At 41.9% G+C, this 144,179-nt stretch overlaps 1 protein-coding gene across 4 annotated transcripts; it reads left to right on the forward strand.

Moving 5' to 3' along the window:
* Positions 1-30,493: 30,493 nt before the first annotated feature.
* On the forward strand, positions 30,494-108,381 carry KIT (KIT proto-oncogene, receptor tyrosine kinase). 4 transcript variants are annotated; one of them, XM_081304166.1, is made up of 21 exons: positions 30,494-30,667; positions 64,251-64,520; positions 67,396-67,677; positions 68,760-68,896; positions 73,852-74,023; positions 78,122-78,311; positions 79,095-79,210; positions 91,676-91,790; positions 93,473-93,666; positions 94,791-94,897; positions 94,990-95,116; positions 95,391-95,495; positions 95,581-95,691; positions 97,329-97,479; positions 99,386-99,477; positions 99,761-99,888; positions 100,935-101,057; positions 104,043-104,154; positions 104,270-104,369; positions 104,696-104,801; positions 106,115-108,381. In XM_081304166.1, exons 1-21 carry the CDS (start codon positions 30,601-30,603, stop codon positions 106,241-106,243), a joined length of 2,934 nt encoding a protein of 977 aa, XP_081160292.1. In that variant the 5' UTR covers positions 30,494-30,600; the 3' UTR covers positions 106,244-108,381. The 4 variants fall into 4 exon arrangements, with proteins under 4 accessions (XP_081160292.1, XP_081160294.1, XP_081160293.1 ...); XM_081304168.1 differs by having other exon boundaries at positions 93,473-93,654; XM_081304167.1 differs by having other exon boundaries at positions 73,855-74,023.
* Positions 108,382-144,179: the final 35,798 nt, after the last annotated feature.

The raw sequence follows: 144,179 nt of genomic DNA on the forward strand, positions 1-144,179 counted from the left end.
TTGTACTTCCTTCTGAACTCCTTGCTTTAGGTTGGTATGAAACATGTCCTTGGAGTGAGTTTCCTGAAACTCTGCTCACTGTTATGTAAATAAGTCTGTTTAATTAAAAAATAAAATCTCTTGGGCCTTTACCAGAAGGGCCTTGCCTTTAGGTCAGAGGCCAGTAGGAGAGATTTTATCAATTGATACTGTTTTGCAACAATTATTCACTGTTTTTGCTAGGATCATCTTAAAAACCTGAACACTTGCAGGTTAAATGCTACTTCACATCAAGAAACAAGAGGCAAATCTCTTTCTTTCAAGTAAAACAACAGCAGCAACAAAACCCTCACAACCTAACTCATTTGCCCCAGGAGGGGAGACTTTGTGAAAGCCAGCTCCCCAGTTACGTTCAAATCAGTGCAGTTGGCTTCTACTGGCGTGGAAACACACTCACACAATCGAATTTATACGTAGCTTTCTGTTTTGTTTTTTCCCGTTCAGAGCAATTGTGTTCAAGGAAGCTCTAGCCAGCCATTTGTCTGTGGGACACTCATTAGTGGGGGAAATGGGCTCATCTGCCTGGAAAGGTGAGCAGGGATTTCAGGATATAAAGCGCTTCCACCTGATTCCTATTGGCTGCCCTTGCCTGTTCAGTGACCCTCCAGCACTAATGAGGTCGTGTTATTCAGGGTGCCTGGATTGCTGGGCAGCTCCCCACAGTCCCTCAGGGACCTGCAGGTGGGGTGGGTGTTGGTTAGACCATCTTTTGTTTTCCCGTGCTTGGCCTCCAGGACTTGCATGTGGCTGGCTCCCCTGCCAGGTGACTGTCCTTGGGAAGGTGTGGTCTGTGAGCAAAGGCACAGAGCAATTAGGACACACGGCTTGTAATTTGGAGGCTAATGCTGCATTTCTCCAGATAGTCACAGCCTTTCATCAAAGTTATCATCTTCTTTTGACCTCTTCTCCCAGGGGTCACTGTCTTGTGCGTTCTTAGAAGCATTTTCGGAATCCTCTGGTCTTTATCCTAACTTTCTGGGTTTTACCCTGCTGCTCATCTTGCCCTTAAGTTGTAGATTAAAACATCGGATCTACCTTGTGCTCTCAGTTTCTACTTGAATCAAATCTCTTCTTGGTAAGAAGGCAAACAGGTTTGGGGGCTTCTGGACTGAGCCCCACAAAGAACTTGTGTGGTTTATTCATGCATTGCATACACAAGCACTATTTATTTTTAATGGTGAAAAGTCATCAAGAATGGACAGAAAAGAAGAAGGCCCAGGGGATTAAGCAACAGAAGTGGGTGACTGCAAATTCCTTTTTTAAATTCTATCATCTACTCCCTGTATGACCTTGAGTTTTCAAGACTTATCACAAATACAGAGAACCTCAGATAACTCAGATAACTTCCTAGGGCTATTTTGAACAATACATATTAATTGCTTAAATCTTGCAGCGATTACAAATCATTCTGTAAATGCAGAGCTGTGTATATACTAAGTGATTCTGCATGACTTATTAAGTAAATGGAGAGCAAATTATTTTTTTCTATAGAAGAACTAATAAATATTAAGCCTTCATTGTGCACCAAACACTTTGCTTAGATTATCTCACTTTATTTCTCCAATGACTCTGAGTTGTTAATTCTTGCATTTCCCCCATTTTAGAGACAGTGACGGTGAAGCACAAAGAAGTGAAATAACTTCCCAAAGCCTTAAAGCCAGAAGGAGCCAGCATTGGGACTCTGCTCATCCACCTTCAGTGTCGCTCTTATCCACTCTGTCACAAAGCCCACCTAAGTCTGGAAGTCTCTCAAGCCACTGCAGGAAAGTTTTGGTAAGCTGGGCATGGTGTACACACACCTCTGATTAGGAGGCTGAGGCAGGAAGATTTCAAGTTCAAGGTCAGCCTGGGCAACTTGGTGAGACCCTGTCTCAAAATGAAAAATAAAAAGGACCAGGGGTGGAGCTCAGTAGTATAGCACCTGGTACTAGGGGGAAAAATGTTTTGGTAATTCTCTTACATTAAAATATTTAGTCCATTGGATGAAATAATAATATATAGCTAAACTCTTGTTGACCTATGTATAATTACATCTATTAAGCCATTTAATCTTGGCATGATCCTTAAACTGGTGGCTCTATTATTCCCAGTTTACAGATGAGGCATAGAGATGTTAAGAGACTTATCCAAGGTTATACAGCTAGCAAGTGACAGAGCTAGCTTTGAACCCTGAGCAGTCTGGGCCTAGAGTTCATGCTCTTTATTGATAGATATGCCCTATCAATACAGATGCTCCTCAAATTAGCGTGGGATTTGATCCTGATAAGCTCATCACAAGTTGAAAATATCACAAGTGAAAATGCATTTAATATACCTAACCTACTGAGCACCCTAGCTCAGCCCAGCCTACCCGGAGCATGCTCAGAACACTAGCCTGAGTGTTAGCCTGCAGTGAGGCAAAATCATCTAACACAAAGCCTACTTTATAATAGGGTGTTGGCTGTCTCATCATTTATTGGAAATGGCAACTTTCAGTACAAAACAGAATGGGTCCCTGCCATTAACATATGATCAACATACATCAAAGTACAGTTACTAGTGAATGCATATCACTTTTGTGCTGTCCTAAAGTAAAAAATCATAAGTCAAACCATCATACGTCAAAGAAATGACTTGTTACTGGAAATGTAGAACAGTATATGGGGTCCTCTGACACCCTCAAGTAGACTTGGCCACTACATGAACTGTGTGATCTTGGGCCTTGGTTTTTATCTGTAAAAATGGGCCTTCTCCACTGACACCGACAGTTGTCTAATTCTGTAATTTAACACGTGGGCATTTCTTGAGAGAATAGTCATTGTAGTTTCAGAGATGAGTGAGAAGCAAAGATCATGGTTTTAAGAATTCAAAAAGAGGCAGGATGGCTACACAGGTTTGGAATTTCACTTGGTGTCTGGGGATGCTTGAATCCAGAAGTGCTCCTGAAACTTCAGGAGATAAAGCCAGTTGGCAGGAGTAGAGAGGAGGGTTTCGATTCTAGGGAAGAGAACTGATGGTCAGTACAGGGAGGTCTAAGTATAGAGGGGCCCTGCAGGGTCCACCTAGAGCAGAAGATGAGACTGTAACAGGACAGACCACAGACTCATAGACCACACTGGCCTGGGGATTTGTGAATTTGGACCTCTTTCTGGGAAAAGAGTAGTCACAACTCCATGATTCTCAAAACCTCTGTTTTCTACTAGAGCCAGTCTACAGAGTGCACAGAGGTTTTGATCTGAGACAGTCATGGGTGTGAATTCACCCCTGCCACTTTAAACCTTGTGATCCTGTGTCAAGGCCTTAATTTTCTCTCTGGTAAGGACCATATAGACACCAAATATGGAATCAATAAATGCTGTTTCCTCCAGCAGGCCTGGGTTACTTCTCTTCTCACCCTCATCCCAAACCTAAGAAAAGCAAAACCTAACTAACTCAGCAGTGACGAAAGTCTTTGACCTTGAAAGGAAAGGTAGCCCTGTTGCCCTCATAGGATATTATGGTCTGGGTATGGTGGCCCAGGCCTGGAATCCTAGCAACTTGGGAGCCTGAGGCAGGAGGATCTCAGGTTTAAGTCCAACCTGGGAAACTTAGTGAGACCCTGTCTCAAAGTACAAAATAAAAAGGATGGGGGAAGGAGCTCAGTTGTAGAATGTCCCTGGGTTCAATCTATAGTGACAAAAAAAAAAAAAAAAAAAAAAAAAAAAGGTTTTCTTAAAGGAGCTTGTGCTCTCTCCCTCTCTTTTTTGCATCTTGTCATGAGGTTAATGGGCTCCCGCCATGCTGTGCTGCCTCACCACAGGCCCAAAAGCAGTGGAGTCAACTGACTAGAAACACTATGTAGGGGCTCAAAAAGTGCTAATCTCTATTTTAACAGGCCTGGATTGCTTCTCTCCCAGCCCCCGCCTCCAAACTGTGAGACAAAATAAACCGTCCCTCTGTTTAAGTTGGTTTATCTCAGATATTAGTCATAGAAATGGAAATTTGACTAACACAGGAGAGTTCCTCTTCTGTTCCCTCACCTCTGCCCTGGGCAAGGCCAAGTGTTCAAACTGCTAGGCAGAGGTTGGTTAACTTCCCTCGAGAGGGCAGGGCATGGGGAGGAGCCTCCACTGCAAAGCTCCAGGGGTGGGAGGCTGATGGAAGAAGAGCAGCTTACACATTACTCTAAGGGAAAAGCAGGATGAGGGAAGAGTGTCACGTGCACAGATGCAAAAGAGTAATGTTGAGAGCCACAGCAGAAGGGGCCCCAGCAAACTTCCAGCTGCCAGCTGATGGTTGGCTCACAGAGGCCGCAGCAACTTCTAGCGCCAACTGATTGGCTTCTCTGCGGTGATGCTCATTGGGCTGCTTCCCGCCCTTTCAGACCAGGGAGCTGCTCATTGGGGGACTATTTTGGCTCCACCCACGCGACCCAGCCAATTGGCCTCAAGAGCAGGAGGAGTGGGGGAGGTTGAGAGGCTTGTGGGAAGCCGGAGGTGGCAGTTGCGATCTGAGGGGATTCCTGAAGAGTTGTGTGGTGTGGTGTGTGTGTTCTAAAAGTTCGTGTCTTTTGACAAGTGGCTCCTGAATTGTGCCCAGCCAGACTGCGGCAGAGTAAGTTACAGAGTTTGGAAGAGCGGACCTGTGTTTGTTTCCTATTGTTGCTATGACAAATGGCCACCAACCATGGTTTAAAACAACATGGGCTGATTATATTGAAGCTCTGGAGGTTAGAAATCTAAAGTGGGTTAGCAGGACATCATTCCTTCTGGAAGCTCTAGGGGAGAATCTCTTTCTTTGCCTTTTCCAGCTTCCAGAGGCTTGGTTCCCTGGCTGATGGCTGTCAATCACTCCTACCTCCACTTCTGTTCTCTCCCTTGATGAACTTTCCTGCTCCCTCTTAAAGTCCCCTTGTTTGCATTGGGCCCTTCTAAAGATACTGTCTCCCCATCTCAGTGTCTTTAATTAAAACACAAAGGCAAAGCCCCTCTGTCATTTTAAGACATTCACAGTCTCCAAGGATAAGGACACAGACATCTTCAAGGGATCGTTATGTAGCCTTCCACACTATCTAAGTTTTGGTATTCAGAAAATTGCCTCATCCTCTTTGACTTGGTGACCTCAAACAACTTGCTTCTCTCAGCATTGCCATCTACAGCTAGGAAGTGGCAGTAGCCATATTCTACTTGCTTCCTTTCCATGAGTTTCCATAGGGGCCACTCTATCAAACATCCACTACTGTAGAACAGGCGTGCAGTGGGGTGGGGGTGGAAGAAGATGCTGGGACTCCTAGCAGCTGTCGAGTTCCTAAAGAAATAGACTTGGGGATGGACATATGTGCACAGGACAATCATTACTGGGTGCTCTTAGGATAGACACCTGTGAGGGTATAAGGGAAGCAGGATTGGGTAGAAAGACCAGTTGAGCTCCCATGGAAATGCAGCAAAGGTGTAGGGGATCTCAGAGTTGGCTCAAGTTAGGGTGACAGGTGAGGCTTTTACATCCTCACATCAGCTAGTCATTATATGTGAGTTCCCTGAGGGAGGGGCAGGAGGTTGGCCAAGGTGGCTGTCTCATAATGAGGCAGTCACTTGGAGATGATATGACCCACACTCTCAGCAGCTGGGGGATTGCATGACCCAGCCATGCAGCAGGGATCTTGGGAGAATCCCATGACATCCCCTGTAGCAGCTTGCCCTCTTGACTTATTAAATAAAGACCAGAGAGAAAATAGATGGCAACCATCCTCCTGGGCCATATACCTCAGAGGCTTAGGGCTTGTACTCCCACTAGCAGGTAAGCTTGACTTCAAATCCCTTCTCTCTGTGTGTGATGTGGGGCAGGTCACTTAACCTCTCACCTCAACTTCTTCATCTCTCAATTAGGGGAAACATTAGTATTTATCTTTTATCATTATTGTAAGGTTTAAAATGTAGCACAGAACATGGGTTGGGTTCTTTGTCTCATGAATTTGAAGAATAAAATCCATGGACACAAGGATGAGAGCAAATTAACAGCATTTATTAGAGAAAGCAGAGCTCCCAAAGAGAGAGGGATTCCGAAGAGTGGCTATTGTCTGGGGGTTGCCCAATCCTGGGTAAGGCAGTCAGTGCCCACGAGGTATTCATACAGCCTTGAGTACAAGCAAAATTTCAATCAGGCATTTTTCCTTCTTTGGAGAGGCATGGACCCCAGTCACCTAGGTCTTGATTTTTAAAAAAGTATTTATTTTTTAGTTATAGGTATACACGATATCTCTATTTTTTAAAAATTTTTATGTGGTGCTGAGGTTTGAACCCAGTGCCTCATGCATTAGAGGAGAGTGCTCTACCTCTAGGCCACAACCCCATCCCCACATAGGTCTTGATTTTAAAATAGCCTTTTTTGTAAGTTTCTTAGAAAAACTCTTGGGTGCTGTTTGTGCTCTACTGCCCAGGAGGTCACCCAGGGGCCCATCTCCTTATCCTTCCAGGCTTGTCTCTTCCTCCTAATGTCAAATGGATTGTCAATGTTGCTGGGCGCAGTGATGCACATGTAATCCCAGCGGCTCGGGAGGCTGAGGCAGGAGGATTGTGAGTTCAAAGCCAGCCTCAGCAAAAGTGAGGCACTAAGCAACTCAGTGAGACCCTGTCTCTAAATAAAATACAAAATAGGGCTGGATGTGGCTCAGTGGCCGAGTGCCCCTGAGTTTAATCCCTAGTAACACCCCACTAAAAAAAAAAAAAAAAAAAAGGATAGTCAGTGTAGAATTCTTGGCATAGAATTACCATGAGTGGAAGGTTCAAATGTGCTTAACACTATTTTACAATCCCTTGCCTTCTCATCCTTTTTGACCCAACCCAGATATTTATGCTGTGAGCTGGAGAAGAAAGGCAAGAATCTTACAAGAACATGCACCATGATGTAAGACCAAGAGCAAAGCCAGAGACAGGGAATCAAGGTTGGGATGGGGGAGAAGGTGCTAAGAGACTCAACCTGGAGCAGCACTGTCTAGGTGAGACAGCCAGGTGCACACCAAGGAGTGGATGACCTCTCAGGGACATTGTGAGAACTAAATGGCACCATGCAAGCAAATCCCTCAGGACACCATATGACACATCCCAGGTGTCCTATATGTTACTGATTTACTCTCGCACCCCTCGATATCCACCAGGCAACATCAAGGCAAGAGGTCCGTGAGTCAGACCTCACAGGCTCCCCAAGAGGATCAACAAACCGAATGCCCAAAGTTGTACAAAAACCGTTTCATCTGTTTCTAGGTTAATCCTTTGCTAGCACCGATTCCCTGGATTAAGAATTTAATCATTTACAATCATAACCGAGTAGTTAAAGAGGATGATGTTTCTTTAGTTTGAGGTAGGACTGGATGAAGGAGACATTGGAGAAAAACAATTCAAGGGATCTGCTAAAGGACCTGGTGTTGGTTGAGACTCCTTGGCCTCCCTTCAAGGTAACATGAAGCCTGGACTGGCTAGAGTTTGGATGAACTTTTCATCATTCTTTTTCCACGTGGAAAGTTTAAAAACTTGTTCAACTTCTAAACACCGAAACCCTTAGAGATCTGCTGCTTTGCCCCATGTCTCCAATGTCTCTTTCCTCTGTCCCAGTGGCAAACCCACGTTAGAAAGGGTGGCAGAAGATGTGAGTCTTCAGAGCCAAGCTGGGCCTGTCCTGTTCACATGAGAGAGGATTTAGGAGAACACTGTCCCTGCAGACAGACGACCAGGCTCCAGGAGGAGAGCTCTTGCTCCTACCCTCTTCAGCAAGTTGAAAAAGCATCCTGTGATGTTTATTTTTATTTTCTTTTTCAAATGTGCATAATTTTCAGGTCTACCTTGGTAGGGAAACTGCTACATCAGGCCCTGGCTGGCTTTACTGATGTCCCACCCCAGAGGGTGAAAACAATACCCCACAGTAATCCTAAGTCACAGAGCAAGTCAGTTTTTGGACTCTATCTCAATCCAAGACTAACTCCTCCTTCGTTTTTGGAGAGTTAAGGGTCACAGTCAAATTTCCTCTGTAACTACACTGTCAGATTTTCTTTTTTTTTTTTTTTAAACTTTCCAATAAGCCATAGAACAAATGTACAAAATATTTTGATAAGAAGGGCCACTCGCAGCACTATTCATATCTTAAAGAATGCAAAGCAGTCCCGGTGACTCAAGTTTTTGGCATTAAGGGAGATACTTAAACAGACAGGATCATGCCCCTGACTTTTATCTTCGTGGACTTCAGCTCGGTGCAAGTCAGTTCACAGAAACGTTATTACTAGGCTGGAGTTGACGGTCCATTTCCTGAACTGACTTTTCATATCAGAAGGCAGAGTTGACTTTCAACCTTGTGATTTTTATTTCCTAGAAAAAAAAAAACTAAGAATGAGCAAACAGAGAGTCATGGGACTTGAGGGGAAACCCCCTGAACAACATGTGTCTGAAATGTATCTACGTCCTTCTCACCATCTCCAATGCCACCACCTTAGGGCAGTCAACTGTTATCTTGGCCTCCTGTTGATCTGCGGGTACCAATGCTTGCCCGACTCTTGTATGCGTTCAGTACACATTACAGCCAGGGTGATTTTCAAAAAGTGCAAATTAGATCAAGTCACTCTCCTGATTAAAACTCTATAATAACTTCCCTCGTGCGTAGGGTAAACCCCAGTGCAACTGCGCGTGCAGTCCTGCATGGCGGGTCTCTGCCTGTCCCACCAGGCTCAACTCATTATCCTTTAGTCTCAGTAGGCTTCTTGTCCTTAAGAAAACATTTCAGGCCTGAGGACCCTTGAGCATGCTCTTGTATCTAGAAATCGCTCACATTCCCATTTCTTTCTTTCCAGTGATTTCTCTCCTTGCACTTTGCACCTCAACTTAAATATCACTTTCTGAGGAAGAACTTTCCTGATAATCCAGTTTACAGGAGACTTCTTTTGAGGCATGGTGGTTCACTCCTGTAATCCCAGCAACTCAGGAGGCTGAGGCAGGAGGATTGAAATTCGAGGTCAGCCTCAGCAACTTAGTGAGACCCTGTCTCAAAATTAAACTAAAAGAGGTTGTGGGTATCTTTCAGTGATAGAGCATCCCTGGGTTCAGTCCCTAATACCAGGAGGAGAAAATCATAAATGAGGTTTCTCATTCTTATCGTTAATCTCTACTTTAGTCTTTCTTATAGTATTTTCATCTGCTATTATTTTATTTATCTTTCTTTTTTTTCTGATTCATTTTCTGCTTCCCAGACTGGATAGCAGCAGGCTGAAATCAGTGCTTCTCATTCACCATTGTTACCTTTTCCATCTTGCAAGGTACCTGGCACAAAGTTAGGGACTCAACAAATATTTGTTGAATGAACAAACACTTTCTTCTGATGGGGGTTTTAAACTGCTTTCTGTGAAGTGGTCTGCTTTTCAAGTTTTAATTCTATCCAACCCGGTATGACATGCCCAAGTGTCAAAATCATCTACTTGTAAATTTCTTTGAGGTTTTTTTCCCCCATCCAATTCCACGTGTTTTGTTGTCTAGTCCTTTGTGAATTCCATGAATACAAATGTAAGTCTCGTTCCATGTATTCTCTTCACCGCTGTCTCTCCAGTAGCTACAACAGTGCTGGGTGTATCGCAGGCATTATATATGGATTGTGGTTACATAAAGGCTACCCAGGGTGAAATCTCTCAATTGATTTATTGCTGTGACTGTAAACCCACAGAGCCATGGTGCTCACAGGGTCTCCAGCCTACCAGCTAGAAGTGTCCCACAGAAGTGTATTGTTTGACCTGGTTAATGTTATAAATTGTTTAAATCATTTATCGATATTTTAAAATTGGGAGATTTCAACTAAAAATGCTAATACCAACTTTTCCTGAAAAGTTTAGAAGTCGTAGCCCCCTCCAGCCTTCATGCTCCGTAGCAAAGTGGGCTGAGCCTGGGTAGCAGCTTCCCTGTTGCAAGGATAAGTTCTTTCCATCTGCTTTTTCTCTTTCTTTCATTTCCTCTCCTTCTCTTCCCTTCCCTTACCTCCCCTTCTTTTCTCCTTATTCTTCCTCCCTCCTTCCTCCTTCTTCCCTTCCTTCCTTCTTTCTGTCTTTTGTGCTGGGATCTAACCCAGGGCCTTACTCATGCTGAGCACACACTCCACCACTGAATTTGCACCACAGCCTCCGTCTGCTTTTTCTGACAGACTGTGTGGATGGAATCCTATTTCATTATAATCATCCCAAAAATAATAGTCGGAGGTTTTTAAGCTAAGTAAACAGAGAATTCCATCCAAAATTCATCAGAAATGAAGAACTAACTCAGAAAACATTTGTGCAAGACTGAGATGGCACCAGGCCTGATGAGTCTTTCAGAAATTTGTTTAAAGTTCCTGCAAGTGGTGCAGTAGGTAGTGGCTGGAATAGAAATTATTTGTCACTGAGATCTTCTATGTTGTTGAATTCTGGAGCTGGAGTAAAAAGCTAAATTGATTTCTCCCTCTCAGGATCAAGCTAACTCGATTCATAATTTTTCAAAATCACCACACTGCCAATTAAAAGAAAAAAAAGAGGAAATGATGTAAAGTCAATCCTTAAATCTATTCCTGGGCCATATTTCAAGGCATGTGGCAAGCAGTGCATAGGCAAAACAAGTCAAAGTGCACATTCCAACAGTCGAGGAAGAGTTGGCAACAGCACCACATCATCATCATCACCATCATCACTACCAACACTACCACAACCACCACCATCACCACCATCACCACTACCACCATCACCACCAACCATCATTACCATCACCATTACTACCAATACTACCATCATCACCAACAACCATCATCACCATCATCACCATCACCACCATTATCACCACCAACACCACCATCATTACCAACATCACCACCAATACTGATACCATCATAATCATCACCAATACCATCATCATCACCAACAACACCATCATCACTAACATCACTACCAACACCACCATCATCACCAACAACACTATCATCATCACCACCATCATCACCTGTTTTGATATGGTCATTTGAAATCAAGTGAAACTCTCAAACAGTATAAGCAACTGTTTGTGCCTGTTTTATCTGAAGTGGGTCAAGCTACATTTGATCAGAAAATACTCTGGCCATGTGGGTAATAGGGTCAAAATAAGAAGTGACTTATGAGACCTAGAAAGGAGTTTGGCTCAAGTAAACCTGGGCCAATTTCAAAATGATAATTGAGTTTACTGTAAGCATTTTGCTTTTAGAATTTTATTTTTTGCCTCTATTCGCTCGTTTCGGTCACTATGGGGGAAAAAAATAGGCCTGATGAGGGTAAAAACATCCAGAACTGCTGAGTTTGATTTAGACTAGCAATTAGATACATTTTTATAAGTGCTACTAATTGTCCCTTAAAATAAACTGGAATGCTATGAAAATGGATGTCACAGTCTAAAATTACTCATCTATTTTGAAATCTAATTCATAGCTTCCACTTAAATGTTTACAGATTATAGTAAAAACCAAGAACTACGAAAATTATAAAATGTTTAAGTGTAATTTATGAGGAATTTATCATTCGTGATTTAATTAAGTAGTTCTTTGCAGCTGTTCAGTTCATTCCTGGATAAAAATATCTCACTCCAGCAGTACCATAGAAAATCAGAAGTTTTACCACAGCAGTTTCCTTGTTTTATTTTTTCTTTGAAAACATGAGAAAACAATACTATAGGAAATTGGAAAAGAATGATTTTTAAAGCGTGGAAAAATTAACATGTAGTTGCTTTCTGGAATAGTAGCATTGCTCTGCGTTGTAGGAACACTACCTTGGATTGGCGTTCATTTGAAATTTCTGGTCACATTGACTCCCTAGAGCAGCCATGCTTCAGGATCGTTGATGGGAGTTTGCTTGTTTGTTCATTTGTTTTGAGACAGGATCTTACTACATTGCCCAGGCTAGTCCTCCACTCCTGGGCTCAAGTGATTGTCCTGCCTCATCTTCCCAAGTAGCTGGGACCCTAGGTGTGCACCACCCTGCCCAGCTAATGGCATCTTATTTCAAATGTACGCGTCTCTGAGTTTCCAGTTGTTTAGCTCTAGGCTGGAACCCGGACATCTATCCTCTGTAAAGCTCCTTGGCTGTATCTGATGATCTGCCATATTAGGGAAGTACAAGTCCTGTTCCAGAGGGTGGTAGAAACACCACAGATATCTGAAATGAATCTGTTTCCTGTTGTCTTCAAACTCAGGTGAGTCTGGAACCTATGATCTGAACTAGGCAAGAGCCCTCTGGGCTGATGTGGTGGTTATATTCCAATTATCACAGATTGAATTCGAATGTCTAATCTAGAGTATATGATTGTAAGGGATTGGCAATCTGAGGATCTGGGTTCGAACCAGCTGTGTGAAATCAGTCTCATCTTGGGTATAGCCTCCTGTAAAATGAATGAGGTGGGGTGGCTGGGAATGTGGCTCAGTGGTAGAATGCTTGCCTAGCACATGTGAGGCCCTAGGTTTGATCCCCAACACCACAGAGAGAGAGAGAGAGAGAGAGAGAGAGAGAGAGAGAGAGAGAGAGAGAAGGAATTGGAGTAAATGACCAGAATTGCAAACTGGTGGCCCCAGAACACATTCAGCCAGCAGATTTATTTTACCCGAGTCCATCCACATGTTTGAAAACAAATTTCAATTAAGTTCCAGATAGGGATATTTCTCTCTCTCTCTCTCTCTCTCTCTCTCTCTCTCTCTCTCTCTCGTTCTCTTTCTCTCTCTCTCTCACACACACACACACACATCTAGATTTTCATCTTGAAAAGCTGGAAATTCTGGGCAACACTGGGCTTCTCGTTTTCACCCAGTAACTGTCACCTGGGTAGAGCAGTGCTAACTGTCACCTGGGTAGAGCAGTGCTAACTGTCACCTGGGTAGAGCAGTGCTAACTGTCACCTGGGTAGAGCAGGGTTTGTTCCTTTCAGAAGGGCCACAAGTCTTCATATTCCTACAGGAGCCTCCCTCTCACCTACCAGCCTGCTCACACATTTATGTTTCCTGCCTGGCGCCTGGAGATGGTGGAGCTGTTGACTCTTGTCCCAAGGTCACCTCCAGTGCTCACATGGCTTAATTCTCTAGATGGCATCTGAGTGTGGGGCTCTTTAGGTAGGCCGCTCTTCACTGGCATCCTCAGTGGCATCTTCTTTATTTTTGAGTCAGGAAAGCCATCTCTGCTCTTCCTTTCTCAAATCTAGAGAGTCTTTAAGGAGGAGGCTGAAGAACACAGGATTGGAGGAATATGGTGGCTGTTCCTTCAGAAAGCGCCCAAAGAACTGAAATTTCTGTTTACAAATTCCGAAGTGAATCTACCCAAGTGGGTCTTCTTTAAGCTGAATGTTTGTACTGCTGGTTCTGTGAAGTTTCAGCAAGAGCGATGACATTACTAAATTGCCAGGTTTGTGCAAGTTATAATGAAAATTGTATGGCATGGAGTCCAAATCCTTGTACCAATATAATAATTACTGTCTGGCTGGAATTGCTGAAAGGAAGTGGCTTTTGGGAGAAAACAGAAAGTGGGAAAATGTTTTCAGATTTTTCAGAAGCATCTTAAGCCTCGAGGTGGGGCATGAAGGTTGAAGGCCTTGGGTTTGGATGCTCTTGAACCGACACAGAACTGTTTGTGCATTAATTCAGTGTCACAATTATTGGAGGGAGTGACCTAGACAGATGTATTTTCATACTACTTCCACCTAACCCTCTTCAATACGTGCTCAATGCCAAGAGTGGCCAGTGTCCCTGTTATTCTCAGCTTTCCAAGGTAAGTGTCGAAAGCAGGATCCTTTCCTCCAACCACTTTATTCAAATCAAATATTCCTTTTTTTTTTTTTTTTTTTTTGGTACCAGAGATTAAACCCAGGGGCACTTAACCACTGAGCCACATCCCAGCCTTTTTTTTAAAAAATATATTTTTTTAGAGACAGGTTCTCACTGAGTTGTTTAGGGCCTTGCTAAGTTGCTGAGGCTGGCTTTGAACTCTTGATCCTTCTGCTTCAGCCTCCGGAGTCTCTGGGATTACAGGCCTGTGCCACCGTGCCCAGCTCAAATCAAATATTCTTTTAAAAAAATTGTTCTTTTTAGATATACATGACAGCAGAGTGTATTTTTCACATATTACATACATGGGGTATAACTTCCCATTCTTGTGGCTGTACAGGATGTGGAGTTACACTGGTCATTATTCATATACGAACATAGGAAAGTTGTGTTCCATCTGATCAAATCAAATATTTCTGATCCTCAGTTACAGGCATGATCCTGTTATAAAAGACAAAAATTGATCCCAGAAACTGAAGCATGTTACAGTCACCTATTCTAGTGACCAAAAATACCCACTGGATGTTTTGAAGGAGCTCGTGGTAGAGACAGAAACAATGTGGTATGAAAATGGGAGGAAGATATTGGGCCTCAAAAGTTGGGAGGAGTGATGAGGTGACAAGGTGCATTTAGGTAGGGGGTCTAACAGTAGCAGCACATGTTTGGGGCCTACTGTCACTGCAGTTACAGCTTCTTGGGTGATGAGAGAAATATAAGGGAGTGAGAATTGGCAAGAAATGAGGTTAGAAATCCAAGTTACAGCCCAATCAGGAGGGTACTGAAGGCTGTGCTAAGGCCCTGGAACATTCTCTTTAGGTCATAATGAGTCATTAAAGTTTTCTGACTGAGGCATCAGAAGTGTCATTTAGAAAAACAACTCCCAGCATGTGGCTGGGGAAGTGCATATAATTGGGACAGGGAGGGACAGGAGGGTCAAAGTTACTTTGAGGTTTCTTACTTGGATTTGTCATTATCTTCTACCTCAAGTCTTAAAAAGTGAAATATCTGTTAATTTATATTTTGTTCAGTCATGATTTAATTGTTAATTTAAGGTTAGATTCAAGTAACAGCACTCTAAGTACATTTTAAAATAAATAATATATATTATTTTGTTCTAATATACTCCTTTATTAAAAAGGAAAACTAAAACAATAAGCACAGTTCAATTATTTAAGGATCTCCTCCACCACCAGTTTTATGACTTCACGGGGCCTTTTCTTTTCCTTTTCTCTTTTTCACTGTAGTCTAAGTCATTTTGCAGTACTTCATGAGCCACGCAGCAGAGTGTGGACGTTGAAGAGGAAACGGCAGTTGTAGATACAGTTTAGGGGGCTGAACGATTCTCTGTATGGCTGTTGTCTTTTGCTGCAGAAAGCTGAGCGTATTGTGAGGTACGGGGAATGGAAACGATTAAGTCGAACATGGTAACAAGTCAATAAGCAAGAAATCTGATTATGACAAGAAGTAGAAATGCAAAGAAGCATAACCCAGTGGGAAGGACACACACACACACACTGGTATTTCTGGTGTGTTGTACATTGGTCTGTTATAAATGGTACCTCTTCTGGCCTCATGGAAAATGGATGATTTTCAGTAAAATCTACCAATGACAGTCCTTTGGGGACTTTGAAGGGAAAAGGGAGACCTTCTGCATAAAATACAATTACCGCCATGTGGAATGTCTCATGGCTGGGTCTGCTATTACTGCCCTGCTCTGGTAGAGACATACTTAAATGTTCAATTCCTATAAATATGGAAAATGACAGCCGATAAGGACTATAAGGCTATTTCATGAATTTCACATAACTTAGGATACATTCTGCCACTAATATATGTGGCTGCAGAAAAATTTAAAGATGAAGAAAGGCTGAACTTAGCATTTCATTATTTGGCTAATACTTTTGTTATTTTGGAGAAGTACTCACAAACTCCTTTCTGAATATCTTTATTAAATATTACTATTCCTAATTATATATTAATAGCTATTACTAAAAATACAGTTGCAGAGGTTTTACTGGGGACGATGGCAAGGAGAAGTTAGTACGCCCACAGAAGTGACATTTTTATTTTAATGTACAACTTCCATTTTATTACTTTTTCCCCAAAGAACTCACATTTTGAATGAAGGGAGTCACACCCATCTGCCTATAGCCACACCCTACCTCTACCCACAGCCTACCTGCCTACAGTTACCACCCATTTAGTCCATTCAAACTAGGATGGACTGATTAGGTCACAGCTCTCATGGTCCAATCATCTTACCTTTGACTATTCTTGCATTAACACAGGAGCTGAAGTCATCTGCCTTTAAGTTCCTGAAGGCGACAGTGATGGACTCTAGGACCCTACAGCAGTGATTCTCTATTATCTAATCATAAAATTCACAGTTTACTCCACAAATTATCTGTCTTCTCCCACAAATATACCAAAGTCAAGGCTAAGGTCTCCAGAGGACTGGAAAACTAGTCTGCTACTGGCTAGAGATCTGAGGAATCTTTGCCTCAGTTTCCTCCTATATAACATGGAGACAGTAATCTTGAGTTCTAAATAAGATGATTCATCAAAATCAGGATTGATCAACTTTAGCACTATTGACATTTGGGGCTGGATAATTCTTTGTTGTGGGAGTGTGTTAGTCAGCTTTTTGTCTCTGTGACCAAAATATCTGACAAGGACAACTTAGAGGAGGAAAAATTTATTTTGGCTGGTGGTTTCAAAGGTTCAGTCTGCAGTGGTCCAACTCCCATTGCTCTAGGGCAAGGTGAGCCAGAATATTACGGTGGAAGGGCGTGGCGGAGAAAAGCTGCTTTGTCCCTGTTCTTGGTGGCCAGGAAGGAGAGAGCAGGTGAGAAGATAAACTCTTCCAGGGCACATCCCCAATGACCTAACTCCTCCAGCCACACCCTAGCTGCCCACAGTTACCACCCAGTTTATTGATTCAAACTAGGATGAACTGACTAGGTTACAGCTCTTATAATCCAATGATTTTACCTCTGATTATTCCTGCATTGACACGGGAGCTTTGGAGGGGCACCTCATATCTAAACACTAACAGGGAGGTTGTCTTGTGCATCGTTGGATATTTAACACTGTTTCTGAATTCCATCCACTCAATGCCAGTAGCACTTCCCCACACTCCCTTCTTCCCAGTTAAAATGCTCAGGCATTGGGCTGGGGATGTGGCTCAAGCGGTAGGGTGCTGGCATGTGTGTGGCCTGGGTTCGATCCTCAGCACCACATACAAACAAAGATGTTGTGTCCGCCGAAAACAAAAAAAATAAATATTAAAATTCTCTCTCTCTTAAAAAAAAATAATGTTCAGGCATTGCCAAATGGGGGGCAAAATACTCCCTTGTCTCCATCAATGACTTTAAGAACGTACCTGGAACATAATAAGTGCTCAGAAATGACCACCTATCATTTTTATTTTGCACTGTTAGTAAAAAGCAGCAATTTTGTGCTCATAAAATCTTTGTTGTTTTTCTTGTCCTTTGTGAGAATGTACAGAAAAATGGTCAAATGCAAGGAATAGGGAAAGCATGATTCAAAAAAACTATAATCAACTCCCAGTTTCATTAAATGTAGTGATTTTCTTTTTTCTTTTTTTTTCTTTCACTAAGGAGAGGAAGGTGACCCAACACCAACACTTTGATACTTCCCAATATTTCCCAAATTCTACCAGGCCCCACAGATGCCTAAGTAAAGAGAGTGTTGTCTCTGTGCCAGGCTTTCTGTATGAGCCAAAGGATAACGTGGTGAAATCACTTGCACACTATTATACAAGTTGTGCTCTGGTGATCCAAGCCGTCCCTGAATGTAATTTCCGTGTATTTTTTCACCCCTCACCTCTACCACAGCTATTACTTAACCCACTGACCCAGAGAGCTGCTTATTAACATTTAATACATGTTGAAGTGTTAGTGGGCTTTGAACAAAACATGAAGAAGTTTCTGATTTGCTTTTAGCTCATTGCCCTTGAACCATTACATGAGTAATTCTTTAAAGCTCTGTTCTGTCATTGCTATCTCTGTGGCATGTATTTTTTTTAAGATAAAATGAACAATTTATAAAAAAGAATTCTCCCTCCCCCATGCATGGAAGCTTTCATTCACTTAATGAATGTTGATGAGCTCTATTATGTTGGACAGTGCCCGCCTGGGAGATCACCATGTAGAGACACTGTGTTTATTTTCCAGTTGTTTGGAAGAAGGGAAGAGGCTGAGAGACATAAATGAGTCAATGGGAGATTCCAAATCAGTGGGGGAGGTGTTCAGACACAGAAGGTGCGTCAGTAGGTATACAGGGGATAATCAAAACACATTGGAGGGCTTGTAACTCAATCTTTAGGGGTTAACAATATTACAGCACTATTTGTGATAACAGATATGGAGTCAGCATCGGTGCCCATCAGCAGTCAAATGGATAAAGATGGTGCATATATACCCAGTGGAATATTATTCAGTCACAAAGAGGAATGAAATCCTGTCATTTGCAACAAAAGGAGTGAAAGCGAAGGATAGTGTGTTAAGTTAAATGATTCAGAAACAGAAAGACAAGCACCAAGTGTCCTCCCTCATATGTGGAAATTTAAAAAGGTTGATCTGAAAGTAAAACAGTGATTACTAGGGACAGAGATGGGAGGGGGAAATGGGGAGAGGGTGAAATGATGGGGAGGGGTGGAAGAGGGGAGGATGAACCTGATACAGGCATGCTATGGGCATGAATGGAAATAGTCCGTGACTGTTACAATTAATATCTACTAAGAAATAAGAAAAACTCTAATGGACCACCATTACCACCACTGCCCCCCCCAAACAAACAATAAACAAAAAAGGAGTGCTCCCACTACTCTCCCCTTCTCAGTAGTCATACTGAGAAAAATACAGAACTCAATCAGATGGGAACCTGAAAGCTTGTGACATCTGAAGTGCACGGTCCCCTTACTGGCATGAGCATTTGAGGCTAGGGGCATTGAATGTGACCTAAATACTTACTAATGCCTAAGGTCACTCCAGAAAACTTGATGTAGTTGAATTTGGCAAACGGCAACTTATTTTTTAAATGATAAGTGCTTTTTTTAAATGATAAAAGTAAATTTAAAATGCTATAAGTAATAACATATTTGAATATAAGTTCAAACAGCACAGGAATGGAGAAATGAGTTCCCTACACAACGCCCCTCCCCCATTCCCAATTTTACCCTCCCAGCCAAAGAGGAACAGTTAAACAGTTCGGTGCATGTCCTTTTCGAGTTATTTTTATTTACTAGGGAAAGTTACGTAAAATTGCTTGTTTTGTTTTGTTTTTGTGGTGCTAGGGATTGAATCCAGGGTGTTGTGCATGCAAGCACTCTACAAAAAACTGCTTTTCTTTTTTCTTTTTTTTGGTAAAACAGTCAAATTATCCACAACATTGTAGGATTTAAGTGAACACCTAACCTAATTTGAATCATCCTATACATCTTATTCTGTGACCCCGGCTTTGCCTCTAATGCCCCATCTTTAAACTTCATTTGAGCAAATAGAGATCGGTCTTATTTCTCTGACAGCTAACATCTCAAAAAGTATTCATAAAAATAATCTCGAGAGGATGGATTAAGGCTGCAGAGAAGAGGAGAAGCTGATGAGGGTAGAGATGTTGGGAAGATTATCAACATAAGCTAGGTTTTGAAAAATAATTCCTGGTCACCTGAGGTCAGCATGCTCAGAAAGCCCCGTTCTTCCCTAAGGGGCCCAGTGTGCAGGGTTCCGAAGCTTCTCAGTGTGCAAACAAAAGAACACTCCAGTCCCATCCCCTTCTCTGGGCTGGCTCTGGCTGGCTGGCGTCATTTACCTTCCAGCCACCCAGGGCTCTCCAACTGCTCAGTGTGGGGCTCCGGGCTGTCTGGGAGAGAGGCTGGCTGGCTCCAAGACCCTGGGCTGTAGTCTGCAACTAAGACTAAGTTTTTGTGTTAATAACAAACAGTTAACTTCTTTTCTGATGACTGCTGGAGTCTTCGAATACTACCTGCCCCTCCTAGATTGTTGTCTAGTATAATCTTTCATCATTTGCTATTTTTCATAATAATGCCCTCGGAGGGCAATTTAAGGGGAAGCAGGGCTGGATTTATGGTCAGAAACTTGTGCTTCAATGTCTCCTCCACTGTTTATTAAAACAGATAGATTTGGGCTAAATCACTTATCCTCACTGAGTCACAATTAGATTTAATAGCTCTCAAATGGGGATAGGAAGAGATGTATCTGTCATCTATTGTGTGCTCAGTGTGGGCCAGGCACACACTTTATTAACTCAGGTACTTGTCATTATAGCCCAAGGAGGTGCAATTGACCTTATTCTCACCCCATTTTACAGATGAGGAAATCGAGGTGCAGGGATGTTAAATAATGCCCAAGATCATGTAGCTAGGGAGGGAGAGGACTGAAAGATGTGCAGTGTATGTAGAGGGATAGAGGCAGGAGCAGGGCTGGGCAAAGTGGTGCACACCTGTAATCCCAGCAACTCAGGAGCTGAGGCAGGAGGATCTCAAGTTCAAGGTCAGCCTCAATAACTTAGAGAGGCCCTAAGCAACTTAGCAAGAACTTGTCCCAAAATAAAATATAAAAAGTACTGGGGATGGTGTTGGGGTTGTCACTCAGCAGTAGAGCATTCGCCTAGCATGAATGAGGCACTGAGTTCTATCCTTAGCACCATATAAAAATAAACTAAAGGATATTATATTTACCTACAACTAAAAAGCTTTAAAAAATGGGGGGGGGGAGGCTGGGAGGTGTAGCTCAATGGTAAACCACCCCTGGGTTCAATCCCTGGTACCAGAAAAAAAAAAAAATACAGAAATAGGAGTGGCTTTGTCTTTGATGGCTTTGACAGCTCCTCTCCTCCTGACCAGAGCAAAGAGTTGGTGAACATGTCTTTTTCCTTATTTAACTATTGCCCCAGATCAGAGATCATAAAGTTTTACAGCTGGATGGAACCTCAGAGACTATTAGGGTTAAACTTCTTATTTTCAGACAGGAAGACACTGGGCCCAGAGTGTCTGGGGGACTTGGGCCAGGTTCAAGCTTGTTGAAGATAGTGCTGGCCATAGATTGTGCTTCCTGTGACCCTGTTGCTCCCATGTTTTTTTGCTTTTTGGCTAAATACCATTTAGTTTTTTGTTTGTTTGTTTGTTTTTAAGGTACCAGAGCTTGAACTCAGGGCACTTGACCACTGAGCCACATCCCTAGCCCTATTTTGTATTTTATTTAGAGACAGGGTCTCACTGAGTTACTTTTGGGGGTCCTCTATCAGGGTCTCACTGAGTTACTTCTGGGGGGTCCTCTCTCAGGGTCTCTCAGCCTCACTTTTGCTAAGGCTGGCTTTGAACTCACAATCTTCCTACCTCAGCCTCCTGAGCCACTGGGATTACAGGAGTGTGCCACTGCACCCAGCAAATACCACAGTTTTAAAGAAGTGTTTATCATAGAAAAAGTTAAACATCTACAATAGTGTAAAGGCCCCCCATGTTTCACCACCCAGCTTCAACAACCCCTGGCCACTCTTGCTTCATCCATATTCCCATGGGCTCCATAACTCCCTTCTCCATCTCTTCCACCTCCCAGGGGAATGTTTTGGAGTGAATCTCAGACACCACAACATCACATCATAAACGCAGTGTATCTCTAAACTGTAAGAATTCTGTTTTTCATACTAACATAATCCTATTATCACATCTTAAAAAGAGGAATGTTACTTAAAAATGATCAAATATTCTGTCAGGGTTCAAATTCTCCCATTTCCTTCACTATTTCTTAAAAATGGTTTGTAGTAAGTCCTGAATTTTTATCTAGCATAAGAGACTGGAGGATATAGGGATGGATAAAAAATAATTTCTACACTTTTGTTCTGAACAGTTGGTATGAAGTTGGAAACTTTTTTTTTAAATCTTTTTTTTTAATTAATATACAAGACAGTCTGTTTTTTATTGGTTGTTCACAACATTACAAAGCTCTTGACACATCATATTTCATACATTAGATTGAAGTGGGTTATGAACTCCCAATTTTTACCCCAAATGCAGATTGCAGAATCACGTCGGTTACACATCCACAATTTTACATAATGCCCTATTAGTAACTGTTGTATTCTGCTACCTTTCCTATCCCCTACTATCCCCCCTCCCCTTCCCTCACATCTTCTCTCTCTACCCCATCTACTGTAATTCATTTCTCTCCTTGTTTATTTTCCCATTCCTCTCACAACCTCTTATATGCAATTTTGTATAGCAATGAGGGTCTCCCTTCATTTCCATGCAATTTCCCTTTTCTCTCCCTTTCCCTCCCATCTCATGTCTCTGTTTAATGTTAATCTTTTCTTCCTGCTCTAAATGCAACCAAAGTTCACCATGATGCTCACAAATTCACTGTGGATGCTGAGCTCCATGCCTTCCTCCACCACTTGCTAACCAGCTGACCTCAAGTGAATGATCTGACCTATCCAAGTCTTCCTTTCCTTATCTGTAAGATGGAGCTAATAATAGACCCACCTCAAAGGGTTGTTTAAAGGAGAAATGCCATAATACAGGCACTTGGACCAGTACATGAAATCTCATAATTACTCAATAAACACTCACTAGTATTATATCCTGACATGGCTATGATCCACAAATAAGCCCTAAAGGCATGTACAATAGAAAGGTGGGTATTTATGGCAATTATGCCGCAAATAATAATGCATAATTATTATTATTATAATGATGATGATGCTTAGGGCCAGAAATTATTTTATATTAATTGTGCAAGTCAATGCTATTGATGTCTTTGTTCTCTCTGGGGTTCTCACATACTCTCTCCCTCCAAGTCCCCCTCCAAGCTGAGGTCAGGAGCATTCAGCCCTCTAGCCACATCTCCAAAGTATTTCTTTCCTAGGCTCCCAACGACTAGAAGAAAGCTCATACCTAATTGCAATGGGTAGCAATAGAGGGTCACAGTAATCCTGTCTGATTAGGAAGCCTGCTCATCCTGGAATGCTGAGTTTCTGCCTGTTGTCCCCTTTCACACCCAGAAGTGCCAGTGTAGATGATAAATTATATGATCACCTGCTTACACCCAATTCAAAATATCAGATGTGGGTTTTGTTTTTTTTTGTTTTTTTTGTTTTTTGGTTGTTGTTACCTGGATTGAACTCAGAAGCACTCAACCACTGAGCCACATCCCCAGCCCTGTTTTGAATTTTATTTAGAGACAGGGTATCACTGAGTTGCTTAGCACCTTGTTTTTGCTGAGGCTGGCTTTGAACTCATGATCCTCCTGCCTCAGCCTCCTGAGCTGCTGGGATTACAGGTGTGCCCCACAACATCCAGCTCAGATGTATCTTTTCAAAGCATACATTTTAGAGGTCTTCCTCCATTTATCTTCTCTTGCTCTCCCTTCCCCATGGCCACAAATGCCATTTCCAGAGGCATTTAAACCACTGGAGGCCTAGGAGACAAGCAACCACCAGGGTCTCTTCTGTGGCTGGGAATAGTTTATGGCCCAGCACAGGTAACTAGAGCCATGGTCCTGTTGGTACCTTTTCCATTGTAGAAATATAAGAATAAAGGGTGGGCCCTAATTGGAGATCATTTAGTTGCAAATTTTAAATAAATGCACAAAGATTACAAAATTGGTCCCACCAATCAGGAAACCTGATATACGTCTACACTTTCTTATGCTAAACATATATTTACTCCTGTTATTTGCTCAAATAGTGGAAACTTGTAGTCTTGGAGTATTTCCTACTCCTCCCTGCAGCAATGCAATGTGACTTCTTTATCAGACCAGAAGGAAAATGTCAAAAGATGAAAAGGTCATGGAGTTCACCATGAGATTACCACAGATTTGAATTGTAAGAATTCATAGTAAAAATAATAATGAAAAAAGACATTGGATTTCTGGGGCCAAAATAACTCCTGAAGAAATTTTTTAAAAAATCTGAAATTAAAGCAACCAGATGCATAATTTTTCAGTAATTCAGTTTTGCAAATATGTGGTATCCACTGGGCGCACGGCTTTGTTTGACTCAAACCTTGCAGAGAGACGCACGGTTGAGTTATAGTGCATTTCCTCAAAGAATTTATTATTCAGTGGAGAGATTCTGACAAGGTTACAAATAATTCTGATATGAGTTCAAGAAAGATGTATGACTGAAGAGGTGTCTGGACCATGTGCTGAGGGGATTTATGGAACTCCGAACGTGACTCTGAAAGTTTAGAAATACTTCTAATTCTGGGAGGCAACATGGGTTTAGACTGGAGACTCTGCTATTATTTTTCACAGTGTCCGCTGTAGGAGGTTCTCAGGAAGCAGTCATTGAGGACGACTGTGACAAAGCCATCTTTTAGTATCATATTTTTAGTGTGCATATGTGATTGTAGAGCTTTTAAATTGACCCTACACGCTTTTCCCATTTCTCACTAGACTGTTCTTCCTTTGGATGTCTTTGTGTGTGTGTGTGTGTGTGTGTGTGTGTGTGTGTGTGTGTTGCTGGGGATTGACTCCAGGGCCTTGTGCATGCGGGGAAAGCACTCTACCAACTGAGCTATGTCTCCCTTTTTAAACTCCCTTCTCCTTCCAGGTCTTCAAGTGCCTTCATCTCAGGGTGGCTCAGGCCTCCTTGATTTCCCCCTTTGGTCTCTCGGCGTCCTTCCTTATAGCACAGAACTTAAGAGTTTTTCAAGGAATAAATCCTTGGTCCATTTTTTTTTTTTAGCTTTTAATGCAGTCTAAATTCTGGTTCCACAGAGTCTGAGTGTGGGGTATGAGAGCCCATGTTTAAATTCACCAAGACCTCTACGTTTAACTAGGGAGTGAGATGTCCTGATAACTAAGCACAGGGACTGCGAAGTCAGCCTGCCAAGGGTTCTGATCCTGTTTTAAATTTTGTGCGAGCTACGTAATTTCCTTGTGCCTCAGTTTCCTCTGAAATGTGAAGAGAACAAGGACGCCCACACACTTTTGACCCTACAAATATTGTAAGGATTAAATGAATAAATGTGCATGAAGAATTTGGAATAATGGTAGGCCTTGTCAGTTCTTATTACAATGACCAACTCCCTTTGTTGGTTTTGTTTGCTGGTTTGTTTGATGCTGGGGATTGAACCCTGGGCCTTGTGCCTATTTGTTTATGTTTGTACTGGGCATTGAACCTGGCCCTCTACTGCTGAGCTACACCTCCAGCTCATATTTTATTTTGAATCAGGCTCTCACTAAGTTGCCCAGGCTGGGGCCCTGCTGCCTCAGTGTCCTGAGCTGCTGAAATTACATGCATGTCACTATTTTGTGCCAACTTAAAGATCTTACTTGGTTTTACTTTCCATTCTAGTATCAGGCAGCACTTAGATCCATAAAATAGAATATATGCTCCAATAAGCTAAGCAGAGGAGGTTGATTTTATAGACAGAAAAGGGATGAAGAAAGCAAAAACAAAACAAATAAAAAATACAAAAAACCCAGAGTGGTCATTTCAGAGTTTCTTCCCTTGCAAGGCAGGACAGGAAGACAGAACATAGAAAAATAACTAACTGGTTAATATCAGATTAGTTCAAGTTATCTTTCTGTGCTAAGGAACTGCATTATCATCCTGATGGAAACTGGCCTAAATGGGAAATTTGGCGGTCATCTCTCTTTTTCTAGACAGGTCACATGAGCACCTTAGTTTCCGGTTTCCCGTTGGTGGCAAAGAACATTAGCATGAGTGACTCCATTTTGATTTTTAGTCTAGTCTTTTCAGCCTAGTGCAGGAGCCTGGTCCAAAACACCGGCTTTCTGTAAATCTTATTTATCTTGCCTGACCGTCATATGTGGGAATTCCCCAAGGAAATGACATCTCTTATGTGCTTTCCTTGTCATGAGGCTGCAGGCTCCTCTCTTTGACCCAACCCCATGCCAATCCATGAACACCTCAACACAGCCAGTTCAACTCCAAGTCTTTGCCTGTCACTCCTAACCTACCTCTGTGTCTTATTGGGGCCGTGGGGGTTGTGGACAGGTAGTGCACATCAGGCCGGGCCACCATCCCAGAGCTCCTCCTCCCACTCACCTCCACAACATGGTGGTTGCTCACCAAGGCCGGCGGAGTCTGTGTAGCATCTTCTCATTTCCCAGTCTCACCATTCTATCTGCTCAGACTTCACTCAGTCCTCCTGATCCTGTCAATCACTGCTGTGACCTCCTTACCATTTTCTGCCTGCTTCAAGTTTTGCCCCTTTCAACTTGTCCTTCAGTGAGCTTCCCCACTATCTTCCCCAAATATAAATCTTACACCATCCAACCCCAGCTCATTGGGATTGTCCTTTAGCCATTCTCCATTGTCCAAGGACGAAATTCCGCAATCCTTGGCATAGAAAGGTTCTTGTCGCTGTGGTCTCAATCTTCTTCCCCAAGCCCCTTTCCCCGACCTGGGCCACACACTCCTCTTCCTCAGGTTCCTCAGCCTGTCTCTTGCCTCTAGTGGTTTCCAGGGGTACTTCCATTGCTCTGTTTTCCCTTCTCTTCCACCTGATCCTTCAGAATCCAGTTTCCACCTCTTTGGGGAAGCCTCACGAGGCTGCTGCCTTAGGTTCAAACAGTACCCTGCACACAGCTGTCAGAGAACTAAGAGCAATCCAATCTTTGCTCCTTTATGTGTCCTTCCTCTTTCTTTGTAAATCCTTCGAGGGCAGCATCTTTGTATTCCTGGCTCTTAATGTAGTTCATCCGGCTCATAGAAGGTGTTCAATAAACACTAAATGAAAGCCGAATGGAGACCATATATTATCACCTTTCATGCTCACAAACCATGAGGTGGTTATCATAGCATGGAGTCTTACAGTGAGAATCATATTTTCATTTTAACTTCATGAACAAAATACCTTCAGATGATTACAGACAAAACAAGGACTGTTAAACACCAAAGGAAGAGGCAAAGGATGTGGAAATTTCACCTTCCATATAGGAATTTCACCTCTAGCAATCCATTCAAAGTAAACAGAGGCAGGCAAGTTTTATTCACCAGGAAGCTCATCCCCAAAACATTTATGATAGTAAAAAAAAACAAAACAAGAAACCAATAGAGAAATGATTAGACATCTAGAATGATGGTACACCCATACAATTGAATATTATACTGCCGTTGTATCTCATGCTTCATAGAATTTTTATTGACATGAGACAATGCTCATGTCATTATTAAAAAAAAATATGGATTGAAAACTAGAAAATATTGTAAGGTCTCAAATTATATAGAGCAAAAATCTCTTATATGTATGTGGAGAAAACAGATTGGAAAGAACACTTTGGCATTTATATCTTTGGTGATTTTTATTTTGTTAATTTTTGATATTTTTCAGATTCCTACAATTAGCACCTTTACTTTTACAGTTAGATATTTTCAAGTTAGAGATTTTGACTGTGTGAGACTGTAGTAAACCTTTCCTGCTATGTTTGTGCAGCATTATTGCTACTTCTTCTGGTAAAAGAACCTCAATTTTTCTTTGGGGACCTGCTTCTCCCCAACTTAGGCCACATGGTATGGATAAAGTAGACCTTTAACTTGGGCTCCCTTGGGGTGGGCACTTGGCCCATACCTAGTTAATCCCATTCATCCCTTAGTGGATAGTTCTGGAAGGGCATGTGATTTAAGCCAAGCCAGTAAGACTCAGTTTCAGTACTTTAATTGAAGATGTTTCTGGGGGTAGAAAAACTCCCTCCGGCCCCACTAGTGAGCCATAAGCCTAGAGCTGCCTGAATGCATATAAGGACAGAAAAGCAAAACAGAAAAGTTTGGTAAGGGATGGGGATAGAGAAACACACACACAAACAGCTTCAACTCCTGATGACTTTTGAATTCTTAGGTCCAGGAATGTCTGAAACATGATCATCCCTGGGCTTTCCAGTTATAGGAGCCAATACATTCTAGGTTTTTTTGCTTGCTTAAGTCAGTCTCAACTGTGTTTCTTTTTTAAAAATTTTTTTAATATTTATTTTTAAATTTTTGGCGTACACAACATCTTGTTTTGTATGTGGTGCTGAGGATTGAACCCAGGCTGCACGCATGCCAGGCGAGCGCGCTACCGCTTGAGCCACATCCCCAGCCCTCAACTGTGTTTCTACAAGTTGCAGTCAAGAGTCTTCACTAAAACAATTATGAAAACAACAGAATATATAAGGTACAATGTATGAGTCAAGAGGACTATCACAGAATACAGTGCAGGACTGATCAATATACCCTACCTAGATAGAAAACATTTCCACCATTGCAAGTGCTCTGTGGGACAGCGCTAATCTATAACATGGCTCATTCCCATAGCACTGCACTAATAGCACCTTAAACACAACTTCTTTCAGTACAAACTAGGCAGGGGGCATTATTAAAATAGCTAACAACCCTAAAAGCACAGGTACTGGAGGCTCTCTGCTGTGCTCAGCATTAAACCTATAATTGCTGGATCTAAACAGACTTGAGGTATCTCAAGAGTGGATTAGGGTTGGGGAGCACCTAGAAGGGGCCTGCAGATGGCTTTTTAAATAACACTACAAAAGGATTTCAATATGCTATCAGCCAATATGATCAAGTTGGCTGAATGCATGCTGTTAGCAGATATTATAGTTTCTTATTTGGGTTCTGTTTTCCCCATCAGAATGTGAGTTTCCCTGGACTGGGACTTAAGTCTTATTCATATTTTGTATGTCTTGGTGCCCTCCTGGGTGCTCAATAAATGTTTGCCGCATGATAAATAGGAATGAAAGCCCAGTATTCTATAACTCCCTATTTGGCTTTTTTATTTTTCCTGATAGAAGTTTCTTGCCTAGAATTAAATTGCAATATGGTCTCTTTTTACCCTCTCTTCTGAAGATGTTATCCTCTCCAATATCAGTTGATTGAAGAAGAAAATTGTAATTTCCCTTTCTGGTATAATGTTGATATTTTAACTCATAGTGATTTTTTTTCTTATGACAAAATAGATTTAGAAATAAATCAAGATCCCAGAAACTTATGATTTCTTTGGTATCTTTAACCCTGTCATCCTAAGAAACACAGCTGTTTGACTTGAACCATTTAGGTACATTAGGGTGTACATTAGGGTGTGGGTTCCCATATCTCACACTAAGGATTGTGAAGGCAGGGCCCACATCTATTAACAATAGTCCCTCGGTGCCTACCTCCTCCTTGCTGAGCAGTACTTAAAAATGTTTGTTGAATGAATAAATAAAATCAACACATTTAAGGAGAGGCAATGACACACACTGATCATTCGATCATCTTTTAGAACTGAAATATCTTAAGTGATTAGCTTTAAAAATCATTTTTTTTTCTTAATCTAGCTAGGTCCTATCAATATCCAAAAGGACAGCTTTCAATATTGAACAGAGTGGAAGAGCTGGGAAATTATAAATTTTGGATGATACTTTTAAGAGACTAAGTTATACCATCTTTTACTGATGAGCATCTCCCTTTTAATTTTTCCTTTCTTAAATTCTCTGGGAGGGAATGTTTTATTATTTTATCAGAATCTATGGAGGCAAAGCTCATCATACCCTGAAAAATCTTAAAATAAGGGCACAAACTTGGGATTTTCCCACTGTTAGCTATGTGATCTTGGGTTTCCTTTAGAATAATAAACATATCTGCTCTACCTATTCCACCAAACTGTTGTTGTGAGCATTAATAAGAGGGTAAGGGAGAACTATAAACCCTTATTCAGATACTGTTGTTTCCTTCCACTTAAGGAGTGCCACCATGAGCAAGTGTAAGCACTTTAGGCAGTAAAGCACTTTACTTTTGTTTCTAAGCTAAAGCAGCCAAAAGGAACGCAGGATTTCCCAGGTCTGTAACTGTCATCTGATACAGTGGCAGAGAAACAGTACAGAACAGAATGGAAAAAAATAAAAATAAAAAAATAAAATAAAGGAAAGAAAAAGAAAGGCGCCCAGAAATAAAGTGACTTAAAAACCCGAGATCTCTGTAAACTCCACAAGGCGCCCCTCCCAACTCCACCGCCCAGTCTCCAGAAGTCTCAGCAGGAGCTTGCTGGGCGGAGGCCATACCGACCAATAGAAATCAACTGTGTTGTTACAGGTTACGGAGCAGGTGGAGAAACTGAGCATGAAGAATTACCTAAACTCCAGCTCAGCCTTTTACCGCGGTGCCAGGCGCCACGCTGGACGCCCCCCCACCCCCTTGACTAACTGGAATGGAGAAGAATGTTGGAACCCATTTCCTAAACCCTGGCTCCCTAATTCCAATCCTCGCATCACCACCACCACCACCACCACCCGGGGTCCAGCCTCCTCCTTCCCCAGCAGGCTCGAGGGGCGGGCGGACAACCTTTATTGTCTAGGGAGCACCTGCCAGGTGGCAGGCCCTTGCCCTAATGCGCGCGTGGTGCCGGGCTTCACAAAGCGCGCGGGCAGCACCGCCCTTGACAGGAGCCACCTCGGGCGGGCTAATCACTTCACCAGGGAGGATCGGTGGAGAGATGCAGAAGCCTGGGGGTCGCACCCGCGCGGGCCCTCCCTGTCCCGGAGGGCACAGCCCTTCGGGATTAGCACGTCAAAAGAGCAGGGGCCAGACGCCGCCTGGAGGGAGCAAGACCCAGGCGGGGAGGGAGGGGAGGCAGAGGAGGGGAGCCGAGGAGGGGCGTGGCCGGCGCGCAGGGGGAGGGCGCTGGAGGAGGGGCTGCTGCTCCGCGCTCGCGGCTCTGGGGGCTTGGCTTTGCCGCGCTCGGTGCACTAGGGCTAGAGCTGGAACGTGGAACGGAGCTCCGATCCCAGCGCAACCACCGCGATGAGAGGCGCTCGCGGCGCCTGGGATTTTCTCAGCGTCCTGCTCCTCCTGCTCCACGTCCAGACAGGTGGGAGAGCACGGGGACCTTCGGGCCGCGACCGCTCGGCGCAGCCTGTGTCTCGGAGGGATTGAACACGCTGGGGTGCATCTAGAGAGGTGGCTGCCGGCCTTTCAGTACCCTTGCGTTCTGGTCTCCAGGAAGATTCTAGGTGGACCCTGGACTCTCCTGCGTCTTACCTCGCTCACCTGGGCGAGGAGCCCCCAGCTGCCGCTGCTGGTTGTCGGGCGCTGAGCCGGGGGTCTCACGCGAATGGGAGCAACAGAGGGGTTTAGGCGTGAGCGAGGCTGCAGGCTGCGGACGAGTTTGGGTTTGCTTTTGTGCCGACGGTGCGCGGGTGGCTGAGGCGGGCGGTTCACGGGTCGCACGGAGCGCGTTATCTCGCCTTGCAAGGCGCGGCCGCAGCTTCCTTTTGTTAAAAGTTGCGTGTGTTTGACCAGCGCACCTCAGGACCGGCCCGCAGCTCCTCCAGCGCACCAAGGGCAAAGTTGGAGAGCCCTTTCTTTGCTATGCGGTTGCTGATTTCTTACCGCGGGCGCTCTTTGTGCACAGAGCAGGGGACTGACCCGCTGCTGCCCCTGCTACGCGCGGCGCCACCGTGGAGACGAGTGGAAGGCAGCAGCGCTTCCCAGGCGCCCGGCTATAAATTTACCGGGGAAGCGCGGCGCGCTGCTCTGGGGCGGGACCCGCGAGCTTGGAGGTGGCGGCGAAAGGGATAACTTGGGCTGGGCGTGTGGCAGGCAGCCGCTAGGTTGCAGACTTTTTGCTTTTACAAACCCTGTTCTGGAGGCTCGTCCCTTTCTGCAGCGGTGTCGTTTTGTTTCTGTCACGCGCCGAGGAGCGGCTGCAGGCAGAGCTGGGCGACTGCTTCTCCGGGGAGGCAGGCACAGCGCGCTGGGACTCTGGAGTCTCAGACCCCAGGTCTCTCGCGCGCCCAGCCAGAGCACGTTACGAACCTGACCAGGCTCTGGAAGCCCTTCGTCCCGTTGATCGCGCACAGTAAAAGCAGGTGCCCGTTTTCTTAAGCAATTCTGAGATTCGCGACACCCCCTCCCACGTGATTGCTGTACCCAGGGCTGCCTGAGGTGGGGTGGGGGGGTGGGAGATGGAGTGGAACTTCCTGCATATTTCACTTGGTTCTTCAAGCTGTTAGGAAAATCCAGTTATATCCGCGCGGGAACTTGGATCTGAAGGTGGAGGAGGATCTGCAGCCTCTCAGATTCCTGCCTCCCTTCCCATTTCTCCAGGTGTCGCTGGTGCACGCGCGTGTGCGGGTTGCTTGACTAGTAGTCCCTGAAGCCCTGTTATCTGCCAGGTCATTTTAAAACAAAAATAAAATTAAAAAAAAAAACGTTTAATGTCACCCCGATGATGTTAAAGGATAGGAAGTGAGTTTACGTTGGAATCGAGCCCTATCGCAATGAGCTGTCGCGAGTAGAACACGGGTCAGTTTCTCCCTGAGTCTCCCAGCTTCCTGCCCCGCTCTCCATAGGCGAGCAGAGGGCTTCCGTGTGGGGGAAGAGAGGCCTTGCACCTGGATCCCTGCGCCTTCGGAGGGATCACCAGGGGTCACCAGTGAGAGTGTGGATTCTTTGGTGGATTTGATTGCTTACCTTAAAATGAGCCTCTAGGTTCTATTTTTTTTTTTTTTTGCTTTGTCCTTTATAATTTCATTAAAGGTATGTGAACTAGACCCTAGTGGTAGTGGACACCAGAAAAAAAATCATACTAATAAGATCATTACCTTTTAAAACACTAAATAAATCTTTGGTTTTCTTCCTTGGGCTATGTGGAATAGCCTACTCTGACAGCTTTTTAGCAAAGGGATTTTTTTTTTTTTTTAACCACTGAGCCACATTTCCAGCTCTTTTTTAAATTTAGATTTTGAGACAAGGTCTCACTAAGTTTCTTAGGGCCTCGTTAAGTTGCTGAGGCTGGCTTTGAACTCGTGATCCTCCTGCTTCAGCCTCCGGAGCCATTGGGATTACAAGCTTGGGCCACCCTGCTGGCTGGCAAAGGGAATTTTAAGGTGTGTCTCCTGGGGAGCAGCATGGTGTAGCTCCCAAGCTTGCTCTGCTCCTCCAGTTCTTGTCTCCTTTTCTCTGTCATTCACTGCTCCTGTGCCCTTGGGCAGGTTATTTACACTCTGGGGAGTTCAGTATCCTCTGGAGTGCTCCTGCAAGTCTTCCTGTCCAGAATGCTCCTCACTGTTAGGATTGTAGGTTTGGCATTCTTTCTCAACTGGTTCCCTCATCACTTTCTGCTTCTGTGAAATTCCTGCCTCTCCTGATCACCCGGACCTTTCAGCCCTTTTGAGGCATCCTACTGCTCTGTCCCTGGCTAAGCAGGGAATTGTAGTTTATGTTGCCTGCATTCAAATCCCACAAGCTCTCCTACATTGTTCTTGTAATGTCCTCCCCCCCCCCCCCATGGAGTTTACAGCTCTCAGTGCCCAACAGGATGAACCTGCAGGCACTAGTAAATCAGACCTCTCCTGTTCCTGCAGGTGTGAGCTGGAGTCAGCCTCACACCTGGGCATAAGGCATTCTGGATTATTTTCCTGTTAGCCATGATCTCATTTTGTAAAGGGACCCAGACAATTTGCTTCTCCCGGTTTTTGTCTTTTCCCATCCATCCACACACCCTTTTCCCCCTTAACTTTATAAATCATTGATGCTGTGCTTTTGCAACATGCTTTCTGATGTGCTTTAAATGTCACATTACACGTGCATTGTACCTAGTTGTTGCTCTATGATTGGAAACTGTGCCCCATGCCCTGTGCAGACAGCTTGGCAAAAAGCCTGCTGTTTGCCGTCCGCTCAAGCCCAGGGGGTAGTACCATTTCTGCCCCTACTATTTTACAACTGGAGAAACTGACTGAGGATAAGTCCGTTTGCCTAAAATAATCCATCAGTGGAGGAGCCTGAGATCAGCTCCATATGCCTAACTATATATCCATTTTACATGGCTCGCCAGAATCTGTTGTAAACTAAGATTCATGCCAACATGTTTAATGAGTGCTTACTATGTACCAGGTGTTGCTAGAGGTTCTGGGAGGACAGGATGACCAGTTCTGATGAAGAAAGCCTGGGATTACCTGTGGTGTAGCATTTGAGTTAGAGTGTTCTCATTTTAAGGGAAATATTTACTCTGGGAGGATTCATTTATAGCTCCTAGCAGGAGAGGTGTTTGACCCTGTGGTTTGAGTTAACAGTGTTAACTGTTCCATTTCAGTTAGGGTCCCTCAGAATGGAAAATAGGCTCTCTCTCAAATGATTAAGTCAGTTGAAGTCCACCCCCCCCAAAAAAAAATAAAAATGCCTTTAGCATCCTCTACTCGTGCATACTTGTGAAAGAGAAAGCCCCCAATAATGGCTGATACCACTGTTGTTTACCCCCAAGGAGCACGATGAGATAAAATGACATTTTACCGCTCATTGCCTTTCTTCTCCCAGAAGTTGTCACCAAGAACGTGCCAGGTATTTTCTGGGCTTTCCTTGTAGCACATCCATGTACAGATGTTGTTGTGGTGATGAATTTTGCTGCTGTTGTTGACAGCTGGTAGAAGTTACCCTTAGGATTTTGACTCATTTCCTCCAGTCTCCTCCAGCTGATTAAAGAAGGACAGGAGGAAATGAGGCAAATGAGCCATGGTGTCCTGAGCGGAATTCTCAGAGCTGGACCGCAGCGCTGGACCCCTTAGAAGTGGTGGACAGCGCTGCAGCAGCATTTTTTTTTTTTTTGCAGAATGAATTTAGTCGAAGAGTTGGCAGGCGAGGATGTGGGAAGTGCTTTATTTTGCTGTATTCATGTGTGGTAACTTTTCAAAAGTGGGATTAAAAGACATTTGCAGGAATCCAAGTATGCTAAATTTCATATGCAGTTTCAGTAACTCGAATAGATATTTTCACGGCTGCAAACCCAGAGTGAGGAGGGACTTGGAAGGGAATTAACAGAGGCAAAAGTTTGAATTGAAAGCAAATCCATTGCAAATCTTTGTTGAAAGTAGAGAGGACTTGTAGTAAACCTGGACTAGCAGCTCTGATTTCTGACATTCTGGGACATGATCATTTTTTTTTGACTTAAGGACTCCACTGGGTAAAGAGCAGTTTTAAGCCAACAGCCTGTGGGCATATTTCTTTAGCTCCCAGGATGCTTTTAAAGAAAACATTGAGACAGCCAGGGGCGGGGGTACATGCCTGTAATTCCAGCAATTTAGGAGGCTAAGACAGGAGGATTGGAAGTTTGAGGCCAGCCTCAGCAACTTAGACTCTGACTCGAAATAAAAAGAACTGAGATGTAGCTCGGTAGTAAAACGCCCCTGGTTCAATACCCAGTACAAAAACAAAAGACAAAACCAACATTGAGACAATATTTTACCAATCTAGAGAATTTTTATTATGGTTTCCAATTCTCTGTCTTCTTAACAGTTGAAAAGTGGCTCCTTAGAGTAAGACCTATACTTTTGTGGTTGCTTTTAGACTCTGTTGCTCTCTACTGCCAGCCCTTGGGCTTTTTGCACCTGGTCCTGGTGAATGTAAGCAAGACCAGGCAGGTGCCAGTGGAGGAAGTAGCATGGGTAGCCAGTCTTACATTAGTCTAGCGGCTCAGGGCTGGAGCCTCAGAGCAAGTTGCTTAACCTTTCTGAACTTCATTGTTTTATGCTAGTTTGACCACTTACTTGCTGTGTGGACTTTGGACGAATTACTTAACCTCTCTGAGCCAGTAAACGTGTTGCTACATATAAAGCTTTGAGAGTGGTGGCTCATAGTACCTACTAAATATATGTTAGCCATAATTGTTATCTGTAAAGAAGGATTTTTTTTTTTTTTATCTAAGATGGCAATAATGCCTACTCTTATTATGGCTGCCCTAAAGATGAGAAGGATTCTTATAAAGGGGCCTGGAATGGGAGATACATCTAATGAATGAATGAATTCCTCTAGTGGATAGAATTTGATTATTTCCCTTTATGGATCCTTCTATATTGGTGCGAATAACTACTAACCTGACATCTTTTAAAAGGAAATAAACTTTGAATTTTGATATAACAGTTGAGTTTTACATAGCTTTGGATCTTAACAGTTGGCAGTTCCTGGTCTTAGAGATTGAACAGATCTTAGACTCCCTCTCTCCCTCCAGGAAAAAATCCCCACACATCTCAGAAGATTTCACCAACAAAATTATCTGCACCTGATAATTTTCCCATTCATCTTAGGCTTTACCCTTCAGACTTGCATTTTGGTCTTGACGTATTTTCCTTAGATAGCTTCTGATGCATACCTTGACAGCTAGGTTTTCAACAGTTTTGTAAAATTCTAAGAGCTAAGCTAAATTGTATTATTCAGGGAACGTGGCATCAGAGTGAAGAGCTTGGTTTCTGAAATCGACCGCCTGGGTTTTTCCATCTCACTTCTGGCCCTCGCCAGCTGTGTAATCTGGGACCTGATGCCTAACACCCGCTCCCTGCTTAGGCTTCATTTTCTCAGCTGTGAAATGGGACGGCTGCATCCTGCTCCTGCAGGGACTCAGTGAGATTCTGCAGGTGACAGGCTGTAGGCTTGGATCTCCTGGCAGAGGAAGTGGGTAGAATCCACTGTGAGGCTGATGTTCTTAGGTTCCTCTTTCGGCTTTGTCTCTTAGAAAACATTTGGAAATGTTAAATCAGATTATGGAGGGTGTTTTGTTTGTTTTTGGTGTTACTATGAAACTTATACCTCGCTTTTCCGAAGTTCAGAGTTTAGTGATAACTGTGCACTAACTTTTTATTTTTAGCCAACTTTCCACCAAAGGGGATAGAGAGTGTGGGGATAAGATTTGGGGGAGGGTGAATCTGGAAATACCATTTTCTCCAGATGGAAATACCATTTTCTCCAGATGGAGGGTTCTCAACCTTGTTCCCTTATGTAAAGTGGCTTTGAAGACATTAGGAGAGTAAGGTGCTTGTCCTTGGCTGCTCTCCCAGGAGTGCAGAGACTGAGCTGAATTGGCTCAGGCACCCAGGGGTGCCCAGTAGATAGTGCTTTAATGGCTCTCCTGTTCATCAGCAATTGAGCTGCGTTTTGAACATAATAAATGCTCATTAAACATTTTGAATCCAGCTTAATGAAACTTTATCAATCCTGAGCTTGGGTCCTTCCAGGGCCCACAGGTATGGGCTAGAGTTAGGGGGGCAGATATACAGCGACTTGGTGGCATAGGTAGGAAGGGCTTTGGATGGGATTTTAAAAGAGAGGTGCTCAAGTCTTGGCAGGTGTTAATATAGATCACACTTCAGTACAAGTGTCCATGTGGGAGATAATATTTGAGATTAATTTCTGCACCTTAAAGGAAGAAGTGTCCATAGTTGAAGCTTCAATTGGAAAAAGCCACCGAAACATAGAGCAAGTCACATTAAAGTCCTCCTGGAAACTTGTCAGACCTTTGAGTTGGTGAGATGGCTGGGGTTCAGGAATTGGAGGGGAAGAAGCTGGGAAGGTCGACTCCTGATTGGCCTATAGGAGCAGTGGCGTGGGGGATATTTAGTGTTGAATTTGGTCCAGATTATGAAGGCTTTGAAGTTCATGCCAGCGTGACCCAGGAGCAGGGTCACTATTCCAGGGCCTTCTGCTCTACGGTTCTGTCCAGTTCAGCACATGCTACAGCCGGTGTCACAGTCTGGGACATGCAATGCCAAGTCCTATCCCCAAGCTTGGGACATTCCCTTGCTGTGGGCAGTCTCGACTAAGGAAGATTCTTTTTCTTCTTTTTAAATCTTAAAAATTTTGGTAAAAATGCACACAACCCCAAATTTTATCTTTTAACCATTTTCAAGCTCAGAGTTCTGAAGCCTTGAGTACATTTGCATAGTGGTGCACCCCATCTCCAGAACACCTTGTCTTGCAAGATTGAAACTCTGTATCCGTTAAAGAACAGCTTCTTCTTCCCACGTGCTCCCAGCTACTAATGTCTGTCTCTGAATTTGGCTCTCCTAGTTACCTAGTAGAAGTGAAATTGTACAATATTTCTCAGAAATTTTTCTAACTGGTTTATGGTGTGAGCTTGTCAAGGTCCTCAAGAATCATCTGGGATATGAGGTCGGAATTTCCTTCTTTTTAAAGGCTGAGTAGGATTCCACTGTATGTACATACCACCTTTTGCCTCTCTGTTCATCCAACCATGGGTACACAGGTTAGTTCCCCCTATTGGTGATTGTGAGGAATGCTGCTATGAGCCTTGGCATACGGGTATCTAAGGGAAAGTTCTGGAGGGGGCTCCTTTAGGATGGCTAACATGAAGGCTGATCACTTTGTGTTGGTGAGGACCTGGGCAGAAGGACGTCAGTCAGGCTCTGCAGACTGTCTGGTGGAAGGCCTGGAGGCCTGGGTGTGGGATCTGGGGATTATAAATAATTATGCCTTAAGTGTCTACCAGTCCTATGACGATAAGAATCATCTTCGTGGAAAAAAACTGCATGGCGGAAAGGCCATCTTGAATGTTTTTCTTTGCATGAGACCTTTTTTGGAAAGGTCTTATGGATATTTGGGTGTCAAGGAAGGCACAGAGTTGATGGAAGCTTTGGGAAATAGGTCTTTTGGAGACAACTTAAAGAAATGGAATTTAATAAGCCTGGAGAAGATAAGGTGTGGGAAGGGTTAGTGAATGACAGTCTTCAAATAGTTCTAGTGTGTGATGGAAGAGTGAGGCAGAGGCAAGAAAAGTGTCCCAGAAGAAAATCTGCGCCCCCCCCCCCCCCAAGGAAGGGCTGGAATTGACTTTGTTGCATTACTAGAGCTGGTTATAGGGTCTTCACTGGAGATATGAGGAAAGCCAAATAATTGTCATTTTGAAACCTTGAGGTCCTGCCCAACTCAATTGGTTTGATGACCTTTCAAGGACCTGTCTGAAATCCTTTCTAAATAATTTGGAAATGAGAACCAGCAGTTTTTCTTTCCCTATTCCCTTGGCTCATAAATGCTGTGTCGACTCTCAACAATTTTTGGCTATATTGAAAATAGCCAATATAGAACCTACAGCCTAAAAATAGGTTATTGATCTTTTGGGGTGGGGGACCTAAGCACAGAATAAATTGTGCACTGCGATAGCTTAAACTGAGTGTCAAAGACAAGTCAAAGGAAGTTTGAGGTCTCCAGGAACCCATGGGCGATTGTTTAGAGAATGGTGTGTACACCGCGGTGTCAGGTGGGACAGTCTGAAAGGATAAAGAGGACGGGGATGAACCAAGTGCCTCTTTTCCCCTGATTGCTCAGGAGTGGGTCATTCCCTGAGTGGTTTACCCACCACTCTCACTTCCTTCCCATCTGTCCTTTCCCTTTGGTCATGGTTCAATGACATGCATTAGATCAGTGGGGGAAGATGGTAGAAAGGAAATGGCAATTCAGCAGCCTCTGGTTGGTGACGTTGTTTTACCTGTCTCATCAAAACACCTGGCCTTGTGTGAGATGGCCTAGCATCTATGGGAGGATCAATGCTTGGTAGTTGCTAATGTGACGCCATTGGTAATGAAATTGAGCTAATAGTCTGGTCCTGTTCATTACTATGGCACAAGAGGACGCAGGCATCCCTCCTTGGGTGGAATGGCTGATTCAAAGGAGGTGATGGGACCTGAGAGAAATCTTGAAGAGTGGAAGGGGATTGGGGCAAGGGGATGAGCAAAGACAGAGGGTGAGAGTTAGCAGGAAGGCCCCCATAGAAGGACTTTCTGGAGAGACTGTTACACAAGGTGAGATGGGATTTTTAGAGCACCTGGATTTTTATTTTTCAGTAATTGAGGTATTTCCTGCAGTGCCATTATGTGATGAGATTTTTCATAAATGTAATCTGGTGGAGTAGAAGCTTATTCAGAGAAATGACTTTAAAAAATGGAAAAGCCTGCATCTCACTTCTGCACGTAATTACGTCTGTTGCATGTACAATGCAGATTCTGTATGAAGATGTTCTGAGTTTTTGAGTCCAGGGCTAATTATGCTCCTCTTCTTTCCTACCTTCTGTCCCCAGCCCCAGCCAAGATTAGAAAGATTTCTGGTCCTGATATATGATTGTGGTGATAGATCACCTCTTATTCTTTGTTTTATTAATAGATTTTTAAATCTTTAATAAAATGATAAATGTAGTATGTAGCAGGCTTTAAAAGCCTTATTTATGTCAATTCATTTGTTCAAGCACAGTGACAGGAAGGCCCCCAAACCTTGATAAGGGTCCTGTGTGGGCTGGGACACTTTGCATTTTTGTTCCTGATTCCCCAGACCATCCTGCATTGGGGGCGGTGGTGGGGTCCTGGTGGTGGCCCTCCCCAGAATAGATGGTGTTTGGAGGAGAAGATGCCTGTTTGTGTTGGGCAGAGTTCTGTCCCCTAAGGAAGAGAGTCATGGATGACAGTTGTCTGGGAATGCCTTGTTCTTGACCAAATGGGGGTGGGGGAGATGGAAATACAAAACAGGAGACACCCTGATTCCTTTACATTTTGTCTTTAAGTTATTTAGTGAGAGGAAAGATCCAGCTTCATTTGGGGTTGCCCCTGGTGACTCATGTTATTTCAAAGGATGTTAAAAAAATTCCTAAACAAACTGGGACTTCCAATAATTTGCATATATTAGCCCCTGGATACTCTTAAGCACAGGAATTGCTTGACAGAGCTGAGAACAAAGGATGTCATCACAAAGAACTTCCAAAGTGAATGTGTCTCTTTATTGGAAGGAAGTATATATAGAAAGGAATCCGTTGTAGATACTGGCTTCTGAAAATAGTATTTACTGGAGATTTTAGGGGTGTGGCAGGTAGCTGGTGATGCTGGCTGTTACTGTGTGTGACCAGTGTATGTTTGAAAAGAAAATGAGACTGTTAAAAAAAAAAATCTTGAGAATTTTAGTTGGAATAAAGGCAATACGGGCACTTTTAAAGCAATACAATTTTTAGCTTGTAAGATATTTTAAATGCATTTCCGTCCTAATTTTCACAATGTAGATTTCCCCCTTAACGGCTGATGTACCTTGGAAAGAGTTTCAATTTAAGAAATGGGTGATATTTAGTTGGCTGGTAAAAAAAACACTGCTTGGACTGGTTTTTCCAAATTTCTTTTTTGTCATTGTTAAATTAATTTTAAATCTAAAATTAGGTTATTAAGATAGCCAACGAGAATGTCAAATGGAGATACTCAAATGTTTTTCTGTTTGTTTTAGTAAAGTCTATCTACTATGGGGAAATAGTAGATGAGTTTTTAGCTGATTCAAAAGCTTCACTTTAATAAAAGAGAACTCCTCCACCCCATTTTTTTTTTTTTTTAAATAAATCTAACATATGTAGAAGGGTTTGTGAGGCTTTTTTTTTTTTTTTTTGGTAGATCTGAATGTGTTGCCTAATTTACATTCTAGAATTTTCAGGGGGATATTATTTAAAATGATCATCCCACTACCTTTCAAAGAGGGAGGCTGGCCGTGGGAGCGGATGCAGACTAGCAGGCTTCTCTGTCCACACAGCACAGGACACGACACCTGCAAGAGCAGGTGCTACCCGAAGACAGCATCATTCTGTGGTGTCTCTAAGCTGACCCTGTGAGGAACCCATAGGTTTATTCATACATAATTATTGAAATGCACTGGGTGGGGAGACAGCCCATTTGGCTGGATCCTCCTGGGGCTTATGCTTTAGTGAATTTGTGTGTGTGTGTTTTTTTTTTTTCCCCCAAGACTTTAGATCCAAGAGCACAGAAAGAAAAGGGGGTGGAAGGGGAAGAAATTGAGAGTCTCTTAGAGAAAATAGTTTAATTCAGGTTTATTTCAGCTCCCATACTGTGGTCAATGAAGGGAGACAGCTGAGGAAGGAGAGTTTCCTCACAAGGGCAGAGGGACTGGCTGGTGGGGGAGGAGAAGGAAGTCCAGACAGGGCAGCCAGGAGAGCAGAAAAAGGGGTGATTTGATTTGGGGGGTGAGGGGAGACTGGGAGGGCCTATAAGTGGGAGCTTTCTGAGTTCTTGTCACCAGTGCCACCAGCCCTGCCCTTCCTGGAAAGGCTGAGCGTTGATTGATGGATGTCCCAGCCTTGCACCACTCCAGCCTTAGTGACTTCAGAGCATGTTTTGATCACAGGTGTTCCTGGTGATGGAACACAGCAGGAATATCCTCCCTGGAGCCTCAGTGTGCCAAGGTGTGTTGTGAGTCTGAGGTTTGGAAACTCTCCATTTTTCCAGAAGGTACCTGAGTGTTCCTTGACAGCTAAGAGATGCTTCAGGGGTCTGGACTGGATGCTTTTGTAATCTCTTGAAGGGCAGAAAGTTCTTTTATCTTGTTAAAGTAAAGGAACTGGTTTCAATAGGTACCCTGCTGAGGGCTGCTCCTGACTCACTTTTGACAAAGCCCCCTTTAGCCACCATCAGTCCTACCTGCACTGTGTTTCAACTCTCCCATTGCTGTCCCTGGTCTGGGTGAGGTGCCCGCTAGAAAGGGGACCTTAGAAGGGACATTAGAGCATCTGAGTTTTGCATCTTAGCCTTAGGATGGCCTTTCAGAGGCCCCTGAAGTGGTAAGCTTTAAAAAGATGGACTCCCAGGGTAAGAACTGGCAGTGAGGAAGGACTCGGGACTGGAAGTTTCTTCTAATCAGTTCTGGGGCACTGGAACAGACTATTGCTGCTCTGGTGGTGTTAGTTCCAAGGAATCCAAGATAGAGGTTGTCTAGGGACAGAAAGTGATAGCATCTTGAGTTAGGACAAGATGGCATCCCCAATGACCACAGTTTTGGTTGAGAGTGTAGAAGAGGTGTCATTTAAAAATTGTGATGAAGCTACCAGAGATGCACAGATGGGTACTTAAGTAATTAATGAAGTCCTGTACTTGCTTCAGGTTTGACAGCCCCTTTCATCTAGTGTAATCATTATACTGGTCAGTACCTGTTGTTTTGGGTAAGGATTTCAGGGCTTGTATTTAAATAGATGATGTTAAAATTTGCTACCAGTTGAATAGGTAAGGGTAAACAAGTTTTAAGAAGCAGTAGGGAGCCTATGATTTAATATATATGTATATATATATATATATGTATGTGTATGTATATAATATATATATATATATATACATACTTTTTTTTTTAGTTGTCATGGACCTTCATTTTATTCATTTTATGCAGTGAGAATCGAATCCAGTGCCTGATAAATGCTAGACAAGTGCTCTACCACTGAGCTACAGCTCCATCCTGAGCCTATGATTTCTAAGCTACTCTCTGAGTAATTTGAAAACCTGTTGTCAGCCATTGTGTTTCAACATGGAGGAACTGAACTTCATTAACTTTTATAAAATCAGTTTTTATTTTGGTGGTATGTGCCCGGGATTAAACTTAAGGGCACTCGACCATTTAGCCACATCCCCAGCCCTATTTTGTATTTTATTTGGAGGCAGGGTCTCACTGAGTGGCTTAGTGCCTCACTTTTGCTGAGGCTGGTTTTGAACTCCCGATCCTCCTGCCTCAGCCTCCAGAGCTGCTGGGATTACAGGCTTGTGCCACCCCACCTGGCTTTTTCTTATGTGTTTTTATTATGGGAGCATCAAGGCCACAACGCAGCTTCAGCACTGCCGACAAGGCAGCCTTTCTGCTTTGCCTCTACCCTCCATCCTACCTTGCTCCACGTCATCTGTCACTGTTTTCAGCATGTAGCTCTAAGACACAGACTCCCTTTTCTAAACATAATGATGCTGTCAGCATCACGTTCTTCCAAATCACTGTAATTCTACTCTGTCATCAAGGATCCAGGGTACACATTTCCCTTATGGAAAATAAATATGAAAGTGTAAGCAAATATATTAATAAAAGAAACCAAGAAAGATGCATGCATTGCAATTGGTTGATATGTCCTTGTGCCATTGCTTATCTGTAGGCTTGGGTGTGTTCTCTGTTCTCTGTGGTTTTTCAGTCTGAATTATGCTGATTGCATTCCTGTGGTAATTAACATGTTCTATTCCCCACATTTCCTGTAAATTGTTGATCTAGAGGTTTGATCATTTTTTTTTTTAAACAAGAGTGTTGGATAGATGATATATTCTTCTATTCGTTCATTTTCTCTGACTCTCTCAAATACCTTTGGACATTTGCAAAAATTTTGTATTTTTCTTCTATATTTTATGGGTTTTGTTTTTTCCTTTATACTTATACCTTTATACAGCACTGTGACCCATTCTTGCAGGACTGTTTTCTGTTGGCTTTCAACCGTAACATTTAAATGAGTTGGTGGCCTGATCTTTTCTCTCCTGAGCAGAGGATTTCAAGAAATATCCTCCTCCATTCCAGTTTTAATCTATGAATAGGTGAACAGCTGTTTTCAGAACTTGCCGTTTTCTCATTTTTCTGGCGGCCCTACCAAAACTGCTGTGTTGGCGCATGCTCCATGTAGTCTTAGTTCTCAGGGTCAGTCTGCACTTAATGCTGGCCACCAGCCCTGTCTGCCCTTCCTTTCTGAAGTCTTCCTGTAGCACATGCCTCAGGAGGCACCATGGGAAGTGTTTCCTGCATTACACGATCACAGCTGCCTGCTGTAGCTTTTATACTTACAGGTGGGAGTATGATAAATCCATGGCCCATCTTGTCTTTGCTGAGTTATCTTTAATATTTCACTCTAATATCTTTTGTTGTAAAGTGTCTTCAGAGTCTCATGCTAATCAGATTTTTTTCCCTGCACATTTGACTTGGCATGGGTGCCTGGATACCCCAAAGACTCCTTTTACCTTTTTTCCTTGAAGTCGAGCAGTTTTATAGTGTTGGCAGTTCTGTGTTGATCCCTCTGCCCCCATGATACGCTGCTTTAATATGAAATCTCAAGTGTTCTTTCCTTTCTTCTTCTTCCACGCTAAAGATATTTCTTAAATAGCATAGGCTGTTCCCTCTGTCCCTTAGGAACTTCCTTCTGTTGGCTTAGGAACTCCCATTATGTGTATGTTAGGTCTTCTTTGCCTGTCTTCTATATCCGTCACTTTCTCTTAAATTCTTTTAGTCCCTTTATAATTAAAAAAAAAAAAAAAAGAATCTTTCCCATCTTGTAGACCATTTAAGGCACTATGCATTTTTGTTTGTTCCTATGTTCTCTTTATCCTTCCTTTCTGAGATTATTTTACTTCTGATTCTTAATTCTTTTGCCTCCCTTTGGAAATGTCCATTTTTTCTCCAGCCAACTCCTTTTTGAGTTTTAAAAATTCTGAGAGTTGCTATGTTTTTATAGTCTCTTTGATTTGCATAATTTCATTTGGTCCATTTTGAACTATTAAGTTGTAGTTTCCTTTTGCATCCTTCCTGGCACTATCGTATTGTTCCTATCAGGGATCTCATTCAGCCCTGTAATTTTTCTTAAAATAGATATTTGGAATTTAACTGTAATTCTTTTCTGTTTTTTGATTTTTTTTTTCCCACTGAGTTTTCTTGTACTTTTTGGCAGGGTTGGGTTAGTGTGGTTTTTCTAGCATCAGGGTGATCCACTGATATTATTTTCATGAAGCAGCGAAATATGGACTCTGTTTCTTAATCCTATGATCTTGCTATCTTTTGTCACCACCCCCACTTTCCACCCAGCTAGACCCACCCCGCCTTCTGCACTTTTCTTAGATTCCATCCCCTGCATTTCTGCTCAGGGAGGGGCTCTGTCCTGGGTTATTAATTTAGAGGGCCCAGACCTTCCCCATTGCAGAATATTCCAGCACATTGGACAGAAATGCACCCCAATGCCCTCTGTGCTCCCTAATAAGATTGCAACGGCCTCTCCCAGTCTCTGTGGGCATTCTCAGAAGGTTCTCCGAGCTCTCCAGGAAGTAGCTGATGGTAATCCTTGTAGCTGCAGGTAATTTGTTTCTACCTCATGCACAAGGGTTCCTGGGATACCTTATGACTTCCTGTTGTTATAGATGTTTTCTGTCATTTTTGATTGTGCTCTATTTGCCCATTTTTATGGTTGAGGAGATTCAACAAGTGTGCTTCCATCCCTGCAGCCGCTCCCACCTTCCCAGAGTCTATATTGACTTTTGAACCAAAGTAGTTTTAACCTCTGGGTCTACCAAAGCTAGACCAAAGGGAAATATTAAGTTCCTGGTAGCTGCTTTAAAAAATGATTTCCTTTCGAAATTATTAAAAATTTGTTGCAGTGACAAAAGTTAGCGGTTGTAAACTATCTGGAAACTGATTAGTATGGAAATGAACACGTTCCTGACATTGGCTTTCTAAGCTTACTGTTTATGCAAACATAAGGTTGAAATCATGCAAGCACCAGGAAGCTCATTGCTAAGGTGTTGTTTCTGAGCAAAATTTATAAGAAGTGACACCCTTTTGCCATTATTTGTTTGGTATAAGATTCCTTAAGTTCTGAAGGAGGTAGCGTTGTTTTGGGTTTTGAAAGCATTAAACCACATGTATTCTTTTAATGCCATCTAAGAAAGACAACATCATTACTTAATTAGGTGTATTTTCCTTTCAGCTTTTTTCCCCCCCAGTGAAAAATTTGCATATCTCTAATTATAGTCATTGGGAAAAAAATAGTATCAGGGCTTGACATATTATTAATTTAGATTTCCAAAAATATTAAATTTCCTTCCTCCAACGTGAGTTTTTCTTTTTTCCAGTTGCTCACTAATTTTAATTACCTAACTGAAAAGTTATAATTTTAACATCCCTCTCCCCACCTTTTAGGGATGGTCATTATTCTAAAACCATATAAGGAAGGAGTGAAACTTTCTCAATGGACATATTGGAAACTCTTTTGAAAAATTCTGGAAAACACAAAAAGATCATTTTCAAATGTTTCCTCTTGTTTTCTACAAAGAGATTGAGAAGAGATCATTTTGCGCACGGGGCTGCTCATTAAGAATTCCTTGCAAAAGGGAAGCAGGCTTAATGTATTGCTCTAAGTGAATGTCACCCCAGAAAAATTAAGAGAAAAGTGAGCAGTCATTAAGCAAATTGACCAGCAAGCGTTCTGATGAATGTTGAAACAAATTTGAATAAACCAATTTTGTCCATTAGTGTGCTTTTAAACCAATGCGATTGTTTGGGTCTAATTATTTTCGATTTTGTTTGTTCAAATGTAGAATGGCTTCAGAATTAACTATTGCAGCAATTATCTGATTAGCAATTTAGGAAATTGGTGAACTGGTATCTGCCCAAGCACTAAGAAATGCCTGATATTTGACAGGACCCTGTGCAAGATTACGGCCTGTGCCAGGACATGCCTGTGCTCTCTACTGTTTTTCACCTGCTGTGAGGGTTCAGAGGCCGCTGTGGAGAAACGTGGTTTGTGGATGTGGGCACTGGGCCGTCAGGATCGGCTCGGTGCAGCAGATTGCAGTCTGATGTGCTGCAGAAGTTGCCTTTGCCACCCAGTGTCACTATTCTGGAGTCCTGTAGCTGTGACTGGTGCATTCTGCAACATTTCCCACTTTGAAAGCTTGGGGAATCGAGAAATCTGTGCCCGACTGGCTGCCAAGGCTCATCAGGGGGACCCAGCACGAGGCCGATTTCTAGGTGTAAAAGCCAGGCAGATTCGCTCACTCAAGAAAATCTGTTTTTGCAGGTTTGCTTTGAGTTCCAAGATACAGATTCTGGTGCACTTTCTTGCTGCACAAGTGCCCCGAGTTTGGGTTTCTTCTGCTAGCTGACTGCCTTGAAGGGCAGGGGGTCACCCATTCTTCAACTGGGACCTGGACCAGCAGTGTCCTGCAGTTCCTGGCCCCTGGTAGAGAACCCCCCTGCCCTGACCAGCTGCATGGCTGGGAGCAAGCCCCAGCAATCTCCTTTAACAAGCACCCCCTCTGCCCCACCCAGGAGTCTACTCTGGGCTGAAGTTTGAGAACCACTGGTCTAGGGTGTCACAATTACTGGACTTTGTCACAGTGCCAGGCTCGTGGCCTCTTGATCCTTTAAGGTCAGACGAGGGTGCAATTCTCAGTTCTCTTTCTGTCACACTAAGAAAGATAGATAGGAGTTTCGGTTAGTCCAGACAGGAAAACAGACAATTGCAGTACCCTGGGATAGCACCCAGGCTTCCAGAAGTGTGCACCGGTGGGGTGGGGGAGGGGAAGAGAAGGCCCCTTTAGAGGTGATATTTTATAAGGACGTATGTGATTGTCACCCACCCTGACTACAAGCTTTCAGAGTCTGCTCAGGAATTAATCGTGTCCTCTCAGGCTTGCTGGTTTTCACCTTGCACACAACACCTGCCTTGTCCTTTGATCTCACCTAAAGGTGTCCAGGTCTGCTCAGGGTTCATTGCCAAGGGCATAGCCCTTCTCCCTAGCCTCCTGTGTACCTCAGGCTCAAGCTCCTGAGTGGTCCTTGCAGTCCTCTTGGATTCCCAGAATGGGTAAGTCCCCTTGGCTCTGACTCTGCAGCTGATTCCTTGACACTTATCACATTTTAATTCTATAATTGTGTTATTATTGGTTTATGCCCCCCCCGCCCCCCAGCTAAATATAAACCCCATGCAATGGGGGTTGGGGAGGCCTTGCCTTGTTCACTGCCATCTGGGGCCCAGCACAGAGCAGGTCTTCAGTTTGTTTTTGGATGAATGAAGCATAGGCGTCATCTTCACCTTTATTTCAAGGACATGGGGGCTGGTTAATGTCCAGATTTGATAGAGGTGTCACCTAATGAGTTTTGGGAAGGTGCATGGACTCTTCCCAATGAAAAGGCGGGTCCCTGGCAGGGAGACGTTGGCATCTCATGGCTTGGTTCTGGTTGTGGGGCACCCCCGAGAGAAGCTGTTGAGTATTAGTATTCCAGGGCCCTGGCAGAGGGACAAATCCTTCGCTCTTGGTGATGGTCAAAAAGTCCTAACAGCTGGTTCAGAAACCAGCAAGCAACCTGAATAGTAAAAGTGGCAGTGGGAAGTTTTCAGGAAAGTGACTGTTGTCCCATCTCTCCTGGGGCTTCCAAGAACCCACTACCTCTTTTGCTCAAAGAAGTGGATGTTGGGGTGCCATGCTCCTTCCCACACACTTCAAATCCAGTGAAGATAAGAATAGAGATATAGCCAGGCGTGGTGACACTGCCTGTAATCCCTGCAGCTTGGGAGGCTGAGGCAGGAGAGGAGGATCACCAGTTCACAGCCAGCCTCAGCAACTTAGTGAGGTCCTAAGCAACTCAGTGAGACCCTGTTTCTAAATAAAATATAAAAAAGGGCTGGGGATGTGGCTCAGTAGTTGAGTGCTCCTGGGTTCAATCCCCGGTAACTCCCTCCCCACCCCCTCACACAAAATAGCTTTAATAGAGATGCACTCCTTTGCCTATTTTAGCCAGTTTGCCTTGGCCTGGCTAAAGCTAGGCTTCCCATTCCTATCTAGAAGATGAAAGCTTGGAAGTTGCCCCCATAGGCAGCATCTCTCTAAAGAAGAAACTCAACCTTGTCAATATTTCATGTAAGAATTGGCAATACCATGTATTTGTGTTATTTATAAAAAACTTACTTTCAGAGAGTGAAGACACAAATTTTCTTTACGATAGGCATCTCGAGACCTGGAGGGGTAGATATGCTCACCTGCTTTGGGAATCTTGCTTTTGTTAGGGGAACTGGTGGTCTGTTGATTTTTGCAAATTCTTTGGAATGCACATGTGTTTACATTGGGGACTCAACATACTCTCATACCTATATATAAACTCCTGCTTGATTAAATGTAAGGGAACTGAGTAAGTGGGAGGGAACAACAGTCATGAACACAATTTTGTAAGAAATCTGCTGAGCTGGCCAGGAGTGCCAGTAGCATAAAGCCATAGAATTTTGTGCTTTGCTCCTATGTGCATTATTTTATTTATCAGATGTCATTTCCCCCATCACTTCAGTTCATTCCACACACCCCCTTTCCTCTCCTCTTGCCTTCCTGCCCCTTCTGCATCCTAGAGAGGCTGTTTCTCTGATGCTTTCCCTGGTACTTCACCTGGATTTACCCTCTGCCCTCTGTTGCTGTTACGTGCAGTAATCCCAGCAGTACTGGTAACAACAGGGGACGTTTATGGAGTGCAAAGTACTTAAAGGATTTAGAAATGATGAACTGAACTATTCAGAGATGATCCTGAACTAGTTTACTCCCAATTTATAGATGTCACAATGGACTTGGAGAGGTCAAGTTCACTTCCCCCAAAGCCTCTCATTGCTTGGATTGGAATCCCAGCAGTCTGGCACCAAAGCCCAGACCTGCTTCATTATATTCCTGTTGCTTCAAATCCTCATCCAAACTCGGAGAAGCAGCAGCTTTTCCAGCCTCTAGACTTAGCTGAATTAAGTTACAAAGCTGGATTGACTACTTTTGTCAAAGTTTCTGTTTGGAGACAATTTCAAACTTAAAAGTTGCAAATGAAGTACAAAGAACTGGGGCACACTGATTGTTAACATTTGGATACATTTGCTTTGTCAGTGTATGTACATATTATTTTTCCTGGGCCCTTTGAGAATGAGTTGCTAGCATGGCTCCTCCTTTTTGTGCTCCTTTTAAGACCCTTTGTTAAACTCTCAGCCTTGTGTTTTATGAGAACATTGTACTCCCCACCCCCACCCCACCCATGAATGCCGGCTTCCCTGATTTCCACTAGGACCAAGGAAAGATGCAACTCCTATGTAGGCCCCTCAGTTCTTTAAGTTCAATTCAGACCCTAAAATGCACTCAGTGTCTTCCAGGAAATCTCTCTCTAGCACCTAGAAAACAGATCCTCTTCTTTGGCAAGATAACACCAAGGCAAGTCAAGGGGCTCCCTGAATGTTTCCATGTATTCTGAAATGAAGGAAGAGAGGGGATTCGCTGCTTCTGTTATCCAGAGCCACAGGTAAACTGTTTTCCCCCTACACATTCAAGTTGGCCTGCAGTCAGTGATCAACACGAGTGTGCCTATCTCCAGCCACTGCCTCAGATAAAATGACTTTCTGAAAGAATTATTGGTACTTTTGTTTTTACTTCCTTTGGTATAAGCCATCCTGTGGCTGTGAGGTGACAGTTTTGAAAGTGGAAGCAGAAGGAAAAATATTTACTCAGTATGGAATCTAGGGAAGGTCTGATAGGCCAATTAAAAGTGGAATTTTAGAGGGTATTCGTGAGTAAGATGTACTGTAAAATTCACCTGTTATGATGAAAATTAGCATAATTATCATTAAGTGAAGTGTAATTCCCAGCGTTTTTTTCAGACATAGAAAATCTGAGAGGCTGTTCCAAAGTGTAGATCATAGTTGAAGATGGGGTTTAAATAATGCCTCAGGGAAATAAATGATCTAGTTGTCAGGATGAATGAAAAATGCAACATGACAGACACATGCAGTGGAATATTATTCAGCCTTCAACAGGAAAAGAGATCTAACACATGATACACATGGATGAACCTTGATGACATTGTACTGAATTAAATAAGTGAGATACACACAACAAATAGCGAAATGATTCCATTTATATGAGGTACCAAGAGAAATTGAATTCATGGGGACAAATGGTAACCAGGGGTAAGAGGGACAGTAGGAGTTGGGCATAGTGTTTCTATGCCCAACTAATTGGGATGATGAAATGTCGTGGGAATGAATGACAGCGATGGTTACACATCACTGTGACTGCACTTATTGCCACTCAACTGCGCACTTAGCAAATGGTTAAGATAGATATATTTTGCCATAATAAATTTATTAAGTGCCCCATTGCCATAGGTGTGTGTATAAATGCATTTTTATATGTATACACCCATATATGTGTATAGTGTAAATATTATCCAGTTCCTCAGTTAGTAATGTTTCATTTGATAGTGTTAGAATTTGATGCCATAGAATTAGAAAAGTTTAGAGTGACCACTTGTTTATTTTCTAAAGTTTCCCCCTCCCCAGTCTGCAGGGATTGGCATTTTGCAATTTAGATTTTCCATAGGAGGGAAGTGTTGGTGGATTAGTCCATCAGCATTAGAACGCCCTGCACCTGCCTCTGCCTCTGCCTGGGCCCAGGAGGGTGCTAACTGCAGTGCCCCGCGGGGTGCCCGCCAGGATAGAATCTCACTTGAGAGTTGGCTGCAGCCCAGATGGTGAGGATGTGCTTGGGGCCAGGCCCCTCCTCTGTCCTTGCAGCAGCTCCCAGGTCAAGCCGCCCTGTGAGTAGTGTGGCTGACCTTTGCCATGTTCTCTGTGAACTGTTCCCTTTTCCTTTGTTCTTAGTTGTTCTTTAAGTTAAGGAAGTTAATGTTGAAAGAAGGGAATGTCCTACCCCCACCCTAAGCTTCACCAGGGTGAGGGCCTTGTTCTGGTGTTTATTGGATGCTAGCCCTCAGCGCCTTATCTAGTGCACATTTCAATAAGTGCTTTCCAGAACTCCATACACGGAAATCTACATATTTACCCCAGAGCTGTCCTGGACCATCAGGAAAAACCCACTGGAAATGAGAAAGTTCCTCCTTTCTGCTCAAGGATGTATCCCCACACATTGTGCTTGTCCAATTCAGACCTTATCTGACTCCCCAAAGGCGGACTTGGTAATGGCCAAGGGAGATTTCCTCTCTTGAGGTATTTTTATCTAAGATCAGGAAGGGAAGTCTGCTTCCTTCAACCCTGGGTTGTATTTTTCTTAGGATTAGTGAGCAGCGAATATATGAGGTAGTCCTGTGAAAGCCTTCAGTGCTGGTAAGCTGAGCATATCTAGAAGAAATTCTACAAAATAATTAGCTAGGAGGAACCCTTTTTTTGAGTGTGGAATGATGCAGGCATCTTCCCGGATAGTATTGACTTTAGAAATTGTAAGAGCCAAGGACCAAATTCCATATGGAGGCCCTTATTCTATGTTCAAACAGTAATTTGACAAAGTAGGTGATTAGTTATTTATCTCCTAGAAGAATCACTGCTCTTTATTCTTGCCACAAAACTTTCCTTGTCCTGTCCCTGGATCTTTTTTAAGGGATTTCTTTATCTTGACCCTGTTATGACCTACGTGTTTGCAGGTCTTGCAGTTTTAGAGTTTTTGGTGTCTATACACATCTATTTTTTTAGATGAGGAAATGGAGGCCTAGAAAACCTGACTTGCCTGAGATTTAGAATCCAGAGCTTTTATTTGTCTCACCAGTAACATGTTTTCCCCTTTGCCTCTTTCACTAAGTATTTGAAAGCAAAAATTGGCAGCTATCTAAAATATACTGATATATCTTAGTGAAGATTAAACTTAATCATTTTGCTCATGTCCTTCAACCTGAGAAAAGCTTTGACAGATGCCATCACTTAAAAGGCACTTGGTGGAAGCTTGAATCCCTGCAGCCTGGTCCTCCTAGTGAGTTTCCTTAGAAGAGCAGAACATCTGACATCTCTTTGATCTTGGTTGTGTTTTCCGAAAAGCAGAAGCAGCCCAAGGGCATCTTCTTCCAGCCCTGGCCGCTGGTGAGTTGGGACTCAGTGAAAGGAGTAAGTTGGGGATTCCACTGAGAGGGTGTTCCCAGCTCGGCCTTGTTGAGGAATCCAAGTGGAGACATATTTTATAGTAGAGAATGAGGTCACTTGATTGCCCAAGGACTATAAAATTAACAACCAGAAAAGCAGAAATGGTAAATGCTACAGGAAAGGCATGAGCAGGTGATTTATTAGTTCTGGGTTTTGTTCACGTGGTGAAGGCAGAAAACAGGGGCTGATGTGGGCCCTGAGAAGGAAGCAGCTCTCACTAGCAGAGGCAGGAAGGGCCCAAACCACGGGTGGCCCGCTGAAAGCCCACACAGAGAGGGTCAGAAGGTGGGGTGGGGTGAGGTAGGGTGGCAAACCCTGACCTTGCCTCTGTTTGCAGTGGGGCATCCCGTCTAGCAATTACAAGCCTGGGAACCCACTTCCTCAAATATCCTTTGGAATGGGAGACCACAGGCGACACCACGGGCCAGAGCCCGAGTTCCAAAAGACTAGGTCCAACAGAAGGGAAGGGACACATAAAATAGTGTTTTCTCCATACCTTCAGTGCCTTTTGGCACAAAAGGAAAAATGCATCCCACAGCCCCTGGGGTCAGGCAGCAGCCCAGGAGCGGCAGGTCAGCTCAGGATCCTTCTCCTTGAGTCACTTGTGTCTCTGTCCCTGCCTGACTTCCTTCTTTCTTCTTTGTTCTCCCAGCCACCTGCCTCTCTGGATCCTCATCTTCCCAACTCTTTCTGAACCCAGAAGGAGGACCCAGTATCTTCTGTCTTTCCACCCCACCAGCCACTGTCCCTCATAGTCACTGGCTCCCAAGAATTCTCCCTTCTCCTTCCCCCTCCCCAGACATTGGCCCCTGAAGTTCCTGCTGCCCCAGGTCCAGACTCTCCTCCCATCTCCCTCTGCAGGACCAGGCCTTGAGCTCAGAGATGCCGGTTTGCTCATCACGCTCAGGCTAGGATGCCAGCATTTGTATCTAGGCTCTGCTGGTGACTTGCAGTGTGCCCCCAGGGCTGGGAATGAGAGGTGGCAGTGAAGTGACTCCCCCTGCTTGTTATCATCAGTGGCCAGTCCTGCACAGGGAAGACTTGAGGGCTGGTTCTCTGTCCTTGTCTGCTTCCTCACGTGCTGCCATGTCCTCTGAAGTTCCAGTGGCCATCTCAGAGGCCCTCGGCACCATCTTCTGTGGCCTGTACTGGTTCTTCTTTATCAGCTGGATCAGTGTCAGTTTTCTCCCTACTGCAGCCGCCTTGGGCTCTGCCACTTCCTTCTGTGCCACCTCTGTTCCTTGTACTCTCCATTCCCTCTTTGGGTGATGCCTGGACACCCCAGGGGACTACCCACTATGTGCCACTAAGACTCCAGAGTATATCTGTGCCTCCAGCCTCTCCCTACCCCAAATTTCCAGAACCTTCTAGTTGCGCCCCCCCCCCCCCCCCCCCCCCCCCCGCGGATCCCAGTGCCCCTACATGTTTTTCCTGGTCTGATCCCTTGGTCCCACCCCTCCCATCATGGAAGCCCCAAACTGGAGTGCCTTCCCCCTCCTTGCTCCTTACTGCCCAGGCCGGTCCTCCCGCAGGCCCCTCCTGTAAAGACCTCCTTCCGACCTTGCTGTCCCCGCCATTCCTGGTTTATGCTCTCGTCTTCTAGCAGACCATGTCCCCAGTCCAGTTCCCAGAACTGTCGGGGCAGGCTCAGCACTGTACCATGGTCCAGGAGGCCCTGCGGTGGTCCCGCCTCCCTTGCAGCTGAAACTCTATGGTTTTGTGACTGCTCAGCACCCACTTCACTAGTTCTTCTGTGACATTTGCTCTTGTGTCCCTCCTGGTCGAATAAGCCTCTCTCCTACCCTCGGTCTGGCCAGGGAGGGCTCTTCAGTTGGAGTTCTGGGATGTCTTTTCCGGCCCTTCTTCCCCTGCCTACCCACGTAGTTTCCCAGCTAGGTTCTCCTTAGTGTGGATGATTTTTTGACTTATGATGGGGCTGTGTCCTGATAAATCCATCCCAAGTTGAAAATATTGGCAGTCACAAGTGCATTTAAAGCACAGAACCTACTAAACCTCCTTGCTTAGCCTGGCCTACCTTAAGTGTGCCCAGAACACTGCATGGACTTAACGGGTGGCTGAAGTCATCTAACAAACATCTAACAAAGCCTATTTGGTAATATAGTACAGAAGACCTCCTGTGGCTGAGTCCACCCAAGAGAATAACCAGTGACTGGCTAGTCTGGGGAAAGATAAAAATTTAAAATCTGAAGCGTGGTTTCTACTGCACCATCCTCAAGTTGAAAAATTGGAAGCTGCACCAACCTAAATCTGAATGTTTGTACTCGGCTTGGTTTTTGACAAGTGTTTCATTGTATGGTAATTACCTAGTGGTCTGTCTCCCCACTGGGCTTTGTATTCCTAGCCCCTGGCCCCTCCCAGGCTAAAAGGCAGGGCTCAGATACCACTTCATCAACCAAGATGTCTCAGAAGCGTTGGCTTTGTTCCTAACCCAGCTTTGTTTGCCATTAATTACTGACCCCTGAAACTTGGCTTTATTTGGTTTTGTTTCTCCATTCTTGAGATCTCTTGTGAATTGGTTTATCATCTTTAGACCAACCTTGAAATATACTTAAGGAGCTGCTTTCTTAAAAACCATGCTGCAGAGAAGCCTTTTGTGAATTTCAAACCTACTTTCAAATGGCTGATTATTTTACAAAAGAGTGTCTCACCATTACTGGAAATCTTAAACTGGCTCAGATATTGAAATGGATTTTGTACAATCACTAAATATGCTGTACCTGATAGGGTACTATGACCTGGCATGCAGAGAGAAAATTTCTTTAATTTTGCAAAGTTAAATAGAAATTTGCATTGTACAAAGGAATTATGTTTTCAGGTCTCAGAGTTCAGTTCAACACTTGAAAGACAGATTATATCAGTTCCTTATTATTTATCTCATGTAAAAACCTACAAAGATTCTAACGATGAGTTCTTCCCAGATAAGTCTATTAGTCTCTGTATTACTGGATTAAAGATAGACTCCAACACTCTCTTATCCAGAAAGTCCTTTGGAAATGGCAGAATGGTGAATCCAAGGGCAATGCACTTGGGGTATTCCTGAACTTGTGTGATGATGTCCCAGGAGGTTGTAGTTGTAAGGTAGTTCAATTTCTGAGGTGGGGTGATGGTGGTCAGGGGTGTGTCCTGGGGATTGAACTCAGGGTCACTCAACCACCAAGCCATATGTCCCCAGCCTTGTCTATTTAGATACAGGGTCTCACTGAGTTGCTTAGCACCTCTCCATTGCTGAGGCTGGCTTTGAACTTGCAATCCTCCTGTCTCAACCTCCTGATCCACTGGGATTTTTTTTTTTTTTTTTTTTTGTTTCAAAGTGCATGTTCCTCCACCTGAAAGTACATTTGATTTTACCTTCTCTGTATGAACTGTAAAACGATAGAGGAGATTACTTAAAATGATTTGCCACCAAGTGAAATTGGTCTTCAAGAGAGCTCATGAGCTAACAGCCTAGATTGGAGAAGCTGTGTGAGCAGGATGAAGTCCCCAGTGAGTCAGCCCTCCTTCCTGTCTGCGCCTTCCCATTCCCTGGACTGTGGTCATTCCTCTGCTGTGTGTTTACTGAGCAGGTTCTGTATTCCTGGCACTCTTGAGGCATCATGTTTCGCAGACAGACCTTACTTTAGATTCTGGAAGTTCACCGATGAGGGGCTGGAGCTAGGGGTCCTCAGGACCCTGTTTTTTTCTTGAATCACTGCACGCCTTCTTACTTGGAGAACTCTGCCTTTGCCTCTCCTCGAATACACATGCAACCACCCATATAGTCTCCCTGTCTCAGCTCTCTGGGCCTCACCCTGTGGAGCCTTTCACGGTCCCTCTAGCAGCAGGATGGCCGCCTCCCTTGAGCCCTGTGATGTGTTCACCCCCTCTGCATATTTCTATTTCATTGTCTGACTCCTGCCCAGCACCTCTGCATATTTCTATTTCATTGCATTGTTTGTCTCCTGCCCAGGGCTGTGGAGTCCCTATCAGCATTGAGTTCCAATTATGCAACTGGTGTATGTTGCAGGAAAAACTTGAGTGGCTAAGGAGCAGACCTCTCCTCAGTGGAATGTGGTCAGTTCTGGCCCCTCCTCCCCAGGCATGCTGTCCTTCAGCTTGCAGGGATGATCTACTGCAAGAGCATTTTTGAGGACTTGGGTGGACTTCACTGAGTTCCTGTTTCCCCTTCCCAGTGTTATTCTATTTCCAGTATCATCTCTTGTAAGTAACACCTCCAGGATGTGGTGGAAGTTACTAGGATCTTTCCATCTTGGTTTTCACCCACTGTATTCCCATGGGGATATAAAAGTGTGTCAGAAGCAGTGCGACACACGTCATTAGCTTTTATTTTTATTACAAATTGTGGTTAAACAGTACATGAACTGAGGAGTAGTTTGAACATCAACTTCTCTACCTTGGTCACATAGTTCCTGCTCTACTTCTCTAAAACCCGAACAGGACCCTGTACGTCGGTTTTCTTCCTAGCCATTGTTTGGCCTGGTTCCTTATATTGGTGTTCAAAGGAGGAAAGGTTTTGAAATGATTTCCTTACTTTTAGCCCCAGCTATAAATCCAGACCTTGCAGCTGTAGACACTTGTGAAGGATGCAAAGACCCAGAAGTGATGGTTAGCATGGCCCACCTCTGCCGGCCACCTGGGAGCACCTATGCTCCATCAGCAAGTCACTCCGCTCACTCCGCTCCGTGGGCCCTCGGTTAGTCTGTTAATTGACACATTGCAAAAAATTCAGGTATGCCTTGAATATTTTGTTTTTGTTTAAAAAATGAAAGCTGGACAACTGGTATATCTTTAGGTAAGAGGACCAAACTTTTTTTTTTTTTTTTTGGAGTTTTGATTGATTGATAGGTTCCAAGAGAGTCCCCAGCTGCCATATTCACCATTCGCCATACCCCAAATGCATGATCTGCAATTTCTCTTCCTTTTTTTTTAGTTGTAGCTGGACACAATACCTTTACCTTATTTATTTTTATGCGGTGCTGAGGATCAAACCCAATGCCTCACACATGCTAGGCAAGTGCTATACCACTGAACTACATTCCCAGCCCCAAATCTGAAATTTATTATTCTCGCTTCCTTAAATGTTGTCCTCGTGAGACAGTCTGGATGCAGAGTCTCCCTAGGTTTTGGTGAACTGGAAACCCTTCTCTACGAAAGCTTCACCCACATTGAACTCAACAGTAGATCTTTTTTAATGGAGCCGCTATTAGAGTCCTTCTTAGTTATGTATAGGCATATACTTATCTTTCATCAGTTTTTATAATGTGAACTTTGTACATATGATTTCTACATGATACATCATCAAGCACAATTTCCATAAACAGGTTTGGGATTAAAACCAGGTGACTCAGATGGTGTGAGTGGAAGAGCAGAGATAAGGGTAATCAGCTTGAGCTTTAGGTGCCTTGGGCTCCCCATCAGCCTGATTTAAAAACAAGAGCCACTAGGTCATTCAGCTTAGAGTTAAAAGAGCTGATGCCCCAGGGAAGGGGTGTGAGGGGGGAAGACATGGTCCCTGCCCTCAAGCACAACCATGGGGAACAATTAGAAGTAATGACTAATTAATTTTTTTAATGATGAGATTTGAAATACCATTAGGGGGACTCAGGCTCAACTAGAGGTCAGAGTGAGCACATAAGAAAGAGCCCAGGCAGCTTGTGAAGTTTTAGGCCGTAACTGGACCTTGAATTGTTGAATTTTTAAAAATCGTAGTTTTTTTTTTAATTGCGATAAAATACACATAACATAGAATGTGCCATTTTAAATGTCCAGTGACATTAGTTATACTCACAATGTTATGCAACCATTACCACTATTTCTAGAACTTTTTCTTTCATCATCCCAGACAGAAATGCCATTCATTAAACTTGGCACCCCCCAACCTCTAGTGGCCTCAAGTCTTTCTTTGTGAGTTATCCTATTCTAGGGTACCCCACATATGCAGAATCATATTCTTTTGGGCCTGACTTAGTTAACTTGGTATAATGATTTCAGTCCTTCTGTGTTATAATACATAGCACATTTCATTCCTTTTTATGGCTCAGTAGTATTCCATATTGCAAGGCTATGCCATATTTTATTTATTCATTCATGTGGTAATGAACAGTTGGGTTGTTTTCACCTTTTGACTATTGTGAATAATACTGTTATGAACATTGGTTTACAAGTATCCGTCTAAGTCCCTGCTTTCAATTCTTTTAGACATGGTTAAGTTTTATACCAGTAGCAAAGTGAATAGCCAAAGTGCCTTATGAAGCTTTGAGCAGAAGATGTGGTGGCGTTTCTTCTACTTTGTATTGTTGGTAAAATCTGATGTCGTTGACTGTTCACTAGTATCTCCTTTGTGGTAGGACTGTCTTTATGCTTTTTGTAAGCAAGTACTGTCTTTTTGGCTCAGTACTTAGCAAGGTACCCAGGATAAGTACTTACTGAGTAGCACCTGGATTTCCTAGCCTAGTATTCATTAGAGGAGTTGTTCCCAGAGTGCCGAGTTTTGTCATCTATCATTTTCTTTTTGGTTCATTAATTAACATATGTTCAGGGAACAGAATACAGTTCTTAATATTGGCTTTAGCCAAACATAATTAAGGAAGTACATTTACTACTGCAAAAAGTCCCAATATAGATAAAACACAATTCAACAAACATTTGTTGACAACTTGCTGTGCACCAGAAACACTTCAAAATGTGTCATTTCAGAGCAGTTTCAAAGCTCAGTTGTAATACCTATTTGAAAGATGTTCCTTTAATCCGTACTCTTTTTTTTTTTTTTTTTTTTTTTTTAACTGTGAGACCATTATAACAACATTCCAGATAGTTTGGAAACAAGAGAATAAGCATTACCCACAGTCCCACACTAACAAAACTCTCTTTTCATTTTATAGTGTGAATCTGAGAATCGAACTAAAAAATCATTTGTTTTGAAAAATAAAATCCTGAATGCAGCTGTTGGTCATTAATTTTTAAATGATTTTGTAAAACTGGAAGTAAAACAAGGTACTGGTCTCGTTTGCAGGCCTCCGTTTTGCAGTTGCCTGTAACTATTTAATCAATGAAAGAAGCCACTCTTCTCTTGGTGGAGCATTGAATTGACATATGACGTCTTTGGGGGACAGGGCAATGGACTGCTGGCTTCTGTGCAAGGGACCGGGTATTCAAGCACCTGTCCTCCCTTGGGTCTTTTATATGATCAGGGATTGAAGGGGATGCTTTTGTGACTGTGCCAGGGGACAGAGCACAGTTTGGATGCTCACTTATGGGCTCCTTGGGCTCAAAGACCTTGCATGGGGCAGAGGAGGTAAGACATGGACGGCCCCCTGGTGAGCATCAGAACACGCCCAGTAAGTGGTGGGGCCGAGCGGGTGGTGGGGCTGAGTGAGGACAGGTCATCCTGACCAGGAGGGGTCAGGGAAGGACATCTGTCACGAGTCTTGCCTTCAGCTGGGCTTTCCACATGACAGGAAGCTGGCTGATAGAGAAGGTGTCACCTGGGGAAAGAGGTGGACAGAAAGACGGGTGAAGGAACGAAGAGTGCCGTCAGGATGTCAGGACCCTTAACCTGGCAGCCCCGGGGAGGCCTGTGGGTGGAGGAAAGCAGCTGGAGAGGAATCCTGGGAAAGTGCTTCCCAGGTTTACGTGAGGCCAGGGCCTTGAGGCCGAGTACAGAGGTTAAGAAGGGTTGTTGGGGCTGATGGCCTCAGGGTTGTGAGGTGATCGAGGTGGAGTCGGGGTGGCAGGGAGGTGTTTGGGGACGGGGTGTTCTCCCTGTGAGGTGGCAGATAGCTTGCCTGGGTTGCCACAGTGGGTTTGGAAAAGGGCCCAGGACGCGTGATGGAGCCTCCAGAGGAGTGATGGCTAGGACGTGCTGCTGCAGAGGGGAGGCGGCAGGAACCCACTTGGGCCACCACGGGAGCCCTGCACGTAAATAGGAAGTGGATAAGACTGGACCGATGTGGAGGGGCGATAAGAGGTTCTTTCTAGCATAAATGCGCCTGACATTTGTTGTTTTCTGAGTGCCTGAGACAGAGCCCAGTGCTTTATACTTTAACTTTATAATTGCTGTCCCCACTTTGCAGATGAGGAAACTGAGGCAGAATTAAGTAACCCGCCCGCAGATGGCACATGCAGTAGTGGCACTGCCAGGGTGCATGTCTAGATGTGCTTTGATTCAGTCTGTTAGAATGTTCCACATGGTTATTGGAACTTATTAAAAACTTCTCAGCCTTGTTTGCACACCTCATTGATGGTCCTAAGAACTCTATGAAATGAGGATATTTTCATTTTCCTGTGTGTGCCAGGCATGGAAACTTGGACACAGAGAGTTCAAATGACCTACCTTAAGTCCCACAGCTAGGACTCCTACCTGGCCCTGGGAAATCTGGAGAGGCCAGCAATCTTTATTTGGTTAATAAATGAATCATGTTTCTGTGAGCCCGTAACGTGGACTCATGAAGAGTTTGAACGGATGGAAATACATGGCAGTGTACATCCTTTTGGAATTTTTGGATCAGATTTACTACCACGAGCGTATTGACTTAGAGCTCCTTCTTTTTAAAAAGGGATGATTAATTGAAGTAATAGCATCTGCCTTTATTGCTGCCCCCATTTTTCCTTCTTCACTCCTCTGTACTTGCAGACACCCGGCATCCTTAGCCTGGCTGCCCTGTTCGGACACGGGGCCCTGCACACTCAGGTGGTCTCCCCTGTGGCACCTCATATGGTTTGTGCTTAATAACATCTGATGATTATAATCAAACTTATTGTCACCCTCCCCAAACTATGGTGGCTTGGGAGCCTTTTGATGGGGGGTGTCCTCTGCTTAACACAGTGGGGCTACGGTTGTGCCTCTGGGTCAAGTATCTGTCCGCATAATCAAGAGGAGTCAGACTGGTCATCTGTACACACACCTGCGGAAACCGGTCCGGTCTTTCTGTTCATGTGTCCTGTCCCCGCTCTTTGCAGGTGTGAATAGGTCTCCTGTTTCCTTTACCTTCCAGCCTCCTTTGGCCACAGCCTGGTCTACTCTTGCAGCTTTTCAGCCCTGGAGCCAAGAGACATTCCCACTCGACTCCAGTGGCACTCTTGCATTTCTTATGGTCTCTTTGTAACCAAATCAAGGTGTTTTTTCCATTTCCTGTGACCTTGCTGTGGCATCTGCCCCGGAGCTCCCAGCTCTGAAGCTCTCTGATGTGTCACTGTCTTTGTCACTTCTCTGGGGCCTCTCTCGTTCCTTCCTTTTGAAAAATCTCTCGTGACTCTTTCCAACTCTCTTGGCTGGTAGAGCCTGCAAGACTGGCGCTGAGTTTTTTTGTTTTCCCCCCTTTGATGATCTGGTACTGTCTGGGGTTTTTAACTTCACGGGGCCTCTCTGTGCCATGACCATCTGAACTCCAGGTGAACCTCAGGTCGGAAGCCACTCTCTGCTGAGAAGCCCCTGCATGCACCAGTTGGCAGGTGCGAGAGGCGCCTGCTCTCCTGTCCCAGTCCCCATCCGATCATGTCCCTGTCTCCCACCCCTGCTGTCCTGGACTTGCTGCCTACAGAAGGAAATGAAAGCCCCTAGGGAGCTCTGTGTGGTATTGGCGGCCCACCTCACCCAGGGACCTTTTCTTCTGCACCTGTCACCTAGGTCGTCCATGACAAGCTATAACAACATGTTCTTCCTCTGGTTGCTTCTCCTCCTCTTATTCTCGACTCCGTCAGCAGGTTCTCGTTGCTGTCACCTGCACACCAGCACCTCTCACTCCTTCCTTGGATCTGGTCATTTCTCTGGTGTCTTGCTGCGCGTGCCACTTTTCAGTGAAAAACTGATGTTGCAAGTACTTACTCCCAGGTGTGCAGGGCTGGGTGTGCAGGTTGATCTGGTCTCATATTTGGCCTTGCCCCTCACCCTCTCCACAGGAACCCTGTTTTGCAGCCAGGCTGGTTTCGTTATAGTCTGAAAGGCCTCATGTGCCAACCTCAGTGCCAGCCAGCTCCTCCTCCTCCTTGCCTCCCCTTGGTATGCACTGATACAGTCAGGGCCCAGTTCGCTTCTTACTTTGTCTTCATCTTTTTATTTTTTGGTATCAGGGATTGAACCCAGGGACATTTAACCACTGAGCCACATCCTCAGCCCCTCCTGCCCTACTTTTCCTCACCCCCTTTTTTGGTGTCTTATTTAGAGACAGGGTCTCGCTGAGTAGCTTAGGCCCTTACCTAGTTCCTGGGGCTGGCTTTGAACTCACAATCCTCCTGTCTCAGCCTCCCAAGCTGCTGGGATTCCAGGTGTGCACCACTGCACCCAGCCTTTGTCTTCATCTTAAAGCTTGAACTTGTAGCCGTATTTTACTTATTCTGGCACATAAGCAGTTTGTTCTTTAAGCTCTGGAATGTGTGTGTGGAGACCACGAGTCACAATGACATGTACTTTCCCCAGCCCTAACACGACGCTTTTGCAGATCCTTATGAACAGACATTTGAATGCATACATGCCTGCATGAATAAATGAATTGTCTACTGTGAACGTTCTCAGGTTCAAGTTTCGTATTTGGAGTCTAAAGTTTTTGTCTTTATTAAACTAGATACGCTGGCTTCCTCTCAAGGAAACCTGTGTAGACATTTAGGTTGATCAGGTTGAAACCCAGCTTCTGCCACAACTGTCTGACCTTAAAAATGGGATTCTCGTTTTCTGCCTTGAGATTCTGAATAGTTCTCCTTTTAATGAATGTTGCCATGTAAGGAAAATTATATAGCAATAACTGAATTCACAAGGCCTGAAGAACTAAGGATGTCATTGTCATGTACATTCTGCCAAAAGCATGATCTACTGGTGGCTTTTCATTACGGTAGCGTGAGACTTTGTTTTTGTGGTCTCTAACCCAACTGTCCGCACCATGACGATGGCCCATAATCAGAATAGAAACGTGACCCGCTGGCGTATTTAACCCAAGAAGGCTGTGACATCTAGCAAGCTTGGAACACCAAATGTGACCCTTAGGATTAATTGAGGGTTGCAGAAAATAACTTTCTAGATGAACTTTAGAAATTCTCTAGACAGAACTCCCTTCCTAGCCATAAATAGCCAGCAGCTTTGTCCTATTTTTATTGTAGAGAGCACAGAAGATGGAACTCGGCACAGGAAGAAATGTTTTATTTCGCCAAGGAAGATCATACTCAACATGATTCTTATTTTTCTTGGCAGGCTCTTCCCAACCATCTGTGAGTCCAGAGGAACCGTCTCCACCATCTATCGATCCTGCACAACCAGAGTTAATAGTCAGGGCTGGCGACCAGCTCCGGCTGGTATGCACGGATCCAGACTTTGTCAAATGGACCTTCGAGACCCTGGATAAGAGGAGTGAGAGTAGGCATAATGAATGGGTCAGGGAGAAAGCCGAGGCCGCCGACACCGGCAAATACACCTGCACCAACCGAGGAGGCCTGAGCAGCTCCATTTATGTGTTTGTTAAAGGTAAATGCCTGACCGTCTGCGATGCTCCGTTTCAGGGAACTTAACATCCTGTTCTTAATTTCTGATGGCATAAATGACTAACCCAAATTTAGAAATATATCTATTTTTCCTAGGACTGGGGATTGAACCAGAAGTGATCTACCATTGAGCTATAAAATTAACTTAGCGCCCCCCCCCCCCCAAACTTTTTTTTTATTTTCGATTTTGAGGGTCCCTGGAGTGGCCTGGAATTTGCAAACCTCCTGTCTTAGCCTCCCGAGTTGGGAGTGAGATTAGGTCTGAACCACTGCACCTTGGTATGTGTCAGATTATGCTGGCTGGGTCTAGAAAACCTAAAACAAGTGGATAATTTTTTCTTTTCTTTTTTTTTCTTTTTGCTGGTTTCTCCCATTTCTTGATACATAGTGGCTTTGAGTGTGACCCCAGCTGGAGGTCTGCAAGGCTGTGATACTCTTCTTAATGAGATTATTTAGTCCATTTGTCCCGGTGCTCCAAGTAAACCCTGAGAATAAATTATGCCATTTGGGAAAGCTACATTTTAATGCCTTCAGATACGAGATACTCCCATTTAGCAAAAACACTTTGGGGAACCAAAGGCCTCTAAGGGCCTAAACAAACCAGCACTTCAAAAGATTTGGCTCTCTCTTAGAGAATAAATGTCGGAAAAACAACTTGGACAGCTAACATCCCTTGTCTGTCATAGATTCTTTGTAAGGCTGTTCCTTTAAAAAATTACATGGTCTTAGCAAAAGGAAAAGAAAGGTGATGGTTGGATTTCTCTACCTCATTTCCTATAAAGAATTCAGTGGTGCGTCTATTTGTGCTTTTGCTATCTTGTTAAGTAAGAGTAGGTTAGCTGGGCAGGGCTGTATCTTTTGGCTGATATAAACACAGATTTATGGAAAGTTTGAGACAAATTCAAGTTACAGGAGGAGAAATGAAGTCCTGGGTCTGGTCTTGGGCATATCAAAACTGGGACTGTCATTAAAAACAGGCCTGAGGGACAAGGCCTTCTCCATGATATTGTGGATAAACAGTGGCTACATTTATCATGATGGGCAGTCTGAGCTACCCGAAGAGTCTATTTCCTCGCTTCAGTATTTGAGGAAGATTACCAGTTCTGTCTTCCTTGGGGAATTGTTAGAATTGTTCAAATGCTAGCATGCTCTATCAAGGGTTAATAAAGCTGACTTGGAAGACTGCTATGAAATTGACTGTGTCTCAGCTTAGTTTATCAGCTGTCCTCTCCTGAGTGGGTAGCTGAGAAGAACTGTCCACTGATAAGCCAGAGCTAAGCTTCAGGGTACGGTTCCATAATTGTTGAGCCAGTCCACGTGACGTTTGAAAAGGTGCTCGTAATTTCCAGGTGATAATGAAGCATCGTTCCTACTTATTAATAGGACGAGTAGGCAACTGGATATACGAGGAAATGCTGAATTAGCCAAATCACTCACCCACCTCACACAACTTTCTTTACAGGAAAGTCATCTTCCATAACTTGGAACTGCCTTTAATTACAGATTGAAAGTGATTGGATCCTCCAGTAATCTATGTCATAGCAGTGAAGAAAAGGGGGGCATGGTTGGAGGAGCTAGAGGCTGATGACTGAGAAACAGTAGGGAGAAAAACAACCAGCTGCAGTTTCTTCAGATCATAGTGTGACCATGACATTCTTTGAATAATTTTCTTTTCAAAATTAAATGATAAAATAGAACTCTATTTCAGTGATATCAGATTAATTTTTGTGGGACACCTGGTGTCCAGATGTAAAGGACATCTTGAAAAACCAATTTTTAATGTAATCTGTTGACCCACCCATTTATCTGCATTTTCATCACAGAGTACAGGGTGGCCTGGGATTGTGTCCACAGAGTATACAGGATAGTCTCTGCTTATGTGAGGTCCCTGTCGGTTGGAATCCTTCCCCGACTCTGCCCCATGTTCTGACAGAATGATTAACAGTGTTCCCTTCTGCTCACAAATGTCCTGGCCTGGGCGGTAAAGTATCTCAGTGACAGTCCTGCAACTCATAAGCTCTACATGTGCATTTGAAATTATTCACCTTCTACATTTCTTTTGAGAAATATGAATATTGAGGCCCATGTGTTATTTGGACTGCACAGCCTGCCCAGAGTTCTCTAGAATCTCCTCAGGAGGTTGACCATTCTGAAGCCTTGCAGTTCTGGAGAACCTTTTCCTGCCCCTAGCTGGAATTACGTGACTGACCTATTGACTGCTGCTCCTCAGGCTATTACCTTGTTCTTTTCTTACAACTGTTGTAATAGAATATTCTCAGGATTTTAAGAACTCAGATTTTGGGATCTATCACTCTTGGCTTTGAGTTCTGCCCAGTAGTTTCCAGGGTATATCACTTGAGGAGTCTTGCTATCGAGAGACCTGAGTCTTATCCAAATGGAGATAATGATACAGGTTGAGTCAACCTTATCTGGAAATTTGAAATCCTAAATTCCCTGAAATATGAACCTTTCTGAGATTCAAAGGGACACTCAAAAATTTTTGTATTTTGAATTAGGGATGCTCAACTGGTAAAGTCTTTGCTCAGATTTCAAAATCTAAAAATCTCTGAAATCTGAAACACTCCTGGACTGAAGCATTTTGGATAAGGGGTACTCAGCCTGTTGTACTGATCACAGACATTTTGAAGACTAATGATGAGTGTAGTGGTCCAACCTTGGTGCCTGACATTTGAAAAGTCCATAGGATTATTGAAATCAATTTTGCTCCTTTGCACAGAAAGAGGCATTTGGGTCACTAAGAATTGCTGTCACAAAAAAGCAACATTTTAAATCTTTTAAGAATGTTTTCAGTGTCAGGGACCAGCCGTTCAAACTACTAATTTTTGATATGTTTCTAGATCCTGATAAGCTTTTCCTCGTCGGCCTTCCCCTGTATGGGAAAGAAGACAATGATACGCTGGTTCGCTGTCCTGTGACGGACCCAGAAGTGACCAGTTATTCCCTCATGGAATGTGAAGGGAAACCTCTCCCCAAGGACCTGACATTTGTCCCTGACCCCAAGGCTGGCATCACAATCAGGAATGTGAAACGCACCTACCATCGGCTCTGTTTCCGCTGCGCTGCCATCTGGAAGGGCAAGTTGGTGCAGTCGGATAGGTTGATCCTGAAAGTGAGGGCAGGTATGGGCATCGTCTTTCCAATTTTCTAGGCACTTGAGAATCTATTCACCTGAGATTGGCTTCTGTCTTTTCACTGTGCACCTTAGCATAGGTGATCAGGACATGGGCCCTTCATTAGGTCCCCTAGCTTCCAATTAATGTCAGGTCTCACGTGGCAGCCCTGAGCAACTCATTTTTTGACATTTTCTAGTTGAGATGGGGAGTCTGCCATAGATTGGCACATAGACCACATTGGGATGGTCATTAAACCTACTGGCTTAGGTCATCCCAAAGATACATAATTGCATCAAGTGTTCACACCAAGAGAAAGCCAGTAGGAAACTTTAATTATGCTGTTTGAAAAGATTAACCTTGCAATGATTCATTCTTTAATTTACTATTGACATGTGAATTGACTTTCTCTTTAGCCGATTAATTTTAATACATTTCCAAACTATTCCAGATCTGAGAAGGAAAGCATTAATTGACTCTGGACCTTGTTATTATTGTGGCATTATGTAGAATATTTCAGAAGCCAGAAGATAATCTAGGTTTTGTATGTGAGATTATCTAATTCAACACCAGTTGGCATTCAGCTGTTAAGTCATTTTTATTAATGCTTTTGAAAAAGAACGCTCTTTGAAATGAAGGGAAGTTTGATTATTTAAAACCTGTGGTTTTCAGAAGCAAGCAAGGTATTGTTTATATAATGAATGGAAAAGATGCTGTTTGGTTAAAAGAATAAAATTCCTTGTAAGTCCCATCCCCTGAAATCATTAAGATTGTCTGAGATAGAGAGCAAAACTGCTGTACAATGGGGCAGGTGGGGATAGGGGGTAAGGGGGTGGAGTGCTCCTGTTTTGAAAAAGCATTTTCTAGAATCTCATATTAGGCATACTATTCTACTTAATAGTAATTAATTTATTTGAAGGATATATGATATAATTGCTGATGTCCTCAAATAGGCAAATAATATAAGTAGGTGAGTACCATACTTTAAGTTATAATCAAATGTGCACATTTGAGGGGGAAAAAAGGGAAGTTAAAATTTCATGCCAAAATAGGAATGACTGATTTGAGGGCCATATTTCTTTTTATTCCAGCCATCAAAGCTATTCCAGTTGTGTCTGTGTCCAAAACAAACTATCTTCTTAGGGAAGGGGAAGAATTTTCAGTGACATGCACAATTAAAGATGTGTCCACATCCGTGGGCTCAATGTGGTTGAAGGACAACAGTCTGGTGAGTGAATTGTTCCATTCATTCATCTCAACATGTTGTTCTGCATGGGAGTCTTTAAGTTTTGTTTTTGTTGTTTGTTTTTTTAAGAGTGTCCTGGGCGGGACTCCACTGGCATGCTTAGCTGGTTGGAATTGTGGGGGAGGGGAGTGTGTTCAGATGCTTATCTGCCCTTTATGTACTTCTGCATATACATTTATTATTAGTGACAAGTAACTGTCATGTTGTAAATTTATTGGGCGAGAACGTCAGCATCATATTATTAATGCTGTTTCTTTGAATGACTTCAGTAGGGAAAGTTTTTTTAGAAAAGGAGTGGTCAGCTTCATAAATACCTTGCTTTAAAGCTATTGTATTATGCAGGCCAGATTACTTAAAGTAGAAGGGGTTGCTAATGTTTCCCTTCCATACTTACAAAGAGTAAATGGTCTCAAATATGAACCAGAAAGCGCTTTCTTCCCCTACAAAATGGCCTAATCACTGGAGAGCCAGGTTTCTTTTTGTATGGATCTGATTTCCTCCTTTGAGGCTGATTACCTGAGATTAAGTTGCTAATAGTTTTCTATTTGTTTTAGTTGCTATTAATAAAATGGTTCTCTTTAATCCAAAACATTTGGACATGGTTAGGTTCTCATTCATTTAACAGATATTGAATGTCAGAAACTATGTTAGGTATCTTACAAATTTTAGCCAGGTTTTTGTTTGTTTGTTTGTTTTATTTGCTGTTTTTTTTTTTTTTTTTTTTTTGTAGTGCTGGGATTGAACCCAGGTCCTCCTGCGTGCTAGGCAAGGTCTTTCTCACTGAGCCACATCTCCAGCCAAGATATTTAAAGCTGTTTCCTCCCCCGCCCCCCATCCCTAAACACTCATATTACTAATAAGGCTTTCAACTGTCTTAATTTCCCTAATATTTTACTTTTAAAGTCCTCACTGATCAGATTTTCAGTAGCTGTTTCTTTCTTTCTTTTGAGTAACCTTGGCCATCTAGTTAACTAGCTATCACAGTGGTTTCTCTTCATTACACATGTCTGCATTAGATTAAAAAGAAATACTACATTTTATTCCTCTCTCTTCCCCCTCCTCCTCATGCCTTATTTTCAACATTGGCAATTTCATGCCTGTTTAAAGAATTCTTTGCCAAAAACATAACCATGGTAATTAGCATAGTGCAGATTTTCTGACGGTATTCATGTAGACCTGTGATAGATATCTTGCTCAATGAAGCCTGCCATTGACCTGGACAATAGATTGTATTAGAGACTTATTCTTTCAAGCCAGTGGCTCAGAGAGAAACAAGTTTTAGTTTTCATATCATATAATGTAATAAAAGCAATAGCTTATGTATGGATTTTTGGCTAACTTTACGGAACACAATCCCATATTAATTGGCTTTCTATAATCCTTGATGTCAGATGAGAGAACAATTTAGACTGTGTGTATGTGCATTTGAGCCTCTATAACTTGAAAATTAGCCTTTTTGAGATGAGAAATTAAATTGCCCCAGGCGGTTTTGTTCAGAACCATTTTTCCCAGGAGTCCTGCATGCCATTCCCAATTATAATCCACTGGCGTTGGTAGATAAGCCTTCAGTGTTGGGAGCTCCTTGGGGAAATCCCAGGGTGTACCTCCAAGGGTTAAAGAAAACCAAATCACATGCAAACAATATGTAATGTGTGACTTGCAGATGGGGCTCCTGGCTGTCTACCAAGGTTCACCCGTGAATCTTTGATTGATATCCTCTGGCTTAATTTGGAATGCTGTTAGCACTATCAAATTATTCCAAAAATCTATAATATTTGATCCTGACCTTTTAGAATTAAGTTTATCTCACAGTGAAATTTAGGATAAAATGACTTTTTAAAGTTGCTGAGATTATCTGTTTGAGCATAAGAGAGTCTTGGAGTTCCTTCAACATTTGTTCAGCTTGGTAACCTTCCAAACTCTAGCATTTTTACTTGCTTTCAATTCTGAGCTTGACTGTATCCTAAATTATGATCTCCGGGTTGAATGTGGAAATTGCAAGTTATCCCATCCGGCAATGACCCATCCAGAGTTGCTGCTTGGCTTTCTCCTGTGGACTCTGACGCCCTTGAAAGAAACAGATGAAAGATTTTTTTCAATCTAGAACTTGGTATGTTCAGTCTAGAACTATCTGTGTTACTCTGCTTTTGGAGAAGAGCAATCTGAAGAACAATGGCTTGAGAAAGGCATTTGTAACCTTGGCTTCACTTGGCTGTGATCTGATTGAGTGGAATGGCCAAAATTCTGCCAGTGATTAGGATAAATTCTTAGAAGGGGTGATTTCAGATCTACATAGCGTTCTAAACTGGAAAGGCCTTTAAAGATAAATTTGTTTCTTCACACCCCTTTGGAACAACTGCTAGGCCTAGGATTGGTGGTGTCTTTGACTTGCCCAGGAGCTCACACTTAGTTAACAACAAAGCACGTTTCTCTTCTTTCCATTCACCTTAAAAACAGTCAATTTTTATGTGTCCTAAATATTAATGTAAAACAAATTTCCAAATTGGGCTGGAGGTGTGGTTCTGCCTAGCATGTGGAAGGCCCTGGGTTTAATATTCAGCATTGAAAATAAAATTCAAAAATATAATTAAAAACAAGAAAGAATCATAATCCCAAGTTTGTAGATTTCAGTGTTGTGTAATAAAAATGTATTATGAGCTTCATATAATTTCAAATTTTCTAGTAGGTATATTACAGAAAGAAAAAAAAAGTTCAAATTCATTTTAATCAAAATGTCTTATTTGACCCAGTGAATCCAAAATGTTATCATTTCATCTTATAATTAACATAAAGGTTATTAATAAGATATTTTGCATTTTTTATTATACTCGGTTTTCAAAATCTGGGATATGTGTCACACACACACACACACACACACACACACACAGCATAACTCAGTTTTGACTACCACATTACAAGGGTGCAGTGGTTACAAGTGGCTAGTCTTTAAAATGTAATATAGCCCATTTTTTTTTATATATTACTTTTGTCTCTTCCTCCATGCATATGTATTGTCATATGGCTGCAGTTTTAAAGTACATCCAAATTGTGATTTTTCAAGTAATATAAACATGTATCTTTAAAAAATTTTTTTAAATATTTGTTTTTATAAATACACAAAGTTAATCTAACAAATACCTCATACCCCCTTCTCAAACTTAATGAATGTCACATTTTCTTTGTTATAATTCTTTTCACATTTTCCAAAGTTTTTTTTTTTTAAGTTTTAAGTTTTTTTTTAAGGTGGACACAATATTTTTATTTTACATTTATGTGGTGCTGAGGATCGAACCCAGCGCCTCGTGCATGCTAGGCGAAGCACTCTACCGCTGAGCCACAACCCTAGCTCACAAAGTTTCAATTAAAGACCTCTTTGTGCATCCTAGTAGATCCTCATTTTTTACAGTCATAATTTTTATTGTTATCCATACCTGATAGGTCATTTAGGTTCTTTTGAGTTTTAACTGCAGTCAGCATCTTGGAGCTTTTGGCATCTGTTGTTATTTCCTTGAAATAAATTTGCTAGAGTTTTCCAAGGAGGACTGCCAGGCTGTTTTCTGGAAGGACTGTTCTGACTTACAGCACTGTCCAGTGTTCTATTAGGGCTGCCACAGTCTGGCCAAGGAATCACCCTTGATTTCATTCCATATCAATATCAACTCTTGTTTCTTTTCTTTCTTTTTTTTTAATATATTTTTTAGTTGTAAATGTATCTTTCATTTTATTTATTTATTTGTTTATATGTGGTGCTGAGGATTGAACCCAGGGCCTCACACATGCCAGGCAAGTGCTTTACCACTGAGCCACAACTCCAGCCCCGGTTGTTTGTATTTTCATTGTGATAGGAATGTGTGTGCACTTTACAGAAAATTTGGAAGATTAATAGTGGACACATTTTTTTTTGGTACAGGGATTGAACCTAAGCATGCTTAACTACTGAGCAACACCCCCATCCCTTTTTAATTTTTTATCTAGAGACAGGGTCTGTCTGAGTTGCTTAGGGCCTCACTAAGTTGCTGAAGAAGTTGGCTTTGAACTCTTGATTTTCCTGCCTTAGCCTCTGAGCTGCTGGGATTACAGGTGCTCACTACCGCGCCTGGCAATAGTTGACTCTTTTTAATCTTTTCAAGGAATTGCTCTAGTTTGTACTATGGTTTTTTCATGCTATTTTAAATGCATGCAATCTCTCCTTGTCTGTAGACAAATAAGAGTGAGATGATAAGACCACGAGGGTAGATTCACAGCCCTTTCTCTTCAGTTTCTGCTTAAATACTCCAGCGTGGTATTCATGTCTTGTGTTTCTCAGAACTCTTTCTTGTACAAGAACTGTGGGATAGGGACTGGGGATGTGGCTCAAGTGATAGTGTGCTCGCCTAGCATGCATGAAGCACTGGGTTCGATTCTCAGCACCACATAAAAATAAAGATTGTGTCCGCCTAAAACTAAAAAATAAAAAAACAAAACAAAACTGTGGGATGAGTTTTCAAGTTAGTTGTCCACATTTTGATCCTATTTTTTTCTGCAGATAATAAATGTTAATAAACTAGAACATTACTAATGCGAATGTGTTTTCTTTCAATCATTGGAATATAGCACAGGAAATGTTAATATGACATACGTGTGCTGACTCATTATAATATATCAGTATTCTGTAATATTTCTTATATGGTAACTTTTAAAATATAATACTGCAGGGAATTTGAAATGAATTTTCATGTTTCTTTCCAATCATTAATAATGACTATCTTTCAATATAACCCTGTAAGATGTGAAGAGTTCCAGTGACAGTCTTGTCATGATGCTTTATTATTCCTACTTAAGTAGTGTATAATGAATGCTAATATGGAGAAGTTAATTGCTGCTATTTTTAATTTAGGAAGATCCTGAATATAAATTATATGGTAATCTTTGATTTTTTTCCCCCCTTCTGAAACCAGCAGACTAAAGCACAGGTAAAACGTAATAGCTGGCATCAGGGTGACTTCAATTATGAACGTCAGGAAACGTTGACTATCAGCTCAGCAAGAGTTAATGATTCTGGAGTGTTCATGTGTTATGCCAATAATACTTTTGGATCAGCAAATGTCACAACAACCTTGAAAGTTGTAGGTAAATATCTCTATGGGGATGTATAAATTACTGGCAATAGTGAAAGAAGAAATTACTAGATAGTTTCCTTTTTATGTAAATGGAATTCTAAGAACAGATTCTTAGAATTTTATTATCACTGAATGAATGAATGAAGGAATAATCTCCCTGTAGCCTCTTACAACTACAACACAAATGAATTCCACCAGTTTCACAGAAGAAAAGTCTGTCTCTGAAGTTTAAACCTGTCATTCCCTGTACCACCCACTCTCCCTTTCCCCGCAAAGTACACGTTGAGCTTTTTCTAAAATTCTAGTCTTTGCTGAATGACTTGAGTTTGGAAACGGTTGTAGGTTTTATTTTTATTGGGAAGGACAAATGCTTAGAGGCTGGAGTATTTCTCTGAGTCTTTTGGTAGCTTTCCTCTGCCCATCATTGTGATCATTTGTGGTGCATCCAGAGTTGGGTACCTCCTGCCTGGTGCTCCCCGTCACCTCCCTCCGTCAGCAACCTTGAAGGTGATGAATGGCATAAGCCTTCAGGAAGGAGGCCCACTGGGACGTGGGGCATTGCTTCTAGAGAATCAACTAGAAGAGGGTCATCTGCCCTGACCCCATCTTATCTGGTATGCGCAGTTGGTTCAGCTTTATCTTCCCTGCTCTAGAAATCCCACTCAGCTTGTTTTCCAAACATCTCTTTACAGAGAGCAAAGTAAGTTACTTGAAGTTGCTTGATGTTTTGGGGGCTGGGGGTGTAACTCAGTGGTAGAGCACTTGCCCAGCATCCTGAAGGCCCCGAGTTCTATCCTAGCACACACCCCTCCCCCCTCACCAGAGTTGATTTACTGAGAACAATAATAATTATCTTAATGTAATCATATTCCTAGTGCTTGGCTTTAATTAAATACTTGTGGGGTGGTGGAATTCATCATCATGAGCAATATTGAAATGATGTAATATTTGTTTACATATCTCTCCCCCTCCCCAAATTTCTTCAGTAATTTATGTTGCAGTGACTGATTTCTGATTCACCCCATGGTGATCTCACCAAAATTTTGGGGTTTCCGCCCATGTTCTAATGGACAGTATCTCACCAGAATGAATACAGAGAAGTTACGTCTTGCAATTATAGAGTTAGCACACAGAAAGTATACCAGTTTGTCCCTAAATGTGATTGTGAACCATTTATTAATTTGAATAGAAAGCTGTGCTTTTAAAATATTAAACTCCATAAGCACTAATTTGCTAAGTTGATTAGGGAGCATGTTGATATATCAGCTTCAGCTCGAGAAAGCAATTAGTAAGGATGTTTTGAGCATATTGTTGTATGTAATCGGATTTTAAAAATCCATTCATCAATTTCCAAGAATTATAAATGTGTGACTGGAAAGACTTGTGGCTATGAAATCTGACTCTGGTTTTGTATTGTTTCGGGAGGGGGTCAGGATGGAAGGGGAACAGGAAAAGACAAAGAAAAGTAAATTTTTAGCAATTGGGAATAGGATTCGGATCCAACATGGAATGGTAGAGAGAAGGTGGCTTTGGGACCATCCTGATTTTCCCAAATTGTATAGAGTTAAGTTATACATGATGTTACAGGGATACATATAATGTGGATATGATATAGATACATATAAAATAGATTTAGATAATAAAAAAGTTACTATTATGAAGCATATCAACATACCCATAATCCCATCGAGTGATGGTTTTTTTATTTTCATTTTGTGGCTAGAGAAACTTGAATCTGACCTGATTTTCAGTTGAGGGCTGTACTACTTAACTTTCTAATGCACCCTACTTCAGTTCCACCTACATTTTCTCTTCTAAGAAACACAGCCACTAACTCCCACACTGGAAAGGAGAAGCAGAAGTAGGTTTCATGGAAGTATCAGATGTAGAATTTATACTTGATTAAATATTCAAGTATCACCAACTTCTTAATGCATAAGTACTTGAAAACGATTATACTTGATGTTATAACAATTCAGATGGAGTTCTTTGATTCTTTTTGTTACAGCAACCAAGGTAAAGTTTTAATAATTTTTACATTTTGTGGATTTGAAGCTATTTCACTGTATTGAGCAAACTGGACTACAGAAAGCTCAAGAAGACTAAGTATTTTCTATACGGTCATTGTGAAAGAAATAATTTCAGTGCAAATATTGTCTGAAATATCTGAATATTTTGCATTGTGTACGGTTTTTGAATGTATGACCTTAAGAACCTGAAATTTTAATGTAACATGCATATGATGAATATTTTAGTCCCTTAAAATGAACCTTAATTGGCTTACAGAGTGGCAAGGTATCATTTATGATTCAATAATGAAATGGGGTCAGGCTTTCCATCATTCTCCAGTTTTTATTTGGATAATTTTTCATTCTCACCTGAAAGATCCTTTTTAAATTGGTAAAATGGACAAAGAAGATTTTGACTGTGGTTTTTTTTTTTTTTTATTCTGAAATGGTAGGAAATTAAAGAGCAGTTAAAATGACAATGCCAGCCTCGTGGATCTCAATATTATTTACCCAGATAGCACCAAAATTAATGAGTAATTTTATATTGTATAATTAAATAAAAAGAAGAATAAAATTAAATCTCCATCATCCTATTAACTTGTTAGAACTACTTGTAAGATTTTGTTAAACTGATAATATTTTTGTACATAAAAATTCCAATAATACATACAATTTTACTTATATTCTCACAAAATAAGAGTGGGTATGCTGTAGTAAAAAGAGGTAGACCTGACTTCTCTCAGACCTGTGTTCAAACCCAGTCTCTGCTGCAGAGCTCTTAAGCCAAATGTAAATCATCTATTTCATCTAATTAGAGGTCATCATCAACTTTGTCTATAAACTAGATACCAGATCTATATATTTTTTTCATATATAGAGATTTCAGCTCTTTCATTATTATATTTAAACATCATGATTGTTAAGTAAAATGTATGCTAAAGTGCTTAAGGTAGCCCTTGGCATATAGTAAACAGTCCATAAATAGTGGCTATAAAAATAATATGGACAATTATTTTATTGCTCTTTTTCAAGTTCTATTTTTTTCTTATATAGCCATTTCTAGGGCTGCGTTATTTAACCAGTTTTCTATTTTTTGTCATCTCAAAATTATTATGACTAGTATCAACAGTCCTGCTTTTGTGTCTGTCTCCCTCACTCTAGGAAGAATTCTCAAGTGGAAATTACAGTAGTAAGATTTAAAAATAGATAATTTTAAAAAATCTATATTGCTAAATGCTTTCTAAAAGAACTGTGCCAGTTTAAAGTGTGTGAGTCAGTGTGCTACTTTTGCCACACTTGCAAGATTCTTGAATTTATTCTAAATTAGTTTTGCTATTTTTAATAAGGGAAACCTGGTAGGGTATTTTAATGACTAGTTTGGCCAAGCGTTTTTCCTTTTGTATTTTAATGTCTTTTCCCTGTTACCTCAATTAACTTTACTACACAGACATTTAAAAATGTTTGTGTTCAAATTTCTTTTGTAGAATGTTTTTGTTCTGTTGGTTTCCCAAAAGTCTAGAACCTGCCACATCCTCTTAATCAGTACCACGGTTTAATTAAAAGGATGCTTTGATTCTTCATTAAAATGGTCTTTGATTTATCAGTGATATATGAGGGCACCTAAGTTTATTTTTCTTCAAATACAAAATGGCATTCCTTCAGCATCTTTTGTAGAAATTAGGGCTATTTTTTTCTTCACTCATGACATTTTTTAATCATATGTATAAATTTATAGGGTCTGGGCCTGGGCTAAGTATTTAGTCCCAAGACCTACTAACCTAATAAGCACTGGGACTAGTGGAATGAGAAGCCTTTTGAGATGGTGACAAGTCTTTTAAAGAACTGTTGTTTTGGGAAGTCAGGATTCCCTGTGTGTGTTTCTTCTCACCTTGAGACAACAGTTTCACAGAAGTAAAGCAAAATGAATCAGGGCTAGTTAAACTTGTCTTGCTTGTTGCTAGTTGATTAACTAGCAACAAGCAAGTCCTCTTTTTAATTCTAAGATGACGTGTGTGTGTGTGTGTGTGTGTGTGTGTGTGTGTGTGTGTTTTCTTGGACGGTGGTAAATAATGATTTCTGTCTCCTTCTGACATGATTAGATAAAGGATTTATTAATATCTTCTCCATGATGAATTCTACGATATTTGTAAATGATGGAGAAAATGTAGATTTGATTGTTGAATACGAGGCGTTCCCCAAACCGGAACACCAGCAGTGGATGTACATGAACAGCACCACCGCTAACAAGTGGGACGATTACCCCAAGTCTGAGAATGACAGCAATATCAGGTAAGAAAGGGACCTGGGCTGGGGGAGGGGTGTCACACACGTACCCCACTTCCACTGGCCTTCCCAGGTCCTATTTCTGTGACCTGTCAATGTACGAAAAGACACCAGACCAAGGGTTGGAGGGATGAGGAAGGGTTTACGGCAGTCCAAGGCTGCCTCTCCAGGCCCCATCTGGCATTCCATTGTTCCTGCGCCTCTCTGCCTTGGTCTTCTCCTTTGTAAAAGGGGCGAGGTGTCTCTGAGTGTAGCTGTCTTCTGAGCGTAGCCCAAAACAGTGACCAGAATATATTCAGGACACAATAAATAATTTTCTCCAGAGGATGAAGAAAGTTAATGCCTTTACTCATTGCTTAAAACTCTAAGGAAACTAAGAATCATTAAGTAGGTAGCTTTGGGCCAGGTAGTGAGCTCAAGGGCTTTTATATCAGACCTCTTAGTTGATCTTGATCTTCAAAATATTATAATAAAATAGTAGCAACAGAAATGCCTTATGCATGCTGTATATGTATAAGGCCAGGAGAGTAGCCAGGGACAGAAAGAGAGGGCACAGGCTCAAGGTTTCCTGGGTGCTCAGATGGCCTTTCCAAAGCTTTGTTTCCATACAGCAGGCACTTGTCCCAAGTCAAGTGTACACGTTCATTAATGTGGATTTTGTTAATACTGAATTAAATGAGTCCTATTTTCCCCCAAACAGGCATCTGTTTCCTGGTAGACATGAAAAAGACATGGACAGAGTTGGAGGTGGTGTGCACTGTGGGCTGATTTATTGTCCTTTCCTTGTAGATATGTAAGTGAACTTCACCTGACCAGGTTAAAAGGGACTGAAGGAGGCACGTACACATTTCTCGTGTCCAACCCTGATGTGGACGCTTCCATGACATTTAACGTTTACGTGAACAGTAAGTCCAAGGGAGGGGCTCCTTATCTTTTTATTTTTTATTGCATGTTGTGGCTCGCGTTTGTAACAGCTGCAGAACCAAGCTCATTGTGTACCATGTAAATAATGTTTCATGATAATTTTGACCTTAACAAAGACCTCGTGGTTTGGTGGTGAGGAGAGAAAACCAATTCCCTGTCCTACTTTTCACTGACCACATGACCTTGTTCAAGTGGCACAAATTCTGGGGGCTGTCTTTGAAGTAAACAGGAGCCATACAAGTTGAAAATAGCAAGTTGAGGGAAGAACGTGTTATTATTGATCGTTGAAACAGGAGCCAGATGTTGAATGGGAGCTGGGTTGTGGTGTCAGGTGGGAAAGAGAGGCCATCAAGCCCTGACATGATTTCTTTGTTACAGTGCTTTCTCTTTCCAGGCTCTGATGCAATTTGTGTTTAGATTGTCCTCCCTTAAGACCAGTGCAGTATTGATCCAGCTCAAGGGTTCTTCCCGAGTAACGTGTGAGTCTTGTGGGAGCAGGTAGCAAGCAGGTGGTCTAGGAAGGAGGGTGGCTGTGTTCCTGGGAACCTCAATACTGCCCTGCTGTGGCCCTGCCCACCTCCTACCTGCCACATCTTAAAGAAATAATCTGCACAGGGGTTGAGGCTGAGGAGGGCCCATATGGAGTGTCTGCCAAGTGTAGGGCTTCTTCCTGACTCTACACCTGGTCTAACTTGCAATTCCAGGGAAGGGTGGACAGGTGCCTAGCACACCATACCCACTAGAGTATCCCAGTAAAAGGACTGTCAGAATTGGCCCTTTTGGGGTTTGGAGGATCTGGAGACTATAGGGAAACATTCCCCACAGATAATTTAGCAACTGAACTGAGTGCTTTGAGTGCTTTGTGTGTGTTAGGCTGCAGGAGGGGTTGTGGAAACAAAAGGCTTCCAGCCCATTCCTTGCCCTGAAGGAGCTTACCTGCTGTTTTGCATAATTAACTCTTGTGCTGCTGCCCCTCAGCCAGGGGAATGGGATGGATAATCTGATCCATTAAAAAAAAATGAAGGAACAAAACAGCTAGTGAGTGATGCTCAGGACAGATTTTTGATTACTAATCTATAGAGATTTTCTTACTATATCAGCATTTCCAAAATTGTGTTTCCTAAATTACATGTTAATATGAATTTAGATTAAAAAGGTCACATACATGTAATTAAAAACATGTTTTTTTTTTTTTTTTTTTTTTTTTTTTTTAATTACTGGCCTCTCCAGAATCCTTAATGTGCTGATGTGCATCCTGCCTTCCCTGGAGGATGCTCTGGGGTGGAGTGTATTATCCCAAACTTGTTTTACCACAGAACTCGCCCTTTTCAAGGGAAACGTGTTAATTATGATTTCTGTTCCTCAGAGCAGTTTTGATTACGTGGTATCTCATTGGCCCTCAACTCAAATGTTTCTAGATTAATTCAGATGTTAATCAAAGGAGCTTAGTATATTACACAGGGGCAAAATTATCTGTTTCTGAAAAATCTTAATATTCAACTAACCTAAGAGGTAACTGTAGGCAAATCAATATCCTTGCAAGCTGATATGCATACTGATCATTCAAAACTTTTTTTCCCCCCACTCTAGTACAGCAGAGCTTCTCAACCCATCTAAGGCAAAATGACTCCCTGTTCCACCCCCAACCCCCAGATTCCCAATTCACCGTGGATCAATACTTCTTCCAAAATACAGCCAAAACCAGTTGCTTGAAAAGTAAAAAACAACAGAGATATACAAAATACAAGCATGAGCTGTTTCATTCATTATATCCCACTGATTTTTAAAAAAATGGCTTTGCCAAGTCACTCCTAAATGCTCTGAGCCTCCCTTTCTGTGGACCAGTGACGGCGTATCGGCGTATCGTGGGTGTGGAGTGCCTCATAGAACTCAACATTGAGAAGCTCAGCAGTTGGGGAGTTTATAAAAATCAAGTGTTTTGTGTTCTCTCTTTTCCCCCAGTACCAGGGCCAGGGGGACATGTAGATGGGTCCCTTTCTGTGGTCTTCACGCTTCCCTCTGTTACAGAGCAATCTGTCTTTGGTCTTGAGATACTGGCCCCAGAAGGACATTTCTCACCTTTTTTCTGGGGGGCAGAATTGCTACCACTTCACTTATAATTCTAACTTGCCATCCGACTAGACCAGATTCTTAACACTTTCGATGATGAACTTGCACCTCTTTGAAATTAGATCAAGTGTGCCCTTAGCCTTCCAGGGGACCTCGTTCTAGGGCCTGGGTGTCCAATCCCCTGCTGTATCACACCGGGGATACAGATAGGACAATGTAGGCTCTGCCCTCTGTGGTTAAGTTCTTCAGGAAGTCTCTTCATTCATGAGTCAGTTTGTTACAAACACTGATTGAAGGCACTCATTTTCACTTGCTAACACATTGGACTTCCAAATGTGAACTCCCTCTGGTGGGGCCAGCATTTCTTAAATGCTCTTTTCATTTATAATTGGTTGATTTTTTTTTTTGTGGACTTTTTTTATTGAAAAAAGAATCATAGTTTATAGTATTATGGGATAAGCCTTTTTATTTTGAAATTTGAAATCAAAAGCTAAATTTGTTTTAAAGTTTAGAACTTGGAACAGATGTGTTCATCCGGGCATCATCTTACCTGAGGCAATTACATAGGTAGGTCTACTGTGTGGCTTATTCTGTAAATATGCTTAGCCACCAGGGTGAAAGGAATCTCATTCTGCAAAAATTAGAATGATAAAAACCAAGGTAATAAATGTACAGGGTTACTGCAGAAATTCAGGTTGTTTAGTGACACTGATTCATAATTGCTTAATAGATTCACTGGTGAAAAATGTGAGTAGAAACCCTTGATTTGGAATGAATAAATGTTTGCTGGTGGAAAAAAAAAAAAACATTTGTTTTGAAATTTTCATCTGTAGATTTCAGTATATGGAGTGTATGTGAGGTTGGGAGGTGGGACTTTAATCCCTGTGTAGGAGACTTTTAAATTATTGAGCTCAAACAATTTGTGTTAAGAGAACAATTTAATGTGTAACATGTTAAGCTTGAGAATGTTTTAATAGTGTTTTTAATTTCTCTAACCAAGCCATGATATATATAGTCTGTTAAACTAGCTCACTGTCGCTCAAGGTAGTTTTTATGGTCTGAAGTTAGGATGTATTTGCCTTCTTTGAATAGAACTTCCAATGGAAAATAAACTGATGGGAGTTTTCATTACAAAACAAAGCAAGCTGGGTGTGATCATACATGCCTGTAATCCCAGGGATTGAGCAGGTTGGAGCTGGAGGATCAGAAGTTCAAAGCCAGCCTAAGCAATTTAGCAAGACCTTATCTCAAAGAGTAAGAAGGACCGGGGATGTAGGTCAATGGTAAAGCACCCCTGGGCTCAGTGCCCAGTACAAAAAAACAAAATAAGATAAAATTCAGTTATTTTTTGCATTGAATTTGCATTACTGTGATTACTCTTGGAATCCCTTATCCAAGATGAATATAGAAACCAAATTCCTAGTTACAAAAGTTTGATATCTTTTGGTGAAAGTGGTGCTTTGTTTCCCTTGCAAATAAAAATTAGGAGAAATGTGGAATTCTAAAAACTTTAAATCTTTACCTAAAAGTACGTACGTAATAGGGCTTTTACTTTTTCTCAAATTCCTGTAGATGTTAGAAAAAATTGCATCAAGATTTTATAGTTAGCCTGTGCTACTTACTTAGAAATCCACAGTTTCTTTGGTTATAAGAAACATCATACAGTAAGATTCTTTAATCAGATCCTGGGCAAATAAAAGGCCAGGTTTGTACTTCAACCTTAATTTATATTAAAGTCAATTTAATCGGGCTTTTTTTTTTTTCTACACTACATCAGATTTCTTGGATAAATAACAAGCTTTATAGTGGGTTCAAGTGGTAGAAAGTGAAGTCAATGTTTTGTAAGTTTATTTTGGCTTCTTATTTCAAATACTCATATGAGTCCTGAAGTAGTATGTCTAATTATAGAAAAAAGTTGATTATAAATCCATTACTTTTTAAACCTCTGGAGTGATTTTTTTTTTTTTAAGATCCTGTAACTTTAAATTAAAACTTCAAAACATCATCAGCATTTCCAAATTGGTATTTTGAACTTAAAATATGTGGCATTTAAATGGTATGTAGGGGTCACAAAGAGATCTCTCTCCAATCTTGTTTTTTTTTTTTTTTTTTTTTTGAAGAGAGAGAGAGAATTTTTTAATATTTATTTTTTAGTTCTCGGCGGACACAACATCTTTGTTGGTATGTGGTGCTGAGGATCGAACCCGGGCCGCACGCATGCCAGGCGAGCGCGCTACCGCTTGAGCCACATCCCCAGCCCTCTCTCCAATCTTAAAGGGGCACCCTTTAGTGACAAAACTCAGCCAGTTGAGGAACACTGCTGCAGTCTCGGATGGTGATGACCGGAGGCTGACATTGAGAACCAAAGGGTCTGCTTTCATCCCGGGGCCTACAAGAGCACCTTTTACATTCAGCCAGACTGGAAGCCCAGATGACCCACTGGCCTGCATCAAATTGCTCTCAGAAACCACTGATGTCATTCCATTTATGGAATGGGATTAAAGGGGGATTGAGGTACAATTTAAGGACATGCTAAATAATGTATTATTTCTAAATCACTGTGTCTTATAATTAACATCCTGCCTGGTGTTAGGCGATTATTTATAGATCCTACAATATACCAAAATCAGCCAAAGCAATCAATCAATCACCCGGAATGAAGTCTCTTGATGAGAAAGTTCCCCTTGGACCACATTGACAGTGTGTGTATTTTTGGTCATGATTGAATCCGGTTGCAGATGGCTGGACCAATTCTAGGTAGAGGCCACCGCAGCGCAGTGGCCTGCAAGTAAAGCACATGGCCAGAGTGCCATTTGCCAAAAGAGAAGGTGGGCCTGTCCAGCCGGCCGTGTAGATTCCGGGGACTGCCTGCCAGCCTTCAGCCATCTGGGTCACCCACCTGGCTGGAATCTCAGGGACCGCTTCCCAAGCTGAAACGTTAATGGCCAGCTTGCCTTCAAGGACTGCTCGGTTTGGGGCCTTTGGGCCATTGTGTCCTTCAAGAAGATCCTCATAAAACAGCAAAGTTACTAGAACTTGGCTTCTTTCGGAAGTTGGATATCTTTTCCTACCTCATAACCCTCCTATTTTTTGGGGGGTGGGGAGGGGAGCTGGAGGTCAAACCCAAGTCCCTCTACCACTGAGCTATACCCTAATCCTTCTAGTTCCACTTTTAAAAATTGATAGCTCTTCCAAACCATACTTGTGTTAGAGTCTAAGATTTTTAAATGTAAACACATTCTCTCTGGGTTTTTAAAAATCTTTCAAGGGAGATTTTACCTTTTAATGTTTACCCCCATTAGGTAGATTTTATTGGAATCCTATATTAAATTATTGGAATTCTAAACCATTAAATAAAGCTGATGCTAGTAGAACTCCTCTCTGACTTACTTTCTGGGGCTACCACAGGAACTGTAGGGTAGCTTGGTTTATGTGAACATTGGTATATGTTCTTAAATTAAAACGATATTTTCACATTAGAAAAGTGTTAATGAAGGATATGTATTGAAGCAAACATTTTAAAAAAGCAAGTTTTAAGCTTCTAAGTTTATTTACTTTTTATTATTTACTAATATCCCTTATTACTCTTTCAGTGCATTTATTTTTAATTTTTTTAATGAGGTCACACTGCTTCACAACCTGATTTTTTGGTGTTGAGCCACAGATATGTTGTGAATATCTTTCCATGACATAAAATGCCCTTCCACAGCATCTTTTTAGTGTCGTGGTGTGAGGATCTTCTGTGGTTCATATAGTGTGTGTCTGATGCCATTTGGAAACATCATGGAATGAGGCAGGATTCTGAAATGATGTGACTGACTTCCAAAAGAAACCTGTCAGACAGTTGTTTAAAGTTGATAATTATCTTGTTTAATCTTGAAGGAGTGACCTTGCTAAGTGCCTGGAAGTTATCGAGGTCACCATCTGTCATTTTCTTTCACGCTCTTGTGTCTTCCACATATGTGTGAAAGCTGCAGAGTTAGGACAGTTTTAACTTAAACAATAATCCTCAGATCTTCTTAGTGTGGTGGCAGATCTACAGAGAAATAGTTGCTTGTCTTTTCACAGCGATCTTTTTATAGGTAATGTGTGTTTATTTGAGATGTCTCAACAGCGTTTGATTTTCTCTTCTTGAAATTTTGTTCTCAAATTGGTTGGGATTTATGAACATTGTTTCTGATGTGACAGACTCTAATATCTTCTTATAAAAAGAATCTATGGATAAAAGAATGGTTTTAGACACTCAAATTGGGGAAGAAAAAGGCATGGCAACCTACTTTTAATGGAGGATTTGATTTTCTTCTAATGTGAAAAAAAATTCAACATTGGTAGCTACAAACTAAACATTTTTCCCACTCAAGTGTTGGTGTAATTTTTTTCCTTTATATCATAAGAAAATTGGTCTTGGGTGTGTTGCTGATTGGGAGAGATCTGTTTGTTTTTTTTTTATTTTTTTTAAATCTTGGCAGGGAGGTACGGGGTTTGAATTCGGGGGTACTTGACCACTGAGCCACATCCCCAGCCCTATTTTTTATTTTATTTAGAGTGAGGGTCTCACTGAGTTGCTTAGCCCCTCGCTTTTGCTGAGGCTGCCTTTGAACCCTCAATCCTCCTGCCACAGCCTCCTGAGCCTCTGGGATTACAGGCGTGCACCATGGTACCTGGTGGGATCTGTTTTTAAAAAGCTAACTCTTAGGGAAGAAAGTGGCCCCCCCTGGATTCCCAGGCCCTTTGCTGTTCAGTTTGTGGCTTTTTTTTTTTTTTTTTTTAATGTATATGATAGAAAGGTGGGGAAACAGGTTTAGTTTGTTACTACATAAAGTTTGCCAAGGTTGTCCCTGGACTTTGCTAACAACAGCATGAGGAGTCTCTTTCACATGGTGGAACTTCCACCCTGTAGAAATTTCCTTTTCAGTGGAGCCAGGTGTGTTTTTACATCAAATTAGCCTCCTTCATTTGTAAATGTGCGAGGGGTCACCTGTAATTTAGTGGAAATTTAAATTAATCCAAGAATAGATACATAATTTTTCCATGGGCATTGTGTCAATACCCTTCTCCTCCACTTCTGAATTACAGGGCAAAATGAATTAGCTACTTCTACAGAGTACAAAAATAGCATTCATCCCATGCCCGCCCGCTCTCCTTGGCAGCACAGGGGCCGGGTGGGGTGGGGTTTGGGGGCGCTATGTTATGGTGTATACTCTGGTCCCCTCCCATGTCTGGGGCACACAGCAGCAGGATACCGTGATTCTAGCTGAGGAGGGCTTTCTCCAAGTAGTCATCATTTTCCAACTACATCTTGAGATGGGGCGATCTTTTTGAGGGCTGTTTAGAACAGGGATTGGCAAACTAATCCTGCAGGCCAGATTCAGCCTACTGCCTGGTGTAAGATGACCGACAGACTAATTTTGGGGGTTGGTTGCTGGGGACTGAACTCAGGGGCACTCAGCCCACTGAGCCACATCCCAAGCCCTATTTTGTATTTTATTTAGAGACAGGGTCTCACTGAGTTGCTTAGTGCCTCACTTTTGCTGAGGCTGGCTTTGAACTTGCGATCCTCCTGCCTCAGCCTCCCTAGCCACTGGGATTACAGGCATAGGCCACCATGTCCGGCAATTTTTTTTTTTAAATGGGGAAAAAAATCAGAAACTTTCATGAGACCTGAATAAAATTCATATTTCAGGGTCCATAGTAAAGTTTCACTGGACACAGCCCTGCCTGTTTGTTCAGGCAGTGTCTATGGCAACTCTTGTATTCCAGCCACAGGGCTGAGTTGATGCAAGAGAAACCTGACCTGAACGCTCATCTCACCCTTTACGGTGGAAGTTTGTTGACTCTTATTTGAGATGACTGCTTCATTTCTTTTCTTCTTCTTCCTCTTTTTTCTTTTTGAGGGGAGGGGTACCAGAGATTGAACCCAGGGACACTTAACCATTGAGCCATATCCCCAGCCCATTTAAAATTTTTATTATGATACAGGGTGTTGCTAAGTTGCGTAGCCCTCGATAATTTGCCGAGACTGACTTTGAGCTTGCAATCCTCCAAGAGTCACTCTCTCAAAAATAGCTGGGTACAGGAGACCATAGTTGAATTTTTTGTTTTGTTTGTTATTGAAGTACTCACGTACCAATTTCTGGGTATTCTTAGAAATGTGTGAAATGCAATCTATTCTGGAGATTTTCTAAAAAGTTTAATATTTCCTTTAGTATGTAAAAAAAGTTAGCTTGAGTTATTTTTGTCCTCCTAGTTTAGCTGATTTAAATTCCTCTATTATAACAGTGTTGTGGCAGGAATGTAGGTTTCACCCAGACCAAAACCAGGGTAGTGACAGATTTCTGAAAAGCACTGCCTCGTTGCCATTAAACACCAGCAGCCCTAGAATTGTAGAAGCAGAAATTCATCCTTTGGATTGCTCTTCATTTAGTCTTTTTATTATTTGGAGACTTGAGCCTCTGTTCTTTGTCCTGCTGATGACATAGCGTGAGCAAATGTGCATGTACAGTAGGAGATGGATAAGGTGGAACTGGACAAGAGAAGAGCTGTACTCAAGAGTGCTTCTCCACACAGAGATGAATGAAAGAAGGCCCTCCCCCCCACTTCCCAGGGTGCATATCCACACCCAGCCTCAACTGCCAGCTCTTGGTATCTGTGCTATGTTCTTAAAATTCATTTCCTTCTTGCCTTCCACATGGACCTGATGGTAGGAAAAGGGAATATTTTTCAAGATTACAAAATCCGTGGAGTAAACTAGTGAATGTTTAGGATTTTTAATTGCACGAGCAATGAATTCTTCATAGTTGACTTCCTACAAACTGATCGCTGTTGTTGAAGATACCAGAGTGACCCAAGTCTACCATGCTCTGGAAAGGAGAAAGACTATTTTTTTAAATCTCCACTGGAAATACATAACTTATGCACCTCTTAGGCTTATCTAAACCTCCAACTTGGGAGGAATTAGGGAATGTGTCATTTGGTACACTGCTTATTGCAGAATAGCTAAGAAACCACAGCTCGGATTTAACCTGGAAAATTGCAGAGTTATGTATCTTTAACAGCAAAATGTATATTTAATGCCTTACACGGTGCATTGAGGCACTTACAAATGCAGATGAGCCCAGATTTTCATTTTTAAGGAATCAAATTTCACCCTTGCTCATTCTTTATGAATTAGACATTTTCCTAATGCAACTTGCCATTTATAGCCCATACTGGACTAGTTTATAATTAAGCCTTTTCAGAATGAGATGTCACACCACCAGCACTCAGGACAGGGCTGGGGCTGGGGTGAGGTGAGAAGTGTAAAATTTAAGGAGCCACTCAATGGCAGTTGCCAACTTAAGAGACCTTTGGGATCTGTGCCTTCTCAATTCCACACCTGGGTTGCTCCTCTTGCCTCACCTGGCCTGGTCAAGGTTTCTTGAAGATGCTTTTAAAAAGCCCATTGCTGGATCAGAGTCCTCGCTTACTGAAGCTCTGGAATCTGCATTTAACCTCTCTTAGTAAGTCTAAAGCACATTGAAGATTTAGCACAGTCTGAGGCCCAACAGGACAAAAGCTGCTCATCTAGCCTCAGGTCATGATCCATCTGGAATAAGAGCTTTAAAAAACCACCTAATTAACCAGCATCAGGAGCAAATAGGCCAGCTAGACCGCACAATTGCCTGCCATGGCCCTTGTATAACTGCTACCAGGTGTCATGCTAGGAGGCTTGGATCTTAGAACACTTGTCACCAAGGCTCAATGTAATTGATTATGTAATTTTGAGCTGTTCCAATTTTTTAATTAAAAAATGTTTTATAGGTTCATTTTTGGCTACATGTTCACTATAGAATAAAATTAGAAAATAAGTCAAAAGAACTATCCATGTTCTGCTACCCAGAGATGATCATTGTCAACATCTTAAGGTATTTTTTCAGCCTTATAAAGCTTCTTTTTTTTCCCTATTGTGTTAATATTTAATTCCACTAAAAGTCCTTCATGTGGCATAGTGGGCATTGGGTGGGACAACTGACAAAATGAATGCAGGTGGAAATAGATCTGTATTATGAACTTGATTCCCATTTGAGTCCTATCCATTGTCTCTGTCATCAGTGTGTGACCCACACATCATTAATCTCAGTATTTAAAAAAAATTATATGGCTAGGCATATATGAGGATTTCTTATGTTATAGCAGTCTGTTATAAGAATAGTAGAAATAACTTCCTGACCCAGAAAAGTCACCATTTGGCTCTTCTTCCAGGTCCCTTCTTGTCACTCTAATTGAATGCCTTTGGAATCTTAAAGACTTGTTCCTTTGGGTGGGATCCAGTGATTGCCCTTACTATATGTCTGTGAGGTCAGACCCTGGGCCAGGAGTCAGAGGTGTAAAGAATAAGATGTGGTTTTCTTCTCCTGAGAATATGGGAAGCTGATGGAGGAGGAGGACTGAGATTTTGTGCAAGTGTCAGATGCAGAAACAGGGAGAGAGACCATCTTGGTTTTGGAGAGTTGGAGGTTGCTTCAAAAAGGAGGTGACACTTAAATCGAGTCCAGAGAGAGACCCCACCGTATGGTGCCTCCAGTCTTCAGCAAAGTAGCATTCTCCTAAGAGTCCACTGGTTTTTTTGTGTTATGTCCTACTTTTCAGCCTGATCACACAGTTGCCCATGATAATTAAATGAAACTTGCCAGATGGATGCTTTTGCAAGATGATGGCTCGTCTTCTTGCTCTATTTGTGAAAGCTGGCACTGGATCCAAGCTCTCAAGGATGCTCCTACCTTGAGATCGCTTTGGAGAGTAGTTCTTTTGTGTGAAATTTGCCAAATGGCCTGCCCATCAGCAGGGCCAGGCTGAGTGACAGGTGGGTGTGTCATGCATGTGGACACTCCAATCCTTGCCAACTCATTTTGCCTCCAAGGAGGTGAGCTACTGAGAGGTTGTTCTACGAAGAGGTCTTTTATCAGTATTACCTTCTTTTGGAGAGTTAGGCTTCTGATCGTCAGTCTCCTCACCATTTATTGCTCTTATAAGTTGCTATATAATTAATATTGAATTCCCAATACACCCAGTTAAAACACATGCACATTATCTCACTGTCTTAAAGAAGCAATTTTCAGATCATTGAAGGGAGTATTAAGAGTGGCAGACACAGTTAACTTAATCTGTAGAAAACTTGATTAGCCAAGGAGGGGAGGTACTTTAATTAGAAAAGGATGAATCAGTAATAATGTTTAATAATAAATGCATTGTTTCTTTTCTGTGAGTCATTCTTTGTGCGCACAGTCTCATCCGTCTTGCCTCAACATCCCTATGAAGTGGGTACCACTATTATTCCCGTGTTACACATGAGGAAACAGAAATTAGGAGGGACATTCTGAAACTTAAAGGGGCAGAGCCCCATTAATGGTAATAGTGGGAGCTGGTGCTCAGATTGCCCACCACACACTTGGCCTTCATGGTTCTGTATTCAGATGTGGCCTATTCCTTGCTATCCCTTTAAGGGTATGGGTGGGCACTGACCATGTCCCCAAGATGAACAGTTTAGGGGCTTGTTCTCAAAGCATTAGGTGCCTTCAAGCTTATTGCCTTTAGAACAAATGAACATCTTCCTTTCACTTCAGAAATGATTTCAAGAATTTGAAATTGTTGAATATCCATTGATTATTGTAGTTACATAGAAGTGTCAAATTAGAGCCTTCCCGCTGATACAATTTATGTTTTTGCTGATTATATCCAGACTCTAGGTACGTGTACGAATAAAATTCTTGGGCTGGCTTTCTCTTCTAATTTTCTGTCTGTATTTTGCATTGGAAATAAAGATTTGGAGTTAAAAGCACATTTTGTCTTTTTATGTTTTTGCTTCCCTATAAATAGGATGATTCAGCTCTTCATCAGCACCGCCCTTCTGGCCCCCTATCCTGTATCTGTTAACAGTTTCTAATGTCATCTCTTCCACTTGCCATGATAACCCTATGGCAGATACCATCATTGAATCCCACTGTCAGGAATCCTTTAAGCAGGATTTGTACATTTAAAACAGTTGGGACTCCAGAGCACTTCCCAGAGCCATTTTTCAGATTGTCCCTGGCTGGAAGCAGAAACCTGCCCGGTGGTCAAGCGAACTCTTTTGCAGAGACCCGTCACATCTCCAGGGCGGGTGGGGATGGTCTTCATGGGGTGTGGGCAGCAGTAATTGTGAAAGTCATGGCTGGACTCTCCTGTCCACTTCTCTGTATCTCCCACTCACTGGTTCAGATTCTCCCTTTGAATTTGTTCCCCCCAGCTCCCCAAAACCCCCTCACACCCTCAAAGGGTTGAAGGATTGGGAGGAGTGGGGCAATTCTTGCTGGGGTTTTTCAGCCGTCTGACATATGGCCACTTCTCTTTTCCTACAGCAAAACCAGAAATCCTGACTTATGACAGGCTCACAAATGGCATGCTCCAGTGTGTGGCAGCAGGATTCCCAGAGCCCACAATAGATTGGTATTTTTGTACAGGAACGGAGCAGAGGTGAGATGATTATTTTTGGCACTACTTAAAATGCAGAAGGGAAGGACTACAATCCAGTTGAATATCAAATGTGGGTTCAGATTTTTTTTTTTTTAAGAAAAAAATGCTTTGTTTTGATTGTTATTTTTTTTTTTTCCTATCCATGTGGCTGTTTAGAGGGGATAATGGCTATATTTTTCCTTGTAGACATTAATTTTGTTGGCTGAAAAATGATTACTGAATGACTTCTCTATTTTGGTGGTTATCTTTTTGGATTTATCTTGCAATTTCTAGCCTGCAGGTAGATAAAACAATTTTCCAGGACAGAGTAATTAGATTTCCATTCTATACACAGGAGGTAATGTGTGTGGGAAATGTGGCTGTAGTTATCATGAAAAAAATTACCTCAGAAGTTAATTGCCAAGTTACCAAAAAGTAATGATCGCACAATTACAACATACATATGGCATTTGTAAGCGACGGGTTTTTATAAAGGTTTTCTCCTTGATTAGGTGCCCAGCCCCTGAACAGGGAACATCTGGCAATATTCTGCTTCTCCCTCGAAGTCCACGCTTAAGCCTTAAATTGTCCCTTCACATTACCTGAAGACGAAAATGGGGTCAACATTGCTTTTTTATCCTTCAAATGCTATTTTATGCTCTGGCTTTAAAAGCCTGGTTTAACATCACAACTGAATAGTTAGGATGCAAGTGGAAATTTTATTTTTCCCAAAATAGACCTCTTTATGACAACATGTCAGTGGAGGTTTCGTAGGCTGATCATTTAGGGATGAGCTTTAGTGGAATGTTTTCTTTGGGGTAGTAATAAGAGGGGTGCAAGAGCCCTGGACAGCATGCCCACAGTGGAAACGGCTCTGGTTGTTGCAGTCTTCAATTCAGCAAATATTTACAGAGGGACAACAGTGACAGGTGGTGCTGGTCTAGTGCACAGAACATACTGGGTCCCTCGTTTATGAGGCCATACGGTATGGGGTGGAGAGAGATAGTCGACAAGATAACACCTAACACAGGTAGGTGTTCAGAGAGGAACAGGAAACGGAGTCAGGGTAGTGCAGCCAGTGTCTGGCCATGAACAGCCTCCCTCCCAGTGTGGTGGAGCAGCACCAGAGGTGGGCGATACCTGCCCACCGAGAACCCTGACCTCAGGTCCTTGCTTCTGCAGTTCTGAGGGCTTCTCTGTCCTTGCCCTTCTAGATTTTTCTTGCTTTCCTCTTTTATGCCTCTCCTTTCAGCCACTCATATTTTAATAAAGCCACACCCTTTTAGTATGTGTTGAATATTTGTTGTAAGGATCTCTTGTATGCCAGGATCTATGGCAGTTGCTATAATTCATTTCTAACCTTTTAGTAACCCTCCAGCATGGGTGTTATCACTCTAGAAACTGAGTCCTGGAGAGTTTATATCGCCTGTGAGAAGTCAGCAGAATAGGTGTGTTTAAGGCAGGATTTTAACCCACATCGAACTCCAAAATCTCTTCGTCTTTCTTCTCTTCTACAGTACCTTTCCCTCTCTGGTCCCTACCTGGACCACAAAAGTGCTCAATCCCTCATCAGACTCCAAATACTCTGCAAGGGAGTTTTATTGATCATGAATCCCTTTGTTACAAGCGTAAAGCAAATGCAATGAATTGGACGTGTCCGTTTGTTCTCCTAGTGTGAGCCTGTGCTGTTTTCTTGTCTCTAGATGTTCCGTTCCCGTACAGCCTGTGGATGTGCAGATTCAAAACTCATCTGTGCCACCGTTTGGAAAACTCGTGGTTCAGAGCTCTATAGATTCTAGTATGTTCCGGCACAATGGCACAGTGGAGTGTAAGGCTCACAACGATGTGGGCAAGAGTTCTGCCTATTTTAACTTTGCATTTAAAGGTAACAACAAAGGTATATTTCTTTTTAATCCAATTTAAGGGGATATTTAGGCTCGGTCTACCATATCAATCATGATTTTAAGTCCATTCCAACATTGACCATGTCAATTCTGATAATGCCTGCATCACACCATATTGTCATCAAACTCGCCAAATTTTATTCCATAGTAGCTTGTCAATAAAGTTATGCTTTTACTAGAGTAATTTTAACCACATTATCGTATGTTTTATGTGTGTGCATGTGTACACGCTCATGCGTGTGAACAGTTGTCTCTTTCTTATTAATTGTATATTTTGTAATTGTCTCCATTAGAAGGGGTAGAAAGTAAATCAGGGAATATATTTATGTGCAAACATCATTCAAGCAATTTAAATTTTAAATTCGATTTAAAATTTCAGTCTTTTAAAATAAGTCAATACTTTGCCAGACACTATGTCATAAAGTAACTCATTCCTTCGTGTAACCATGTGAGCCAGCCATTTCTTTCAAATTGCCTCATAATGACTAGCTCTTCTAACATAAATTAAATGATTCTTGAGGACAAATTGATGGATTCGTATAAAGTTAGAAGAAGACACACTAGGATTTTTTTGAGTTTTTTATTTTTTGATTTGGGAAAGACTAGTGCCAAAATGTTCTGTTTCCTCAGTTTTTTGAGTAATGTAGGAAGGAAACTTACATTGTTCTCCATTATTGATTTTTCAGAGAAATAAAAAGGACAGTTTGTAGAACATTTTTTCTTGGTCATAAAATACATTTATGCACAGTTTAGACAACTTGAACACAAGAAAACAAAAAGTTGAAAATAATAAGCTACCTATAAAGGAAATTTCATTTTAAAGTGATCCAAGGCAGGAATTTGAAGTACAAAGTCCACTCAGATGTTGCTTTTCGTGGTAAAAACAGCATACAATTATTCATGTGATACAGAAATCTCAACTTCTTAGTGATCTGGCTTAACTTGTAGTTTTATCGATTCATTTGAATACTGAGAGTCAGCTGTAGCTAGGCTGAGGATCTGAAACTCATGGCTGTGTCCCATGCATGGGCTGCAAGACGGAGGTGGGTCAGATTGGGAAGGTGCAGAGCCCCTGTCTAGCTGATAGTTTGTGATGCCCATTTCTCTTCCATCTTAGAGCAAACCCATCCCCACACGTTGTTCACGCCCTTGCTGATTGGTTTCGTGATCACAGCTGGTATGATGTGCATCATTGTGATGATTCTAACCTACAAATATTTACAGGTAACCATTGATTTGTTCTCTCCCCTGAGTGCTATAATAACTGAGGCATTGATCATTAAAAGGTGATTATGTCTTTTCTTTTCTCCCCACAGAAACCTATGTATGAAGTACAGTGGAAGGTTGTCGAGGAGATAAATGGAAACAATTATGTGTACATAGACCCAACACAACTTCCTTATGATCACAAATGGGAGTTTCCCAGAAACAGGCTGAGTTTTGGTCAGTATGAAGCAGGGGCTTTCCATGCAGCCTGTTGTATACATGTAACAGTTAGTTTAGGGAACTCAATGGCTTCCTTTGTTTTTTATTCCACCTGAAACCAGAAGTGTTTCGGTGACATTTCACAGAAACCAAGTCGGTGTGGCACAGAGAACTCTGAAGGGAACCATATGTAGGCACACTCGTCTTTGAATTCCTTTGTTGATTTTGCAAATTTGCAGCTGGCCCTTTAGTCCCCTTGCCCCTGCTCACCTCGTTGTCTTCCTCTCTGAAGGGAAGACCTTGGGTGCTGGCGCCTTCGGGAAGGTGGTGGAGGCCACTGCCTATGGCCTAATTAAGTCGGATGCGGCCATGACCGTGGCTGTGAAGATGCTCAAACGTAAGTTCCTTGCAGGGTACTGCACGCGCCCAATGCCAGTTTGGCAAATTTGTCGTTTACTGAAGCGAGCTGTTTCCGGTTCTAGCGAGCGCCCACTTAACGGAGCGGGAAGCCCTCATGTCGGAGCTGAAGGTCCTGAGCTACCTCGGCAATCACATGAACATTGTCAACCTCCTCGGAGCCTGTACCATTGGAGGTGAGCCCCAGGCCCAGTTGCCTTTTATTGTCACATTATCAAGTGAGAGACATTTTAATATGACTTTGATGATGTTTAATTATAAACTGTTTGCAGGATTTTTACCCCTATTTTTATTTTCTCTTGCTAAATTTTGTTTTCCTTGTTGTTCTTACAATGTGGATTTTATTATTTTTATGGTTGGGAACCTTCAGACTCTGCCTAGTTATTTTAACATGTATTATTCCTCTATAGACTATAGTTGTCCCACTATACTATTGACCATTAGAGCTACTTCTCCCTCCATCTGCATTCGGTTCCCATTTTCTATTCTTTACCTCCCCCTTCCAGCCCCTAGCAGCCTCTGTCCTCCTCTCTGTTTCTATATGATCAACATTTTTATCTTGCACAAATGAGTGCAAACATGCAGTATTTATTTTCCTGTGTCTGGTTTATTATTACCTAATATGATTCCTACATATTGTATACATGTATCAAATTATACTCCATGAAAGTACCAAATATCATATGTAAGTAGAAAAAAAAGAAATATTTGGGAATTTATATCATAAGAATAAATGAATATCCAAATTGATGAATAAATGAGATTTTAAAAAAGATTTTACTTTTATCATCCTGAAGAACAGCAGCCCTAGACATCATGCCAGTTATCGTCAAGTATGTTACATTGATAATGACCCTTTGGTATCTCATTCTGACCAGAAGACTTTTCTTGTTTGCCAGCTTTATATATTGTTGCATCATGCTTATTAGTCAATGAAGGGTTTATGTTCACTTGCATACCATAATTTAAAATGGACCCCTGAGCTTCCCAGTTCTCAAATATATACCAAATGAAGCAAGCTTGTCACTTCTTTAAAAATAAAATTTCCAATTCTGAAGCCTACGTTGAAGTTCCTCTGAGATTTCTATGATGTTTGCAGAAGGCACTTTGGTCTAAAGGAATACAGAAGTGTGGGATGAGATGTCCTCTTTGGGACAGATCCACAAGAAGGTTGATAGCTTTTGCTACTGTCTTAAAACAGTCCCCAAGTGGTGCTTCTCTGCATCTTGACTTGTTCATGAGACAATTTCCACCCAAGGTAATTTTAGTTGCCTATGAACTTCAGAACTGCGGTTTCAAGCAACTGTAACACCAAAACTCTTATCTTAACTAGTCGTGCGCAGAACACGGGTCATTTCAGGTTTTCGCCCACTTTCCAGTCTGGTCTCAGCTGGCTGTTCCTAGTGGTTGATTTTCCTACTGTGCTGCAGTTTGGGCTCTTCATTTCCATAATAACGTTACCGAGAGTAAGGGAAGCCCTGCTGTAAACAGAAATGAATGAAAGGCTTCACGTAGGAATCTTGATGATGGAAGTTACTGCTTTCAAAGGTTCTGCTATCTGCAAAAGCAGCAGTCCTGCTTGGCTCCTGATGCTCATGTCACTTAGAAATTCAGGTAGATAGGTGTTTTCTTGTTTTATTTTACTCCACGTGTGTCACTTTTCTGATAAGTGATGTTAATAGATAGAATTTTATTGGGACTAAGTGGCTCAGCCATGGAAGGTGGGTGTTAATGGCCATGGCGATGCTCACAGGAGGCAGAATTATCTAAGAGAGATTTCACCTGTTTCTAACCTTTTCTTATGTCTTTGTAGGACCGACCCTGGTCATTACAGAATATTGTTGCTATGGTGATCTTTTGAATTTTTTGAGAAGAAAACGTGATTCATTTATTTGTTCCAAGCAGGAAGATCAGGTAGACGCAGCACTTTATAAGAATCTTCTGCATTCAAAGGAGTCTTCCTGGTAAGACTGATTTGCATAAATAGTCAGCTGTTGACAGGCAGTTTATGGGGTCATAAGGGTTTGCAATCAAGGCTGATTCTTTAAAAAACGAACCAGGTACTCTGAAGTGTGAAATCAGAATTATTAAATTATTTAAATGTGATTAACTGTTTAGGAAGTTCAAATAGTGTTTCTGAGGATTCAAATCATGGTGAACTTAGGTGTTTGCTGATTCTTTTTTTTTTTTTTTTTTTAAGTGCGTGTTTAGATTTTTTTCCTAAGCCTAAATTTTCTCTGACTGAATGGATTCTGTACCTGTTTCTTTTATCATGGTTCTGTCCTTGCCTGTGTGTTTCCATTTGTACTGTTGAGCTTGGTACCACAGTATGGCTTTACAGTGAGACTGTTTATAGGAAAATGCTAGAAACTGTCAAGTTGTCACAGTAAAGTCCTTTAAAACTTCTAACAGAATGGTAAAGAGCACTGAATACATCTCTACTTGAAGGTTTTTTTTTTGCCATCAGCCACTGAATCACCCCTATCTGACCGATTCCCCATTGAATTCATCACGCTCTAAGAAGCATAACTGCTTTAGCACATTTACAGAAGTTCTGGACCTAATTCTCTTCCCTTTCAGCCGCAGCACCATTCTGAAGCTGAATAGTGTGTCAAGAACTTTAGGTTCTGTTGACAGCCAGTGTAGACACATACACAGCCTTCACTTGCCTGTTCTTCCTTTCTGAAAAACCACCCTTCAAGACCTCTGAATTCACCAGGCTCAGTGACAATCCTAGTCACACCCAGTCCCTTTCCTTGTATTGCTGCAGTAATGTGCGGATTTCCCCTCTCCTTTTAAATTTTCCTCCAGAGTCTAGGGGTAGAACTCAGTTGCAGAGTGTATCCTCAGCATCTGAGAAGCCCTGGGCTCCATCCCAGAGAAAATAAAATTTTTTATCTCTTACGTTTTGAAATGATAAGACTGCCTCGTGAACTCGTACCAGGCCTTGGTCAATATTATTGATAAGCAGTTACCCTTTAAAGCCATTTTTTTATGCCTCTGGCTAAAGCTTAAAAGGGGGAGTTTTTTATTTTTTATGTTTTCAGTTCTAAAAACTCGAGTAAAGTGGTAGGAAAATACTGTAAAACTACCTTTCTAGTTTCTCCTGAGCATGCATTCTTTATGTGAAGACACGAGCCACTTTGTCTTATTTCTAAAAGCTTGGTCCTGTATGTATTTTTTAACTTTCTGAAACAATGGCCTGAATTGTGCAGTCCTATGTGATGTTCTTTGTGCTTTGGGATCCCATATGGGTTTGGAGCCACCAGCATACTCTGAAGGAGGTTGTTGTCATGGTGTTTCTATGCTAATCAGAAGCAGGAAGTACTAGAAATCTTGAAGACTCTCCAGCCAAATGTTGCAGATTCAAGAGGTCCAGATGGTTCAGAAAATCATCCAAATTATTGGTGTTTATCTGAACCAAACTTGGTTTTTTTAAACCTTCTCCTATCAGTCGCTATATGTTAACCATCTCCCCACTAACACGACTCCAAAGCTCTTGTTCTTCATCTTGAATCTTGGGTGGGGGGAGTGGGGGCGCTAATTTAGAAAGTTTTGAAGTTACTATGAGATCATGTTTTTGGCTCTCTTTTTCCTGTTAAATCCACCAGGTCTAGAGATGGAACATTTCTAACCCACGTCCCCACAAAAGGACATCTAATTCCTAGGGATTGCACCCTTGTATTGAATATTAAAAAGCTTACGTCTTATAGAACATGATTTTTACTCTCCAAGTATTGCTTTCCTCCAGTAAAAGCAGCCCATAATTAACAAAATGGATGAGGAGATGAATCCTGTCCTCTCGTGCTCCCCCAGCCCACCTCCCCACTCTTTTCAGACATGACCTGATGGGTACTTTGTCTCTTCTAGCAATGACAGTAGTAATGAGTACATGGACATGAAGCCTGGAGTTTCTTATGTTGTCCCAACCAAAGCAGACAAAAGGAGATCTGCAAGAATAGGTGGGTACCTATATACACACACACACACACACACACACACACACACACAGCATTTTAAAAATTAAGTCACCAACCTGTGTCCTAAGGATTTTGTAACCCAGTCCAAGGTTGTTGAATATTGGCTTTGTATTTCACTATCTACCTTTCCTCAATACTGGGGAGGTGATTTGCCTGCAAGTTCACACCTGCTCACTGATGGTCAACCTTTGGTATTGTCATTGCCACTATCTATTCCCAACCTTTGAAGCTGTAATTGCTAAGAAAATCTCTGTCTTCCTAACAGGCTCCTATATAGAAAGAGAAGTGACTCCCGCCATCATGGAGGACGATGAACTGGCCCTTGACCTGGAAGACTTGCTGAGCTTTTCTTACCAGGTGGCAAAGGGCATGGCTTTCCTCGCCTCAAAGAACGTAAGTGGGAATGATCTGGGCAGAGCCAGTCTTTTTTTTTTTTTTTCTTTTGAGAAGAGCATTTTAGAGCCCTAGTTAGAATGCAGAGTGTCATTTTGAAGTGTGGTAACCAAATGCAGAGGAAATTTAGTTTCTTCGTGTTCCAACTGCTGTCTCTTTGGAATTCCTGTTCTAATTCATAAGCTTTAAAGTGCAAACCTGTCTAAATGAGTTTTCCATGAATATTCTTTTATATGCAGTGAATTCATTTAAAACTTTTGGCTTTAGGATATAGGATATGCTCCTTGAAAACAGTAGGATAATATTATATCAGCAAAAGCGCAGGGGTGTACCTCATAGTTGCTATGCTTGGTGAAGCATATATGTTAGGTTTCATTGAAGTTAGACCTGAAATATTATATGCATAGCTTATGAAGTATCAGAAAATAGGAAATCAGAGACAATAGTAAATTTGGAAAGGATGGGAATGGGAAGAGAATGATGGGACCAAAACAAGGAACATAGATCTGGAAGGGTGAGAAGAATTCTATAAGAAATAAGAATGACCAAAGAGAACAAGGTCACAGCCCCTAATCACTGGTGACATTTCCAAACAATTACCAAACTAAAAGAGTATATAGGAGAGCTGAAATAAAGACTCTGTTCCTTACATCTTTGGGAGGTTTCAAATTGAACTTGCCAAGATATTTTAGGAGGTCCATTGAAAGGACATTAAAAGTGGTGCATGCAAAATTTTCAGTTTAAAATTGATACAGCTTGACTATTATATATTTTCCTATGAATGAAAGCAGTACTGGGGGGACATTTATTAGAATTAGTTTTGAAAGTGATTATAGTAATTAGGATGCTGATAATGTGAACCAAAAATATGAACATTCAAGGCATAATTTTGATTTTTATTTTTGGTGCACTAAATACTTTAAAACAAAAGTTTTGGATGTTTTATAACGTAAGTAGCATTCTAGTATCAAAAATAGTTTTCACTCTTTGAAAGTTAAAATGAATTTTAATGTTTTTTTTTTTTCTTTTTTTCCCCAAACTATTAGTGTATTCACAGAGACTTGGCAGCCAGAAATATCCTCCTTACTCATGGTCGAATCACAAAGATTTGTGATTTTGGTCTAGCCAGAGACATCAAGAATGATTCTAATTATGTGGTTAAAGGAAATGTGAGTACCCATTCTCTGCCTGATAGTCCTGCAAACGATTTTTAGTTTCAAGTTTTAATAAGAATTGTTTTCTAAGATTTTCATAATGCAAATTCTACCTTGAAATATCATGCATTTTAGCAGTCAAATTAAGTGTACTTCAGCAAAATTTGCATGGAATGTTGAACATTTCACTACTAACATTTGATAATACAATTCCTAATTCTAATTGTGTAATTATGGGGCATGTGAAGGAAACAGAAATAGTCTTAATTTTCATTGTAGTCTGAGAATAGCAATGAACTTGATTTTGTTCAAGTGTAGCAAATGTAGACCTGAAGGTCACAGCAACAGAATTTTTTTTAGAGATTGACATGCTATATGAAAGTGATTACAATCTGAAATCCTGTTCAGAATTAGCTGTATAGAATGTTGGATCTTATAATCAATAGAGGGCTATTAAGTAGGTTCATAAATAATAATTGGTTTGTAGAACATGGTAAATTTTTTCAAAGTGCTTTATTTCATTGCCGGTTTTTATTATATCCTCAGGACAAACCATGCTTTTAGAATGTGGTATCTTTCTATTTTTAATAGTTACAGAAACTAAGGCATGGTATACAGTAGTGATTTTTTTTAATCTGAGATGACACTGGTCAGTAGAGGCTGAAACCAGAAATCCTGATTTTTCAGAGCAGTCTCCCATTGGTATGGAAAACGTACCCTCCTTTATATATATTCTTCTATGCTTATTTTCCCAGGCCCGTTTCCAAAGTCCAGATTTATTCCTGGAGGTAAATTTTTGTGTCCCTTACCATAATGTAACATTTTCTCCTCCATTACCGTAGCATCTCTGTTGGTAGGCTGTGCTCGACTTGGTTTTTATAAAAGTGTGGCTGGGTTTAATTCCCATACCCAAGCACATCATTCTGAAAAAGCTCCCCGGAGGCCATCTATCATCACTAGGAAAGCTAATAAAATCAACTTCTCTTTCTCCTGCTCTAATACTAAGTCTAAGTCATTGTGATAGTACTTATGCTATAGCTTCTTATTCACTGTTTACTGTGATTGACAGGGTGGGTGAGGCCCCACCAGACCTCTAGACTGTGCACTTCTGCCCAAGTCAGTTGAACTCACCAATCACCAACATTGCTCTCAGGCTACTCAGTAAAGAGAATTTATAAAGTAAGTTAAAAACAAGGAAACATAACATGTTACTGCCTCCGAATTTAAGTCATCATCATTTGAGATTTCCTTGCTATGTCAGGTTCTCTGAAAATTCTCCCATTACATGGAAGTTCTTAGTCATTTTTATGCCATGGGCCCTTTCAGAGCCTAGTGAAATGTATAGCTCCCTTGTTAGAATACTGTTTTAAATGCATAAAATAAAATACAGAAGATTTCCAAGGAAAGCCATTACACTGGTTTCAGTTATCAAATTTTTAAAAGTAAATTTGTGATATGTCAATGCATACGTTTCTCTGTTATACATAGAGCTACATATTCTACTACAAAACTATTGTACTTTCAAAGTGGTGATGAATGTAAATGTTGTTTTGAAATACTTGTAAATTCTAATAGGATATGAGGGTATCTGTGATTACTCTTGTTGGACAAATCACGGTACTACAAATGCTACTGTGGTTTACTACCTTCATTTGTAATTTTTTTAAGAAAATGCTAGGCTTCACTTAGAAGTTAGTGAAAATAGGATGTATTTCTTTTTTTTTTTTTTTTTTTAACCTTCCAAGTACACAGGCCCATAGTTTAAGATACCTATCGATCTCAGGTTAAGAGCCCCATTCTGCAGCTTTAGCACAAAATCTGGGGAGGGATATTAGAAGGCTTTTATTTTTTTTATTTTTTTAGCCAACTAAAATAACTTTAAGACTGGAAATAAGTGTCTTCCCAGTTTTCAATCCTAAACGGATTAAGAGAAGGATTGATTTAGCTTTTTATGGTAGATTAATATCCGGAAATCCAGTCTCTAAGAGGAACAGTCACAGAAAGTTTTGTTAGACCTTAGTGGGAGGATTCAGATGTGAAGTCCAGCTGTTGGACTTCAGCCCTGCACCCGCCTCTCCCCAACTCAGAACAGCCATAATCATCACAAGCCATTATTGAGTACTCACTTTGCTAGGTGATTGTTTTTATTTTATTTTTTTTTTAAGTATTAGAAAAGGCTAAGCATTTTTACCCACATCTATATGCCCTGAAACAAATCATGAAAAAAAAAAAGAGAAGTGTTACTTTTTGTTTTATAGAAGAAGATTCTAAGGCTTAATTATCAATATTTAAATGATTTTTCCAATGTATTAGTGAGAGATAGTTTGGGTTGTATATGACAGAAAACAAAAGAAGGCTAAGGGTTGCAGGCGAGGGTGCTTGGAACCAATTCCTTCTATCTTTCCAAGTTTGGCCCTTCTTGGGTGTAGCCCTTGTCTTCATGGTCCAGGGTAACCACCAGATAGAAATCCAGCTATTACAACCAAAAGGCAAGGTGGAGGAAACAACACTCCAAGAAAGAGGGAAGAGGCCCACTGTATTTTAAGGAGGCTTTTCTAAAGCCACCACACAACACTTCCTCACTTAATCCCAAAAAGGAAGCCTCAGGGCTACAAGTAGTTGCAAAGCAGTCTGGGAAATGTAGTCCTACTTGTGGGGAGCCATGTTTCTGTTATTACAAGGGAAACATTCACTGGCAACGGGGCGGTCCCTGCCTCACTGAAAGTCAGTGATAGAGCCAGGATTAGAACCCATGCTTGTTTGTCTGACTTCTGTATTCTCACTGTGCTGTACTGACTCCAGGTCCCCATCCTAAATGAGCCACCCATTCCACAGGTTGTGGGCATCATCTGAGGTCATGTAGGCCAAAGGTCTTGTGTGGTGGTACTCAGGTTCTCATTCCCATCTTTCCGTGGGAGAGATTTTTGCAGGAATATTTCCTGTTCTGCTTTTTTGAGCTTCTTCATTAACATGGTTGAATCTGCTCTGCTTCCCTCCTAGGCCCGGCTTCCTGTGAAGTGGATGGCCCCGGAAAGCATCTTCAACTGTGTGTACACATTTGAAAGCGATGTCTGGTCCTATGGGATTTTTCTGTGGGAGCTCTTCTCTTTAGGTAATAGCATCCTTGATAATGACACCATTGTTAGATTCAGAAGTTTTTGAGATTTCATGAATGTGCTGTGCACTTGTAGTTGATGATTGTGGTTTGCCAACTGTTTGTGCTTCAGGAAGCAGCCCCTACCCTGGAATGCCGGTCGATTCCAAGTTCTACAAGATGATCAAGGAAGGTTTTCGGATGCTCAGCCCTGAGCATGCCCCTGCTGAAATGTAAGGGTCAAGAAGTTTTTCTTTTAGATGATATTTTCCCTCTTTCATTTTCTTTTTATGGACAGAAACTCAGATGTCAAGGGTTTACACTGTTTGAAATGTCACTTGGTTCCTTTTGTGACCACCCTGATCAAATGTCATTGCTGTAGTTTCTTTTCATAATCTCTTGTCTCCAAAACTATGGAAACTTTTGACAATGTCTCATACAGACAGTGTTTGCATATGTCATCTTGTGTCCAGGGGGATAGCCCTGGGATTCTCATGGAAGTGGTTGCATGGCATTCCCTGGGAAGACAGGAGTGATGGTTAATGTCCCTGTTTTGCAGGTATGACATTATGAAGACTTGTTGGGATGCTGATCCCCTGAAAAGGCCAACGTTCAAGCAGATTGTTCAGCTTATTGAGAAGCAGATTTCAGAGAGCACCAATCATGTGAGTCCGCTGGCCAGGTGTAGAGTCCCTGTTCTCCCAGTTCCAGCTGTGTCATCCTCAGGTTCAGGGGTGGGGCTCCCCAAAACCTCTCCTTGACTTGGGTTGTAAACCGGGCTTCATGCAGTGGGAGGAAAGCAATGGAAACCAGTTCTTTCTGCCCACTTCCCCTGATCTGAGCCAGAGAACGATGAGAGACAAGGAGGGCTGGGGGTGGAGGGCTGTGTACTCTGAAGTGTGGAAACAGGAGTCCGCTTAAGGATTTGCCTTGTTCCCTCCTCCACCCAATTGTCAGTCAGGGTGTCAGTATGGTTTCCGTCTCATGTCAGGGCTGTTCATCCCTGGGAGGGTTGGGGTGATGTCAACTAGAATAAAGGCACTGAAGCAGCAGCTTGTGACTGCGGTGAAGTTATTAGGCTTCTGTGCAAGTGGACATAGCCCGCAGTGGCAGAGGACTGTCATGCCACAAGCTGTATTGAAGGAAGGAAGAGTTGTTTGAAGTTGGGAACTCCATCCCCGTGACTTTGGGGGAAGGGGGGCGATGGTGAAAACTCAAATCCGTTATTTCCTCTCCTGCTTTTAAGGAAAATTAGCGATTCTTATTTGGCTCAGATTTTTTGAAGCTGCCTTTTTTTCCTCCTGAACTCCATGCTTGGGGCTATCTTTTCTAATAGCATGCCACTGATACTTCTGGGTTAAAGCTTGCTCTGCAGGGTGTCAAAGCATATTTCAAATTAAACAGCATTTTCCACCCAAGTGCTTTGATTCCTGACAGAAGATCCTTGGTAGAGCTATGAGCTTCTCAGCAAATTACATCTGCAGTTGGGTCGCAGTTGGCTACGGGGATTTGTAAACCTTTTTAATAGGTTAGAGAGTGCCTGTTCCCAGATGTTTCCCATCAGGAGAGCTAGACTTGCTTACGTCCTTCCACTGCTTCTTGTGTAAAATTATTATACTTATTTTTTTTGAGAGAGAGAGAGAGAATTTTTTTAATATTTATTTTTTAGTTTTCGGTGGACACAACATCTTTATTTTATTTTTATGTGGTGCTGAGGATCGAACCCAGCTACCGCTTGAGCCATATCCCCAGCCCTATTATACTTCTTGTGTAAAATTATTTCTTTGGGAAAGAGGAGAGGAATCAAAGCCTGTATTTGTTTTGTTAATATGATTTGGGTATTAGCCACCAAGTTCTTGGAAACCCCTCTCTTCAACAGTCGTGGTCTGTTACTGGTGGTTCTGAAGTGATAGGTGCCCCTTGATTGCTGTGTTGCTTGCAGGGACTGCTGTATTGACTGTGGGCTTATTTTCCTCAGATTTACTCCAATTTAGCAAACTTCAACCCCAACCCAGAGAATCCCGTGGTGGACCATTCCGTGAGGGTCAATTCCGTCGGCAGCAGTGCTTCTTCTACCCAGCCCCTGCTTGTGCACGAAGATATCTGAACAGAGCCAGCACACAGACAGGGTCTGCCCTGCAGGAGAAATCCCTATTCTTTTGGCTTCCATGATGGTTATTTTATTCTCCTTCGACTCGCATCCTACTCCAGGGTAGTGGGCCCCCTACTATAATCCTGTCTTTATGAGCACACTTTAGTGGCTGATGATTTTTTTTTTTTTTTTTGGTCATCAGCCACCATCCCATTACAAAGGTTCGAACTGTATATATTCCCAAGTAGCTCCTACTAAACAGAAGGAAATTCTGATTTAAAGAAAGGTAGGGGGAGATGGGCTAGATGCCCAAAGTTCTTCCCAATGCTTCTCTAATTATGGTCAAAAATACGGTTGTTAGTTTATTAAATACATAGAAATAGTCACAGTTGGCCTATGGAACCATCCATAACGATAAGAAGATGCAAGATCAGAAACTGCGGCCTAAATCTTTTATGTAGAAAATAGAACATCGTTAGAACAAAGGACACAAGCAGGAACATCTGGGCTTGAGAAATCTAGTATTTCATGCTGAGAATGAGACCTAGGCCATGGAAAAATGCCCCCCAAACAGGAATAAAGACACTCTGCTGTGGACCACTGCATGAGCTTTTGTATAACTGACCTGATTTTTGAAATAGAGTTTGCTATTAGGGAGTTGAATTGGAGACAAGGCCTCCCTAGCCAGCGATTGTATATACTCATCAATAGGTTGTACACATTTACACGTTTGAGGGGGGAACCCACGAGGTTTGGTTTCTGTGTACAACCCTGGTGTTGTGTCCATTGTGTATAGGAATAGATGAAGAGCCAAACAAGCTCAAAGGAAACAGTTAATACTGACTTGATTGTTTGTTAAGGAAAAAAAAAAAAAACATGTAACTGCCAAGCACAGTCTTAACAAAACCTCCTCTTTTTAGCCAATGAACTTGCTCTACAGATTCTCCAGAACAAGCCTCCTAGCTGCAGAATGGCATTGTACCCAATGGATTTGATGCTGTTTGAAAAAGTGACTGATTTACCATAGCACGATTCCCGCAGGAAGGAGAAAGCAATGCTATCTTAGTGTGGAATCTGATGTTAAAAATTCTGATGTAAAGCTGGAAGTGAAAGATTCAGCCTCCTTTACAGACACATCCTGGATATCGGGCCAGTATCTGTATACCTGCGTATGCATGTGCTTGTGTGAATGCGTGTAGACAAGGGAGCATTTTTGACTTGAGTCCAAGAGGGTCCTTCAGTACCCGAGGAGTAACTCGGCTTCCTTCATCAGTCCTATTTCTCTGCTGTCTAGAGTAGCTGGCATAGAGGCTATCAGAAGCAGAGTGCCTAAGGACCTATTTATCTGCCGTCCACCCGCACTTAAGGCACTCTGTTATTTATACTCAACATACTGTACCCATTGCTTAGACGTTATGCTACTGTTCCGCTGAAATGTATTTAAATTCTACCCTTTAGGCTGTAACCTGGATATTATTCTTGTAGTTTACCTGACCCCTGCTTCTCATCGCCGCCCAATAGAAGAAGTAAATGCATACATAGCGAGACTGGTGTGTTGTCTTGCAAGGGTCAGGTCTCCTCCTTCACAATTCCCCTCATCCATCCCTTAGAGTACATTCAGAGAGAAGTGTGGCCATCGATCTGGAAGTGACCATTTGCACTGGAGTTCTATGCTCTCGCACCTTTCCAAAGTTAACAGGTTTTGGGGTTGTGTTGTCATGTAAGAGATTGTCACCGTTTGCCATACTTTGTCCAAAAATTTCCTTTGTGTTCCCATTGACTTTGATCATGGTAAGAAAAGTAGTTGTTAATTGTAGATGTCTAGGTACTTCAGGGCACTTCATTAAGAGTTTTGTCTTGAATATTCTTGAAAGTTTATATTTTTATAATTTTTTTTACATCAGATGTTTCTTTGCAGTTGCTTAATGTTTGAAATTATTTTGTGGCTTTTTTTGTAAATATTGAAATGTAGCAATAATGTCTTGAATATTCCCAAGCCCGTGAGTCCTTGAAAATATTTTTTATATATACAGTAACTTTATGTGTAAATATATACACGGTGCAAGTTTAATGGATGTTGGTGTTTCATGTGTTTTATTTCCTGATACATTGTCCAATTGTTGACAATTCTGAAAAATTCTAATAAAAATGTAAATATATAAATCAAATGATATTTTAAAATTTCTTAAAGTGTTTTCACCCTGACAGAAAATTTCACACCCATTTTGCATAAAACACATGCAGGGCGGTCAGATCACACTAGGACTTATATACTTGAAAATTGAATTGGTATTTATTAAAGATCTTTGGTAGGCACTACCTTTTCTCATTTTTATTCCTACAGCCTGGGGCCTGTATTTCAATTGAAAAGCAAATGTAGAAAACATCTTGAATTTTACACATAGCCATGATGATTAATTTGATTCACGGGAAATGACCATGTTTGTCAGTAAATAGCAGTCAAATAACAGCAATTTCACATCCAACCTAATGTCCCTGGAAAGTTTCCTCCAAAAAGAGATTGTCTAAGAATTAACTTGAACAGTCGAGTAACACACAGGGTGACATGGGGAATCCCAAGGAAGCCGATCCTATTCTCTTTGCCTTAGGTTTTGAAGACAAGTTATTACAACATGAGATATTTGTGTTCTATCCTCAGTCCTTATTGGCTTCTGGAACAGAGTTAAGTTATATCCCTGTGTTGGTCAGCTTTTCATCACTGTGACCAAAATACATGACAAGAACAATGTAGAGGAGGAAAGATTTATTTGGAACTCAGTTTTAGAGGTTCGGTCCATAGTGGGCTACTCCATTGCTCTGGGCCCAAGGATAGGCAGAACATCATGGCAGAGGAAAATTGTTCAGCTCCAGACAAATGGAAAGCAGAGGGAGAGAGAGGGGAAGGAACCAGAGAGATCTGATAGAATCCCCAAGGGCATGTCTCCATAGCGACAGATTCCAGCTATGCTCCCCTACCTAGAGTCACCCCTAGTAGTCTTTTTAAATGATTAATTTATCTATGAGGTTACAGCTTTCCTAATTCTCTGAACAACCCTGTGTTAGCTAACCCATGAGCTTTTGGAGGGACACCTCATATCCAAATCATAACAGTCACTCACTTGGAGGGGGGTTCCTTGATTTGACATAGTCATATGACTGGACCATTCTGTGGGACCAGATGGTACTGCTGAGTACCATTGGAACCTGTAAGAGTTCTCCCAGTTTAAACTTAAAGACCACTCTGAACCATGTAATCCTGTAAGAATGGGTTAGGCACCTCAACACCATCAGTCTTGACTTCCTTTATGATTGTGACATCTACAGATGATAAATTGTCTCCTGAGGATAAGTCAGGGATAAAAGGTGACTGTAATGAAGGGCAACACTTTTCAACTTGGGAGGAAATTGTGTGGCCAGGAACATCAATAATCAACAAAAAACAGACCCGTGATTGTCATTATTTTATTGCAGACAAGAATGGGTGATAATCACAAAATGAAGTTCTTTCCAGATGTTTACACGGTCATTCAGCCTTTTTCCTGTATGTGAAATCTTGAGTCAGAAGCAAAGAGCCCACAAGTTTAGTTCCCTCACTAGCCCAGCTTTTCATTGCAAAGTAGTAGCAGGCTCTTGATGTCCAAGCTGGGTTCAAATCGTGTTCCAGTCATGTCTGTACCATGACTGCTGTGTAATGTTGGACAGATTAGCTCTTGAAATCGCAGTTCCATAATACATAACATCTACCATGATGTACTTGTATGGAACTGTCGAGGTCACTTTGTTCACGTGCCTAATGTGTAAATAGTGCTCAAAAATGGCAACTCTGGTCATGGCAAATTAGGCTTATTAAATTGGAAAGAGGAAGCACAGTACTCCCTTACTGGATAGCTCAGTAGAATTATATAATCAAACATTTGATTTTATCATGGTCTTTTTCCTAAATGCAAACAACATTGCACTAGAATGCTAGGAAGCTCTATTTTGATGTAGTGTCTTCTAGGCTCTTACTAAAATTCTGCAATTTAGCTGGTCATCAAAGACTCTGTGTTCTTGTTCCAACCTTCCTTCTGGATTTCCCTTTCCACAATTGTGGGCCTGTGAGTATGCCTCACACTCTTCTGCTTCCATTCTTGGCCTTGTGTCTTAAATAACTGTCTTTCAAGGCCAGCAAAATTCTTTCTCTGAATTCCCATAACACCTGGTAGTTCTTTTGCTCATACAATGGATTTTGCCTTATACTGTAGCTATTTCGGCTCTTTCCTACCTCCACTATATCCAGATTTAATTAACAAAATACCCAGATGCTCTTGGGTCACTAGCTTCATTGGTATCATTTACTTGCTCAAATATTGAATTGTCCAGACATGCTGAGATTAAATTGCCCAAGAGGTTGCAAGAGTTCATTAAGACTTAGCCGTAGTGCACAGAGCCAAAATTTGTATCCAGATCCAAGCCTCTGCCTTTCAGTGATGGCAAATGCCTGGTCTTCCCAGGCTGGCATCTGCCACTGCCCTGACCATGCAAGACATCACTCGTCCATCCCAGCACTCATCCCGGCCTCCCTTAGGAGTCTGAGCCTTGTCATGAAGCCCATACAAATCAACTGAAGGCCTGAGGACAGACTTGCCTGTCACCCTTAAAAGATAACCACGACCTATGTTCTTGAGGAACACATCTCCATTCCAGATGCCCCTGCAACTGCTAGCACATGAATAGTTAATTAATTCTTGTTGAACAAATAACGTTTTATCGTTGGGAGTAAAGGAGACCCAGCTGGGAGGACACAGGGCTCCAGTAAAAATGGACAAAAACGTATAACAAAACTCTTTGTCCAGGGTGGGACTTCATTTTACACTGGGAATGAGAAGCATGCATGGCTTTAGGAAGTTCCTCTGCCTGACTCTTACCAAGACCTACACAGCTGCTTTGTGGGAATTTTAGAGAAGTGAATAAAAGGAGTGCTTGGGTAGATGGGTAAGGGTGGAGAGGAAGTTCTCTTCCTATTCAGAAATGGGGAGAGGGGCTAATGCTGCCAAGTAGAAGCCCGTGTGTGGGCTTGAACTATAGAAGCAGGAGACTGCTACCCGAGACCTGACCTTGGAGAGGGTCGGCAGAGCCAGCACCTGCCAGGAGGAACGCCCTACAGGAGCACTCTGGACCAGCTGGGCAGCCTTCTGGTGAACTGTAGAAAGGAAATGGTATTGATTTGCTGGGGCTGCCATACAAGGTACTTCAACTGGCTGACCTCAACAGCAGAGATCTGATTGCCTCACAGTTTTGAAGGAAAAATTGGCTCCTATGATGATTGAGAGAGCATCTTTCCCACACCACTCTGCTATCTTCTTGGGGGTTACTGGCCATCTTTGGTATTTCTTGGCTTATAGATCACTGCCTTTATCTTTATGTGTCACTATCCCTGTGTCATCTTGTCCCATTCCTCCTTTTTACAAGGACACCAGTCTTGTTGGGTTAAGGGTCCATGCTACTCCAGCATGACTTCATCTTAACTAATTGATCTGCAGAGACTTATTTCCAAATCCTAAAGTACTATGGTTAGGGTATGACTTTAACATGTATTTTTATGGGGAACACACAATTTAACCCATAACAGAAGGTCTCAAAACCCCTCTGTGTTGTAGCAGGTGACCTGGTCCTCACTAAAGTACTGAAATCAATTCTCCAAAATCTCTTGAATGATCTCCAAAAACATGTCCATTGCAGAGGACCTTGATTATTTATTGTTTATTTGAAGTTCCAATTTGATTTAGGGCCTTGTAGTATGTTTGCTAACTCTCATAGCACTTGTCTAGATTTTGAGTCTCTAGATTTTTTTTTTTTCGTACCAGGAATTGAACCCAGGGGCACTCGACCACTGAGCCACATCCCCAGTCCTACTTTGTATTTTATTTAGAGACAGGGTCTCACTGAGTTGTTTAGTGCCTCACTTTTGCTGAGGCTGGCTTTGAACTTGCAATTCTCCTGCCTCAAGCTGCTGAGCTACCACACCCAGCCTTAATCTAGGGCTGCACTTAATTAATCATGGGATAGTCAAGGTCCAGCACAGAGAGAAAAGGCAAAGTTTCACTAGTAGTAACATACAAAGAAGAAACTTTATTTTAGTGAGGCTCTATAGGTAGTAAAACCCCTTAGTTTTTGTTGTCTGTATTATTTCACCCTCGTTCTTGAAAAATATTCTCCCTAGCTATAAAATCAAGAATGGTCTTTATGTTTTTCAGCACATTTACTTCCAGCCTTGTCTGGCTTTCACTGCTGCTACTGAGAACAGCTCTGTCTGTGGATCCCCTGTGGATAGTTACCTTTCTTCTTTATTGTTTCTTACATTTTCTCTTTGCACTTGGTGTTTGAAGTTTCACTATGACATATCTAAGCTTGAATTTTGTTTTTAATCTTTGCACTTTTCAAATAATATGGATTGGTGTCTTTCAACAATACTGTAAACTTCTCAGTCCTTTTAAAATTGCCTCTTCCCTATCCTGTTTCTCTCTCTCTTCCGGGACTCGGACTCAATGCATCTTAGACCGGCTCATTCTATCCTCTGTGACTCTTTATCTTTCACAGTTACTTTCTTTTTGACTTTCTGTGCTGCATGCAAGAAAATTTTTGCCTTTCCTATTGTCTGGATCCCCCTTCAGCTCCTGTCCATGGAGAATTTCTTGTTAACCCTTTTACAGAGCCATATAGCCTCAATAACATACCTTATAATACCAATAACACACCATAAAATATTTCAGCATACCATAAAATCTACCTGTTGCAAGGGCACATTCAATAATTTTATTGTACACCTATCTCCACAATCCAATTTTGGAGCCTTGCTTTCATTCCAAATATTTTTGTCATGCTAACCAGGTGTGGCAGCACTTGCCTGTAATCCCAGTAAATCAGGAGGCTGGGGCAGGAGGATCTCAAGTTTGAGACTAGCCTCATCAATTTACTGAGGGATTAAGAAACTTAGGGAAAATTCATCTCAAAACAGAAAATAAAACGTGGGAATGTGGCTCAATGTTTAAGCGCCCCTGAGATCTATCCCCAGTACCCCTCAAAAAATTCCTCATACAAATAATTAATTTTTCAGTTATCCTTGCACTCTAAAATGCCACCACATATTTGACTCTTGTAGCACATACTCACTCTTTAGCTACCTCTAGGATCTTTCTAGATGTTTTGACCCTATATAAAGAATGGTAATAATTGATGGATTGGCTTATTTGGATAATTATCAGTAATGAGGAGAATAATGATAGCAACTATTATTTAATGCCTACTATGTACCTGGATCTGTAGTTCATATTTTATACATATTACTTTAAGCCTTATAATAACCCTAGGAGGTAGATATTGTTTATCCCCACTTAAAGATGAGAAACATTTGTCTCTGAGAGGTTTGTTATCCTTTCCTAAAGCTCAGAGCTATGAGAGGCAAGTTATAATTTGATCCTGAATCCTAGGATTTTAATCTGTCTATCTATCTATCTATCTATCTATCTATCTATCTATCTATCTATCCATGCATCCGTTCATCTTGCAGTGCTGGGGGTTGATCCCAGGCCCTTGAACCTGCCAGGGAAGCTCTCCACCACTGAGCCACACCCCTAGCCCAATTCTAAAATTTTACACAGCAACTTCCTTAATCAGGTTTGTACATGAGCAAGCCCTTCTTGTCCTTTTCTTGGTTTTGGCTGATCTTTTAGCTATTTATTTCACCCTGAAATATAAGAAATATAAGAAAAGTTAAAAGAAATCTGAGCTACTTATAGCTTACTCCTCTAAGATGCTGGTTAAAAGTGTGGTTGAAGCTAACATGAGGCCCCAGAATTATGTGGTGATTTCACAGGTTTATGATCTGCTCACTCACTCTCTTCCATGCCACTTGTTCCCTTGTCCCTTGGAAACACCTCTCCCTCTGTTTCCAAGCCATTTCCACTGGAAGCTTATGAGAAAGTGTGCTGGGTTTAGAGAAGGGTGTGGGATCTGGAGCAGAGAGAAGCGTAGAAAGGGTGAAGCAAGGATTGCAGATCTGTGCGGGTGTGAGTGAAAACACCACCTTCGCCTCCCTTGAACAGTTGTTGCTGTTGGTTATAAATTAACAAGCTGTTACCCATATGTCCCTCTGCCATTGATTCCATTTCCCTTGGTTAACTACAGCTTTTATGATGTGGGTTTTCCTGTGGAGGGTTTAACCTCCCAAGGGCTGGAGCTCAGGGTCAATGCTCCTGATTGAAATAAATGTTCTCGAGTGGCTCGCCTGTGTGTCTCCATCATCCATGGCTGGCTTTGAAGTGTGCGTGCTCTTTTGAGCCCATCAGCAGGACTGTGGTGTATTTTGCCAGACTGACCTTTTTCTTTGTGGTCTGTGGCTTAGCAGTCAGTCCTGAGCTGTAGCAAATCAAGAATGAGGACAGGCAAAAGGACTTTCTTCATGGCTGCTTGTCTCAAGATATGAAGAGGTGTTCTCGGGCAACTGAAAATCCTCACAGCCACACAACAGGACGCCAGGCCTGGGTGCCAAACCAACCTCTATGGCATCTTTTGCTTTGAATCAGGGTGTGTGTGGGGTGTTTGATATAGAAAACTGATGTAGGTGAATTTCTCTATGGCAAATACCAGATATTCCAGTTGACATGATTTGTGAAAATAGTTTTCATTTGAGGAGCTACTCAACTAGCAACTACATGGGGTGGCTTTGTTAAAAAGGATATAGATTTTAAGCAGGTTCAGGAAGAAAGAATTCTATAGTTGATTAGTTATGTCTGCCTGGTCATGGGTATGGGGATTCGCATCATGTGTGCCAACTCTTACATACCACCCTTGTATAGCTCTTGTCATGTTCTAAGTGCTTTACATGCATGAGTTAATCTTCTCAATAACTTATTGTCTCACAGATGAGAAAATTAAGGCATAGAGAGGTCAAGTGTGTTAGTCAGCTTTTCATGGCTATGACCAAAATACCTGACAACAACAACTTAGAGGAGGAGAAGTTTAACTGGGGGCTCATGGTTTCAGAGGTCTTAGTCCGTGGTCAGCTGACTCCATTGCTCTGGACCTAAAGTGAGTCAGAACATCATGGCGGAAGGGCATGGTGGAGGAAAATTGCTGAGCTCATGGTGGCCAAGTAGCAGAGAGAGCACAAGGAGCCAGGGACAAGATACATAGTTCCAGGGGTACACCCACAGAGACCTATTTCCTCCAGCCATGCCCCACCTTCTTATAGTTACACACCATAGCCATTCAAATTATTAATCCATTAATGATTAATTTAATGGCTCATAGTCTGATCGTTTTTACCTCGAACCATTCCTGCATTGTCTAATATGAGCTTTTTGAAGGGATGCCTCACATCCAAACCATAACATCAAGTTAATTTGTGCAAGGTCACTCAATTAGTATAGGGCCAAGGCAGGATTTGAATCCAAGGAGTCGGGCTTCGTAGTTTGGATTCTGAATCACCCCTGTATGTGTCAAAGTGGCCAGTGGCAATAGGAGTCCTGGAAGTTCACCTGCCAGACTTCTGCTCCTCACAGCTACCCTCAGACTCTCTGGCCCTTCACAAACCACCCTTGGGTAAGTCCCCCTCAGTTTAGCGGCCTAAACTCCCATCCTGCCAGGAGGTGATTGACTGGGGTGGATGTCCTCTCTCACTGGAAGACTTCCTGTCAGACTGTCTTGTCATTTTGGTCAAGAAAAATGACTTAGGTCTTTCTGGTTCAGAAAAGGCTTCACATTTGTTCCTGGCCTAAGACACAAGAGGGGGTCTTTACCGTGATGCTTACTAGACAAGAGCTTCACAGGGCTCCATCGCCCTTCCTTCCTCCCAGGCTGACAAGGCTTAAGATTCTCGACCTTGTAAAACGAGATGGCTTTTTCAAACAGATGAAGATTAAATCCCAAGGATGAAAAGGTGCTCAAAGCACATTTCTGTGACAATTTAACCCAGGTCTCTGGAATGCATGAGATCTGTTGGTGACAGGGAAGTTTGAAGACACTGGTGTTTCGAAACCCATCGCCCTGTCTCAACTGTGCCACTATTTGCCACTAAGGTGATCCTTTGTTTGTATGTTTTAAAGCAAACATTTATTAAGCACCGAGCACCACATTGCAATATTCACAGCCACCGAGGAGATACAGATTTATCTGCATTACAAAGATGAGGACCCTGAGTCTCAAAGAGATTAGGTAAATTTTGTTGGACTCCAAAGTCCTTCTCAGTGGAATTGGAAAAGTTCAGCTTGTGTTGTTATTGTTGCTGCTGAATCCCAATAAATGAAAATGCCATTAAGCAAAGCAGATGTAGCAACAGGGTTCCCAGAAGTCTACCTGCCAGGCTCCTGCCCCTTGCCTCAGCTACTCCTCATTCTCTAGTCCTTCACAGGACGCTTTTAGGAAACTGAGAGAGTCCCCTGCAGAATGGCAGCTTAAAATCCCATCCTGCCCAAAGGTGGCTGAGTGTCGGATGTGTCCTTTTACTGGATAACTTCCTGTCCTGGGGCATTTGGGGCTCTTCCCCAGCCACCTAAACACAGGCTCCTCTGTTTACTCAAACAGAAATATCTGAACGGAAGTACAGCTGTGTCTACAGGTTTTCTAGCTTTCCTCAGCACTAAGGTCCTTATTTTCAAATTTCTTTGGAATTTTTATTTAATATACAGACACTCCTCTGTACCTGCAGGGAATTGGTTCTCAGACCCCTGCAAATAACAAAATATGAGGATGCTCAAGCCCTTTGTATAAAATGGTATAGTATTTGCATATCATCTGTGTACATCCTCCTGTATTCTATATGTAAATGCTATGCAAATAATTGTTATACCGTATTGTGTAAAGAATAACAATAAAAAAATCTGTACGTGTTCAATCCAGATGCAGTTTTAAAAACTATTTTTCTATCCTTGGTTGAATTCATGCATATGAAATCTGCAGATATGGGGGAGGGGCTGATTATACTACTATTTTGAAACAAATTTACTCAATTCAAACTCTTCTATAGATACTCAATGTTTACTTTGATATGATTCCTGCCATGCCTTTCTATTCTTAAAAAAAAACTTTTTAGGGGGCTGGGGATGTGGCTCAAGCGGTAGCGCACTCGCCTGGCATGCGTGCGGCCCAGGTTCAATCCTCAGCACCACATACCAACAAAGATGTTGTGTCCGCCGAGAACTAAAGAATAAATATTAAAAATTCTCTCTCTCTCTCCTCTCTCTCCTCTCTCACTCTCTCTTTAAAAAAATTTTTTTTTAGTTATTGATGGACCTTTATTTTATTCATTTATTTATATGCTGTGCTGAGAATCAAACCCAATGCCTCACACATGCTAGGCAAGCACTCTACCACTGAGCCACAACCCCAGCCTTTCTATTTTTATATGCATATATCTATTACTGAAAGAAATGGGATCGTACTATATGTATTCTGTAACTTATATTTTTAACTCACAATATATCATGATTAAAACTCCAGAGTACCATTTATACATTAAATTTATAATTTCTATATAGTATGAATATACCCAAAACCTAATGTTTTCAGAAAAGAACTTGTCACATTGGTTTTTGGAATCCTAAGAGCTTATATTTTTTAACCCACACCTACCAAAAGTAGGCATACTTTTTTGTGGTTTTTCTTGTGGTTAAAAGATAAGTCAAGGGAATTATGTGAAATTTGATTTTTGTAAGTTTATCAAATAAACATAATCCACGTGAGAGGGCCTAGTGCAGAGTGCTAGGAGAGGTACATGTACTCATTAAAAGCTCATTAAATCTGAAAATATAATATACTTTAGCAAGTAAAAATGGACTTGAGACAGTAGAGGGAATATTAGTGTGCCTGGATTGATTTTTATTGAATGTATTTTAAAAGTAAGATTATTAACTTTTCTTAGGTGACTAAAGGAAATTGGAAGAAAAGGAGTTATTTTCCAATCACACACATGCTTCTACAGTTCAGCTACCTATGATTAAAATAAAGCCAAACCACACCAGGGTTACATTAGATATTCACTGTTCAGATAACAATAGGTTATCACTTTCTTTTTGAATTGCTCTCCAATGAATGCTACCCCCCTCCTTCCAAGAATGTCAATCAGTCCTTACTCCTGTTTGGGCTGATTGGTGAAGCATTAGCCTGCTCTTAGCTGACAATGAAAATAGCTGCACTCCAGGTACTTGTCAGGCAGTATAACCTCTAGCTCCCTGACACTCAGCATCCATCCAAAGCCTAGTTGATAGAAACAATGCTTTTGCACAATTGTCTAAAGAATAGTCAGTTCATCTGTCCTCTCTTTGAAATTCGAGTTCTATCCATGAACATAAGAAAGCTGTGTTCACGAATTAGGTTGTGGGATCATGGTACCGTAATTCCAGGAAAAATGTTACTTTGGGGCAATCCATCCTTATTGTGATTAACATTGGTAGTTGGAGACAAGAGATTTGAGGGTTTTTGTTTTTTTCCAGCTATGCCATGTATTAGCTGTAAGACTTTAAGGAAGTTATATTAACTCTTCTAAACCTCAGTTGTCTCATCCGCTCAATAGAAATAAGAACAGCTCCTCCTTCCTAGGCTACTGGTAGAATTAAATGAGATAGTCTATATTAAGTATTGACAATACAGTACTCACTACGTGGACCAACAGGAGTAGCCATTGTTTTAACCAGCACCCTCTAGGTCTTCTGTGAATCCTAAAGACTGATAACCAAACTCAGGGCATGTTTGGACCAACAGGTTATTCTCTAGTTTGCCTCCACAAATGCTCATGCCCGCCAAGCTGTGCTCATCAAAGTCAACTGCTTTCCCCAACATATTTAAGCCAGTTGAATTTGCTACTATAGTAATATATTTTAAAATTTGTATTAAAATATTCCAAGAAATATGACTAGAATTGTTATTTCAATAAAAATCAATGGAACTGTTTGAAAAGACTTCATAAAGGTGAATAATCAAGAAAAATTGTCATTAATGTAGATGTGCATATAACAACTATTAAAAAATGGGGAAAGGAGTATCAAAAACTAGACTAGAAGAAATACACAGTCAAATGCTTCATAAATTGTATAATTTCACACTTCAATTTAAGTAAGCTGAAACTCCAAATTACAGATGATGCATTGTGGATGTAATTTATGTAAGAAAGATGCACTGTGATTTAAATCACAGGACTCTAAATCAGAGAAAGGACGTGGCTCTACACAGGCAGATTGGGGAAGGAATGTACATCAAAGGATTAATTTAAATAAAAGGTTTAAGGTGTCTGTATAGTGATTGTGTTTGTAAATACGTGTCCCACTTTAACCAGCCTTTTTTGTTTCTGTTTTTGTTTTTCCTCAACCAGGGAGTCGCTGAATACAGATCAGTTCTACTGAATTGTCATCACGAACAGCACTTTTCCGACTCATGAGAGAAAGCTCTCTCTGGTCCCAGAACAAGCAGAACTTTTCCATGAGTCAAAATGTTTATCTTGATGGTTTTTTGTGAATCAAATAATTGTTTTTTTTCTCTTTGTAGTTATTCCTGGAAAGTTTAGAATCAAATTAGGGATCTACCCCTTACAAATGAAGACAGTTTGATAATATACATTTTTGTACTAATCCCATGCCTGGCCAACCTCTTCTTTCCCTGCATTTCATTTTTTTTTTGAGGTTTATATTATTTTATGTAACTTTATGTATCATTCAAGGTACATATACAAAACTCAGGACAATTCTAACTATGTCAGATAGAGAGGGATATATATATATATATATATATATATATATATATATATATATATATATATATAAAACACACGTATGTAACGTATGTATATGTATATATATATATTGCGGGCAGGGTACTAAGGATTGAACTCAGGAGCACTTGACCACTGAGCCACATCCCCAGCCCTATTTTGTATTTATTTAGAGACAGGGTCTCACTGAGTTGCTTAGCACCTCGCTTTTGCTGAGGCTGGCTTTGAACTTGCAATCCTCCTGCCTCAGCCTCCAGAGCCCCTGGAATTATAGGCATACACCACCACACCCAGCGATAGTGATTTAATGTAAGGAATTAATGTAATTAACTTAATGTAATTAATTTAATTTAATGTAATGTAATTAATTTAATGTAAGGATTTAATGTAAGGAATTAGATGATTTAAGCATGGTTTAAATTGCTAGAAGGGTAGGTCCTAGAACGGTCCTCCAAGAATGTCTCCCTGAGAAACACTGCCAAACGGACCCAAGGGCCCCTACAGCTGAGGCACAGCCAGGAAATGGAAGTCAGGAGGCTCCCACTGAACTACAGACTTTGAAAGCTCACCTCGTAGCTGCAGCTTAAAGGTGTGGAAACTGCTATCCCCAGGCTGCTGCCTCTGTCTTTTTGTTCCCATGAAGGTAGGGAGGATGTGGCAAGGCAAAACAGAAGCACACGTCTCCAGGTCCTGGGACACCAAGAGCAGTAGCCAAAGCAAGGGGAGAAGATGGCTTCCAGGTTGACTTCAGGACGTCATACAAGTACTCTGACAGATGCCCCTGAATTCCCAGCAGGCACCTGGCTTCCAGAGAGTCCAGGTGCTCTGCCATCTATGCTCAAACTAGAAGGTTACTGTGAGTGCTAAGGGACAATCCATGTGTACTCAAAGTATTGTTGTGAGTCACCATAAATCCTTTCTGGTCCAAGATGGGGAGACTCTAATTAGGAAAATCCTCCCCATCTCTTTAAGTAGCAAATTATTTTACTACGTCACATTCGACATACCTGTCTTTTCGGAGACATATATTAGAAGTAACAGTTGGAGGAAACTCAAAGGGGAGACTCAAAGTTTGAACTGAGCTCTGACTTGACCTCTTACTGCCCACATCACACTAAGCCACACTGAGATGCAGAGTTCTCACTTACATATAATAACACCTTCCCTAATTATGCCATGTAGTATTTCGGGACCAAAGGAAATTATAAGTGTGTGGTACAGTTTACTTTATCAGACTGGCCTGTGGTAAGGATTTCATTTTGATCACTCAATTTTCTAAATCCAGTTCTATCTGCTCTACACCTCATCCTACCCAGCTGGCAAGAGATGTAAACCAAGGGCTGGGGTTGTGGCTCAGTGGTAGAGTGCTCACCTAGCATGTACGAGGTACTGGGTTCACTCCTCAGGACCACATAAATGTAAAATAAAGATATTGTATCCACCTAAAACTTAAGAATAAATATTAAAAATAAAATAAAATAAAGAGATGTAAACCAAGCCATTACTAAGGTTTCTTTCCTTCCCAGAAATATACGGGGAGCTACTGGGACTCAGACAGTGAGGGGGATTTCTTAGTTTGGTCTGCCCAGATCTGTGAGATGCCTGTGTTGGAGTCACCCATGGCTCCTTGAAGCTGGGGGATTCTGCTGCTTCCAAACCAGTTGGACACCTGGGTCTTTGTCTCCAGGATTTGGGGCATCTTGGGGTCTGGTAGTCCTTTGCCTTCAGAACTGTTCCCTGCTGGAGTGTGTGGTACTATCAAGTTACCTGCTGCAGCACAAAATTTCTATTTCCTGTCAGTCTCAGGTAACCTCCTCAAACAGTCCTGTGGCCCCGGCTCAGGTGCCCACCTGCCCCCCCTTCCAGGAAAAGCTATCATACACCTACGCTGAACCTAGACTTCAGCAAATGAAGGGTGCAAAAGGGAGATCTGTTGTTTTCTGGCAACTTCTGCCTGTCACACAATTAATCTCTCAACAAATTACACTGCCACATCTGAAAAACAGTTTTTAGACCTGTCAAGTGTTCTACAGATGCACAGAACATAACTCAGGGCTTCACTTTCATCTAATCTCATCCTAGGCTGGTCCTAACAAAGAGCTGCTTTTGAGACCCAGGCTTTGGCGACTGCCTTGGGAAAACTGCACACATTAAAAAATAGAAAGCACTATTTTAATCACTATTTTTAGCAGGCATACCTACCAGAAAGGAAGCAGAGAGGCATAATGTTCGGGTCTGTCTGATCCCACTAATATGCTGAGCTAAGCAGCTGGGTGACTTCATACAGGTCATTTAAGCTCTGTGGGGGTTGGATTTGTCATGTTTGAAATGAGATGGTTACGATATGTCCGTGGTTTTCTAAATACTCAGTAGGCATGAGGATGGGAGTGGATAGGGCCTGGGGTCTCCACCTCTGTTTAACCAGAGCTACATGACATTTATTGCAGTTTATGTGTCTGGTTTGAAAAAAGAATTCTGCTACTCAAAGCAAGAAAGAGGTTTTGAAAACCAGTGGACTGGCTGATCTCTAGGGTCTGATTCTGTGAATGCATCTGGATCTGCTGAGAACTGGCGATGACCTGTCTCCTGCCTGCTGTCCCAATGAGTCCTTCTCTCAGATGTGAGCAAATGCTGACTGTGGCCCCAGCCTTGGGCTGAGAACCAAAGACATAAGGACAGGATTAACCCTTCAGGGACGTTCAGCTTCTGGGGAAATAGGAGCTGATGGCTCCACGGCCCCTCCTCTGCCAACCCCTATCACTTTTTAAACTGGAACACCTCCCCATCTTGCCTTGGGCTGTTTAAATTTGAGGTGGATGAATCACAACATGGACAGGCGATCTTACACGCTGTCTGTGGCTGCCTTACCTGCTGCTTTGGCATTTTCTATCCTAGTCAAATGAAGCCCACAGTTCTAAATCTAAAGTCCAGATTCACAGCGGGTAATATTAATGAATCACTTAATCCCTACAGTACACAGTTTCTGAGTACCTGCTCTGTATGAGGCAAGAGACCAGGTGCCAGTCTTACAGTGACAAATGAGGCATGGACAATGTCCTTAAGAAGTCTATGTGCTCCTGGGGGAGACAGATCACAAATACATAACACTAAAGTGGGAGCTGGGGTCCACAGAATGACTTGGGAGCACAGAGAAGGGGACAGTTAGCTTTGCCTGGGGAATTGGAAGAGACTTCCTGTTGACTGGACTATAGTAGCTACTCAATAAATATTTATTGAATGAGGCGATGTTTGAGATGATGGACTTTGGAGCTAGACTGCTTGGAACTAAATCCCAGCCCCATCACTTTATCAGATCCATGACTTTGGGCGAGTTATTTAACTTCCATGGGTCTCAGTTTTTCTATCCAAAAATGAGGCTAATAGTACTGACCCTTTCTCAGAGGGCCGTTATGAGAATCTAGAGTTAACAGGAGTTAAGTACTCACAACAGCCTTATTCCCCTGGTAAACTCCCCCCCAACCCATCTTGCTGATTACTATGAGCCTTGAACCAGAGCCCACTGAGCACAGAAGAGAGGCCAAGAAAATGCACGGGATCAAGTTCAAAAACATGGGAGAGCTTTCCAGAAACCCAATGAGGAAATTTGCTTTGACTGGTATTTTTAAAAATGGATGGGGCTTGATTAGGGCATTCCACGTTTTATTAGACAACCATATCATCATTTTGTACTCCATAAACATGTACAGCTATAATTTGTCAACGCGTATTTTTTTTTTTTAATTTTGAAAGGGGCAGGGGAGTGTGGGAAGCATCGTCCCCTCTGTCCCCCCTTCTCCTCTGTCCCTGGACTCTCCTCCTTCTCCGTTCCACTCTTTACTTTTTGTCCTCCTCCTGGGACTGTGATGGTTAATCTTACCAACCTGGCTGGGCCATGGGTAGCAGGATAGCTGGTTAAACATTATTTAATGCTCCCTCTTCCTCCTCCTTTTCCGTACCTCAGTTTTCCTTTCCCTCCTGCCACTCTCTTTTGCTCTCTCCTCCCCGCTCTTCCTCCTTCCATCTCTCTTCATCCTTCCCGAGGTCTGTTCTTCTCACCCTGACCCCTCTTTACTCTCTCGATTCCTGTGCTTCCCCAGGCTGCCCACCCACTCAAGCTGACCGTACAGCACTTCCCCACAGCCCAAAAAGCCAGACCCTCCTTTCCTCTCCATCAGGATTTGCACAGACCAGAGCCAAGACATCCATCATTTTTGTGGTTGCTGCTTCTCAGTGGAAAGAGCCAGTGGGTGCCCCTCAGTAGCCAGCTCAGCCAGGGCTCCCAGATGACATGTGCAGCTGGGGGTGATGGCAGCTTTTGCTCTTCTAACTTTTCACTGTCAAACTCTCTAGTGGTTTTCAGGGTTTCAATGGCAGCAAGCAACAGGGACAGAACCATCCCTGCTGAGAGCCTGAGGGCATAGAGCCTGGATCCTCAGAAAGAAAAAAAAACTCATGAGTTTTCCACACTCAGAAGTTGAGGCTCAGGCATGAAGAGGAAGCCTGTAGCCAGAGCAGAAGGCCTTCGAGAAGTCGGCCTCGGCTCTGCCAGTGATCCCTGCAGGTGGATTCTGTTGAAGATCGTGGGGCTGGAGTGCTACAGAGATAGACCAGGCCCCTGCCCTCCCGAGATGACGTCTAAGTTGCAGAAAGACCCTAAAGAAGTAAAAATGCAAACAAGATACTTTTAGATAATAACCAGTGCTGCAAAGAAAATAAAGTCACTAATGAAAATATCTTTGTGGGCAGAGTTGGCTTTCAATTGCAGGGTCAGTAAAGTCCTGCCTAAGGAGGAACCCCTAGTGCAGAGCTCTCAATTACAAGAAGGAGCAGCCATGGAGAGACACCTGGAAGAGTATTCCAGCAAGTAGACGAACACGAGCCAAAGAGTCAGGTGGGAAGTGTCTGGAGAATAAAGGTCCCAGTGATGGAGTGTAGGGATCTAATGGGGAGGGTGGTGTCTGATGGCTTTGGGGAAGGGGCCAGCCACCAGGACACTTGAGGCCTTGTAAGTCATGTCTCTTAGTCTGTTTTGTAAGTGACCGAGAATGAGTGGATTATTTTATCAGGAATTTATTCATAGGAGCATAGGTGCCCATTGGATTGCCAGGGACAGATGTGGAAAAGAGATCAGCATACAGGGGTGGCAGTCGACGCTGCATTGCTAGTGTTGGTGTTGCCAGCGCTGGTCCCTGGCCCCTGGATGGCAGCCCCTGCTGCTCTGCTCGCCATCTGAGTGGATTCGCTGCAGTCATCACAGTTGCCTCCAAAGAGTGGGTGTGTTAGGCAGGCTCTCCAGAGAAACAGAATTAATAGGCTATAGGGTGTGTGTGTGTGCATGCGCCCCGTGCCTGTGTGTTGTTATAATGAATTGGCGCATATCATTATGGAGACTGAGAAGTCCCAAGCTCTGCATTTGGCAAGCCAAAGTCCCAGAAGCACAGATGGTATAGCTCCAGCCTATGTTGCTGAAGGCCTGAAACCAGGAGAATTAATGGTGTCGATTCTTGTCCAAGTTCAAATACAGGAGAAGACTGATGTCCCAACCTAAGGCTAGCTAATCAGAGACAGTGAATTCTCCCCTACCAAGTCTTGTTTTATTCAGGCTTTCAACTGATGTGACCCACCAACATTTGCCTTACTTAGTCTACATATTTAGATGTCAATCTCATTCAAAAGTGCCTTCGCAGACCCACCCAGAATAATGTTTAACCAGCTATCTGGATGCCCATGGCACAGTCAGGTTGATAAAATTAACCATCACAGTGGACAAGTGCAGCCAATGGGCTCAGAGGTCATGTGCCTGCTCCCTGGGGACAAAAAAAAAAAAAAAAAAAAAAAAAAAAAAAAAAAAGCCTGGGAAAGTGAATATCCAAAGTATTCTTGAGTGGGAAGCAGAGTCTACTGGGGAATGAAATTGACCAAATCATTATGTGCATGTACAGATATGTCACAATGAATCCTGCTATTATGTATAATTATAATGCACCAATAAAAGGAAAACTCAAAAGGCAGGGGATTTCCCATGTATAGAAAGTGGGTTAGGGTTCTGGGTAACCAAAGAAATGGCAAATGTCCACCCCATCATGTCATCATGTCAGTTTTTAACTTCAGTGCAACGGGAAGTCACTGGAGAGCTTTCAGCAGGAAGCTATATGATCAGATTGATAGTTTTTAAAGGTCAGCGTGGCTTCTAGGTGGACAGTGGGTGGAAAGGCAGCAAGAGTGACAGCAGGAGGATTCTGGAGGGACGATATTGAAAGAGAACATTAGCTTGGCCAGCACACTTGCAGTGAAAGTGGGAAGATGTGGTTAGATTAAGGATTTTTTTTCAGAGATGAAATGAGCAGGACTTGCTGATGGATTAAGGGTAAGGGGTTAGGTAATGGGGCTAGTCAAGGGTTTTAGTTTTTTCAGTTAAAAAATTCAGAGAGCCAGGCATGGTGGCACATGCCTGTAATACTAACAGCTTGGGAGGCTAAGGCAGGAGGATCACAAGTTCAAAGCCAGCCTCAGCAAAAGTGAGACACTAACCAACTCAGTGAGACCTGTCTCTAAATAAAATACAAAATACAAAATAAGACTGGGGATGTGGTCAAGTGCCCCTGAGTTCAATCTCTGGTACCAAAATAATAATAATAACAGTAATTTTAGAGAGTGATACAAGTTACAGGGATGGGATGTGGAGTCTGGGGAAAAATATGCTTGTTTTGATGTGTGAATTTCAACATTCATGAGTCACCTATTTGTTCTCTAAGTGACAATATAAAGTAGACCTTTGGGTATTTTAGATAGGATTCAGAAGACAGGTCAAGCTTAGAGAAACTGGCAGGAGCATATAGCTTTGCTTTGGCTTTTGCTTCCACTAATTACTAGCTGCATGAACTTGAGCAAGTTGTAGACTATCTGTGAGCGCCAATGTCCTCAGCCATAAAACAGGGTGTATTAGTTTCCTTGGGCTGCTATAACAAAGTACCACTGGGTGGCTTAAAACAATAGAAATGTATTTTTTTCATAGTTCTGGAGGTTCAAAAGCTGAACTGGAGGTAGCAGTAAAGCCAGGATCCCTGCAAGGGACCTTGGAAGGAAGCTTTTCTTGCTTCTCCCCAGCTGCTGGTGGTCCTCAGCGATCTCTGGAATTCACTGACCAATCTCTGAGTCAGACGTCATGTGTCACTCTTTCCTTCCCTTTCTGTGTTTCTGCACTGAACAGTTGTGTCTCCAGTCTCTTTGGATATGGAACTTTCTCACTGCATGACACTTGCCCTTCTTAGTCCTGCATGACACTGAGATTTTTGAAGAATACGATTTTCCATCCCCTTTGTCAGTAATCATTCTTCATTTGGAATTTGGGCAGTGTTCCCCTATAGTTAGATTCAGATTTTTCATTCTAGGTAGTGCGCTCTTCCAAGATGCCCATTGGAAGGCATAGGAAGGTCATCTTTGCCACATAGGCAAAGTTATTTTTTATTAAACATTTTAATGGCGTTATAGTATATATTCAGAAAAGTGCACAATTAATCAATGGGTAGCTGTGTTAGTTACCATAAGATGACCACACAAATATTATCATCACTAGGATTTGAATAGAATGCTAACAATATTCCATAACCCACCCTCGTGAGTTTTCCAGTAACCCCTTCCTCACTCCCTTTTTTCCAAAGGTAATCACTAACCCAATTTCTAATATCACAGATTGATGTTGCCTATTTTGAAACTTTATGTTTTGGTGTGTCTGGCTTCATTAGCTTTACTTTATACATTTGTAAGATTCACTTGAGTATACACTTTGTTCATTCTCACTGCTGTATAATATTTCATTTTAGGAGATCCCTTCCACCAAATGTAAATGTTGAAACTCTGAACCCCAATTAGTATTAATATTAGTTTAGGGGTCTTTGGAAATAAACAGGCATAGATGAGGTCATGAGGACAGAGCCTCCTGATGGAATCTGTATCCTTAAAAGAAAGAAACTAGAGCTCTCTTTCTCTGTCAAGTAAAGACATAACGAAGAAAACCCCTCAACTGGAGCTGAATGGGCTAGCACCTTGATCTTGAACTTCTCAGCCTTAAGAAATATAAGAAATAAATTTCTTTTATGTAAGTCACCTAGTCTAAGGTATTTTTGTTATGTAGCCTGAACGGACTGAGCCAGTAGTACTATACACAGGCTTGTACACCTACTTTGTTGAACATGGATTTGCATTTCTGTGGGTATATTTGCAGGAGTGCTGGATTGTAGGGCATGCCCTGTAGGTATTATCAAACATTCTTGCAGAATGGCTATATTAATTTTTCCTCATCCCAGCAGGGTGTGAGTTCCTATTGCTCCAAATCTCTCTACCACTTGTAATATACTGACTTTTAAAAATTCAGCCAATCTAGAACATACGAAGCACCCTCACTGTGATTTCAATATGCAGTGAGGACCTTTTCTTAGACTTTTTGGTTATTGAGCCATTCATGTTTATACAGTTCCTGTCCAAGAATTTTAGGAATTGTTCTTTTGGTTTTTTCTGTGATGGGTTTTCTGAGATTTTCTTATTGACTTGTAGGAGGTCTGACTATTCTGGATTTGAGTCCTGTGCTGGTTTTATGTACTGAAGGGGTATTCCTTCTCTGTTGCTTGCCTCTTAATTTTCATAATGACATTTTGGAGAATCAGAGTTTCAAGATAGTCTAATGTAATAATCGGTTCCTTTATGCTTATTGTGTTTTGTTTAATATTTTACTTTTCAAAGCCATGAAGCTATTTCTATATTTTATCTTCAGAAGCTTTTGTGGTTTACCTTTCATATTAAAGCTACCATCTATCTGGAGTTGATTTTTGTGTGTGGTGTGAGGTAGGGGGTGAGAGGCATTCTCCATTTTTTTCCCCCACAGGATGTCCAGTTGACATGGTTCCAATTGTTGAAAAGACCAAGTTTTCTCCTCTGCTCTTCTTGGCCACTTTTATTGTCAATAAGGTATGAAATAATGAATTATTTTATTGTCACTAAAATATGTGTAGTTCTATTTCTGTATTCTCAATTGTGTTCCTTTGGTTTGTGCAAACAATTGCAGCCTTTATTAGAGTTTGATTAGAGCTTAGAGCTTTGCACTATGTCTGGAAGATGGCTAACAGAAGTTCTCTAGATTTGGACATCACAATTTATTGGGGATAGGGGTGCTATTCTTTACTCTTTGTATTTCATAAAAATCCTAGAATTGCCTTGTTGAATTTTAACAAAAATATCTGCTGGGTTTTTAATTGTCACCCAATGTATAAATCAATTTGAGAAGAACTGACATCTTTATAACATCAATCTCTGGTTCATGAAAACTGACATTATCTTCCAGTTTATTTAGGATCTCTTTAATTTCTCTCAGTGAGATTTTATGCTGTTCGGTGTGTAGATTTTGAATAGCTTTTATTAGATTTAGTCTTAGATATTTGAATGTTTAAAGAGTATTATAAAGGATATTTTAATAATGTTTTATTTGCTACTGGTGCTAGCATATTAAAGCACGAATGACCTTTTGTCAATTTATATTCAGAAATCTTGCTAAATTAACTTATAATTTATAAAAAGTTATCCATAGAGTCCTTGGATATGGACACAAATCATGCCATCCATGAACACTACCAGCTTCACCTCTTGACTCAGGGTGCTTTTACGTTTTATACCTTTTTGTGACATTGTTGTCCTGATGGCATTTTGCTGGTTGGGACCTCTGTGTATCTCAGGGCACTGTCACCTTGTTCCTGATCTCAAGGCTCAAAGTTCTGCAGGATTTCTGTCAATACTCTTCACCAGATTTAGGCAGTAGACTTCTATTTCTAGTTGGCTAAGAATTTAAAAAAAAATTTTTATCATATATGAGTGTTAAATTTTGTGAAGTGCTTTTTATGCTTCTATTAAGATGATTATGCGATTTTCCTTTTGTTCTGTGAGTGTACTACATCACGTCTATTGATTTTCAAAGGTTCAATCAACTTTGCATTCTTGGAATAAACTCAGTTTAGTTCTGATGTATTTTCTTTCTCATATTCAATTTGCTAAAACTTCTTTCTTTCTTTTTTGGCATTCCATATCTAGGTCCTGAAAGATGCAACACTCCACCACTGAGCTATGTCCCCAGACCAGCGTTAATTCTTCTTAGAATTTTCATCTGTTTGTGAGACACTCTGGCCTGCAATGTAACCTGCTGAGGAGGACTTAATGTCAGAGTTTTGTTGGTCTGATAAAGCCAGTTCAGAAGCTTGCGCTCTCTCTCTCTCTCTCTCTCTCTCTCTCTCTCTCTCTCTCTCTCTTTTTCTTTCTATTCCCAGATATTGCATAAGATTGATATGGTTTCTTCCTTAAATAGCTTAAATATGTGGAAGGTTCACTGATGAAGCCATCTGTGTCTGGGTTTTAGTTGCCGGAAGGATTTTACTACAGATTCACTTATTCTGACAGATAGAGGACACTTTGGATTTTTTAATTAATTTCAGAATGGGTTTTGGTAGGCTTTCTTTTTCTAGATATTTGTCTAATTAAGCTAAATTATTAAGTTAATTGGCAAAAATTATTCATGATATTCTTTGATTATATTTTCAATGTTTTCAGAGTAGTACTTACTTTTTATTCTTGGTATTAGTTATTTGAATATCTCTCCCCCCCTTCTTTATCAGCTTATCAAAAAGATTATAAATTTTTTTAGTCTTTTCAAAGAACCAACTTTTAGGCCTTTGTATTGTATATCTCTTTTCCTTTATTCATTTCTGCTCTTATCTTGATTATTTCCTTTGTTCTACTTTCCTTAGTTTTGCTTTGCTTTTTCTAATTAAGTCTTTTACTTAATTCACAAACATTTGGAGATATTTTTGTTACTGATTTCTAGCTTAATTTCACAGTGGTCAGAAAACATACTTGGTATAATTTCATTCCTTTGAAATTTTTCAGTTTTGCCCTGTAACTGAACATTTGGACAACTTAAATATAAGTGTGCCAGGGGTGTTTGAGGGGTACCTGTGTTCTACAGTTGTTGGATGCAGTATATACATTAAGTAGGACAAATTATATTCATTTATGTCTATTTATATTTATAAATTAAGTCAATTTGTTTTTCATCGTGGTCTTCAATCTTTTGAATCCTTTTTTACTTCTTGGTTTTCTTTTCAGGGTACTGAGGATTAAACCCAGGGATGCTCTACCACTGAACTACATCCCCAGCCCTTGTAATTTATATTTTAAGACAAGATCTCTCTAAGTTGCTGAGGCTGGCCTCATACTTGCAATCCTCCGGCCTCAGCCTCCAGAGTTGCTGGTATTATAGGGTTATGCCATCTTTCCTGGCTTTTATATCCATATAAATCTTTTTGTTCACTTATTATATCAATAACTAAGAGAGATGTGTTAAAATCTCTCACTGTGTGATTTTTTTTCTGCTTCCATATTTAGGTGTGTCACTTTCTCCATTATGTATTTTAAAAGTTTGCTTTTGCACTGCAGGCAGCTGGCATAGGCTTGGCTCACCCCAATCCACTGAGCTGATTTGAAGCTGGTTCTTTGTGAGAGATGGTCTATTCCCATCTGTCCTCTTGGTTAATATTCTGAGATGTTTTAGGTTACACATACATTAATTCACGGAACAATATTTCCTGCATGCCTGCTATGCTCTGGACGCTGTGCTAGGTGTCGAATCCTCTGTATCCTCCAAGCATTATGAGCAGAGTGCACGGTCTCCGAGAAGGGGTTCCCAGCACCAGGGTGGGTATTTTTACCTGGCTTCCTCATTTCTCAGGGTTTTTCATTCTAACTCAGAATGTTCCTTTTAAATGTATAACTCATCCTATATCCTACTGCCCAATGAATCTCTCTGAAGCATCTCCCTCCTTTCATTACTCATTCACTCAAAAACTTTATTTTCTAATGACTAAAACTCTTTTGTCCAGCTTGGAGTATCCAAGGGGCACTACTTTATCTTCTCCTTTTGGCCTTATCAGTACTTCCAATGTCCTCAACGTGAGTGAACAAAAAATGCAAAGAAAGAGAAAAATGGGAATCTGTTGAAATAATTTTTTTTTTGCAACTCTAAGAAAAAGGATGTTCTTATAATTGTTGGAAAGTATAAGAAAAAGTTTTCTAAAATGGAACAATTGTGACTGTGAACTAAATGATGCTTTGGCATTTTCTCCAATTTAAAAATATCCTGCACTTATGTAGGTCTTAGATTTAAATTGGCAAGACATTTTATTTTTAGCCTCTTAACATCTTCCAAAAGATAAAGTATTTACATTTTAATTTTATAAATATGGCAGAGGATGATCAAAAGATAAATATCTTCTCCCAAATGATCCAGGTAATAAAACCATCCATCTCTCTGGTCTTTGGTTTATTTTTCTAAATGTGTCAATTCAGCATCTATTCATTGATTACTACTATCAATCATCGCTGTCAACAGATATTTCCTAATTACTCAGGTACTGGGTATACAATAATAAGACACCATTTGTGAAGCTTCTATTCCAGTGGATGAGCAGAAATTAATAAATCACAATATTCAAATTTGATGATGACATACAACACAGAAAGAAACATGTACACAAGTTTCAGAAATACATGGTGCTATGATTTGAGTATCATCCAAAGGTCCATGTGTTAAAGGCTTGATCACCAGCCAGTGTTGCTCTTTGGAGGTTCTGGAACCTTTAAGAGAGAGGGCCTAGGTGGGAGGAAGTTCACTGGGGCATGTCATTGAAGGGGATTTTGGAACCTTGGTCCCTTTCTCTCTCTGTTTGCTTTCCAGTTTCTATAAAGGAAACAGATTTCCTCTGCCACCTGTTTCCACCAAGTTGTACATAAGTCCAAATGCAATGGACCAACTGACTGTGGACCGAAAGCTTCAAAGTTGTGAGCCAAAATCAACTTTTTATCTTTTTAAGCTGATTATCTCAAGTATTTTGTGATAGTAATAGAAAGCTGACTAACCACATGGTCTATCCTAGGGGTTCAGGAAAAACTTACCTGAGAAGTAATTGTGCTAGACATCAAGTAGATGAGAAACGACATGAATTCCCAGGCAGAGGGTACATTGTGCATGAGGCCCTGAGGCAGGAAGGAACTCTGCATCTCTGAGAAGTGGAGGGAAAGTCAGTGTGGCTGGAGGTTAGACCACATAGGCCAGGAAGTCCCAGATGAGACTGACAAGGCTGAGAGAGAGAGAGTGGGGGGGGGAGGCTTCAGAGGTTATGCTGATGAACTGTGAGACCTTAGGCAGGTCCCTTAACATTTCTAAGCCTCAATTTTCTTAAAATGGGGATGATTTTTTAATGTGCTAAAACTCTAACCCTGACTCCTCCCCGAGTTGTCATTCGATGCCAATTTGATATATTAATTCAGATCTCTAATAGGCCTATTCAACTCATTTCCAAAACAGAATTGTGGATTCCTGCAGCTCCATTCTCTGGATTTCCCCCCTTATTTCTTTTCCCCCATTTCAGTAAATACCTCCATCACCCACCCAACTGTCAGCTCCAATCCCCAGGGGTCATACTTCTACAACTTCCCTCTGTACTTCATGTGTCATTTCCCTCCTCATTTCCCACACAAAGAAAGTCTTGTTGGCTCTGATGCCAAACCAGACCCCAAATCCTACCACTTTTGAACATCTCCCCTGTTATCACTGCACCTGAGGACGACATTTTCTCACCTGGATTAGTGCCACAGCCTTCCAGCTACTCCCCTATGTCTATTCTTATTCTCTTATGATCCATTACCCATGTAGCAGCCAGAATGTTCCTTTTAAATGTATATTTTCTTGCCATCTCTCTACAGCAAATACTAGTACAGCCTCCCTCTGCACTTCAAATGAAATCCAAACTGCAAGTCCTCAGATGAGCAAGTCCTTGGCTGTCTCTCTGAGACCTTCTTGTACCTCTTCGCTCTCAATGCTCCGCCATGTTGGTCTTCTGTTTGTTTCTCAGCCATGGCTGATCATCAGGTCCTTCTCATGAATTACTCTTCAACTAAAAAAATCACATTCCCAGAGAAGGCTTCTCTGGCCTTCTATCTAAAGGGGTGTCTCTCTAGAGTCACTATCTGGACTAGAGAGTAACTATCTAGTCATGGTGATAACTTATTTTAGTTTCTCAATAACAAACTCCATTCCCTGAAATTATATCAAAGTTAATTATATCTTGCTAACCTCACCCCAACTTCCAAGTATAAATTCCAAGGGAGCAGGACCATGTCAGCCCCATCCTCCTCCCTTAGCAAAGAGTCTGGTACAGGGTGGGAGGGCAGTGCAAATACGCTCTGACAGAATTAACCAACATGTGGATGAAACCAGGTCACAGGAGCCCATTCAATCCAAGAGCCAACATCTATTTGCCTAGACTGTGCATTCTGTTTTCATAAGACCAGCATTTCATCAGCATGGCTTGATCTCAGTTTTTTAAGACCCAAACCTGTTGGCTTTTGTACAACCCAGGGCCTATTCTCAACATCACAAGCTGTGTCAGTAAACTCACCAGAGTTTGGATATTTCACCCTGATATGAGTTCTATAACAATGGGCAGCTGATTCCCCTGATTCAGGTCCCTCCCTCCCTCCCTCCCTCCCTCCCTTCCTTCCTTCCTTCCTTCCTTCCTTCCTTCTTTCCTTCCCTCCTTCCTTCCTTCCTTCCTTCCTTCCTTCCTTCCTTCCTTCCTTTCATGTTTCAGTTTAAAAACAAAAATAAAAGAACTCAGGAAAACTATCTCCCATAAAAGCACATAAAGTTTCAACTAATGGTTTAAAACATCTATTGATTGCCCAGTGGATGATTTGTAATTACAGATTACACATTTGGTGAATTGGTCTTTGTGGGCCCTTTGAAACTTGTTTTATTGGGCTAACAGATAATTAGGGTCTTTTATGTATACATACCATAACTGCTCCTTTGGAGCAATTAAAGTTTGCAGAATGGATCCCCAGCTCTGCTGCTTCTTTGATGCACCCCTCCAGCTCCTATTACAGCCAGCAGGAAGAGAGAGAGAGAGAGCGAGCTCAACCTGGTGTTTAGGAAGAGAGATGTTTCGCATTCAAGGTAGATCCTGGGAGGGTAAGGGAGTTGTTCTGCAGTCCCGAGGCCGTCTCAGCTGCCCCCAGCCAGCCTTGGGCATGGCGTCAATTGCCGCTGTTTCCTCACCAGTGTGGACCACCAACCTGCACCATGTCAGACTCAGCGCTTTCTTTTCTGGGGAGGGCTCGCCATTGTTCAATTTTCAGTTCCAAGGATCTGTTCCCAGGCTGGCGCTGTGTCAACACAACCTTTTCTTCAGGACTCCTGCTTTGAGACCTACTTTCAAATACTCATCACAAAGTTTTATCCATCCCAACTCAGACTCGGGAGAAATATCCTGGCTTAGAGGCTGGGTTCGAGAGTCTGACAGGTTTGAATTCAGGCTCTGACATTTTCTAGTTATGTCCCCTTGGGAAGTTTGCTTGTCTGTAAACAAAAAAGAAAAGAAAAATAGCATATCTAATAGCCAACTTTTAATAGACACTTGCTTATCACCAGGGTTTATTCTAGGTATTTACATATATTTTTCTCTTTTAGTAAGATAAGATTGATTTTTTTTTTTAGAAAAATTCTTTCTCCACTTCAAAGATAACAGAAATGCCCTGGGAGTTACATAACTTCCTCAAGGTCACAGGTAGCTACAGGGTTCAAACTAAGGTCTGGCTCATGAGTTCAACCACTACTGTCTCCTTTTACCTAATAGTATCCCTCTCATAGGGTTGTTTTAAGAATTCAATAAGTAATGTTCATAAAGCTTTTAGCACAGACCAAGTAAATGTTCAATAAATGTGAGGTATTATTATTGGTATATTTTCCCCTTCATATGAAGTTTCCCTTGACTCCTTCCTGGTCAACCTATCACCTGTGTACGTTTTCTCTTCTTTAACACTCTAGCTTTAACTATTGGTTCACCCACCTACTGGAGTGGTCCCATAGGTGGACCAGCCTACTGGAGTTTCTCAGGGTAAGAATTCTGCCTTCTTCATTTCCAAGTACAGTGTTAGGCACAGTGTAGGAGCTCAAGGGAAATAGGATAAAAAGTAGTGAGAAGGTGAACTACGTAACGCATGGACACACAAAGACGTGAGCCCTGGAGAGCACAGCCCATTCAGAAGCTGGGCAAGAACAGCTTGGCGGGTCCATGGGAGGTGGGCAGGGGTGGGTGGTGAGAGGAGAAAGAACTCCCAAGGTGATGCTGGCGAGGAAGGCAGGCCTCTTGGGTCATGTGATGCAGTGGACTTGCCCCCCAGGACCATGGGGATGAGATAAGGGCTTTAAGCAGGAAGTCACATGATTAGTTTTATCTCAGAAAGGCCACTCTGGGTGAAGGGTGGAGATGGATTGGGGGTGATGTGGAGCAGGGACCAGAACAGAAGCCAGGAGTCCACTTAGGAGTCTGTGATAGTAGTCCAAGCAAGAGACCCTGGGGTTCTGGAGCAGGGACTGGTGATGGGGTGTGATTTCACATTGATGGGGGAAAAAGCCAGATTCCCAGTATCTGACAGAGCCCGAGCCTCTTCTGAAAGTTTGGAAAAACACCTTCCAGCTCTTCAACACCAGGTAAGAATTCAAAGGCCATTGATTTTGAAATGTCACTTACAGCATCCATTATTGGCTCATTTATTTCAGAGACCAACCCATGGAAAAACAAAGAGCTATGGATCTCATCTGCGTGGAGATACCCTGTCTGCCTCAACATTTGGAGAAAATTAGAGAATTTCCAGAAGGTTCCAAGGATGCTAATCTCCAGGTTATCATTCTGATCACTGGTAAATCAAAGGAAGTCAAAAGAAAACATACACCATAGACATTGGTCTCCATGGAAGATCTCTGTCCATTCTGACCACTACCCTGTCAGGTGACCTGTGTTCATTCTGACCTTCCTTTAACATAGTTATTGCTCTTACTGCTTTTCCACATTTGGATCAACAAGAAGGAAGATAGTTTTCACCCAAGCCCCTGAAACAGGTTCCAAGGCAGTCGTATCAGATGCCACCCTTGCTTCCAAACATCAACAGCAGGTTAGAGAGGAGTGTCTGTTCTAGGTGCAGATGAGAGCAGGGTGTGTTAGGTACCCGAAGAGCTTTTCCAATTTTTTTTTGTCCCCTAAAATAATCACAAGTCACCATGATCCTCCAAGGGCCTGTGCTGTGTGGATACATATGCCATTGTGGGTTTCCCTTTGGTTTGGTGCTTTGGGGAGAAGTCAGTTAGGAAAGAAGACAAAAGGCCAAAAAGAGATGCCTGAGTTTATGAAGCATGAAGAGGCACAATAAGCATCCTGGCTTGGTTGAGGGACTGATAACTCCTCAGGGGACGAGCTGGGCTTATGTCACTCCTGGTGAACCTCTGAATGTCCTGGGCGTAGGGCCCAGTTGAAACCTTGTGAAAATTGCCCACATACTGTCCAAAGTTTGCTCCTTCTGCAAGTCGATCCCAGTAGACAAAAGGAGATGCACTTTGTTCCAGAGGGGTGATAATGAATCCCAAGTTTGGAATTTTATAATACAAAGTTTAAAGGTTTATGAAGCCCTTAATCAGCATTATCATATATCTTCTCCACATAGGTCCTGTGATACAGGTAGAGACAGCCCCATTTAATAGACAAAAAGACTGAGACCCAGTTTGAATCTATTTCCAAAGGTTGCATAGCAATGAGGTGGTTGGTGAGGAATCAAATCTAGAGTTGCTCACCTTGTCAAATATTTTTCACCGGCATCTTCTGCAGTCAGTCGACGTGGCAGGTACTGGGAGCACAATGGTGAGCAGAGATATGGAACCATCTCCATGGGCGCCACTGTCCAATAGACAGAGGGGTACTCAAAGACCAGAAGATTCTAAAGACAGATAAGAGCTATGAAGGAAAACACAGGGTGCCGGGGGAAATGTAGTAAGGACCTAATATAGGCGTGCTGTGTGTTTGTGTTTGTGTGTGCAGGTGACTGAAGACCAGTCACAATATTTGAGAACTGAAAGCTAGGGAAAGTGACCGGAGATGAGCTGTGGCGAGAAGCTTCAGCAGGAGATGAGAGAACAAAGCCAAGAAGAACTTGGTGTGTTTAAGGACTGAAAAGAACTGAAGTGGTCCAGGAAGAGCTGGCCCAAGGTGAGCTCAGATGCTGGTAAGTGGGGCCAGAGCCTGCAGTCCATTCAGCCAAGGCGTTTTTTTTTTCTAATGATGGTGAGAGGTATTGGGTGATCTGTTGTTTTTTTGGCCCTGAGGATTGAACCCAGGGATGCTCAACCACTGAGCCACATCCTCAGTCCTTTTCATATATTATTTAGAGACAGGGGTCTCACTAGGTTGCTTAGAACCTCTCTAAGTTGCTTAGGCTGGCTTTGAACTTCTGATCCTCCTGCCTCAGCCTCCTAAGTTGCTGGAATTACAAGCATATGCCACCCTGCCCAACGGCATTGGGTGATTTTAAGCAAGGCGATTGACTTGGTTTTACACTTTAAAACAATCACTGTAAATACTCAGTCGATATTCAATTGGAGGAGGACAAAACAAGAAGCAAAAAGACAAATGAGAAAGATATTGGACTTAGGTCTTCAAATCCTGATGTTCATGGCCATGGTATGTGCTGTAGGTCTAGTTCTGGAGAACTGGCTGACGGGAGGGACTGTCATTTGGTATCCTTTTAAAGTCACCCTTGAGGTTTTTTTTTTTTTTAACATAGAGTATTTAGGGACAGTGGAGACCTTAGAATGTTCAAGAACTGGCAAAGATTCAAGCCACACTGTTCCATATTAAGAAGCATTTCTGCTTGAGCTAAGAGTTGCATGACAGACCTTGCAGATGGCATTTGAAAAGGAAACTGACCCTCACAATACTTACTAAATGGTCCTCACCCACCAAAAGAGACTCTACCACTTGTACTAGCTATGGGACAATGGACAAGTTACTTAACTTCTCTGAATCTAATTACATCATCTGTGAAAGAAGGAAAAGTAGTCAGTTTTTCATAGAATCATTCTAGAATGAGACTAGGCTTTGAATCAGAGTCACATGAAGATTAAATGAGATAATACTTGTCAAACACTTCACACAATACTTAATGGAATAAGCATTCTTTTTTCCATAAGTGATAGCTGCTATAATTATGAATAATGATACTTCTACAGTGTAAGTGGAATAGAATTAGATATCAATAATCCCTTCCATGGAATAATTTATTTCTGTCCCCAGGCAAAGTATTGACATATGTAGCTTAATTTATGAAATATTACGTTTCTTGTCAACCCAAACTATTTCAAAATGCTTTGAAATTCTTGGATGAAAGAAATTATATAACTATAAAATATTGTTATTCTACAGAGGAATTTTATCCTGCAGAGCTAGACTTCCCTAATGACTAGAGGCTGTCTTAAGAATAGCCTGTTTTATTATCAAACTGAACAGATGGCAGCATTGAACACAATTGCAGATTCGGCTTTAAAAAAAAAAAAAAAATTAGCTGGATTTCTGAATGCTGTGTGAACTACGGTGAGAGGTAAGTCTTCTTCTAGCTCTAAATTGACTTCCTTTCAGCGTAGGGCATTACCATAGAGTTTTACATTTTTGATCTTCTCCTGATGGCTTCAGGTAAGCCCCGACACAGCTGAAGCATTAGCCTCTCATGGAGGAAGATGTGTCAAATAACAAGTGCACAGGGCTGCCACTCACATCGTTTCAGTTCTACTCTTGCTCTTTCAAAACCTTGTCTAATGAGAGAGTATGGGGGTGGGGAATTCCTGAGATTTATCACCTTTTCTAAACCTCAGTGGTCTGAGCTGAATCCAAAGACAATTCAGAAATGTCTAGAATTGCTGGGTACAGGGGGGCCTACCAGTAATCCCAGTGACTTGGGAGGCTAAGGCAGGAGGATTGCAAACTCAAGGCCAGCCTCAGCAACTTAGTGAGACCCTGTCTCAAAATTTAAAAAAAAAAAAAAATTTAAACGGGCTGGGGATGTAGCTCAGTGATAGAGCATTTGCCTAGCAGAGCTGAGGACTTGGTTCAATCCCCAGTACCCCCCCCCCAACACACACCCCAAGAAGTTCCTACAATAGTTATGGAATCTCCAGTGTGTTACCTATATCCCTCCTTGGCTCACATGGCTCAGTTTCTGCAGAAACCTACATTCAAAGATTTATAGATTAGTCAAAGTAATCAAGAAGGGATTTGGCCTCTAATTTGCATGTCTTTTAAAAAGTTATGAAATTCTGAGAACCCAGCAACACTTTCTTTCCACGTCTCCTTGTAATCTCCCCAGCTCTCTTGTTCCCCCATGTTACTCCGTGGCTTCCACTCACGACCTCCTCCCCACAAAATGTGTCTCCGCCTCATTTAACTCTCACCTCTCCCCCAGCATTTAGATTAACTTGATATTTCTTCCTACTTTTTTAAAAACAACCTTTATTTTTATTTTTATGTGGTGTTGAGGATCAAACCCAGTGCCTCACGCATGCTAGGTGAGTGCTCGACCACTGAGCCCCAGCCCCAGCCCCATCTCCTTACCTTCTTTTCAGTACCTCTAACCTGTGATCTGTTCCTTTGTCCCGCTCTGTATTATGGATGCCAAGAGATCCAGTGGCAGAGACTAAGTTTCCCTAGGGAATAAAAATGTCACATCCTAATAAGAGCTTCATGTCGGGTTCTATGACCTGCTGAATATCAAGCTGGTGCGTAGTGTACTACCGGAGATGTGGCTTGGATTTTGGGTTCCATGTTGGTCGTATTCAGTCCCAATTTGGATGGAGTCCCCAAGTCCTCCTTGGGGGGAACTTGGAGTGAGACAGCAAAGGAGAAGGGGATAAGATGTGTGAGCAAAGCTGGCTGTGTTGATCCTGATGGAGCTTAGAAGTACAGAAAGTAGTGTCTGCCATCAGCTGAGGCTCTGGGGCAGGAAAAAATGGAGGAAGGGGGAGAGAGTGGTAAGAGAGAAAAGAGATGATGGAGAGGAATGTAGGGGTCCTAGTAGATACAGCAAGAAGGAGAAGAGAAGATATAAGATGCAGACAGAGGCAAAGAACCTTCCAAAAAGTCTACAGTCAGCAACTCCATTGCTTCTGGTACTGGCAACCTGATTTGTGGTCCAGGGAGTTGATTACAGAAGCACAGAGGATCACACATCTGAATGGAGACCTGAAGCTGTGATCAGGGAGGCTTAGACTGTGATCAGAAGCATTTCTTAGCTGTGAATAGCTGAACTAGCCTGCGCAGAATATGGCCCTGGACCATGAGCTGGTGTGATACACGCCTCTGTTCTCCACACTCATTATCCTTTAGAAGCGTTTCAAGGTCTCCGCTCCAGCTTCAGAGTCATCCCAGCCCAAAATATGTGCTTCCACATCTGAGCCAATAGAGACTCAGCTAAGGTTTACTTAGATGTTGCCTCTCATTGCAAAGTAGGTCAAGAACTTTTGATTGACATTCTTGAGTGGACGGTCTGCCATTTTTTTTTTAAGGTTGAAAGTAACCTTGGGAATCATACAGAACAATTTCCTCCTTGAACAAGTGAGAAAGTAAGGGGCAAAGTGATAATTTAAAACAACAATCCTACTTCTGAGTTTGGATCCATCTCTGATCTTTAGAAAGGATAGAAATGAACTCCACAGTGCCTCCAGCTTGATCATAGAACATGACCAATGATGAGAAGCAGGGCATAGAGCACTTCCGTTTCCATGTCCCTCAGGATAACATGGTGACAAAGTGTATGTGAAGCTGACACATTTCACAGGTGAAGAAATGGAATTCAGGTCATTTTAAACCCCAGACAGAAGGAGAGAGTCCTCCTACTTCAGATCCAGGATCTCAGAGGAAGCGCTGTGCCACCCTAAAAGTTGGCCTCCATCTTTTTTGTGTGAATGGCTATAGTGACCTTGGGGCCAACATCTGTCGTGCTGCTAAAGTTGAACAAGACCAAGTCGAGCCATTTTGACTCTTTTTGCTTTTTTTTTTTTTTTTTTTTTGGCAATTCCAACAGAGGCCTTCATAGTCTGTAGAACCACTCCAATAGCATAGCTGAGAGATCGATCCATTAAGAGGCCACAGAGGAACTGGGGATAAAGGACAAGCTTTAAGTTTCTTTCTTCTTGTCCCCGGGTCTTCCCTCCTGCCTCCTGCCTTGATTGCTTCTTCCCCGGGTTGGTCCTTTGAGGGCCACTGCAGTGGGAGCACCGGATGGAAGATCACATGGTGTAATCCTACCCCTACGTCTCATGATGCTGCCTGAAGAGGGCAGAGTAAATAGCCTCCTTCTCCCTCCCATGCTGAGGTCCTAGGGATGCCTCCTCAGCACACACTCTCTGGGTACCTTAAATTCTGGAAGCTCCAGGAAACATCAAGAAGGGTCTGTCTCCACCATGCATTCCATTGTATTCACATATGACAAGGAAAAAGCATTAAAAAGGATTGAATGGTCCCAGTATCTCTCTTAGCATTACCTACCACTGGTTAAGAGGATGCTGTCATTGGATGTTCTGTATTTTTTCCTGTCCCCTGGTGCCACCTCAAGGAACCATCTAGAGCTTCTACTTTATCCTGGATTGTTCTGAATCTCCCCAGACATTTAAATATTCTGACATTTAAATATTTTTTTCCCCTGACTTCCTGATTGGACTGTTTCTTCCCAGATCCTTACGTTTTACTCCAATATTTGGTCTTTTTTTTAAGTCATTAGGTCAAAATCCACTTTCTTTAAATGGACAAGTGAAAATGAGAAAAAGTTAAGATATTTTATTCCACTCCCAGCCCAACATAGTTTCAAGACAGCTCAAGTGCTGGTAGTGGGAAGTGCCTCAGAGAATGGAATCCCATCCAATAAAAGTGGGCTGTTGTTTTTGGATCACATGCTGTGAATTGATTTATTGTTTGAAATGATGAAAAAAGGTGTTTGGAGACTTGGAGGAGAGTTTTGCTCCGCGGCAATGCCCCCGCAGTCAGGGACCGTCTTCTGAGCCATTCAGAGCTAGGAAATGTGGGGTTATTTTGGTAGCTGTCAGCAGGAATTGGCTACAGTCTGTATGTTAAATAAATACAAACTGCCTATTTAATTATTTAACAACGAGAACAAACGTCCCACTGTTGGCAAGTGGAAAACAGTCAACGCTTGAGCTATGTAAAAGCCCATCTTGTTCCCATGATGTGATCTGACCCTGCATGCACCCACAGACTTGCCTGCAACCCTCCAGGGCATCTTATCGCTGTTTTATTGGAGTTGGAACCTCGACTGGAATTGGAGTACAAATTTCCTAAAGCAAGGAAATGCTGGGGAAACAGGAGCAAGTTAACCTCCAAGTGGGTTCCAAGGCAACCACTGTGTTGAAACTTCACTTGGATTTCGCTGGCTTTCTTTTTATTCCCCCTGCCTCTGCCAAATTGTTGATGTCCTTGCCTCCTGGGAATGGCTGAATTTGAGCAACCAGGGGCAAAGGAGTCTCGGTTTTACTTAAGAACTACTACAGCGAGAATCGCAACTCTTTGTTCTTACAAAAACTAGTTGGTAATGCTGTGCTGATCCTGTTGTTTACTGAAGAAGAAAGACCCTCGAGGCCGATTTCCATAAACATATAGAGGCAGCTGAGCCTACTAGAATTTGCATGACGCTTGTAAGTGCTGAACCCTAGAAAATTATTTGATGCCGACTTAGCAGCCACAATCCATCGAATTTAGTGTGTGAATGTGGGTGTGCATGTGGAAGCTTGGTGTTTTGATCCAGTATGTTCTGCAATGTCCATACATTTTTACATTGGAGGACAGAGAAGATTATAACTATTCAACATGAAAACAGGTGCTTATTGGTATTTATACAGGTATTTATAGTCAAGATGGGTAGAGGTTGGTGCTAATCTGTAAGACTGAACAATAAAGTGGGTAGTGGACCGCACAAAAGGATAGAAGCAGCCAGGACAGAAAAAAGGGAAGGAATGAACAGACAAAACATAAAAAGCTGGATGTGATGGTACACACCTGTATTCCCAGTGGCTTGGGAGGCTGAGGCAGGAGGATCATTAGATCAAAGCCAGCCTCAGCAAAAGAGAGACACTAAGCAACTCAGTGAGTACCTGTCTCTAAATAAAATAAAAAATAGGGCTGGAATGTGGCTCAGTGGTTGAGTGCCCTTGAGTTCAATCTCTGGTACCACTCCACCAAAAAAAAAAAAAAAAAAAAGACATAAAAAATGAGCTTTCTCTGAGAG

The sequence above is a fragment of the Spermophilus citellus genome, assembly GCF_964194105.1.
Source record: "Spermophilus citellus genome assembly, chromosome: 8".
Taxonomy (NCBI): Eukaryota; Metazoa; Chordata; class Mammalia; order Rodentia; family Sciuridae; genus Spermophilus; species Spermophilus citellus.

Excerpts from the sequence above, each read along its gene's own strand:
- KIT (XM_081304166.1), top strand. The coding sequence starts at position 30,601 with ATGAGAGGCGCTCGCGGCGCCTGGGATTTTCTCAGCGTCCTGCTCCTC. Across the intron at positions 97,480-99,385 it reads CATTCAAAGGAGTCTTCCTG|CAATGACAGTAGTAATGAGT; the intron begins GTAAGACTGATT and ends TGTCTCTTCTAG. Across the intron at positions 104,370-104,695 it reads GAGCATGCCCCTGCTGAAAT|GTATGACATTATGAAGACTT; the intron begins GTAAGGGTCAAG and ends CCTGTTTTGCAG.